The 125,556-nt window shown below is 53.7% G+C and overlaps 4 protein-coding genes and 1 long non-coding RNA gene across 12 annotated transcripts; 2 read left to right on the top strand and 3 right to left on the bottom strand.

Annotated features, from left to right (window-relative positions):
• Positions 1–9,247: 9,247 nt before the first annotated feature.
• On the bottom strand, positions 9,248–26,423 carry LOC108399956 (uncharacterized). The gene is made up of 2 exons (XM_017665026.3): positions 26,006–26,423; positions 9,248–18,121 (listed from the first exon to the last, which is right to left on the bottom strand). The coding sequence occupies exon 2, from the start codon at positions 18,088–18,090 to the stop codon at positions 13,381–13,383; it is 4,710 nt and encodes a 1,569-aa protein (XP_017520515.3). The 5' UTR covers positions 18,091–18,121; positions 26,006–26,423; the 3' UTR covers positions 9,248–13,380.
• LOC108399958 (uncharacterized) lies at positions 25,287–46,996 on the top strand. 2 transcript variants are annotated; one of them, XR_012120959.1, is made up of 4 exons: positions 25,287–25,970; positions 39,413–39,778; positions 40,166–40,470; positions 45,972–46,996. It is a non-coding gene; the product is annotated as an uncharacterized lncRNA (long non-coding RNA). The 2 variants fall into 2 exon arrangements; XR_005063123.2 differs by lacking the exon at positions 45,972–46,996 and having other exon boundaries at positions 40,166–40,680.
• On the bottom strand, positions 26,572–42,491 carry ADPRHL1 (ADP-ribosylhydrolase like 1). Its single transcript, XM_037024961.2, has 7 exons — positions 42,072–42,491; positions 38,023–38,187; positions 33,422–33,547; positions 31,756–31,896; positions 29,093–29,220; positions 27,616–27,748; positions 26,572–26,850 (listed from the first exon to the last, which is right to left on the bottom strand). The coding sequence occupies exons 1-7, from the start codon at positions 42,283–42,285 to the stop codon at positions 26,693–26,695; spliced, it is 1,065 nt and encodes a 354-aa protein (XP_036880856.1). The 5' UTR covers positions 42,286–42,491; the 3' UTR covers positions 26,572–26,692.
• Positions 44,258–71,583, bottom strand: DCUN1D2 (defective in cullin neddylation 1 domain containing 2). Of its 5 annotated transcripts, none has more exons than XM_073212302.1 (7): positions 71,469–71,583; positions 65,402–65,618; positions 62,385–62,553; positions 56,013–56,143; positions 48,140–48,222; positions 47,003–47,099; positions 44,258–45,710 (listed from the first exon to the last, which is right to left on the bottom strand). In XM_073212302.1, the coding sequence occupies exons 1-7, from the start codon at positions 71,469–71,471 to the stop codon at positions 45,538–45,540; spliced, it is 873 nt and encodes a 290-aa protein (XP_073068403.1). In that variant the 5' UTR covers positions 71,472–71,583; the 3' UTR covers positions 44,258–45,537. The 5 variants fall into 5 exon arrangements, with proteins under 5 accessions (XP_073068403.1, XP_073068405.1, XP_073068404.1 ...); XM_073212304.1 differs by lacking the exon at positions 71,469–71,583 and adding an exon at positions 70,920–71,344 and having other exon boundaries at positions 65,402–65,613; XM_073212303.1 differs by lacking the exon at positions 71,469–71,583 and adding an exon at positions 70,920–71,343.
• A 196-nt stretch (positions 71,584–71,779) lies between these two features.
• Positions 71,780–115,136, top strand: TMCO3 (transmembrane and coiled-coil domains 3). 3 transcript variants are annotated; one of them, XM_073212300.1, is made up of 13 exons: positions 71,780–71,937; positions 76,659–77,181; positions 79,194–79,373; positions 80,886–81,077; positions 82,500–82,628; positions 86,167–86,259; positions 89,677–89,863; positions 95,498–95,615; positions 103,132–103,327; positions 106,550–106,700; positions 109,916–109,995; positions 110,686–110,835; positions 114,399–115,136. In XM_073212300.1, the coding sequence occupies exons 2-13, from the start codon at positions 76,738–76,740 to the stop codon at positions 114,510–114,512; spliced, it is 2,034 nt and encodes a 677-aa protein (XP_073068401.1). In that variant the 5' UTR covers positions 71,780–71,937; positions 76,659–76,737; the 3' UTR covers positions 114,513–115,136. The 3 variants fall into 3 exon arrangements, with proteins under 3 accessions (XP_073068401.1, XP_073068399.1, XP_073068402.1); XM_073212298.1 differs by having other exon boundaries at positions 95,495–95,615; XM_073212301.1 differs by lacking the exon at positions 86,167–86,259 and having other exon boundaries at positions 95,495–95,615.
• The last annotated feature ends 10,420 nt before the right edge of the window (positions 115,137–125,556 follow it).

Raw genomic sequence — 125,556 nt, 5'->3', positions numbered from 1 at the left:
CCCACCTTTGAACAGCACCAAGGTCACAGGGCTCCCACCCAGTAGGAGGGGAATCGGGCTTCCCAGGAGAACAGGGGCAGCCCTGGTTTTGAACAGGATCTGCTTTGGCCCCTGGTCACCATTCCACTGTCCAGACGGTTCAGTATTGTTACGAAAAACATGTCTTTTCAAATTGAAAACTTCGGTAAAACTGTATCTTAACTTTTGCTGTAGTATTGCGGTGACACACCAGGGGTTTAGGATTCTTACAAATGTTAGATGTAAAATAGCCTCACATCCTGTAGCATCAACTCTCCACACCCCAAGGGTCCATTTCTAAAAATGGCCCCAAACAAAAAGATGCCTTCTCTGCAGATGTCATGGGGCCAGGTTCCTGGGTAGGTTCCCGGGCCCAGGACCCCACTGGGATCGCAGTGGGGCTCCCAAGGCACCATCTTGTGCAAAGTGCCTCTGAGCCAGTGTGGTGCCAGATGGTGGGAACGTCAGCTTTCCACTGCGGACCCACCATTGCTGCTACTGATGCCGGGGTTCTTGTTCACGGAGTCAAAGAATGAACTTTGCAAACACTCAAAGTAGGGGAGCAAGTGTGAGGCTTTTATTTAGAGATGAAGTGAGAGGACAGAGCTCCCGGCTCACGCCAGGAGGGGACAAGAGAGTCCTTGGTTGTGCACTGTCTAGGGGTTTTAGAGGCGGGTGGGAGACAAAGGGCTGGGGATGCAAACCCACTAAATGGTCCCCAAATGCTTATCTTTGAAGAGACACTACGTTTCCTCCCAGTCTTCTGGGTTATTTTGGTAAAGTTAATGCAAGAACTGTACTGCTTTGATTCTCTCCCAGAATAGCAGCTTCTTGGTCTGGGAGCATATCAGTCAAGACTGCTTGTCCTGTTCCCAAAGTGGGCTGAGTTATTGTCTGTTATGTTAAGAAACTTACTTTTTGACTTCTTGGGTTTTAAAATGCAATCTTATCTTTAAGATAGAATCTTTCCTGTTTTTACTTTGTTGTTGGTGACTGGGCTCCTTGCCATTGTTACTTGCCTAGGTTGCAAATCATTCGAGTAGGGCTGGAGGACGAAGAGCAGCATCTGGGTAAAGCTAAAGGAAATAAGCCGGGCCTCTCGGAGGCTAAAGTGAATCTTACAATAGCCTCATTTAATTGACACAGTGAAGACACGCTGAGGTGTTTTTGTACGGGAATATTCAAACATTTCAGGCCAAGTTACTCCCGGCTTTTTGGTTTTAATTAATCTCACAGAATAATGCTTGTATTACTTTAGAGAATTAATGTGACTCTGATTTTGCTTAATTGTTTAATGCGGAGTTTTGGTAGAGGTCTTTTTCTGGAGGCCCTCGCCCTGCTCTAACTACACCCACGGTCCCCGTGTCACTGCCATTTCCAAGGAGCCTGGACAGCCATCTGCAGGGCACACGCTGCCCCTGGCAGGAGGCAGCTGTCTGCAGTCTTGTGCTCCCCAGACCTCAGAGGACTGAAGGAAATTCAGTGCCTGACCGAACATGAGCCCAATACCAGTCCTGCTGACGTTTCTGGGACATTGGGTTGGGGAAAAAGCTTTCAGCTCCGTTCACACCCTTTTGCTTTGGGAAACCACGGCCGGCTTTCTCTTGCAGTCTCCGGGCCCCTCGGGGCGTCCCCAGCGCGGCTGCTGTGCTGGCCAGGCCAGGCCTGCGGGTCAGGTGTCCTCACGCCAGCACAGACCTCCTCTGGCTCCCACTGCACACACCCACCTCTGCTGGGCCCCCACCCCCACTTCCCCTCCTTTCCGTGGCAGCCCTGTCTGCACCCTAGTGGGCGGCCAGCAAACTGAATGACTCCCTGAACCCTCCTGTCTGACCTTCCTGGGTCCCAAACCCCATTTCCTACCTCCTACTGCCGTTTCTGCGACCATGTCCAGCACTCCCCCGCCCACCTCTCCCGCACTCAGTACTTGGGCCTGGCCACCAGCCTCCAGCCCTGCGAGCTCGGGGCCGTGCCCCTCCCGCCCAGTCCTGGTGGGCACTGGCTCCAGGCCTCCCGCCCTTCCTCCACTTCCCCAGGTTGCCTGGAAGGGCCGCAGGGCCTGGGGCTCTGGTGCCCCAACAGGAGAGGCAGACCACGGGGCTTCTGCGCTGGGACTTGGGTGTGTTGGCAGCCCCCTGACCAAGTGTATTTGGGGCCAGACCGCTGGAGTGCGAGCGTTCTGTGCCGGGAGCAGGACAGAGCCAGGGGCACCACCCGGGAAGGGTGGCAGAAAAGGCAGGAGAGCGGATGCGGCTGGAGGGCAGTGGGGAGCCGGAAAGGCCGAGGCCTGCGAGGGCCCTGCCCCACCCCGGCCCTGTGTCCCCTGAATGTCCAGGGCTCTGAGCTTCCCGGCACCTTCTCTGCCCAAAGCTTGCAGCCGTGACTACGGGAAGCCAACTAGTGGCCTCAAGAGGGAGCACACAGCCGGCCCAACGGGCAGCCGGTGCCCGCCTCTGGGGTGCCTGCGTGAGGAGCGGTGCTGTGGTGCCATGACTGCCTCAGGGCGCGCAGTCGCCATGTGAAGACCCCGCAGGGGACAGGCTCCCCCGGCAGCTGCTGACAGGGCGGGGCCTCAGGGCCACTTTGGGGCAGCAGTGCCCGCCTCACTGCCTGTGTAGAAGCTGCTGCCAATTAAAGGTCAGAGGTGCTCTCAGAGTGCTTTAGTGCTGGGGTACTTGTCCCCCAAAACTAGCAGTGTCTAGGCGACAGCCGTCATCACCTTGTGGCGTGGGTGCTGGTACACAATGGCGGGCACTCATGGGGCAGCTCATGACGGCCACCCCAGTCGCCCAGGGGAGGCCAGGGTGCCCAGCACGGAGGTGGGCTGGGGCGGCTGGTGGGGCATGACCGCCTGACCACTCCCGGGCATGCCCGACGCAGTGGGATCCGTACAGCTGAGCCCATGTCTCTCAGAGGCTGCGGGGGCATCTGCTGTGTATGGGAAGGGCCTCAGAGAGAAGTCAGCCAGGTGCACCGCATGGCTGACTCTGAGAACAGGGCCTGTGGGTGCCGGGGAGGAGGCCCTGGAGCCCAGGCACCCAGTGTGCCGGCTGTGAGGCCCTTACTAGACACACGTGTGTGCAGTTTTCATGGAAACCTGGCGCTGTGAGCTGGGAAACAGCACAGGGTCAGAAACACCCCGTGTTTGGAAAGCAGCTCCTGCAGAGAACCCCCACCCTGAGACTCGGATGAGACTTGGCCCACTTGTCCCCGCCCCTGCTGAGTGCCTGCACGCTTGGTGGGGCTTCTGGGCCCCTTGGCCTCAGCCGGGCCAGCAAGCCCCTCCCGACACCCTGGGGACCGGCAGCTGCTGGCCGGCTGGCCGGTGCCCCAGGCGGATTTCCTGCAGGAGAGCTCAGTCCTGTGGGAGCAGCCTACACACTTCTGTCATCCTTCTGAATAGGGTATAAAGTCCAGGTTTGCCTTTTATTTCACTAAAAAAGAGTATTTGGGGATAAAATGACATAAAGTCTGGAATTGACTTTAAATATACTCCAACGGGGAAAAAAAAGTCCTTGAGAAAAAGGCAGAATTGTTGAAGGTGGGTATTGGGGGCATACAGGGATTTTTGTGTCTATTTGTAAATATCCATAGTAGTTTATTTGAACACAAAAGGAGGAAGGCCCTGCCTAGGACCTGGCCCTGCTGCGGGCACCCAGCCAGCCTGCTGCGTGCCTGGGGCCCTGCCTGGGTGGGGCCCGTACCCGGCCCCACAGCCTGTTGGGGTCAGTGTGCCCCAAACGGGCCTCCACCTGCAAGGTTCTTTACACTGCGGGCTCCTGGCTTCCCGGTAATTACACAGGGCAGTGCAGGTATGATAATAAGGGGCTAGGCCCCAGGCTGGGGACAGAAAAATGACCCATGGGAAGCTACAAAGTTTACAGTCTCCCCTCTGAGGCCCCTTTCTATTACACGGGCTCCACAAAACGCCCACACCTGAGGTCCAAGCGGGCACTTGCCTGGAGCAAGTGGGAGGGCCTAGTTCCGAGGGGTGGCTTCATCAAACAAGTGTCCTTTCTGTCTGTCCCCTTTTCCTTGCTCTGTGGGTTAGGTCCAGGCCAGGCCATGGGTGATGTAATTGTGCTGGGGCCCCAGACAACAGCCAGAGCTAAGCCTCGAACACCAGGCCAGGCGGTCACACTACGTGGGACTCTTCCTTGGGGACTGTCACCCTCCCTAATGGCAGGGGTATGAAGTGGGGGCAGGTCATCTCAGCTCACCATTCCTGGGTGTGTGACCCTGGCCAGACATGTCCCCTCACGCGGGGGGTGCCCTCAGGCAGAAAGCGAGGGGCTTCGCTGATGTCTGGCGTGAGCAGAGTCCTCCGTGTGCGGGGCGCCCTGCTCCTGGCCGGGCCTCCCACACTCAGGGGCCTCCTGAACTGCCCTCTGACAGGAGTGTGCAGCCCAGCATGCCCCCCAGCCCCATGCCCTGTGGGAAGTCACCCTGGTCTTTCTCCCAGGAAGACCTTTGAAGAAGAAAAGCCGGTGTAGGGAGGCAGCGGGTCTGAAGTCCTGCTGGGCCAGGAGAGCGTGCAGCGGCAGGAGGCCATGTGAGCAAAGGCCGACTCCAAGGAGGTGGGCTGCCGCGGCCTTTAGACCCTCGTGTGTCCTGCCCCCTTGCTCTCCAGCACAGATTCCAGTGTCAGCTGTTTGCTTTGCAGGCTCGGGGCATTGCCAGAACTTACAGTTGGGTTCTGGAGGTAGTTTTGTAAGTGTCACCCGTAAGCAACTTTGATTTTTGTCATAAGATCAAGTGCACATTTTTAAGAAAAAATACTGCAGTACAACATGATATTCTGTAAGCCCTAGTCAGGTTTTGTAGGAGACACTGAATGCACGTCTCTCTGAGCAGCGCGGGGAGGACCCGGAGGGAGGTGTCCATCGGGTCTGCGTGGACGGGCCGCTCTGCACCTCCACTGCTCCGCCCGAACAGACACATTCTGCGAATGGCACAGGGGTACCACCCAGGGCAGGCGTCACACTCAGCGGACAGCCTTTCTCCTCGCCATCCTTCTGCAGAACCCCAAGCTGTAGGGCAGGATCATTCGGCAGGGCGGCAACGAAGCACCCCAGCCAGGCGTCTAGACAGCACACGTTTTTTCTACCCGTCTGGAGGCTGGGATCTGAGATGAAGGCATGGGTGGGGCTGGTTCTCCAGAGCCTCGTCTCCCTGCGTCCTCGTGCGGCCGGCCTTCCGTGTGTGTCTGTGTCCTGATGACCCTTTTTGTTAAGGACACCAGTTGGAGGGGCCCAGGGCCCGCGGCAGCGACCTTGTTTTGACTTCATCACTTCTTTAAAGGCCCTGTCTCCAAATGCACTCACGTTCAGAAATGCTTCTACTGTGGGAAATAATGACCCTCCCAACTTTGGGATTTAGGAACAATAGTAGAAGGAAATGCGTCCCAGATTGATGATGTGAAAGCTACCTGTCCAGGGAAACCATGTCCCTCACACCTGGAAACGCACGTCCTGGGTCCGCCGCCCGCCTGCCTTGCAGGGGAGGCCAGCCTGTTAGCGCACAAAACGCTGTGACCAGATTTCTTTAAACAAGAGGTTAGGAGACCCTTTTCCTTTGGAATTTTTCTTAAAGAGGCTATTCGACCGGAAAAACGATAGTGCCCTTTGCCTCTGGGTGTTTTTCCTTGAGGTTTCCTAGGTCAGCACTGACCTGCCCCTGTGCGCCCTCCCGCCAACTGCCCCCGCACCTAAGATGCAAGGCAGGCCCTCCTCTGTGCCTCCAGCCTGGGTTCAGTCTGAGAACTGTGGGGCCTGTGAGCTCAGGGAGCTGTGGGATGTGGGGCGCCGAAGCTGATGGGAAAGTGGCGAATACGCACAGGTTAAGTGTCAAGGATCTGCGCTGGGGACCTAATCTTTGGAATATTAACTTTGAAACAATGCTCAAGGCTGGAATTAGGGTCATGTCAAAGTCACGTCCAAGCACAAGAGCACAAGCTTCTGAGGGATTTCCGTGTCCCACCAGCCAACCAGACAGACAGACCCAAGGTCCCTGCAATCACTAAGGGTAAATGCAAGCCTAAAAAATACGTTTCAATTTAAAAATCTCTAGTGCCCCCTTAGCATCATTTCCTTTACAAAACTCAGCACATACACCTCCGTGCGACTGAGTAAAGTACCTGCAGGCAGGGGCACATCCCAGGGTATCTGTCCTGGCAGCTGTGTCCGGGCAGTGCACCAGTTTGAGGAGGACCTCAGCTGTTCTTACTTTGGGCCCTGCCTTTGGGGAGGAGCTGGGAGAGCTCAGAGGACCGGCCTGTGCCATGGCAGCTGGGCGTCTGGGCGAGTGTCACTCATCCTGCCCAAGGCCCCATAGTGAGTAGCCCCAAGGTAAGGCAGTGAGTCCTAAGGTCGCGTGGTGAGGCTTCCAGTCAGTCCTGTCTCCCCATCCCTGTGTTCCCAGGGAGGTGGTTCCCTCTGGTTCCAGGGTCCCCGACAGGGTTCTGCATGGTGGGTGTTGGGACTAGGCCCTCTGGTAAGCCTGTAATTTGGCTCCTGCCCTCCCACAGACCACCCAGTTCAGCCTGAAACCATGAAATATTTAAACATAAAACCCAAAATATTTTAATCTGTTCAATGGCTACCACTAGATGATAAAGTCCAGACACTTTCCTTTTAAGATTAAGAAAGCTATGAACTATTTCAAATATACGGAAGAGCACACAAGAGACGCCTGCCCACTGTCTGTTCTCAGGTGGGACTGCATGTACCTTTTTAAAGGCCACCTGGAGATGTCCTTGGATGGAAGTTCTTAGAGACAGGAAGGAGGTTGGCTTGGCTCTTTCCGGGGTGGCTGGTTCACCACACCTGCAGCTAAGCAGCCGTTAAAGGCATTTTTGCAGTGATGGGGAGTTGAAGCACAACTGCATCACTCATGAGCTGTTTAAATGTGAACTCCAACCCTTCAAGGTGTAGAGCAGCCTGACACATCTCACAGTAGGAATTCTGGCTGTCGGGGCCTCTGAGGTGTCCTCTGCGTCTGGGTCTGTGGGCTCAGCAGTCCTGGGCACCCTGCAAAGGGCTGAGCAAACCTCAGAGCAAACTGTCAGACCCCACAGGAAAGAGAATCCTCAGGATTGTAGCTCCCAGCCTCACCCCAGTCCTGGGGAATCCACCTGCTGCTTCCATAAATAACAGCTGGTCCTACTTGGTGACATTTTGCTCCTATGAGGGTGTCTTTGAACATCCCCTATAATGCCAGTGTCAAACAAATGGTCAGTATTAAAAACTGGGCTGCTCAGGGCTTTACTGAATCAGTGCCGCTTATGCAACCACTACAGGTCCCACCCTGCACTGTGGTTTTTATATAAAGTCGTCGGTATTTGATGGCAATTTCTCACTAAAGATGCCCCGCCTCTGCCGTCCTGGGGCGACATGCACAGGAGCGCGCATCTCCTGCAAGTGGCTTCCCTGCGACACACAACTCGGGCGTGTTCTTGGCTATGGACTTACGGGATGGTCTCGCTGCTCCCCTGCAGCCCGGTTTAGTCTCCATGCACGCCAGCTTCATTGCCAGTCAGAGGTTTTCTTTCTTCTCCCCTGAGCTTTTCTGAGGAGGTGAAATAGTAACATCTGCATAATCTTTGCAACAAATGTGTCCAACCCAATGAGGCGGGAAACTTGCTGTGTTTTTGGTCTTATCTACAAAAGCATCCTGAAGGTTTTCTGGGTTCCCTGGCGCGTTTGCACAGGCTGGAAGTCCTGGCCAAGGCCTCGGGAGTGAGCCGGCATAAAGTGCATTCCGTGTACTTTCTGGTCCTGGTGCTCCAGCAAGAAGTCAGGTGGATCGTTCGCAGTGACCTGAGGGAACCGCATCAATTAGAAACTAACTGTGCTTGCAGTCCCAGGACTTGTTTGAGGCGCTGCTTGGAGAAAGAATGAGCAAGCAGTCAGAGGGGCAGGGTTGGGAGGTTGCCTACTGCTGGTGGGTGCCGATGGCCAGCTCCCAGGCATGGCTGCTGTGAGCGCCGGGACCCCGCTCCTGCTGTTCCAGCCCTAACTGCCACACTGACAGGCGGTGCTCAGAGCCACGTGCTCCCTAACCTAATGCCTGCACACCCCCTTAAAAGAGGTGCTAGGGTTATCATTTTAGAGTGGAAAAAACAGGTGCACGCATGTGCACGCACACACATGATCTCTACTTGCAGACAACCTCCATGTGCACACACACACACCCAGCCACCAACATACATGCACACACACATGCATACACAAAGAACTTTGCCAAGGCTGCACAGCTGGTCTGTGGCACAGCGGGACTCAGCCAGCTGCTGGCCGCAGAGCTCTGTCCTGGCCTGAGGCCACAGCGGCCCCGTGGACCGTACAGGAAGGTCAGAGCCCTGCAGTCTGCTGCTCTGTGTTCTGCGGAGGCAGCTCCAGGGAGCTAAAAACTACGCAGACGTGTGTGTGCAGGCGCCCACAGGCTGGCTCATCTCGGGCTGGGTCCAGCCAAGCCCCATAGGTCTCAGATCTCAGGCTGGCCTCACGTGGCAGCCCACAGGACTCCCCTAGTCAGCAGCGCCCTTCGGTGGCCCTGGAGCCAGCCACGGCTCCATCACTCCAGAACTGAGGTTTCCTGGCCAATAGGGTGTGGCTGGGAGGCCACATGAGTGCCTCGCCTGCATGAGCCCGCTGAGAGGGTGGGCTGGGCAGACCAGGGCTCCACGTCGAGTTGGACGTCAGGAAAGCATGCTGCAACCACCACCACGCCTCCACCTCGCCAAGCCCTCCCTGCAGGCAGCACATGACCCCAGTCAGGCCGGCGGGACCAGTTCCAACCCAGTTAGAGGCGAGGCTGAGCCCAGAAGTCTGGTAAGTTGGGCAAAGTCTCAGAGCAGAGGTGTGGGGTGGGTGCCACTCCTGCCTGCATCCCAGGTGTTGACACCACAGGTTATCAAAGTGATTCAGACCCATTTTAATTAACTTAGGAGGGAGGGAAGGGTGCCCAGACCCACCCCATAGGGCACCGTGCACCCTCCTGCATTCCATTCTGCTTCCAGCCTGTCCAGGTACTTCACGTTCTGCCTATGTTCCAGGATTAGACTTTGAACATAAATGGCAAGGTATTTTCCTCCTCACAAAACTGCTCTTAAGCACCATTTAAATGACTTGTAGCCTCTCGCTGACTGGATGTGCCATTATTCATTCCACCGATCTCTGGACATGCATGCCATGTGTGTCTCTGTCTTGAATAATATCACACGGTTCAGATTGTTTTATACATTTTTATTAAGAAGGCAATGTTCCGTTAATATGATTCATAGAAAAGAATTGCTGGGCTGAGGACCCGCATTTTCTAAAGGTTCTTGACATTTATCGCCTGATTGCTTTACAATGGCACCATTTGGGGCCCCACGGGAGTGCCTGCTCCAGCCTGTCTCTAACCGGTTCTGGTTGCCAGCGTGGCGGCCAGCGCCCTCTTGCCTCCGTCCGTCTCGTGAGTGCCCTCGCCCCAGCTCAGGCTCTGTGATCAGTGCCACTCCTGGGCTGCGTGGTGGGTGGTGGGTGGTGGGACCCGCCCCACCGTGGGCAGGCCACCTCGCTGCAGGGCGGGCGGCCCGCGGCAGCTGGTGGGGGTCTGGGCATGGCGTTTCGGTGTAGGGGAGTGGGCTCTGGGAGACATTGGTGCCTACTTTGGGGGTGTCCCGAAGGGCCCCTGCGGACGGCGTGGAGTGCGAGGTGAGGGCTCCCTGTGGCCCCTGTGCTTCGCTGAGTTTCAGTCATACTTGTTGGAAGACAAAACTCAACAGAGCCAACTGAAGGATCTTACCGGCTTTACTCTGCGACTCCAGCGGGCAGGCAGTTGCTCCAGGGATGGACACAAGACTCCTGGCAGAAGGGGCAGGCAAGGGAGTCACCCTGGGCCAGATGCGGGTTCCACTCCAAGGTCAGTGGCCTTCAGGGGATGTCGGGGTCTGTGGGCGGGTGGCGCCACCAGGCTAAGCAGCCTCTCCCAGCTGACGGACCGAGGCCCCGCTTCTGGGAGCCACCACGCTTACCAGCGGGACGCTGCTGGCCGCTGGCTGCTCATGTATCCCTTATGATAAACATACACACAAGGAAGTGTTTCTCTGAGTTTTGTGAAATGTTGTAGCAAATTTCAAGCCTGCGGAGAGGTCATGGGAACCCCGAATTGCAGCCAAGTTGGATGGAAGCGTGGGAAGAGGGGTCTTGTGGCTGGTGCCTAAGGAGGGGGCAGTCTGGGGCTTCTGAGTCTTCAGCCTGTGGGCTGCGCTGACCCCGGCAGTCGGCGTCAGAAGGGAGCTGACTTGTAGTGCCCATGTGCCCGTGAGCTGTGGAATTGCCTGGTGTGGGAAACCCACACATCTGGTGTCAGAAGCGCTCTGTGTGCGGAAACCATTTCCTGGCAGACCCTGTGCTCCTCTAGGGGAAGGGGCCTGAGTCTCCCACAGATTCAGGATGTCCAGGTGGCTCCTAGCCTCGGGGCGAATTCCCATGGGAAGTCCTTCCTGGGGAAAGGAGAGGGGCCTCGGGACCTCGCCTCAGGCGCTCTGGGAGGACAGGGGTGCAGGCTCAGCCCCAGCAGCTCTTCCCGTGGACGGGCGCTGTCCCTCTCCCCTGACACTAAGAGCCTGTGGGGAAGTAGGCGCCACGTCCCGTGCCCGTGCCTGGCGTCTTGGGGCTGCTCTCGCTCCAGCCCAGTGGGCGCCCTGCGTGCGTGGCCTGGCCGGGAGGTGGGCCAGGTCATCCTGCCCCGCTTGCTTTTCCTAAGCTCACCAAGGGGCTCTCCTTCTGCGGGGTGGCCTCCCGGAGGACCAAGGAGTGCCCCGTCTCTCTGTCACTTGCTCCTTGCCCACAGCTACCTTCTGACCAGAAAGCCTTACCCTCTTTGCCCAGCCCCTCACAGAGCAAAGAAGAGGTTTGTGATGGGCAATATATTTTATTACCATCTGAGAAATGATTTGCAGCTGAATTAGGTTAGTAAAAATTCAAAGGAGGGAATACAACAAAATACATCCAGCAATTCTTTCTAACACTGATCTTAGAGTCGGTGCACACAGAGGAAGATGATGCAACAACAGTGAGTGGCCAGCTGCAGGTTAGTGCCGTGATTCAGGCCCTGAGTCACATGGCAGAGACGCCCTATCGAGACCACTGGGGGGCGACACTGAGCTGGCAGGTGTGCCTACGAACGAGGGTGCCCCACGAGCTCCAACCCATGGGCCTTTCCTCTGGGAGCCCCGGCCACCGGGGGCCTGAGGGCCTCTTTTCAGCAACTGCGCCCCTGCTCTGTGGTCTGTGTCACGGGAACACGTGCCGCCTGCTGTGAGTCCTCGAGTGGGAGGATTCTCCTATTCTTTTTGGTGGCATTCCTCTGGCACCATGTACAGAGGGCAGTGGGACCTGGAAACCTGCCGCCGTATTTGGTGAATCAGAGGCAGGGTCCCTCCAGCGAGCAGGGGGCCGGTAGGCCGGGGAGCGCCTCACCCCACGTGTGCCCGGGGACTCGGCGTGCCGCCTCCAGGGCTGCAGTCCAGAGGGGGAGCCCTCATTTTCCGCCATGGCGGGTAACACCTCTCCATGCGTTCCCCAGCAGACTCCCGGGTCTGTTTAAAAGCAGCACAAAACTGCTCATCTCACAAAGGGAACACCCAGTGGATGCAGTCTGTTTCCTCCACCACCGTGTTCCGTGCCTCAAATCCTCTGTGGGACGAAGTGTAAGTGGAGGAGGCAGACGAGACGGCGCCTGCCCGTGCAGCACCAGGGAGCCACCTCCCCATCCCTGCGAAGACACCCTGGGTGTGAGCGGGTGTGGTCCACGGGACCAGAAAAGCCTGTGTCTGGGCGCTCTGTGGGGCCCTCCCTGCGTGTCTGTCTCATGAACCTCCTGGGCTGTGCAGCCCCAGGAAGCCAGCGCCACGTCTGGATGCAGCCTTCCTGAAACCCGGGGGGCAGGGGCACCGCAGCCTGTGCTTTGAGAGAGGGGCACCCCTCCCCCAGGAGGTGGAGTGCCCATGGGGCCCACAGACTACGCCCCTCCACGCAGGCCCCACCCCCAGTGGAGACAAGTGCAGCCACAGAGGCACCTCCTGGGTCCCCCTCCCAGAGGCTGGGGTCCTCATCCAGCTGCCCAGACTGCGTGTGCAGGGGACTGTGAGACACACCAACTCACACTGCCAGGCAGCAAGCCAGGCAGAGAGCCTCACAGTCGGGCCTGGAGCACTGCCCCACTGTCCAAGGCCGCCCAGCACCCTCCTGGCCCTCCCATGCACCTGACATAGTTCCAGGAATTTCCAGTCTGCCGGGTTTTAAATCAACAGCCTGACTGAAGAGAGGCAGGCGGCAGGAAGTGACCCTGCCTGCCTCCGGCTTAGCCCCCACCAAGCCCTGTGCCCCTTAAGCCACCGTGCACTTTGTCACATCAGGGCCACCTCCCGGGAGGAGGCACCGTGCAGCTCAGGCCTCGCCTAGTAAGATCAGTGACAAGCCCAGTTCTCACTCAGCACCCGGTCAGAGCTCTTCAGTGACCATTCAAACGGGAGGCAGAGGCCGTTCCTGCGGCACCATTACCACCATGCTCCGCTCAAAGGCAGCGAACACCCAGAGGTCATCACCAAGCAGAAATCCACCTCCTGCTCAGAGAGCCCTGCCGAGGGTGCTGGGCACAGGGAGCTGTAACGTCAGCCATCGGTGCTCCCACACGTGCACCGAACGGTGGCTTCTGGCTTTGTGGCAGGGTCAGGTGGGGGTCAGGGACGCAAGCCACCCCGGGAAGCTGCTTGGGAGAACCGAAGCTCATCCTTCCTGAATGTGCTGGGCCGCTGGAGTTGGGGTCTGTGCTTACATTCTGGGCAAGTGCACACCTGACACCTTCCGGGCGACTCCCCTGCTCATGTCGTGTCCAGGGGGCTGCACAGGCTGTGTGAGCAAGGCAGGGGCACCGTGACACCAGCCATGAAGGCGTCTGCTGGTGACCCAAAAGGGAAAAGTACCTCAAAGGCTGAAGCCGCCTGAGCCCACCACGTGGGGCAGGACGGAGGCGCACCAAGCAGGAGTGTGCTAGCACAACACCGTTCCGCAGAGACAGGAGTGTGAGCCGGGCACTGGCCACATGAAGACGCCCCCGATGGAATAAAGAGCGTCCGAGAGACAGCGCTTGGGGGCCGGGCACGCTGCTCTGCCAGGCCCGTCCGCTCTCGGGAGAAGAGGCGGCGTGCGCACTAGGAGAAGGCAGAGCCCCACAGCCCGTCGGGCAGAATGCCCTTAGCTCGGGGATGGCGAGAAGGGAAGGAAAATGCCAGTCAGGCCTCTGAATGAGGATTGTCTGGGAGGTGGGAGAGCCTCCCACCCGGCAAGGAGCAGAAATGGAGGGTCGGCCGGAGCCTCACTTGGGCGATTCGAACGTGTCCTCGGCCCTGACAAACGCTGGTCTAAAGGACAAATCAAAGGACCTCTGGTCGCTGAAGCTCTGCGCTCTGTACTTGGCGAAGTGTGCTGTCCTCCTACGCTGGTCGCCTCCCCACATGCTTCTCCCCACCCCGGGGTCTTCCGGGGGCACCCACCCTCTCCCCACCCCGGGGTCATTGGGGGGCACCTGCCCTCTCCCTGCCCCAGGGTCCTCTGGGGGCACACGGCCTCTCCCCGCCCCGGTGTCGTCCTGGGACACACCCCGTCTCCCCACCCCGGGGTCCTCCAGGGACACATGCCCTCTCCCCACCCCGGTGTCATCCTGGGGCACACCCTGTCTCCCCACCCCGGGGTCCTCCAGGGACACATGCCCTCTCCCCACCCCAGTGTCATCCTGGGGCACACCCTGTCTCCCCACCCCGGGGTCCTCCAGGGACACATGCCCTCTCCCCACCCCGGTGTCATCCTGGGGCACACCCCGTCTCCCCACCCCGGGGTCCTCTGGGGGCACACGCCCTCTCCCCACCCTGGGGTCCTCTGGTGGCATACCCCGTTTCCCCACCCTGGGGTCCTCTGGGGGCACACCCCGTCTCCCCACCCTGGGGTCCTTCAGGGGGACACCCTGTCTCCCCACCCTGGGGTCGTCCGGGGGCACATGCCCTCTCCTCACCCTGGGGTCCTCTGGAGGCACACCCCATTTTCCCACCCCGGGGTCCTTCAGGGGCACACCCTGTCTCCCCACCCTGGTGTCCTCCAGGGGCACCCGCCCTCTCCCCACTCCAGGGTCCTCTGGGGGCACACACCCTCTCCCCGCTCCAATGTCATCCCAGGGTACACCCCATCTCCCCACCCCAGTGTCCTCTGGGGGCACACCCTGTCTCCCCACCCTGGGGTCATCCGGGGGCACATGCCCTCTCCCCACCCTAGGGTCCTCTGGAGGCACACCCCATTTCCCCACCCTGGGGTCCTCTGGGGGCACACCCCATTTCCCCACCCCGGGGTCCTCTGGGGGCACACCCCATCTCCCCACCCCAGGGTCCTCTGGGGGCACAGCCCGTCTCCCCACCCCGGGATCCTCCGGGGGTACAGTCCATCTCCCCACCCTGGGGTCCTCCAGGGACACATGCCCTCTCCCCACCCCAGTGTTGTCCCGGGGCACACCCCGTCTCCCCACCCCAGGGTCCTTCAGGGGCACACCCTGTCTCCCCACCCTGGGGTCCTCCAGGGGCACCTGCCCTTTCCCCACTCCAGGGTCCTCTGGGGGCACACGCCCTCTCCCTGCCCCAGTGTCATCCCAGGGTACACCCCATCTCCCCACCCCAGTGTCCTCTGGGGGCACACCCTGTTTCCCCACCCTGGGGTCCTCCGGAAGCACAGCCCATCTCCCCACCCCGGGGTCCTCCAGGGGTACAGCCTGTCTCCCCACCCCAGTGTCCTCTGGGGGCACACCCTGTCTCCCCACCCCGGGGTCCTCCAGGGGCACGTGCCCTCTCCCCACCCTGGGGTCCTCTGGGGGCATAACCTGGTATGGGGCATGAGACGCAGGCACTGCAGAGCCTGGCACTGGCTGGGGTCTTGGAGTTGGTTGGCTCTTGAACCCCTGGGGCCAGTTTTCTTCCACCCGGCCCAGCATCTGGGGGCCTCCCTGGCCACTCCCACGAGCCAGTCCCTGGGACTTCCCGCTCATGCCTACAGTGGGTGCCACTTGAGCAGAGCTGCCCATGGGCCCCGCCAGGTCACAGGGCACCATCCTGCCAACCTGGGCTTGTGCTGGGAACCCCGGCCTCTCTGGGGACCTCTGTGCTTGGTTCTCTCCAGCCAGGACAGCATGTCCCCCGAGGGGCTCCTCTGGGTGTTGTTCCCAGCATTCCTGCCAATGCTCTGGGCCTTCCCCGGTGTGTGGGCTGGGAGGCTCCATGCCAGTGGCCACAGTGCCACTCCCCACCAGGGCACCCTGGGGCCAGGACTGACCCTCTTTAGCACCACGCAGTGTAGCTTTCTGGCCCTGTGGGGCCACCCCCTTCTCACCAGGACTGTCAGGCCTCATGGGCCCCAAGGCCCCCACTTCTGGTGCCCCCAGGCCCACCCGAGGCCGGGGACTCCAGTTGATCTCCTCTTCCTCCGGGACGCCAGCCTGTGTGTGCAGTTTGGGCCGCAGTGGGGCCTGGGGGCTGGGATACTGCTGGGGCACCCCAACCACCCACTGCCCCTCTGCTGTGGCGGCTGGCCCTGAGGGAAGCAGGCAGGAAGCCCTGGCGCCAGGGGGAAGCTGCTCCTCGGGCACCACATGGGTCCCATGCTGGGCCTGGCAGTTCTCAGAAGGCGACAGCAGCTTGCCCAAACTGGGGTGCTGAGGCCCCACTGCACTGCTGCCCTGGGGCACGGGGTGAGGGGAGGTTGGCTCTGGGGATGCTCTGGGGTCCCCCTGGGGGCTCTCTGGGAAGGCCAAGGCAGCTTCCCTTCCTGCTGCGGATCCCCCAGAGGCTCGGTGGTAGGCGGCGCCTGCCTGGGGCTGGGCAGTTGGGAATGGAGGCTTCGAGGGCACAGGCGGGTGGCTGTGGTGCTCCAGGAGTCCCCTGGGGACAAGGCAGCTGGGCATGCCCACAGGGGCCTCGGCCACAAGGCTGCGACTCGATGGGGAGTCGCCATGGCCCTCGTGCAAGGTGCTCCCCACTCTGGCTGGCCAGTCTTTGGGGTTCGGGATGGCACCTGGTGCTGGCACTGTGTGACTCTCAGTGGTCCCCCCAGCTGTCACCCGTCCAGGGGCTGTGGCGCTTGGTTTCAGGTGTTCTTTTGGGGAGGCGGCTCTGTTCTGGCTGGAGTCAGGGTCGGCGCTCCCTATGGGGCCCCACAGGGGCCGGGCCGACACGGGCAGCGGCAGTCCCCTGCACTCCCACCCATGCAGGACTGTCGCAACCACCCCGGGCAAGCCCTCCCATATCCTCACCCCTGCCTGAGCCACCAGCGGTGCAGGGACGTCCACCCAGCTTCCCTCCCCAGGAGAGGGCTCTTGCGGATGATTCTCTGAGGCCATGTAGCAAGGTGGCGGGGCTCCCGCCTGGAGGACTGGCCTGTCATCTGGGTCTGGCATGCGGTGGTCTGGCATGCGGTGCTCTGCCCGGCTGAGCCGGTCCCCAGCACGCCCTGGCCTGCTCGACTGCCCCTGGCCGCCTCCTTCCTCCTGTTCCCCGAGGCCGCTTCTCTGTGGCTTGGGTTGGGCTGCTTCTGGGGCATCCCCATCACCCCGAGGAGGCGCGAGGCTCTGGCCGGCCTGTGGGCCCTGACGTGTGCCCACAGGCCCGCTAAGCCCTGGCGTGGCCACCTGGTGGCCTTTGCGCTCCGGCACAGCAGGAAACGGTGCCTGTGCATTTCTGACCCCGCTCTCTCCCCCCAGACGGTGAGGGCGCCCGTCTCCTTGTGCCTCTTGCAGTCGGGCAGGTCCGCCGGGAGGCTGGGGGACGCGCTCTGCGCATTGCGGGCTGGGCCTCCGTGCCCTCTTCTCTGGGATGCCCTTCTGGGTGAAGAGGCCAACCTCGGGCTCCAAGCGCGCACTTAGTCCTTCTGCCTCACCCGCCAAACTGCAGACTGCCAGGGCGTCTTCAGTGCAGGTGCCCTTGCCCAGGAGCCCAGGGTCCAGGCCTGCCCTGACTCCCCTTAGCACCGTGTCACCTGTGGGGACTGCTGTTTCCAGGCTGTCCCTGGGAGCTGTGTCCCAGGCCGCTTGGGGCTGGGAGGGCTCCCCATCGTGACCCCCCTTTCCTGCTGGTTTGTTCCCTGTGCTGGGGGACGCGCCCGGTTCTCCTCTCAGCACATGCCCCCGATCTGCCCGGCATATCTTGGCACAGCGGGACAGCCAGCTCCGGGGGCCGCAGACCACCGTGGCAATGCTGAAGGCCAGCACAGGCTCAGCCACGCAGGCCAGGAAGCGGGCGGGGGGCGTCCCGACGCAGCTGCTGGCCATGGTGGCCGCGCAGAGCAGGCGGGCCTCGGACCGTGGCGGTCTGGGCCTGTGCGTGCGCTTTTTCCTCTGGTCGTCCCTGCGGAGCAGCAGCACCCTGGCCTCTGAGCACAGAGAGCCACTCTGCTCGAACTTCTCCCGCAGCTTGGACAGGATGGAGCCCCTCTTCCCTGCTGTCTTTGGCGGGGGGCCCCTGGCAGCTTTGGGCTTCTCCCGCGCCTCCTTCTCCTTGGCTTCCTTCTCCTCTGCGGCCAAGAACACCTTCAGAATGCTTTTCATGGGGCTCCTCCCGGCAGGGAGGCTGCAACGCGGCTTCTCCCTGAAGAGTGGCTCTCGGCCTGGTGCCCGGCCGCCGGCCCCCTCCCTGGCCTTCTCCAGCAGCTTGTTGATGGTGGTGGTCACCACGCTCCTGCCTGAGCCCTGCCTGTCCTTGAAGATCAGTCGCCCCACCTCCCGGGTCTTCTTGAGGTGCTCCCGGCCGGCACCCATGAACTTGGCCTGCAGGAGCTGGAAGCGCGTGGGCCGCCTGTGGGCATCCTGGGGCTCAGACGTGGGGCTCGCCTCGCTGTCTCCAACCTCTGCTCTCTTGGCGGAAGGAGGCCCCTGGGGGGCTCCTGTGTCCTCGTGGCCGGTGACATAGAGCAGCAGGCTGCTGAGGATGGCTCGGGCTGCCGGGTGGCACGTTGCTCTGCTGACCTTCTTTCTCAGGCTGTGGGTGTCTATGGCCATGGTGTCGATGCAACTCTTGCCACCCTTGGGGCTGTAGGAAAAAATGAGTCATTCCAGATCACCGTCGTTTTCCCAAGGTGACCCCTAGACTGTTCCTTAGGGAGCACCCCTACTTTTAGTACCCGGAGAAGTCCAGGACTGAGTGAGCCAGTTTTGCGGCATCTCTGCCTTGGAACAGGAGGCGCAGGGGGCCCCATCACCTGTCTGGGCCACTGTCCCCTTTTAAGGTAAAAAGCAATCATTGCTGGCCCACTAGCCTTCTTGGGGCTTAGAAAGTTGATACTGAATAGCTTTGTGTGTGTAAGGCATTTACATTTTGATAATGGACATATTGTGCTTGCATAAACAGGGAAAAGCAAGCTAGAGAGTGTGCCCTCTGGGGGGCTCTGCTCCCATCTAACTTGAAGTGACAGTGAGGGTACGTCCAGTCTACTTGATCCCAGGGGTGCACAGTCCCAGACCTCGCTGGCAGGAGCGTCAGTAAGACCACCAGGCCCGGGGTGGGCAGTGGACCCCAGAGCCGGGGGGAGTGTGCCTTGCTGCAGAGGGTATGGGCAGCAGTGGGATCTGCCCTGTGAACCACTTGGAAATGCTCCCAGAGGGGACTGGGGTCTGAGGGGGCCTGTCCCCTTGAGGTGCTCATCAGCCCCAGCCCTGCCACCATTGGCCAGCTACTCATCTCTGGTACTGGGTGGGGCTTCTCATCTCCTGGGCGCTTGGGCACCCAGGGGCATGTCTGCCCACTGCAGTTTAAAGCCAGAGGGTCCTCCCAGTGGGACGCCACCCCCCCCCCCCAGGTGGTAGTTTTGTGAAGATGAGCTCCGAACGCCAGCCCAGCCACACCTTCCAGTTACGCACTCTGAGGAGACCATCAGGTGCAGGGCAAAGACACCCATATTACAAGTCTCATGGGGCTGCTCGCAACACTAACACCTGGAGTGTCCTCACAGCCCACCCTGGGCTGCTCAACGGGCACACCCCTGTCTAAGGAAAAGCAAGCTGTCCACCAGGAAAACACTCGTGATGTGGTTAGAAATGCAAGCTGCGAAGCTTGGTGTGTGGATCAGGCCCCAGTGTTTCTAAGGCCCAGACACCGGGACCCGAACCAGACTGGAAGGAAATACACAGCCTTGCAAGCTTCTGTGCATTGCTCCTGAGAAGGGCTGTCTCAGAGGCCACACATGCTTTCCAGCAGGTCTACAGGCTGCGCGCTGGGCCGATGGGCACCAGGGCCCCCAGGGCCCCACACGCCATGGAAGAACCCCTCGGTGAGCCCCTGCTGTCCGTGCCCGGCCTGCTAACGGGCCCAGTCCGAGGTGGCTCTTTGGGGAGGTAGTGGGAGCTTAGGGTGTGCGTTAGCTCCACCAGTCCCCTATGTACCCTGGATTCATGCAGAAAGTGGTTCCCAGTTCATCCCAGACACCATAAGACACAGAAGCCTTGCAGCACCCCCTGAATTTCTGACACAGTCTGTCTGTGAGGAGCTGGGAACCTGCATTTCCAACCACTTCCCCAAGCACCAGTGCAGCGGGCGGGACCCATGCTGAGCCGCAGAGGCCACGGAGCCCCTTCTGACATCAGACAATTGCGCCACTGAGCTTTCCTAAAGCAAAGCCAGCTGCACCCCCGCCTGCGCGCGGGCAGCTGAGCAGCGTGGGAAGGACCCTCTCTGAGGGTGCGAGTCTTGCCCGGTGCTGAGACCCCTGCAGGGGATGCCCTGGAGAGGCCGGTTCTCAGTGCATGCGCCGTGGCCTGGGCCCTCAGCCCCGAGCGGTGGGATTAGGAGACAGCCGAGCAGGCGGGTTTGGCTGGGGTCGGAGCAGCGTGTGGGGCACCACATCCTCTGATGGTGCCCGTGTGCCCTGCGTGGTAACCAAGCCGCCGCCTTCTGTGACAGCTGTCCACTCCCCTACCGTGGGGCTGCTAACCTGGGGATGCGGGCTGTCAGCCCCCCTGCCAGGCCCCCAGCATTTCCTGCCCCGCTGTCCAAAGGCAGCCAGAGGCAGCGAGGACCCTGGGGAGCAGAGATCCCCACGTGGAGCGTGGGGCGTCCGTCAAGAAAGCCTGTTGTTCGGGGCCGTCAGGGCTCTGAAGTAGGAGAAGGGTGGCAGCCTGTGGCCCCTCGGCCAGGGGCAGCTGCTGAGACGTCTTCGTGAGGTGCTGGGAGCAGCACCCCTGGGTGAATGCGGGCCCCCGCTGGACACCACCAGGCCCGCCGGTGCTTTTCTCCCTGCGGCGCCATGCCTCAGTTTACCTCCCCTTCCTCACCTCTTCGGGCTCGTTGGTCACCCACGTCTGAGAAACGTGGCCCTAGAGATGCTGGGGACCTGGGGGCCGCAGGGCTGGCCGAGTGGGCGCTGGCTGGAGCGTGGTCTGTGCCCGGCTTCGTGGACGTGAGCATCTGGCCGACATCTGGAGTCTCCCCGGCACATTACACGGGGCTGAACTCAACACTCAGCACCTGGAGATCCTCCTCCCATTTTCCTTACCTCGTGCCCCACCCCAAAACACAGGGGCCCTCTGTGCCCCAGACCCCACAGCCGCGCGGTGGCCACGCCCAGCAGCCTGAGGATGCACGGAGGCCTCCCTGCCCGCTGACACTTCCGTCCTACTCCCGCTCTGGCGGTGCAACTGGGAGGGCTGCCTGCAGGTGGTGGCTTCCTCACTTCTGATGGGAGCAAAAACCTGCTGCCTGAGGCCCACGGCGTGTCACTGCCCCCCACCGCATCACGGCCCCCCACCTGTCAAGGCTCCCGCCAGCATCATGCCCACCCAGCGTCATGACCCCCCACGTCACACACCCCCAGCGTCATGCTGCCCCAGCATCACGCCCCCCCCAGTATCACAACCCCCCCACCCAGCGTCATGGCCCCCCACGTCTGACACAGGTACCTGGCTCTGACAGCCTGCCTTGGGCTCTCCCGTGGTGCCCACCCTGCCCCAGGCCTGCTGACCTAGCGCCATCGCCCCCTCTCCTTTCCCCCACCCCAGGTGTCTTCACACAGGAGGGGCCTCGGTTCATTGACCGAATTAACACACCTGGGCCCAGCAGCGTGCTGATGGTACCTCTCTGTCCAGGGCCACGTGTGCTGACCCAGCCGAATGGGGAAAAGGCCCCCATCCTCGCTTGCACATGGGAGCCTTGCCAGGTCTAAGGTGGGGATGAGGGGCCTGGGACCCAGTGGACAGCCACTTGCTCGCCAGTGGTCACTTACCTCCCTGACCATTATGTGACTGCAGCGGCCATGCTGACATGCTCTGGGGACGTTCTGATGCCCGGACGGAGGCCTCGGGGGTCAGCCCTGTGCGACCTCATGGCCCTTTCACACATTCTCACCCACAGGGTTTGGCCCCAAAGCCTAAATCGGAAGCTGATCCGTCAATCTCCCGTTCTAACTGGGAGGCGGGAGTGGCCGAGGCGGTGAGCTGGCAAAGCATGGTGCGCCCCTGCCTCCTTCCCCAGCGTCAGCACCCATGCACCCCTGGCCATGCATCGTCAATCCAGGAAGGCGGTGGTGCACCCTCAAGGTGACAGTGATGCCCCACAGCCTCGCACTGGGCTGAACTTGCAACATGTCCTTCAGACACTGGGGTGAGATGCATCCTGTGTGCCTGCACTGGGACCTGGCAGCCAGTGATACCATCGGCTGTGTTCCAAGACTGGTCAGCGTCCCGCTAAGCCAGCAGGCCTGGAGATCTCAGCATCTTAGATTTGCTCCCAGCTGCCTGGCCAGCCCAGCCGGTACACATCACAGCCGGTTTTTATCCACCAGCCTGTGGGCAGAGCGCCAGAAGGCTCCCAAATGCTTCCACAATTACTTAAGAAATGTCCGCTCCACAGAAAGTCAGGATGCTTTTCCGAGATTTATAGTCCGAGGAACAGGGCATCTCCTTAAGGAGAGCCCTGCCCTGCCAAGGTGGCCTCACCTGAGCCGGCAGCAGCGGGTGAGTTTCAGGACATTATCCGGGGACAGGGACTAGACGAGCGCTGGCACAGCCACCATCACCAAGTCCTGGTGTTTAGCAGCCATTGGGAAGATGCCTCACTCCTGTGGTGCCCCCGCGCCCGGCGTTTGCAGGACAGTCGTGTGGTGTGTGCTCATCACGTCCTTGTCATTATAAGCCCTGAACCGCATCCGTCGTTGCTGAGCTGGGTGCCTGTCCCCCCTGCAGGGACACCACCCTGGTCCCCAGGCCCACCTGGCACTAGGCTCTGGCAGCCCTGGCTAGAGATTGGCCCCCAGCTCATCCCCACCCCAGAGTGTTGCTCTAGGCCCCTCTGCTTAGCATGGCCCCTCAGGCTCCCCGCACCCCATCCTGCCAGGGCCCTGAGCACACAGCCAGAGTTCTCCAGGGGTTGCCTGTGTCATCATCGCTGAGTGGGCATCACTACCCATGATCGCGGAAGCTTCAGCCACACTGATGTTTCTGCCTGTGCCCCGCTGGAGGCAGGATGTCCTTCCTCTTCTTCCCCTGGCCTGCTGCAGGTCAACTGGAGCAGGCCCTCAGCAAATGCCCGGAGAGGGGCCTTGTCCAGTTCACCCTACACGTTGCTGCCAGGGCGAGGGTCTGTGCATGTGGGCTCTGTGCAGCTCAGAGCACAGGTGCCGCCTCTGCGCGTGGGCCAGCCGCTGGGAGGGACCTTCCTCCAGGCTGGCTCTCCCGTGGGCTCTTCCTCAAGCTCCAGCCTCCAGAATGTCCATTTCCCTGCTCGGTCCCAGCTCCTCCCTGGCCCACACTGAGCCTTTGGCCTGGAAAGCCTGCACTCCTGAGCTCCTATTCATCCTTCACGACCTATTCAGATGCCCCTCCAAGTGGAGCTTTTTGCAGTGGCCCCACTGATCCCACGGACGCTCTCAGTGTCCCCCACAGGGACCATTATGGTGTGGACCTCTGCATCCGCTTAATTTAGAGTCAGAATGGCAGTGGACTCCGTGTGTGCCCTGTGGAGGCGTGGCCCCCGGGGCAGGGCCCTGCTTTCGCTGTCCCGCCAGCCTGGAGGGCAGGCCCAGCACCTCTTCCTCTGACTTCCCCACCTGCAGCAGGCCTGGCTTGAAGTAAGATGCTGAAGGGGCCTGGCCCGGTGCCCTGAAGGTTGGGAAGTGAGAGAGCTGTTGGGAGGGTCAGTTCCTCAAGGCCGAGGTCAGCCCTGCCTAGAGGAGAGCCGCATGCAGCTGCTGCCCCGCCCGCTGGAGGGGGCACCGACGGTACGCCCATCCCAGGGCAGGAATGGAACACATTTCTCAGGGGCCAATGAAAACAGGAAGGCTGCAGTAAACTTTCTTAATTTAGTCCTGTCAGTAGCTCTGGCTGGCGAGAGGTCACAAGAGAACGCAAGGGCACAAGGAGTCACTGTGTGGCGACACACCCTGTCCCCTTGCCTGGCTGGGATCTGGGCCTCAAGAGGGAAGCAGCGACCCATCCTGGGCTCTCCACGGGTGCCATCCTGGCCAGCAGCGCCCGGGCGGCACCACCCTGCTCTCCCAGGGGCGCGTGCCCACTCTGCTGCTCTGCGTGTGGCCCCAAGCAACACCTGGGCACCCCCAGGCCCCTTGTTCTCTCCTGCGATGGGGTCTCCCAGGGTGGTTTGGAAGACAGGCCCAGTCCTCCAAGGAGCTGGGACCACCCCAAGGGTGTCCTCGGAAAGAAAGAGGAAAGAACCCGTGGTCAGCCTCACCAGGGCCCCGGAGAGCAGGGTGCCTGGGACCTGGTGCACAGAATGTGTCCTGGGGCTGGCCCTCTCCTCCTCTGCCCAGCACGTGCCCTGTGGGCCCTGAGAGCCCTCCTGCAGCTGTCAGCGGGTGAGCTGCCTGGAGCTGGGAAGGAAGAGGGCAGTGCCCTTCTGTGTGCACACGCTCCGCAGCTGGGGGGCAGCACACAGTAGGTGCTCGCCGAATGCCCGGCCTCCCCAGGGGCTCAGAAGTTGGGAGTGAGGAGCCAGGCACCTCCTGCTCTGCTCCTGTCCTCGGGCAGCCGGCCTGCCACCGTGAGTGTGCTGAGCTCACGGGCTGGTGCCAGTGCGGCCGCTGATCTCACTGCAAGCGTCACCTCACCCCACTGCTTCCAGGGAACGAACAGCACACACTGCCTTGGCTGAAACTGTGAATCGGTCACAGAACCCGAACCCAAGCACAGGAAGAGAGGGCAGTGTATGCCATGGCCTTGTCCCCGCCGGGGCTCCTGGGTGCTGGCCAGCAGGCGCCCCACAGTGCCAGGCATGGCCCCAGGGCTCAGCTGCTATTTCCTTCCCGCGCTGACGCTTCTCCTGACGATCTGCAGGACCTGGGTCTCATTTCTGCTCCTTGCCCGTGAATACATCAGCTCAATGGGCCGTGGTCACCTAAGAGTCACTCCCACCCTCGAGGGCTTTGGGGTGCACTTCAGCGATGGAGGCCTGGGAGGCAAATCAATCTGAGAACTTCCACTTCCACCAGCTGGCACCTGAAGGATTTTCTGGTCCTGCCCAGGTGCTGGGGCTGCTGGTCACCAAGCATCTCCCTGTGGGGTGCAGGGGGCCACCGGCGGCGCTGTGGGGCAGGAGCAGGGCTGTCGGGTGTAAGTCCCACTCTCCCTGACTAGCAGCCGCACCCCCCGAGCTCAAGGCCCCCTCTCCAGAGCAGGGTAGTGACTGCCCCGCGGCTCTCTCCCACCTGGCAGCGCAGACCTGCCAGCGCACACATGGGAGTCCGTTCAGAGAACCCGACGTGGGGGTAGTTCTGCAGTCACACTGTGGGTGGTCAGGCAGCTGGACCTTGCTGGGCCCCCGTAGTGGGCACTCTGATCTCAAGTGATTGTCCCTAGGTGGGTCTCCAAACTCACCTCTTGTCTGACTTATAGATATGAGAGCTTTGGGGAAATAATTTGAAATCTAAATGCAGAATCTCTTAATCAGAATTTGGAAACATGAACTTAACAAAATCAGCCTGAGTCTGAACACTTCTCAGCAGTCAGGGGAACTGCCCCCAATATCAGGGCCACTGAGGGGCAGTGCCTGTCTGAGGACACAGGTGGTGGCCAGCCTGCAAGCCCTTCCTGATGGGGAGCATGTCTCCCCGGGCAGTTGGGGCTCACGTCCCCCCGCCAGCTGCGCCAGCAGAGGGACCATCGGTACAGGGGTGTGGCCTGTGGGCGTAGGAGGGGGCCACCACAGAGGACCCACCCCTGCCTCTGAGTCGTCTGCATCCATAACTGGGAGGGAGGAACACTCCTGCACTGAGAATGAGAGGTGGTTTTGCTATGTGGATAGGCAGCGGGACAGTGCTTAAAAATGTCACGAGATGGAACACGCAAGCTCCCTCTCAGGGTCCAGTCATGTGAATCACGGTTCTGGGGCAGCAAAGGCTGTGGCAGACACCGTGATGACAGAGAAAAATGCAAAGCAAACCATTATTTACACAGCAGTTCCTATCACGGAAAGAAACTGTGAGTGCAGCACATGCCCGATGGGGTGAAGTCTGGGGGGCTGCAGGACGGACGGGGACCCACTGTTTCCTCCGCACCTGGGTGAGGGTTTGCAAGAATCCAGCCTTCCAGTGCCGTGGTTGGCAGCGTTTGACTTTCTCAGCTGTGGTGAACTAGCTTAATGACAGAGTGAGGCCAACAAGGATTAATGTTTAGAAATTCAAGTAGGGGTGACATTCACCCTACTTAGTGTGGCTTGTTTTTCTTCCCCACTTCTGCGTTTCTGTACCACAGGGAAGTGAAATGGGGAGATAGTTTCACTTTTTTATGATTCCTACGAATTCTGTTTCTGTATTTGGTCAAATCCAACCTGCAAACCTACTCACGTCCTGACTTTCGATGGAATCAGTGCTTGAAGCTGTGGAGACGAAGGCCAGCGCCTGGCAGGGGGGCCACAGGGGAGGCGCGCTGTCCCCGAGGTCAGTGTCCCGGTGTGCGGGAGGGGCGCCCTTACCTGAGCGGGGGTTTCCGCCCCTGGGAGATCACCCCGACGGCGTCCTCAGCGCCACTCGCTGCGGCTGCGCGACCGGGAGTCCCCCGGCCCGACTTTACCCTCCTGGGGCCGAAAAGCGCCAGCAGCAAAGGGCAGCTCGAACCAGAAGCCAAAGCTGAAGCTCCCGGAGCGCTGCTCGTGCTGGGAACCCGCGGGTGTCCCCGGCGGGAGGGCGCCCCCGGGAAAAGGGGCCTCGAGCACCAACAGCCGGCTCGGCCGGGCGCTCGGAGCAGCACGTGCGCCCCGGGCTGGAGCGAGGGGTCCGCGCGCGGCGGCGGTCCCTGCACTTCCCGCCGGCCCGGTTAGTCGTCCCCGGGCGGCTGGTTAGAGGCCCAGCGCGAGGGGCCGGTGGCCGAGCCGCCCGGCCAGGCCCTGGTTAGTGTCGTCGGCGCGGCTGAGCGGGCGGCATTAGTTCTGCGACCGAATAAAATACACCAATTGTCCCAGAGACCCCGCGCCCCGGAGGGGGCGGGGGCGGCGGGTCCCGCGTGCGCCGGCAGTGCCGGGGGCTGCGTGGGGCGGGAGGATAGTCTCGCAGGACAAACGATGTATTTTACACAGCGATTAGGGTTCCGAGAGGCGATCAGGGCGGAGGGGGGGCCGGGGGGGGGCCGGGGGGCCCGGGCCCGGGAGGGGCGCGCGGCGGCTTTACTTCTCCTCCGAGGACAGGCGGTGCAGAGCCTCGCCCAGGCGCAGCAGCTCCTGCTCGTGCTCCAGGCCCCGGCGCAGGCCGGCGGGAACCGCGTCCAGGCCGTGCAGCAGCCCGAACAGGCAGGCCGCGATCGCCCCGGTGGCCCCGCTCTCGCCTGCAACGGAACAGGCGCTCAGGGCCCGGGCGGAGCGGCCGGCGGCGGCCCCCTGCCCCGAGCCCGCCCCGGAGCCACTCCCGGCCCCCTGCACCCAACCCCAGGCTGGCTTGGGGCGCCCCGCGGCGCCTCCCCGCCTCGCGCATCCTGCCGACCGCGCGCCCCGGGCCCCTCCCGTGGGGACGGCGCCGAGTACGCGCCGCTCCTGCGCCGCTGCTCGGGTGCCGCCCGCCGCCCGCCTTCGCCCCTGGCGCGCCCCGCGCCCTGCTCTCCCGGAGGCGGCCCCGCTGCCCTGGGAAGCGCGGGTGTCTCATCCTCTCGGAGGGCGGACGGGGTCCAGGGCCCGTCACCAGGATGCTGCGGAGACCCCGCAGGCAGGCTCCCCGCGCTCGTCCCGGAGAAGACAGGCCCGGAGTCGGCGTCTGGACCCAGGGCCGCGGCCTCCAAGGCGCCGCCTCTGGCTGCGGAGCGCGCCCAGAGCAGACGCGCCTGCACCCTGAATCGCCAGCCAGGAAGCGCAGCGCTGCGCCCGGCTATGCATCGCCCGCCACGTTCTCCAGCACAGACTCGCTGGCAGGACTTCCTGCGCCCCGAGTTCTCTGCTGAGCCCGCGGGGGCCAGCTTCCTCCAGGGAGGACCCGAATTCCGGGGATCAAGAGGTTGGCGCCCTCCAGGCCTACAGCACCGGGCACCCTGAGGGGTGCTTCACAATGAGAAGGGGTTGTCAGCTGCCGGGACCCCAAGACATTAAAGACGGAGTCTCACCTCCATGAAACATGGCCCGGTGGCACAGCTCTGTCCAGTTGTCCCCGGCTCCTAAGAGGGCGTCATATGCAATCATGGGGGCATCGTGTCCCCGGCGGCCCCCTCGGCCTTCCGAGCTCCACTTCCTGTAAACCTGAAGAGACACAGGTCAGAGTCACACGCCACAATGGTGCCCATCTGGTTAGCCCGCGTGCCTTCTGGCATCCAGCGGCCGCTATGCCTTGACTCTGCACACTTATGGAGCACCAGTGTGTGCAAGGCATGGCCTGGGCTGATGGCGGACAGCGAGCAGGCTGACTTCCCGCGGCTCTTTTTGGGATGGACATTCTGCAGGTAAACTGCATTGTGTCAGTGGCCGTAAAGTCCATGACAAGAAACAGTTCAGCAAAGGGACAGGGCTTTGTGCCTTTGGGCACTGTGGCAGGGCTGTGTGACAAGGACAGGGGCTACTCTGCCGTGGCCTTCGGTCTGTGTAGGCAAAGGGGCAAGTGAGTGCCACAGCAGGTGATAAGGCGGTGGGGTTGGGAGCCAGGCCCGTGGGGCAGGAGAACCTGTGTGAAGGCAGCTGGGGGCGGCCCAGCACGTGGTGCCCTGAGAGAACCCCTGGAGGTGCTGTGGACTAAAGAGAGCCAGGAGCCCAATGGGCTGGGTGTTTGTGTGTGGGAGGGTAGGCGGGGGGACACTGGCAGGTCAGTGTGTGTGTGTGTGTGTGTGTGTATGGGGGGACACCTGCAGGTCAGTGTGTGTATGGGGGGACATCGGCAGGTCAGTTTGTGGGGGATGGGGGACATCTGCAGGTCAGTGTGTGTGTGTGTGTGTGTGTGTGTGTGTGTGTGTGACACGGGCAGATCACACACTGTGTCTTGGCAGCAGCTTCCTGCTGGCTGAGGCAGCAGTGTCTCCTGCTGAAGAGCTACATTTCTGCATCTCCCTGAGCCCAGGAGCCCAGGAGAGGTACATGGAGGGGGAAGGGTGCTTCCTTGTGCTCTTTGCTGACCCCTGGAATGCGGGCAAGCTGGCTGGAGCTGGAGCAGCTAGCTTGGACAGTGAGGCGAGGCACTCAGAATGACAGAGCAGCCAGACAGGAGGGTCCTCAGCCTGCTCTGCAAGGAGACTCGAGACTCAGCCCGGGTCCCCTGACATAAGGGCGATAAGCTTCAGTCTTGGCTAAGCCGCAGTTACCTAGGGGTTTCTCGGAATGGGCAGCGAGGGTGGTTTGTATGATTTTATTCTTCCTATGCAACTTTATATTATATTCTTAGCTCCTAGAAGAGATAAAGTGAGATGGAATATGTATAAAAATCGCATTTTCAAATTACAGTATGTGCTGGAAAATGATAAAAGATCGTTTTAAACATGCCCTTCCTCAGAGTCCTCCGTGCCCCCCCGGCAGCTCCCTCAGCCCAGTGCTAAAGCCTGGGCCCCCCCAGACTGAGGCTGTCAAGGCAGAAACAGGTCAGGTGTGGGTGAGACTTGCCTTGTCCCTCTCCTCCGCGTCGTAACGTTCAGGGAAGGTGGCTTTACTCTCCGTGTCTTCACTGATTTTTCTCTCCTCCAAGTAAAACTGCCATTTAGCTTCAAAGTAAAACCAGTGCTCTTGGTATTCTAAACATAGAAAGTAGGATGGGCACGATGTGGGGGCCCTCCAGCTGGCCGAGGGGTGGGTGTGGGGACACCGTGGTCAGGGAGGCAGAGAAAAAGCCCCCCACCCAGCGGAGGGGCTGGGGGGAAAGCCCGGCACCTTGCCCTGGCCATTGCTGCGGAAATCTGAAAATGCTTATATTTGCAGCTACTTTGAAACAATAGCGAGGAAGGTGGAGACGGAGGAACCGCGCCAAGGCTGGGATGGCGAGGGCGATATCCGTAAGCCCATTCTCTCAAAAGTCCCGAACCTGTATATCTTTACTGATTCAACCCTTGCCGGCGAAGTAGGGAGAGAGGGTGTTGCATTATTCCTGATTAGCAGCTGGACATCCAAGCCCCAGAGGTGTACAAGTGGCTTTTTGAAGTCTTTTGGTGAAGAGGACATTGATCAGAAACAGGCTGGGCTGGCTCGCAGATGACGGGGACAGCGCTCTGGGTCTCAGAGAATCAGGACCATTGCAGCCTCTTTGCCCCCCAGCCTGGCAGCTGGGCGAGCACCCTCGATCTTGTCCCCCACAGCACGAGGCTGGCAGGCCCGTGCTCCACCGGCCGCCAGGGAGTGGGACAGGGTGGTTATGTGGCCAGCAACACCCAAGGGGACCATTGGCTCCCCTGGGCCCCCCGCAGTACCTGTCTGTGGTCAGGGGGCCGTGCAGGGAGACGGGATAGGGTCACTGGCTGTAGACTGTGCCCTTCTAGCCACAGGGACACCATGAGGTGTCCGGAACAGGCCCTGGGATAACATTCCAGGCTGCTGAGAGAATCGCAGGCTCTGGGAAGTGCTGGCCCGACTCTTTCACAAAACTAAAAGCAGAGCCAACAGACGGCCCATTTCAGGGAAATGAGATTAAAAGTGAAAAGACTCAGAGCCATAGGGCAGGGACAGGAATTCAAAGACCCCTGGCCCTGCAGAGGCCAGTGCCTCCTGTCAGCATGGGTGCAGACGGTGGGGGTCTGGCGGGGTGGGGGGGCCGCCTCGCTCCCAAGCACATGGCCGTCCACTGTGGAGATGGACATCTGAACGTGAAGGCGTGGTGCTAACTGCTGGTGGCCCATCCTGCCGGGGACGCTGTCGTGCGCTGAGCACAAGGCCCCAGAAGAATGTTTCCTGTGGGTGTCATTCAGAACATTATTTTCTCTGGACAATTTTAGGTGTTCTGTTAAAAAGAGTCTGCGCCATAGAAGGTCATAAACTTGGGAGTCAGATTTAAAATCAATCAAAGCGTAAAGTCTAAGACTTCTCTGAATAGCAACCCTACTCCCTGTCCTTGCTCAGGGGACATTTCTGACTCCTGTTCAAGGCTCTTCGGGAAATGTTTGCTGGCACAGCGTGAAGCGGGCTGCGCGGTCTCCCACTGGCTGGCTCACCTGCCTTCCACATGGGGAAGGTGGCCTGACTTGGCTGAGAGGTGGGTGGCCTGGCCCATAGGCCTGGCCCCTGGCTGCAGAGAGCCCGAGGTCCTAACACGGACCTAAATCGGACGCAAGAAACAAAGTGCGGCCCCGCCACTGTGTGCACGGCTGAGCTCACAGACACAGGCCGGCCCAGAGCAGCAAGGTGGCTCACTGCTCATCAGACAGGGCCAGCGCTGTGTCCAGGCGGCTGTGAAGTTGTTCTAGAAGCTTTGCACAAGGCGTTTCAGAGTGGAGTCACACCTGGCAGGGTGACAGTGAATGACTTGACTGCCTCTCTGTCGAGACTTCAGCCTCAGGCTGTTTAGAAGACCCCACCCGCGCCTGCATCCACACCCTCCATCCTCTCCCTCCAGCACGAGTGGGTCCTTCCGGAAATGCTCCTCTGCAGGGTGCCTGAAGCCGCAGGTGTGTCTCCATCCTGCTCGATGTTAAAGGCCTGAGGAGACAGCCCTGCGCCCGGAGTCCGGCCAGCCTGCCTTGGGAGCTCGCGGGAAAGGGGTATGAGCTGAGGGCTCTGCTTGCCCAGCCCCAGCTGCGCCACGGCCCCTGGCCTCTGCAGGACGGGCCGAGGAATCCCTCACTGGCTGCCAGAAGCCTTGAGCCGCGTGGCAGCAGCGCCGGGTAAGCTGGGAGCACGTGTCCCCAGCGGGCACCCGGCTCTGTCTGGCCTCCTGGTCAGGGCTCAGTCGCCCACTAGGTCCAGCAGCAGGGTGGGCGTCAGTGTCCATGTCCTCATCCCTTTCAGGAATGGGTACTTCAGGGCAATTTGAAAAGTGACTCCAGGTATGCCCCGCCCCTGTTCTGGCTGCAGAGACCAGAGGCTGGGGTTGCGGCACCCAGCACCCCGTGCCCCTAGCCGGCCCAGGCGCAACACGCAGAGGTTGCTTTTTGGCCAGGCCCTGCCTCACAACTTCCTTGTGGGGTCGCCCTCAGGCAGACACATGGGGATGCTCCCGGGCTCACCACAGCTGAGAGAACCCGGACCTCTTTGGGAGCCAGGTCTTTCCAAATCCGTCCTGAGTGTGAATTGAGAACAGCCCTTCCTGGCCCACGGACAGGGTTGGAGGAGGCCAGGCTCACCTGCCAGGTGCCGGATGGTCTTCTTACAGTACTCCTCGGCCATCGGCATGGTCCGCATCATGTCTCGGCCCCACTGCACCAGCGGTTTGCTTTGCACAGCGTAAGATGCGAACAGGGCGGTGCACAGGGACCCGAGGAAGCCTGTAGGGCAGTGGAGACAGAGGGCAGAGCTGGCAGGCAGACCAGCCGGGCTCTCGGCTCTGAGCACCCACATGCCACTATCCAGACAGGCCTGGGGTCCTTGCTTCTTGAGTTCTGACATGCTTCTTGCACAGAGGGGAGCGGTAACTCCTGGCCAGGGCTGCTGTGGGCACAGGAGTCTCAGCACTGCCACCTGGAAGGGGTGCCCTCTGTGCCCAAGGCATCAGGTGTGGGAGTAAGCGACTGGTTCCTGCACCCAGAGTGCTAACTGTGGTCCTGACCGCTACCTTGCTGCCCTCTCACAGAGCACTGGGCTTGGAGCAGGGACAGCAGCCACTATGACAAAAACTGACGCTCACTGCCGACAGCGGTTTGAAAAGTGCAAAGGAGTGGAGATGAACGCACTTCCACTGCGAACTGTGTACACTTGGACCCGCACGTCTCACCCACCATTCTAGATATACAAGTCATTTACCTACTAAACACCTGAAATACACTCTTCAATGATAATGGGGAATCTCCTAGCCGATGTTCAGCCCTCTAAATTCTCACTGGACCCTTGTGCTCATCGTTTTGTTTCCAGAGGCTCAACACTCACAGCCGAAGGCTTTTTGTGTCCGCTTCACATTATTGGACCAGTTAGCCACACCTGGCACGCGCTGCTTTCCAACCCTCTGAGATGTTGCCGTTTGGTTGAAATAGCGGACTTTCCACTGAACTTTCAAGATCTAGTGAACATATTTGCCCGTGGCCGCTGGCAGAGGACCATTGGTGCCACGTCCATTCCTCAGATGCCCGGCTGCCGCTGCACCCCACCAGTGCCCTTGGGACGGCACGGGCGCCCCTCAGGACCTTGGTGGTGACGCCTGCTCCACTGGGTGCTGGGAGCGGCCTTAAAGGAGGCCAGGCAGGGGAGCAGCTGGCAGCCCCTAGACCTTTTGGGGCAGTGAGGGGCATGCCCCTGCCTCGCCACCATTTCAGGGGGCACAGTGGCACAGGTATGAGAGATTCAAGCCAGTCTTCCTTTTAGAAATGAGCTGACGCCCTAGGGAAGCCCCCATCTGATGGAGTGTGGGGCACTGTCCCGGGGCACTGTGAGCAGGTGCCGAGGGCCTGTGCTCCACTAACTGCAGCCTCACTTCACCCTTGGGAGAGGACGGCCCGGTTCCTGGAGCTGGGGTCGTCCCGGTCAGGAGAGGAAGGAGGGTCTGGGGCACTTACTGGCTCCCCCAGCCCACACAGCCTGGGCAGCGGGCAACGCCTCACCACATGTGGCACATCCGCTAAGTCCCACTTCAACCCGGATTCCAGCCACTCATATAACGTTCCTTTTTCTTCTATTCTGACATGAAGCCAATGAGAATTCTGTCTCTGCGACACCACCACACTTACTGCCAATCCCTCTTTTTCGGTTGAAAACAGAATTTAAGCAGAAGCAAAGATTAGAAGCCCCCGTGTGCCAACAGACAAGCAGAGTGAGCGCAGTGGGTCGCTTGGGGGTGGTCCGGGCCCAGCACGGCCCTACCTGTGGGGTGGTTGTGCGTCATCCTGCCGCACTCGATGCTGACCTCGACGAGGGTGCCCAGGCGCCCCGGCTGCCAGTACCGCATGCCGATGCACATCGCTTTGCTGGCGGCTCCGAATCCTGAACCTGCGTGGGGCGTCGGGGGCCTCAGGTTAGACCTTCGCTCCAGGGATTCCACCTCTGGCAATCTAACTTTCATGAATAAGCTGAAAATGTATAAAAATTCATGTAGTAACATGGTGATCACAGTGCCATTTAAATGAATGAGTAACAGGCAAACCACCCACATGTCTGACAAAGAGGTCAAGTAAACTGCAAAGCCTCCACGTATGGAATGTTGTTCAGCTGTTAAAAATGACTTTTGATGGCTCGAGGAACTGCTCATCATTTGCCTCTTCTGGGAAAAATGTAGAAGACAGAACTGTGTCCAGTTTGCTTTCAATCACACATTCTCTCTTTAAAAATAGCTCTGCCGAGTTAGTTATGTATGTATAACCGAGACACATATTTAAAGTATCAAGTAAGTGTTGACATGCCCGTTGCTGGCACCCACGTGAGGCAGTGACTGTGTCTGCCACCCCCACCCGCTCTCCCCACCAGGCACGGATCTGACGTACGTCAGTTTGCATTTTCTAGAGCTTAAATGAATGGAATCATACAGAATGTACTTTTTTTTGCCTGGCTTCTTTCACACAGCATGACTATTTGGGACCCATCCATGGTATCTATGCAGGCAAACCTCAGAGGTGCGTGTCGGTTCCAGACAACCCAAGGAAGCAGGTGTCACAGTAAAACGAGCTGAATGAGTTGTCTAGTGTCCCAGCCATGCAAAGGCCGCGCACACCACTGTGGTCTGCTCGTGTGCAGTAGTGTTATGTCTGACAACAGCGCACGTACCTCCATTTAAAGCACTTTGTTCCTGAAACATGCTAACGGTCATCTGAACTCTCAAGTGAGTGGTGCTCGCTGGTTACAGGTCACTGTACAAATATGGTGACAATGAAATGGTTTGGAATATCGCCAAGAATCAGCACATGTGACCCAGAGGCACGGAGTGAGCAAGCGCTGCTGGGAAAACGGCTCCGACACAGGCTCAAAGCAGGGTCGCCACCAACCCACAGTGTGTGAAGAACACAGCACCTGTGAAGCCCAGCGAAGGCAGGTAGACAATTCCTCTTGGCTGACCAGTGCCCCGCTGGATGGACGCGCCACCATGCGTGTATCCATTTTCCTGCTGATGGCATTTGGGCAGTTTCCCTTTGGGAGCTGTTGTAAGTAAAGATACTGTGGACATTCATCTCCAGATCTTCCTGTGGACATGTGCTTTCTTTTCTCTTGGGTAAAGAGTAGAAAGTTTAGTTCGCATGATGGGTGAATGTTTGACTTTTTAAGAAACTGCCAAACAGTTTCCAAAGTGGTTGGATCATTCTACAGCCCCCCGGGCATTCACCCCAACATCTGGACAACATTTTCTGTGGTCGGTCTTTTTAACTTTGATCTGCATTTTTCTAACGACAAATGACGCTGACCGGGTTTTCATGAGCTTCTTTGCCGTCCACGTCTTTGGTGAAATGTTCGTATAGACAGTTCTCTCACTTTTGTGCTGGGTTGCTTTGTTTGAAGAGTTCTCTACACATTCAGGATTCAAATCCTGTACCAGATAGAGGCTTTGCCGACAGCTTCTCCCAGTCTGCGGCATCCCTTTTCATTCCTTATTTCAGAGTTTTCTGGAGAGCAGAGAAATGCATTTTGGAAGCACTAGTCCTCTTTAATTTCCTGGAAGAGTTGTGTACAATTGGTATTATTTCTTCTTTAAATGTCTGGTAGACTTCCCCCTGAAGCTGTCTGGCCCTGGGATTTTTCTCTGTAATTTCTTTAGAGATACAGTGCTATTTAGATGATGTCCTCTCGAGTTGCCTTTACTACTTCGTGTCTTTTGAGGAATTTGTCTATTTCTTCTAAGTTGTTAAATTTATTGGCATAAGATTCTTAGTAACGCCCCATCTCCCTGTCCCTCTCACGGACTCTTGGGGATGTCACCTCGCCCTGCCTTAATACTGCAGCTCTATGTGTCCCCCGTTCGTCCTCATCCGTCTGGGTCGGATGATTATCAACTCTTTTTAATCTTAACGAATCCGCTTTTGGTTTTCTTGTTTTCTGTTCTGTTTGGTTTTCTCTCTGCTCCTTGTTATTTCTGTTTCTTTGGTTTTAATTTGCTTTCCCTCTACCAGTTTCTCAAGGAGAAAGCTGAAGTCACTGGCTTGAGGCCCCAGTAACGGAGTCTCCGCCTGCGTCTGGACTTGTCTGTCTGTCTTGCAGCTCAGTCTGTTTTTGCTGCATGTGCTTTGAAGGTTTATTCAAGCAGAAATGTTTAGGCTTATGTTTTCCTGATGGGTGGATGTATTTGTCATGATAAAATTACCTTTTTCCCCCGGCAATATTCCTTGCTCCAAAATTTACTTTCTGTGTTGTGACTGAAGTCACTGCAGCTTTCTTTTGACTAATGCCAGCACGGGATGCCTTTCTCCATCTGACCAGTCCATGTCTTTGTGCTGAGAGTGTATTTCTTTAAGCAGCGCATGGCTGAGCTTGCTTCTTCATCCCGTGAAAACCCCACCATTCACCTGTCTTCAGACCGTGCGCACACCCGAGGTACTCGCCGGTGGGGCCGAAGCCTGTCCCCTTGCTCTGTGCTCTCGGTCCCGGTACCGGTGCCCTTTCCTCTCCCTTCTGCCTCTCTTGGATTGAATGTTGTTGAGCAGAAAGATGTGGCTTCCAGTCCCAGGCAAAGAGCCCCCACGTGTGGAGGACGCCATTCAGTGTCCACCACCAGGAGGAGCCCGCAGTCCTCGGTCCTCTGCGCCTGCCACGTGCCTGGAGTCACCAAGGAGGACCCCACACATGGCCACGGGCTGCAGCAAGGTTTTCACCAGAGAAAGGACAGTGGTGGGAGCCACACTGGTGCCATGCCCTGGGCACGTGTGCCCAGGCAGTGGGCAGAATACACCCTCTCGTGCTGCAGGTGGAGACCCCGTTCCACCCCACAGTGGGGGTGCTGCGGTGCTCACGCTGAAGCAGTGCAAGCAGGGTCACCGTGTGCCAGGACAGAGGGCCTGGTCTCCCTGAGGGGAGGGTGCTGGCCTGGAGCGCTGGGTGGGCAGGCCTGGGGGCAAGGTCACATGACAGTTGTCCCCCGGCAGGTATTTCGTTTAGGGACTCCATCTTCTCTTGGCTGGTTAGCTTAACCGTCGGGCGTACGAGTGGCTGTCCTGGGGTCACCGTTCAGCCATTTGCTGCCTTCTCTGCTGCTCCGCTGCTTCACGCCCAGGGCAGTGGGTGCCTCCCCTCGCCCCCCAGCCTTTACACTATCGTGACAGACATCCGCTCACACAAATTTTATAAACCCTGAAGAACGTTTTTATTTTTAAGTCAGTTGCCTCTTACGGAGTCAGCTCATGAGCCTGAAGTTCTCACGCACCCACCGAGGGCCCAGCCCCCACGGTCTCCACCTGGGAGGCCTCCCTCCCGCCTGGACGGCCCCCCGGCACGGCCCAGGTTGGCTGGTGCCGGGTTCTCCGGCTGGCGTTCGCCTGGGAGAGGCCAGGCAGCCATCATTCCCTAAAGACAGCTTCCTGGATGTGGGCTGCCAGCCTGGCCTGGTCCCTGCGCCTCGGTGATGCTGCTCCGCTCTCCTCCTGGTGCCCCTTCCGGCAGGCGTGCCGCCGTCCTTCTCTGGGCACGTGTCTTTTTCCGTTGTGCTGGGTTTTGAGCGAGGGGTGCCGGGGGCCTCCGTGTCCCCAGGAGGCTGGGGCGTCCCCAAGCTCACAGCGCTCTGCTCGTACTTCCGGGCCGCTTTTCCCTTGTGTCCCACCTGGATAGTTTCTGCTGTTGTGCCTCTGGACTCACAGTGTTTTCTTTTGAAATGTCTGACCTGCCGTGAGCCCCAGCCCCTGTATTTTAAAGCTCAGACAGTGCAGTGTTTTCCCTGGATGATGGGTCTGGTCTTTTTTACACTGCCATGCTTCTACTTAGCTTTTTGAGAATGTGGAATACGTGCTATTTCATATTCCTGCCTGATGGGCCTGGCATCTATGTGGGGTCTCATTGGTTTGGGCTTCCTGGGTTTTCTCCTCATTGTGACCATTTTCCTGCTTCTTTGCATGCAGAGCAGCATTTCATAGACACCACCCTTTAGCGTAAACCAGTGGGGCAGGCCCATGACCCCAGTAGCAGGGCCCTGGAGGCAGACACGCGCCCCTCAAGCAGCCCACAGACACCCGAAAGCATCGTGGAGACAGGTATTGACGAGGTGGCGGATGATGCTTTAGCCAGAAATACAAACTCAAAGAGAAAGCAGTGGAAAATATTTCTGAAAATAAACTGGGGGATGGTGACAAGACTTCCGGGGCAGCTGGCATCCCCTGACTAGATGCCCACTGGGCGGGTGGGCTCTCCAGGGGGAGGTGCTGCCCCGCAGGGAGCCCTGGGAACCGCTTAGTGTGCGCCAACCCGCTGTGCGGCTGGTTAGTGGGACAGTGGGTGGGTTAGCATCTGCGCTGCTCCCCGGCACGCGCATCACAGGGAAGGAAGCGTTCCCTGACCCTTCTCGTTGAAAGGTGTGTGCCAGGCCAGGAGGTAGTTATCTGGCTTCAGCTGCGAGCAGCTCTCCACAGTAGCTGGGTCTGCCCGGGGTTCTGGGAGCTTCTCGAGGACTTCCACGTAGCGTCTCACCATCTCCCGGTACAGGTCATCCAGGCACCAGTAGTCTGCAGAGGAGAGGGAATGGCAGGGTGAAGCTGAGCGAGGGCACTGCCCTGCAAGCCCCCAAGGCAGAGGGGACACAGGACCTGCACCCGTGCCCCAAGAGGAGGGAAATCATGGGGCTTCATCTCCCGAGACCCTGCTACACAGAGACCTGACATGCACACAGTCCCCTTAGATTCCCCTTGGACCTCAGTCACCACAGTCCGTTACTGCCCTGGCCCCAGTTACACGCCAGCAGCCAGGAAAAGCCCGGGGTCATCACATCCGGCTAATGGTCTGTCCCCATGAGGACAGGCTGGATTGGAACCTGCCTGTTACCTGGGCTCTAAGGCCCCGCGTCTGAGGTGCAGGCAGCTCAGTCTCTCCCACCTCCACCTCTCTGTTCCCCAAGGGAAGCCCAGCACACTGCCTGGCCAGGCCCTGCCCCGCGGGCGGGCCCAGGCGCTGTGCGTCACTCAGTCTGCCTGGGGTGGGTCGGGTTTGCCACACTGGTTTTCCCAGGTAAGGTTACCAAGGCCAGAGGTGGTAGATGGATTTGGACGACATGGTGGAGAGAGGGCTGGGGTGGGGAGGGCACAGCCAGCTGCACCCCACAGCCACCCACAGACTTGCCTGTGCTGACTGTGTGTGGGCTACTGCCCCTCCCCTCCTGGGGGTGCACTTCCTCTTTGGGAGGGTGGGGGGATGCTGCAGGAGGGGGAGACCACCTCTGGGCTCAGAGAAGGCAGGGGAGCGCTGCTGGCATGAACCCCTGACCTCCTCAGGGCCTGACCAGACCTATACTGGGTGCCAGAGAGCCGGGGTCCTGGCGCCTGCGGGAGGGAGATTGGGCCTGGTGAGCTCTTCCCTGCTCAGGACCAAGTCCCATCTGCAGACGCTGAACCCTGGGGGGGAGCCCAGGGCCGGGACGTACTGGAAAGCGGGCCTTGAGTCCTCCTATGCGCCCCACCTCTCGCACAGCGTTGCAGGAGGAATGAGGGCTGCGAGCCCCAGGGCGGGGGTGGGGGACCATCCATCAGTAACCCTGCGGGAATAAGAGGGACCCTCTGGGTGGAGCACTGGGCGGTCTGGGCTTCCGGCAGCTCAGCCTCTCCAGGCGCCTCCACCGTTGATGCACCCCGCCCTCTGGAGTCCCCCAAATAATTCATTTCATTCTGCAGTCACATCCATTTTGAAGGAAAAAACCTTAAAAACAAAATGGCAACCAAAGCCTTGTGTTGGTTTCAGGTTAGAATTTACTAGAAATGTCGTCCAGAGCTGAAGAACCTGATGCAGCGGCTGGGCTGCCCTCCCTGGGACCCTAAAGGACAAAGTGGCCTGTGGCACAGCCCGTCTCCCTGCCAGTGGATGATAAAGAAAAGGCATGGTGCCAGGATCACGCTGCTCTGTAACGTGAGCGTCGGCCTCTCCAGATGCTGCCATCAGGGACCACAGGTGGAGGGAGAGGCCTGCACAGCCCGAGAGCACCGGCCGGGTCAGGCCTGCAGCATCCCAACGGGCACACGGCACTTGCTGCTGCTCCGGGCCCAGGGCTCTCCTGTGGCGGTGGCGACACGGCCCGGCCACCACAGTTGGAGCTGCTGACCATGACATGTAAGGGACTTTGGAAACACAGACCTGAGCCCTGTTGCCATGGGCGGCCCTCCGTTGAGGTTTACCATTCCAGCTTCCCCTCCGCTGTCCCATCCCTGGAACCAGCTTCATCCCAACACAGGGCTCGGAGCAGGGAAGTAACCTCGGCGGCTTCTGGCCAGGAGGTGGTGACTGGGAGGGCCCTGCTCCTGAGCCCGGGGTGACCCCCTCCTCATCCTTGGGTGACGGGCACAGGACCACGCACACAAGGGCACTTAGGGTGAATGAGTGTCAGGCAAGCTCTTGGCACCTGGTGTCCTGGGGTCCCTGCCTGCCTGGTGGGTGCTGGGCACTGCTCCCTGGGTCACTCTGATCTCGGCCAATTCTGCCCCTTTCTGACACCCACAGGGAGGACATCACGAGCCTGCCCGGCCTTCCACGCCATGCTCGCCCCCCAGCAGAACTGCCCAGCTGCACGGCTGCCAGCTTGAGGCACTCGTTGGAGAGACTGACAATGTGCCCAGGCTTGGTTGCACTTGACAGAGGTCTGCCTGTTTTTGGAAAAGAGGGTGAAGAGCCTGTTTCCTCTGGGATCCTGGACATATCTGCACGGCAGAGCCTGCACTGATGGGAACAGCGCTCACGAACACCAGTGCTGGGACCAGGTGCCTGGGTTCCGGTCCCTGTTTGGACTCACTCGGCTGTGACAGCAGGTAAGTCACTTAACCTGTCCATGTGCTGCTGCACGTGATGCTGTGATAACAAAGTCGGCCTCAGCGTGACAAGAAGGTCAGATGACATATGTGAATGGCACAGCGCCTGGCACATAGCTGTAACCATCTCACCCTTACAAGTATGGCTTGGGGCCCCTTCCACAGACTACAGCTTGTTAAAGAAAAATAAATGGGCTGTTTGAGAGCTAAGTTTAAATGACAGTTCCACTTAGATCGCTAGTGACTTGGAAAAAACATGCTTGAGTTTCTGGAGGCATGCAACTCAGGGCCTGGTTGTCCCAAGTGGTCTCCCACGCCCAGAAGTGGGGGTGCAGCCTACACGGCAGTCTTCCTGCTCCCCACAGATGATGGCTGTGATCACGTCAAGGGGCTCATTTTCCTCCTCAAAAACCATGCCCGACAGTCACGTAAGGGTCTCACTGTACACATTTCATGTCGTGTTTGGGTTGCGTCCCATTTCTGCCCAGAGCGCGTGATCTGATCTAATCTCAGAGATCATGCCGTTGTCAGGAGGGCACCACACAGGACCCAGGCCGTGGACTTGGCTGTTCACAAGAACTTGCTGTGGAGATGAGGGTGAACATGGAGAGGACACATGTGCGCACATGCGTCAGACACGAAGGAGGGAAGCCAAGCTTGGGGGTGAGGACAGCCAGAGGATGTGGCATGTTCTGAAGGCCCTGCTCTCGGGCACGGTCCTGGGGTGGCTGGCCAGGCTGAGCGGCTGGGGTGCAGTTTACCCCAGGGACACGAGATGCCGCCCGGCAGTGGGTGTCTGGGTCCCCGGGGTGGTGTGGACGCTGGCGCTGCTCACTGACAGGCTCTTATCTGGCGGCTTGGCTGCCTTCCCAGCGGCCAAGGGGCCAGCCGCCAAGCAGGCGGCATTCCCGCAGGGTGACCGCAGGTCTAAACCCGGCGGCTGTCAGCACACGGGGGTGCCTGACGCTTCACCGGCCATAGCTGCCTCGGACCTCGAGTTTGCAGGGACATAATAAAAACACAGGTTTTTACGAGAAGGTAACTTGTAGGAGAGCTGAGCTACATATTTAAACACCTCCTGTTTCTCTGAAACTCATGTGAAAACTTTTTGATCCTAAGATCAAATCGCTACTTAAACACTTCAAGAAGCTTTGTGCCCCCGACCCATGCTCCTGCCAAATCCAACCAGTTTTATAGAATTTTCTTAGGATGCACTCAGGAGAAGCAACTATCCAAGCTGATGCTAGTTTGGTAGAAGCCATTTTAACCCTAATTCATCAGAATTTAGAAGTAATCTCCAAACAATCTTACTCAATGGGTCCAAAGGTCCAACCAGCTTATTATTTTATATTCTTTCAAAAATCAATTCAGAAGAACGCTTAGCATCCACAAGGGGAACTTGACTCCTCCCCCAAACTGCTCCAAAGCTGGAGGTTTCGCTGGCTTTCGCCCTGGAGACAGCGGCGCGGCCTCGGGGCGCCTGTGAACACCAGCGCCGGCAGGGGCTGGCAGCGCGGTCGCCTGCAGGGCGGCTGGCGGGGGGCACCGGTGGGTATTAAACGGCCACTTTGGGCAGGGGCGGCCGCAAGGGCGCAGCTTACCTGTGGTCAGGGCCCCGGCGGTCGCCATGTGCATGATGGTGTTGTCGCTCACTGGCCATTTCTGCGCGGAGAGCACCAGGTGGTCCAGCCCTCCGAGCGCCTGGAGCTCCGCGCGCATCTTCGCGCCGGCGGCGCTGCCCTCCCGGCCGGCGTTTCTGTAGCCCAGCGCGTCCCCGACGCTCCCCAGCAGCATCGCAGCCTTGAATCGCTCCATCGCGCGCCGCCCCCGCACCGGGCCTGCGTCTCCCCGCGGCGTCCCTGCCCCCGACCTCCGCCGCTGGTGGGCCCTGCGGGCAGCTTCCCAGATGGCTGGCACCGGGTCTCCGCGGGCGGCACCAGCCCCCGCCTTTCTGGGCCAGCGCTCCCAGCGCCTTCTGCAGAGCCACGTGGGCCGGGCACCAGCTGCAGCCCCGGAAGGCCGGGCCCCTCGCGCCTGCAGCTGCCGCCCACAGCCTGGGCACTTCCTGCGTGCAGCGTCCCCCGCCTCCCTCCCCGAACCCCCCGCCCGCAGTCCCATCCCCCGCACGTCGGCTCCCGGCCTTTGGTGTGACTTCTTGACCACTTCACACAATGTTGAGATTCATCCACTACGTGCACAGTTTATTTTGGAGGAAACTTTTTTATTATAAAATGGTATGACAGAAAACTTAGAAAATGTTAATGAGGAGAAGGAGCCCCCCATTGGGGCAGGTGGGGAGAGACGGTGGGCTTTTCCCCCAGCTCAGCCACCAAAGCCAAGAGCCAGGGGACTGCTGGGCTCCACTGTTTATGCGCAGGAAGGGCCTGCAGGTTCAGGCGGCACGCGGGAACCCGGCTCTTGGTTCGAAACAGGAGCTAGGAAAGCAGTCCATCCCGCTGTCCCCCAGCCTGCAAGGGGCTGGGTGCCCAGGACACTGCTTCCTCAGTGCCCTGCACATGGTCACAGATCAGCCCAGAGTGTGCAGTGTGACGCTTCTACCAGTGAAAATAAAACTTATTCCAGTAATAAGACACCAGATGCACCTGCATGAACATGGAGAACTTTAACAGCACTTGTTAAAACCAGGTTCTGGAGGTCACCCCAGCCAGCACGATTCTGAGGTCCTGCCAGTCCTGGGTTGGGAGGCCTGCGGTCCCCTGTCCAGCAGGACAGACCGACAGCCATTGCCGTGACAGGGAGAGCGGCGTCACTGTGTGGGAATCTCCCTGGAGAGCAGGGTGGCTGGATTCCTTCACTGACTCCAAAGCAGTGGGGCCTCTGCCTTGGATGAGGGGTGACCCTCACTACCAGCCTGAGTTGGCAGATGGGAAAGGGTGGGGGACCCCCTGTGTGTCCACCCAACATTACTCGACTGTGTGCTGAGAACTATGAATATGGCAACAGGCAGGCAAGCCCAGCCTTGTTCCTGTGGAGCCCGAGGTCTGAGGGGTGTGCGTCCCGACCTTTGCCAAGTCACACTAACACAGACATCTTACGTCACCAAGACAGAAAGAACATGTCCACTCCAGAAAGTCCTCGCAGGCACCCTATGAAGGCAAAGGTGTATATATGTATAAAACCTATTACTTTTGCCTAATTTGCAAATTTTCAACATATGTACAGTTTGCATTTCAGTGTATTCTGGCATGTAATTCCCACCAACTCAAGGAAATCCTGTTAGGACGTCTGTAATTTTTCACATTGGAACGACCAGACTCGACCACTAGGTGCTACTGAGGATAAGAGAAGGCTGGAGCAGTCCTTTTGGGGACCTGACCTCTGAGCAAGGGCAGCAGGTGGGACGCACGTGGGAACGTCCCCCAAGGAGCTGGCTTGCTGCGTCGCAGAGGTGGCTCTTCTGCCAGCCCCATGACAATACCAATCGTGACATGAGTGGGTGAGTGCCTGACACCCCACAACGGAGGGAAAAGGAGCCCACGCTGCCACAGAAAACAGCCCATTTTAACGTTTCGAAGTTCTTAGCATGCTCAGGGCTTACTGTATTCCTAGAAAAAAAAAACTCCAAGTGTGTGAAGCAAGCACCTCTGTCCAATAGCAGGGCTTTGAGACCTACTGATAAACAGCCCCATGGAACTTCTCCCAAGCAACTTATAAGTGTTAAGAATAGGAGTGTCACAGACCTCCACTAATTTGCACAGGATCATCCAAGCTCTAGAGCCTCCTCGGCGAACGCTTCCGTGCCAGGAACCCACGGAGCCTTGCAGGATGCTTCAAAATGAGGTTTTTATTAGAGCCGGCTTTTATTATATAAAATAAATGTCCTCTCGGAACCAGACTGACACGTAGACATGGCCGCGTTCTGCCTTTTGTTGGCAGACTCGGCAGGGCTGGGAGGAGGGGTGAGGGGCAGACCCAGCCGAGGCCTTGGTCGCCAGCCTGTCTACCCCCTTCCAGGCCTACACTGCCAGCCGCCCCCGGAGCACAAGCAGGTCGCACACAGCGAGTGCACACAAGCCTCAGGGTGCACAGCGCTTCCGAGAACGGCGATGGCGATTTCGGAAGGCAACTGAACTGCACTTTAGGCACACTTTCTGTTTACAGGAAATCGGAGGTGAGTCCCTCCCTGAGGTGACCCAAATTTATGTGTGTCATAAGCTGGGTGAGCAGGGCAGCAGGCACACTAGTGACCTGAAGGTCTCCCAAGTATGAGGTAGGGTCCACAGAGGGCTGCTCGACTGCCCGCAGGAGCTTCTCGGCTCAGCCCCAGGGGCCTTCCCCCTGGTCAGCAAGTGCTCGCTCCTGCCCCAGGCCGAGGATCCCCTCTGACGAGGCAAACGGTACAATATCAGATGGCATCGTGATGCTAGACCCACAGCCTGCGCGCGAGGAAGGCCTCGGGCTTGGCTTCGTTTTGCCTGTGTGCGGCCGTGCAGAGGGTGGGTGGATGCCATGGCTATCACAGTGCTGAAAGGAACTAACTCACCTGGTTTGCAGATCTGTAATTCATCATCATAAAATAAATATTTTTTTCATTGAAAAATGTCTTTTTAGATGTAATAAAATATACTTTTAGAAAGCATACTTTATCAAACTTCTTAGGAATCTCATGCAGATGATTATTAGGAGTAAAATAGATCTGCTGGCTTGTAAGCAGTTTAAATAAAGCTTTCCTGGAACCACAAGCTGCTCAACACTACCTGTGCAAACGATATAATGGTGTGTGAGAACTGTAAGTGATCTTCAGATGAACATCCAGAGAAAATTAAAACAAAATCAGATCTGGCAAGTCTAGATTATCTCATAATTTCAAAAATATACATCTTGAATTCCTGGCACCAAGCTTAAGAATGTTGTAATCCACAGGCTCATCTTTAGGGCTCATGTTTAACGGCTCTGCCTGGTATAAGACGCACCTCCTGAGGACACAAACATGCTCTGCGGTGGTTACAGGACTCGGCAGAGGCTGTGGGGGCTGCTGGCTCTTCCAGCCAACCGTGAACTGCACAGCGGGCTCTGCAGTCCCACAGGCAGGCTCTAGGTCCCGTCTCACAGAACAGGGTAAGCAGCACACAGAATCGCCCAAAGTGGCAGCTGGGCCCCGACTCTGGACACTGAACTGCTGTCTTCTGAGTGGCTCCTCATGGGTCCATGCTCGGCCACCATGTTCTGTGAGCGTGGCGAGATGGCCATTCCAGGCTCACGTCGGCCAAGGATGACATCTGCAGAGACAAAGTGCGCAGTGACTGACCGAGGTGCCCCTGCAGGACGCGTCAGGTTGTGGCCCTGGCCCCTCACCTCCCGCCTAGAGAGGCCTGTGTTTACGGCCTGTGACCACCGGCCGTGCGTACTCCACGAAAGCGTCTATAAGGACAGGCCACGCTCCTAAACGAAAGCAAACAGAGACTGTTAAAAATCCATGTTGTGAAGCAATATTTTAACATTCAAAGCATTTTCTTCACACCCCAATGTCTATATTTCAGGAACTCAAGTAAAAGTTTCTGCAGCCCGTGTTTCAGGAAACGAACTGGCTGAAGCCTTCACTTCTTCTGCCCATCCAGACCAGCGGCAGCTACTCCTGCGCCCTCGCCAGCGGCCTGCGCGACAGCCTGGGGCCCTGCTGCAGTCGAGCCTTGCCGAGCGACACATCTGCTCTCCCCCAAAGCCCACGTCCCGCTGGCTGGGGGGTGGCCCCTGCCCCCTGAGCTGCGCCCCTCCTCCAGCCAGCCCACCCTCACCCAGCCCAGCGCCCTGTAGATGCCCAGGACCCTCAGACACAGGCCAGTGGCTTGCTCGCTGCTCCGCTTCACACGGCGGGTCCTACCTGGACGTGCCACGGCTCACCCAGCAGAGCTAGAGCTCCAGTACGTGGGGCCTGTGTCTGCAGGCAGCCCTCTGCCCACCCAGCTAGCATGCCCCCCGTGTTCCACTGTTGGGCAGCAGGCCAAGGACAGAGGACACTCAGGTAAGGGTGCCAACCACGGCGCCCTGGGGTAGGGTGCTATCAAAGGCAAGCCTCACATCCCAGAACCCACAGGAGCGGAGGGGAGGTGGCCCCCAGCGTCTGCTCCCAGCTGGGCACTGAGGCGTGGCAAGTGGGCGGGCCTGCTCCACGGCCAGGCGTCCTGCACTGCTGGGGGTGGGGGCCACTAAACGTGGGCTACGGAGGCGCAAGCTGGCATCTTCAAATAAGCTTAACTAGTGTGATGGGACGAGTGACCTGGGGAGCCAGGCGGGGTCACACTCGCAGCAGCTGCTCCTGAACATGGGTCTGCTTCTGTGGCTCTGCCACAGGGCCCTCCGCAGCCGCTTCCTAACGCTTCAGTTCAGAGGATTGTCTCCTCGGTCTGAGCTGAATCGGGAGCCCTGCTTCTCTTTGTACGATTTCTCCAACACAGTGCGGGGGGTGCCACCCCATCTTCACCCTGTCCCGGGGACCTGCCTGACCCCGTGCCCGTGTCCATCGCTGGACGGGTCACTCTGGCCACCACCTGAAGCGCTATGACTTGCCTACCTTCTTCGTCGTAGTTGGACATGTCATCTGCAATCATGTTTCCAAAATCTAGCAGGAGGTTCCACGTGTCCCTTGGGATTGACCTTTTGTGATGTTCCTGTATAAGAGAAGAACCAGCGGGTGTGGGAGACAGACGTCCCGGTCAGGTGTCCGCAGCCCCGGAGCCCCGCACGCAGGCAGGTGAGGGGAAGGCGCCGTGCCAGAGCCTGTCCCGTAGTCACAGGCTCTTCAGCAACTCTTCCCCTCAGATGCTGGGGTGCCCGCAGCCTGCACATGCTGGTCTGGGTCCCCCTGAGCTCTGTGGTGCCTTGGGCAGCACAGACTGAGCCTCGTCTGCCTCCTGCCCACGGAAGTCCCGTGGTCGGCCGTGCGCTGCCGCCCTGGGATGCACCCTGGCCCAGCCGGCCCTGCTTGCAGCCTCTGTGGCGGGTCTGCAGTCCAGGGCAGCAGAGGAAATGCGACTGGCTGCAAAGTCAGACCTGGGCGTCTGCACAGCACTCCACGTGGAGCCTTCCCAGCGGAGAGCAGGCCCTCAGCCAGCAGGGGGGTCTGTGCTGCCAGGGGTCCTGGCACACCCACCCCCTTACCTCACACCAGCAGGCGCAGCTCACTAAGGAGGCCCAGCGTTGTGGATGCCTGCCTCCAGTGCAGGTGGGGCCAGCCAAGCCCTCCTTCCCTCCTGCGCGTCCTAAGCTTTGTTGTAAAATGGTATCAGACTCTGACTGCATTTAGTGGGGTCCCGCTGGACAGGGGGAGAGGTCCTGCCCCACAGTCAGGAGCATCTCAGCACACAGGCTGCGTGGTACCTGCACTTTTTGGTTCCAAGCTCCTCAGAGGAAGCCCAGAGCTAGCTTGGGACCCTCAGAGAACGTGATAAATGGCCGGCTGCCGTGGCTGCAGCCCTCATCTGAAACCCCAGCTGGAAGTCAGCCTCGGGCAGCCCTGCCCAAACTCAGTGGGTGTGGCGCTCTGCACGGTGGCAAAGCTGGGTGGTAACTGCTGGCTACCTGGTGATCTCTGTACAGGACTTTAGTTAACAACACCCGCATAAAATACTGTGGTTAGATAGTACCACAGCCACATGGCCTGCTGAACCCCTTCACATAGGGTGCACACGGTAAGGAGCTGGCCACTTACCAGCAAAAAGGTGTTCCAAAGATCTAAAAATTTAAACCTTCCCGACAGTACTAGATTCCAATATGCCACAGCCATTTCTACGTCTGGGAAAAAAAGAGAAAGAGCAGTTAGTAGATCCCAATTTCTTTTCTACTGCAACAAAAAAAATAACTGCTTTTAGCACATGGATAGTCACTCAATGAAATTCAGGAGTCTTACATGGGAGTAATGAGGCCTAACCCTTCCAGAAGTGTTCCTGCAGTTGTGTGTGACCTCATTTTATAAGTCTGGGGAAATTTAAAAAGGGATTTGTATATTATATTATGCAGACATGTAAATAATTATCCCCTAATTAATCAGTTTCACAGACTCATTTTTATATGTCAGGCTTTCTTTAAACCTGAACCAACCTGGGTACTATTAATACACATCATTTATTTCTAACAAACAGGCAGATGTGCTTTCTAAGTGATAAGCTATAAGTTAGACAGCTTGCTTAGAAAGGAAGGGATGTGGTGCTTTCCAAACAGACCTGCCTTGCTGCTCTATAAGGCCTAAAACAGAATCTGATGTGAAAGTAAATGAAATAAGCACCCTGAGCCCGACCTTCTGAAGGTACAGTCTAGACCAACAGGCACATTTAGCGAGAAGTACCGTCACTGATGGGAGGATATTTGCAATCTGTTCAGGTCATTAATCAAAGCAATGTCCTCACTGTCCCCTGAGTAGAAGGTCATGATCATTCTTACCATCTATACAGACTTACACTGTGGGGCTCAATGGTAAGACAATGTCTCAGGGAACCGTGATGCTGGGTTTGGGGATGTGCTAGATTATTTTCAATCTGTAATTTTTGTAACACTGATTCGTTCTCTGGTCCCTGAAGTTTAACACCTGCTGCTTTTATATGTGTAATGTAGCAAGCACACCATGGGGCTGAGGAGTTTCCTCCCTAAAACAGACCACCTTTAATCATGACAACTACCCACACATTAAGTCTACATCTTTCTCATGTAGGAATTGAACTCTACACCCAACTTACCCTGAAGGTGAGAGCTCTCACGTCGAGAAATGAAGGTAGACCAGCGAGGAAACAAGCACTACGGCAGACATTCAATCCAGTTCCTTTGGGTTAGTCTAGCCCTAGAAACCTCACGACATTCCTTGTTTGTATGTTCATAAACCACACAACAAGTAATGCCCGCCCTTTCAGTGTTTAGTATTATCCATATAGAAATGTTTAATGCTGTCCTGATGGACTTAGCCATTTGCAAACCACCCCCAACAAAAGCCAGGATGACCCTGAGTGCTGGACCAACACCAGAAGCCGCCTGGCGGCTGCAAGAATCTTCAGAGCAGCCGTTCTGTTCCCAATAACCTTTGAAAAGTCCTATCTTCTGAGTGAGAAATGCTTGGAAGAGGGTATTACCATTTAAAATGCAAATCTGTGATGCTCTGCTTAGAATTAATGAAGTCATCCCTTCTGTCAATAAAGGATCTTCAGGCAGATATAATAATTAGCTAATTATCATGAAACTTTACTTCCTCAAAAGTCAAGATTCCTCAAAGCCAACTGATTCCAGATTTTAGACAGGATGAAACTATGCTAAGCTCCTTGCATCAAATCAAAGAGTCAAACAGCTTTAGTTATCTTATTAGGATGCCCACCAGTTAGTACACGCTAAGGAAAAATCACCCACAGAACAGCACTGCCCATAATCTCAACATGCGCGTGTGCGTGCAGCGTGTGTGCGTGCACGCGTGTGTGCACACACACACCCCAGATGGAAATAAAGGCCAAATCTCGCCTTTTGTTCTTTTCACAGGTGCATGCTTTTTCTAGGAACTATGAAACACCTGTATCAGTTGACCTCTGTAATTTATACTTAGTTCTTCAGAGGACAGACTATGTAGTATACTTGGGAAATCATAAAATCAGTTGTTCTGTTTGGGGTTTGTAGTCATAAAATTACCTTGTTTTATTATTCTTTTGAAAGCTTTCAAGAATCCTCCAAAAACACAGAGTGCAATATATTTGAAATGTTCAAATAATCTACCTTTTTCTGAAGAGGCTGTTATTTTTAACTGCAATTTTACCTTCTCTCAGTTACTCTTATAGAGAGAGAAGAAGTCACTGCTCTGGCAAATGATTTCCGTAAACCTTTTATTTGTTTATAGATGTAAAATAAAAAGATGATGATTATCTTCTCCCAGTAAGGGAGCTGCAGGATAAACTATGAACCTCACCTTTTCTGCCTGATGCCAAAGCAAATCTATTTAAAACAGGTGCTGAACACACTAGGCTCCGTATTGCAGGAAGGCCTCAAAACACTCCTTACCTGCAAACTGAATTCTGAAATATTCATGGAGACAGAAAATAAATTCTTAAACTTTGAATCAGGTAATTAATTTAGACTCTAGTTTATGACCTGGAAATTATTGTGCAATTAGAGACGCACATTGGAAGTGATGACTTCAAATGCAGCTGATGCCATGGGACCCCAGGGCTGGGCCTGCTGGGATTCCCTGTCCCCTGCGTGGAGCACTGCAGCCTCCACTTGCAGGACTTCCAGCCACAGCCCCCACTCTGTAAGGAAGCCCCAGGGAGCCACCAGAGGAGCACGAGGCACCAGACCCTCGTCTGAGTCTCTCCGGGACATTTCTGCCTCGTCTGGCCGCCAGCTCAAACGGGGCTGAGTGTCTGAGCTGACACTGGGTGGAACAGAAGAGCCGCCCAGTGGAGCCCTGCCTGAATCCCTGACCCTGGGGACCCTGAGCCGGGAGACACTGTTGTCTAAAGTCACTAAGTTCCGAGGTGGCTGTGCAGTGATTACTAATCAACACAGTGGGCTTAGGGCGCAGCCTGAGATCCTGCCATTCTGGCAAGCTCTCAGCTCATGCCAACGTGCTGGTCTGCAGGCCCCGCTTTGGGAGGACCTAAGGTAAACAGTGACTTCCTTGACACGTGTCCATGTCTGGCAAACTAACTTGGAATTGTGAGATAAAAATTCTTAACGATAATACCTACATACAAAAGTTAAGTGAAATGGTAACCCTTTGTAAACATTTTCATTTCAACATTAAAAGGAAGGAATCCTACCGACTGCAAAATAGCAAGGAATGTAAATAATTACTTCTAACAGAGGCTCAGTTATCCTGAAGACATTAACAGGCAGAAGGCAGGCAGCCGTGTCAGTCATTGGCATTTCAAAGTGCCCTCTCCTGGTTTCCATTTAACAATGGAATTATTCATGACCATTATTTTAAAAGTGGGGTCAGAGCAATTATCACTGAAAAATGAAGCTAAATAAGACTCTATGAATTAAACTGCTCAGAAGTCAGCATTGCGTACATTCTCCTTCTTAAATATAATAATTACACTCAGGCCCAAATCAGCCAAATTCCAGGAAAGCAGGACATCTCGTACAGGTGATTATTATGCAGGGAAAATCAGGAAATGCAGAAATTAAAGAAAAGACAGCCACATCTGTGGCGGGAACCTGCTCGGAGTGCTGCACGGCCCATCCAGTGAGAGGCCTCCCTGCAGACGCCCACCCACATTGAGGCGCCGTCTGGGTCACCACGCTGCCCGCTATCTACTTCAGCTTCCAGAAAAGCCCCGGCATGTTTTCTTGAGAATGCCCCAACTACAGTGGACTTTGCTTTCCAGGGGCTACTGTGCTCCAGCCTAGAAGAAAGGACCACGGTGCAGTAGAGCAGAAGAAAACAAGACTTTCAGTCCAGAAGTCGAGAACCAACTCGTGAAGTCAGGTGCTTACTAGGGTGGCTATCACTTCAGATGGCTTGATGACCAGCAACACCAGACACAACAACAGAGGGGCAGAGTGCACGTCACACCTGGGAAACTGCTCTCAAGCGCAGGGGGTCAGGGAGCGCTGCCCTGGAGCAGTGTGGGCATCCAGAGGGGGCCTTACAACCCCAGGGACCAGAGAGCCAGCTTCAGGCCCAGTGGGGAGTGTGGACAGCCCATGGAACCGCACAGCTAGGCCACAGCCCAGTCCACAGCAGAGAGCTGACCACATGCTCAGTGTGGATGCAGGCTTTCCGGGACGGGCAGAGAACACATGCCCGTCAGGGACTCTCAGTGTCCATGCAGGCAGAGCCAAGGAAGGACTCTGTCACAGTGCAGAGCCCAGGCCCTGGGCCGCACTCGTGGAAGGGCCCCAGGAACAGCCACAGGCTGGCGGCCACGAGCATCGCTGCTGCCTGGGGGTGGTCTGGGAGCAGCACCCTCCCCGAAAGGACCAAGGCTTCTTGGAGAGAAGGCTTATCCCACGCCTGGGTGGGACTTGGCCAGGACAGGCCTCGCCAGCCTGCCACACGGGACACAGCCCACAGCCCCGGGTCACCCAGCCCCAGCAGTCCACGGCCAGACTCCCTGGCCCCAGCGTCCGTCCTAGCTGCCCACGCCGAGGCCCCCCTGGGTGTGGGCTCTGCTGCACCGGCTTCGCACCGATGTCAGGCCCGCTGGGAAGCCCGTCAGCCCAGCTCTCCCCCTGGGGTGCAGGCTGTGCACCCTCTTCCTCCGGCACAGGGCCAGGCACAAGAATCCCTCGCTGCTGCCTCCACACCTCGGGCACCCGTTTGCTTCCCGCTCCTTCAGGAAGAAGGGCACGCGCGTCTTCCCGGAGCTCCCCCACTTCTGCCTTCCCCAGGTCTAAGCAGACCTGCTCAAGCACGGCCCTGAGCGGGGCCCCATGGCAAGACCCCGTTGGCTCCTGGGTGGTGGGTGACGGTCCCACGGAGCCCAGCTGGGAGAGGGGATCCAACGAGAGCCGGCCGCGGGGACGGGGCCAGGGCACTGGCGGGGCCAGGGAGAGACGGAACGGTGCCCACGCGCGCGGGTGATATCAGGCCCTGACGCCAAACGTTTGCGCTGTGTTTTTTTACCTATGGATTTTCAAGCCCCCTTGGTTTCCAAACTAATTTTGTCATCTGATAATGTTGCTTTTATTTACAAGAACTCTTCACAAGATACTTGCTAATATACTCATTTAATCCCTATTTAAAATCCAGACCTGTAGATTTTACTAAATGAGTCATAGATGTTACATTAGGAAACAAAATACAGGTCAGTACACATGACTTTTAGGAAGAGACAGAAATAAACTATGTAGACACACCTCATGTTAGCGCTTTGCAGATCCTGCATTTTTTACAAATTGAGGGTTTGTGGCTGTCCTCAGGCCAGCGGTCTACTGCCACCATTTTTCTAGTAGCATCTGCTCACTTCGTGTCTCTGTGTCACATTTCGGTGATTCTCACAATATTTCAAACTTTCCCATTATTATCACATTTGTTACCGTGTCCGTGGTCAGTGATCTTTGGTGTCGCTATTGAACTGTTCTGGGGTCGCGTGCACTGCACCCATGGACACAGCAAACTTGATCCACAGATGTGTGTGGGCCGACGGCTCCCCCACCCTGTCTCTCTCCCCCTCCACAGGCCTCCCTATTCCTGAGACACAACAATATTGAAATTAGGCCAGTTAATAACCCTACAGCGGCCTCTAAATTTTCAGTGAAAGGACTCACGTGTCTCTCACTTTAAAGCAAAAGCTAGAAATGATGAAGCTGAGTGAGGAAGGCAGACCAGAAGCTGAGACAGGCCGAAAGCTGGGCCTCTCGGCCCATCGGCCAGGCTGTGAATGTAAAGGAAAAGTCCCTGATGGAAATGTAAAACGCCTCTCCAGTGACACGAGAATGGTAAGAAGGCAAAATGGCCTTACTGCGGATATGCAGAAAGCTTTAGTGGTCTGGATAGATGATCAGACAGTCCCCTAAGCCAAAGCCTCATCCAGAGCAAGGCCCTGACTCTTAATTCCATGAACCCGAGAGAGGGGAGGGGCCACAGGAGAAAAGTCGGAAACCAGCAGAGGCTGGTTCCTGAGGTCGGAGGAAAGAAGCGACTCCATGACAGAAAAGTGCAGGTGAAGCAGCAGGTGCTGACGGTCTAGCTCAGACCATTCGTGAAGGTGGCTACACGGAGTAACGGGTTCTCGATGCAGACGGAGCAGATTCTGTTAGAAGATGCCATCTAGGACTTTCACAGCTTGAAAGAAGTCAGTGGCTGCTTCACAGCTTCAAGGACAGGCCGCCTCTCATCAGGGGCAGATGCAGCTGGGGACTTCCAGCTGAAGCCAGTGCTCACTGACCGTTCTGAAAATCCTCGGGCCCTTCAGGATGACGCTCAGTCTACTCTGCCTGTGTGTCAACGCAACAGCACAGCCTGGGTGACAGCACCTTCACCCACAACACGGTCACTGAGTGCTTTAGGCCTGCTCTGGAGACCTGCCGCTCAGAAAGTCCTTTCACTGCCAGCGCACCTGGTCCCCAGGAGCTCCGACGGAGGGACGAGGAGAAGATGGCTGTTCTCATGCTGCCGGCACAACGCCCATTCTGCAGCCCTTGGGCCAAGGAGCCATTCTGACTTCCAAGTCTTATTATTTAAGACCGACATTTCATAAGGCTAAAGCTGCCATAGACAGTGACTCCCTTGATGGATCTGGGCCAAGTTAATTGAAAACCTCCTGGGAAGGATTCACCATTCCAGATGCCATTAAGAACATTCACAGTTTGTGGGAGGAAGTCAAAACATCAACATTAACAGGTTTGGAATAAGTTGTGGAATAAGTCTTTCCAGACCCCTAAAGCCTGAAGATGGGACTGAACTGCTGCATCTCATGATCAGACTTGAACCAATGAGCAGCTGCTTCTTACAGGTGAACAAAGGAAGCGGTTTCCTGAGAGGGACGCTGCTCCTGCAGAAGATGCTGGAAGACTGCTGACACAACACGGCATTTAGGATGCAACACAAGCTCAGCTGATGAAGCAGCAACAGGGTGTGAGCAGAGGGGCTCCAGTTTTGAAAGAAGTTCTCTGGGTAAAAGGCTGTCACGCAGCATCACGTTACAGAGAAATCATTCGTGAAAGGAAGTCAAAGGATGCGGCAAACTTCACTGTTGTCTTATTTTAAGAAATAACCACAGCCACCCCAACCTTCAGCAGCCGGCCCCCCGAATCAATGAGCAGCTGTCCACGTCGAGACAGGACTGCTCCCAGCAAAGAGAACACGACTCGCTTACAGCCCAGAAGATGGGTGGCATGTTTTAGCACTGAAGTGTTCTGTGCTTAAGGTGTGTGCTACCTTCAAAACAATGTGCGCACCACTGCGCACGCGACAGGCTCCAGTGCAGTGTGCGCAGGGCTCTGTGTGTCCTGGGAAGCCGAACCGTCGGCTCCTCGCTTTGTTGCGATATTCGCTGTGCCGCAGAGCTCTGTGCTGAAACCGCGTTCTCTCTTAGATTTGACTGTACAGTACTCAAGGGGAAACGTGGAACAAGCAGGATAAAGCAGGAAAAAAACCCTCAGATAAACCAGACTGAAACTGAAAATCAAGTTAAGAAATTTCCAAACATACCATGTATAATCATAGGTACAATACAGCAAAATCATACTACCCTGAAAGAGGCACTGACGTGATCCGATGCACGTCAGAACTGGTTTCAAGTCCGTAACTAAGTCTCCAGACCAGGACAGGGTTGCCGTCTCTGGCGGAGCTGAGCCATGCTGTGGCTGGATCCCGTGCCCTGTGAGAATCACTCCAACTGCTGGTACTGACTGCTGACCCCCCTAAACCCTTCATCAGCGAGACATCAATGCGAGAGAACACGAACACCTGCAACTAGTTTATGTTTTGCAATTTAAATATTTAAACCCAGAAGCTGGATGCAACTCCTGGCTGAGGTGTCCAGGTATGCGGTATCCCACACTGGTCCACCTGCAGGCAGGGCACCTCAGGGGACAAGCAGACCCCAGGAGCGCAGGGCATCACTGCAGGCAGGACTAGCATCTGGCGTTGGGATTGTACTCACCTAAACCTTTCTGCCCAGGGTTCCTAGCAAAGGTGAAAGTGAACTGATAAAAATCCTTGAACTTCACGGTGTCCTTCAGCTCCTGCTCCAGTCTCGGCAGAAGGGCCTTCAGCCTCGCTGTGCTGTCGCACCTGTGACGAGGACAGCGCTGTCACGGGGGTGGAGGCGCCCCCCCAGGCTAGGCAGCTCCCCAAGGCTGGGACCAGTGGGACAGGTGGCTCTCTCATGCGCCCCATTCTCTGGCTGGAAGGAACCTGACAAGCTCTAGAACTGTGCTGATGGCCCACAGCTCTGTGCACACAGCCAAGCTACCGCCTGTACACGAGGGTGAGTTGTACTGAGTCTGAACTGTCTTAATAGGGTGGTCATTAAAAAGAAAAAACCGACCAAAATTGCTGGAATATGGACACGGGTTAACCCTGCAGCTTTGACGTGCAGAGGTCAGCGCCCTGAAATGACAGTGACAGACAGAACAGCCCCCATTTCCTCATGAGCCCAGAACAGCCTCTGCCACCCTGCGCTGCCCCGTAGGAGGGACACAGCCCTGTAGCACTCAGCTGCTGTATCTGTGGTTCTCTTCGTCACATCATTAGATTTAAACCTGCAAGTGTAATAAAACACAACTGTCTTGCTTTAAAATTAGGTTTTCCTGCAAAATATCAATAACCATGAAGAATACTATAAAGCCTTTAAGGCAGAAATCTGGAATAGCAAAACATAAAATCTGTCTTTTTTGACTGCACAGCAAGGAATAGAACAAATGCAGACTTCTCGCACCCAGGTAGAGTGTCTGGGGGTGGCCACGCATAAAACTCCATAAAAACTCCCTCCCAGGTCACCTCCTTTTCTTCATGCCCCACGAGCAAACCATGGCAGGGTAAGCTACTGTGTGGTTTGAACTTTACATACAGGAACTCAGGGCATGTGTTGTGTCTGGTTTTCTAGGACAGGACTGTCTGTGAGGGTCACTCTGCTGGCTTGTAGCTGTAGTCGGGCCATTTTCACTGCTGGACAGCACTCCGTCACACTCCCACTTCATACTGTGTGGTCCTACCAGTGGCAAATATTCTGGCTATTTGCCATTCTCCAGCTGCACACCCAGGAGAGGAAGGGCTGGGCATGGGGTCTGTGCACCTTCAATTTCCTGAGTAATGCCAGTTTTGCAAAGTGTCCCACCTCCTGCCCCACCAGTAGTACGAGGGCCTGCTGCCTGCCCTGCCCGCCATCACTGCCGCTGCGTCCTATTTCAGCCCTTCTGGAATGGGGAGCTGCAGGGTTCTGTGTCACTGTAGTTTTAAGGAGCACTTTGCATTTGGAAATGAGTGGACCGAAGCAGGCCACTTGGGAATCCCCTTCCGTGCGGTGCTTCCAGTCTCCTGCCCGTTTTCAGTTAGGCCACCTTTCTTTCCCAGTTTTCTAGGAGTCCCTTACCTCTCAGGGATACAAGCCTATGCATTTTCGAGCACTCTGCCCAGCACATGGGTGGCCTTTTCACCTCCCTCCGGGCGCTGCCAGGTGGCCGAGTCTGTGTTCTCGGTGGAGGGCTCTGCCAGTCTTCTTCGCGATGTTTTTGATGATGCTTAAAACTTTGCCCACTGCACGGTCACAGAGAGGTTCTCTTACATCATTTCCTAGAGGCTCTGTGTTCCGCCTCTGGCCTCACACTGAGATCTATAAGCCACTTGGGACTGACTCCCATGAATGGTATGAGGTAGGGATCAAGATTAATTTTTTTCCATATGACCAGCCGATTCTCCCAGGACTGTTTATTGAAAGGAGTTTTTTTTCCTCATTTCTCTAAAGTGCCACCTTTGCCATACATCAAGTGTACCCACATACACAGGATTGTTTCTGGGGTCCACTGGCCCATTTACTCTGGCACTTGGTACCATGGTCTTAATTACTGTAGCTTGGAAAGCCCTGATTATATGGTACAATTATTTCCACTGTGTTCTTTTTCTTTAAGAATCATTGGCTACTCTTGACTGCATTTTCATAGAAATTTTAAATCTGCTTGTGAAATTACACATACATAAATATACCACTTATTGGGATTTTGACTGAGATCACATTAAATGTATAGATAAATAAAGTCAGAGATAGAATACTGAGTGTTCTGACCTATGAATCGAGTGTATTTTCCCATTTATCCATTCCTGTCTCGGTGAGTTACTTTCTCTATGGAGGTAGCACACGTCTTTAATTAGACTTATCCTAGGTGCTTGGTATTTTTGATGCTACTGAAAATGAAACATATTTTAAAAATTCACTTTGTTGCATTATGCATTCAGCTTTCTGAAGTAAGATATGTTTTTGTTTGCTGACCTCGGGTCCTTAAGTCTAGCTAAACTCACTCACTGACTCTAATATTTAACCTGTAGACTAGGCTAGCTAAGAATCCCCTGTTCAATGTTGAGTAAAAGCAGGCATTCAGGTTCCAATAAGTAAAGCGTTTGCTGCAGGATTGGGAGGGGAAGGAGAGTCAGATTAAGGACTGTCCCTTTTATTCTGTTTGTTGTTGAGGTCTTTTCTTAAAAAATCATGAATAGGATTGACTTTTATTAAACCCTTTTTATACACTGAGAAAATCTTTCCCACCTTCTCCTTTCTGTTGTCAATTGAGATCAGTTACACTGATTGCCTTTGTAATGTCAAACAAATCTTGGATTCCTGGACTACAACAAACTTTGTCCTGATAAACTATCCTGGCTTTTTGGTTGATTTATTTTTGGGGCTGCATCACTTTGCTACTAATTTATTTAGGATTTTTTATCTTATGTTCATCTTACAAACCTTTGATTCTGATGGCTGACAATGGCAAGTAATTTTCCATTTTCAAATGTCCTTTCTAGGTCTGGTTATCCTGTTGTGCTGGCCTCAAAACAAACTGAGTGTTTCTTACTGTACTATTCTCTGGAAGAGGTTTTGTAAAACAGGTGCTGCTTTCTTCGTTAAAAGTTCATTATGATGTGCTAGTGAATCAATATTGGCCAAGAGTTTTCTCTTTGAAAAGATCTTGAATTACAGGTTCAAATTCTTTAAGAGTTATGGAACTATTTCTTCATGTGCCCATTTCAGCAAGTTGTATTTCTAAAAGTTGTTCGAAATATATTGTTATCTTTTAATGTCTGCAGGCTCTATAGTGATGTCCCCTTTCTCATTCTACATTATTTATTTATTATTTATTACTTTTATAAGTATTTTCAAATTAGCTTCTGGTTTTATGGATCCTTTCTACTGACAATTTCTTCTCTATTTCATTAAATTACAGTCTTTTAAAAAAATTCAACTCCTTCCACTATTCTTTGAGTTTAATTTCCTGCTCTTTTTCTACTTCTTGAAAGGGATGCTTGCTCACTGATTCTCAACTTTGCCTTCCTTCTAACATGTCCATTTAAGAAACTGAATCCCACAAGTTTTCATATGTAGCGTTTTCTTCTTCTCTCAAAATATCTTCTAATTTCCATTGTAACTTCCTTCTCAACCCAACGGCTATTCAGAGGTGTACAATATCCACACGTATTTCAATCTACCTAGTTATCTTTTTGTTATATTCCTAGCTTAACTGTATGTGGTCAGAAGGCATCTCTCTATCATTTCAATCCTTTGAAATTTGTCACAACTTACTTTATGGCCCAGTTTATGGCCAATATTTTCAAATGTTCTACATATCTTTTTGAAAAGAGTAAGTATTCAACATCAAAGAGGGTTCTAAATATGATATTAGGCCATTTATTGCATTGTCCAAATCTTTTAATTCCTTACTGATTTTTCATCTCCTCATTCTATCAGTTAGTAAGATATATATGAGAATTCCCCACTTTAATTATAGATTTGTATCTTTATCTTTGTAATGTTTACTTGTTTTAAATAAACTATTGCTTTCCTGGTGAAATAAACATCTTACCATTAGGAAATATCCTTCATTATCTCTAGAACTGCTTTGTGTCCTAAGGCCATTTTAATATGCACAGAGCCACACCAGCTTTTCTGGGGCAATGTGTGCATAACACACCAACTTCTGTTCTTCAGACTGTCGTGTGCCTGACGTTCAGTTATATCTACTGCACACAGTGCACACAGTGGCTGAGCTTCCTGAAATCCATCCAATATTTAGTTCATTTACCTGTAATGTAACTAGGTAAATGCTGACATATTGGTTTAAATCTTCATTTTATTGAGTTTACTATTTGTCCATTTGTCCTGCCTTAAGTTCATTTCCCCTGTATACTTACTTTTCTTGCATTCTTCTGAATTGAATTTGTTACTTTATCATTGAGAAATGAAATACAAATTATATTTACACCTACTATTTTCATAATGATTATAACATATACAGAGAGAGCAAATACTTTCTCCCACTGTTTTGTCTTAATTTTTTTAACAGTATTTTTAATAAGCAGTTTTTAACTTTGATGAAGTTCAATTTATCAATTTTTCTTTTATGACTAATGCTTCTTATATCTTCTCTAAGAAAGTCTTCTTTGGCAAGTCAGAGATATTCTCCTATGTTCTGTCTAAAACTTTACAGTTTTCAACTTCTTGTAAGGTCTGTGATCTAGCCTGAATTAATTTTCATGTGTGTACGAAGTAGGAAACGGGCTGAGTTTTTTTATGTTCACTCAGTTGTTTTATCATCTGTTGAAAAGACTCTTCCTTCCCCTGCAATCATAAAACTGACTAACAACCTTCAAACTGATGAACAACATAGGAAGGCCACAGTACATCATTTCAGACTGACTCTAAGGCTACAATAATCAAGACTATATGGTATTAGGTTACAGACAAGCAGACCCATGGAATAGAGACAGAATCCAGAAAGAGATTCATATACACAGTCAACTTTTTGTCTTACAAAGATGTCAAGATATTTCACAAAGTTTACTCAAGACTCCTCAAGCCCGCAATGAAAGGATGTAGGATTAAATGTTAAAGGCAGGTATAAAAGCACATCCAAGAGTTAATAGCCAGAAAAAAAGTATAAAAAAATAGTAATAAATAGTAATAGAGCAGACACAAAGGCCAAAGTATTTTTTAAAGCTTAGTACTAAAAGCAAATGACCTCTATACCCATAAAAGCAGTGCAACCATCTCCAAACATGGTTAACATACCCTCACTTAGTAAATGCACCTTAGTATCTGCAAAATGCTTTCACCTGTGAGATGTGGCAAGCAGCACCATTAACCATCACTAACCTGTACCCTTAAATTACATTCTGTGCACTCCATATAAGAGGACATAAAATTACCCAACACATTTTGGGAAGCGCTGCACTCAAAATCCTTAAGACTTTTTTTTGGATTACGACATTTAGTAGGATAATTATATCTTAAAAATTTACTTGTACAACATATTTCTAGACAATACCTAAGAAATGCCTCTGAGTGTTTCTCTAAGAAACACTAATTTCCAAAATCTCCCATTTGGGGGAGATGTTAACACACAGGGTAATGCACAGCACAGTGCCCATGGGATGCTTCTTTCACAGTATCTTCCATCCTAAAACTACTGGAAATTCATCCAACCTTCCCGAGGAACAAAGATGAAGAAGAATATGCTGTTGCACCACAGTCTGATCTTTGGTTGGTGTTACACAACCACCAGGGATATGGTAAGACACCATTAGAAATACAGAAAGTCCCGCAGAGTTTATCATCCAAGCAGACTTAAATACACCAGATTTGTTGTTTTGGTGGCAACAGTAGGCACCTGCCTCGAGAACATGTTCACATTAGGCTTGAAAGCTCCTTCAGCAGCTAAACATAAGCTAGTGTAAGTCATCAACACTGAAACAGTAGTTATCACGAAATCAGGCAAGTTGGGTTTTATGTCACCCATGAAATAGTTTAATAGGCTTAATGATTAAAAGACATTTATGTCATGAGCTTTCATTTACCGTTCTGACTTATCTGACAAGTGAGAAACATCTTAAATTATTAACGAAGCTTTTATCCCAATCTTATAGGTAGAACAGAGAACTGTTACAAACAAAAAGCAAACTGATATTTTATTAATATTTAATACAGCAACATAACAAATTGCATTTAGTACATAGTGCCATGAAACAAATGCATCTCAAAACAAAACAAAAAAACACTCTTGATGCTTACTGTCAATTCAAAACTAGAAAGAAAAACATTAAAAAGAAGAAAATATGTTACAAAAGGGATTAATTTGGAAAAAATATTAAGTAAAACTTTAACTGGAATTTAAAAGTAAAGCAAAGGCTTAATAGTGCAGATGTATAGGAAACTTGTAAGATACACAAAGAACATAAATTGACGTGAAATCAGTATTTACAGGTTGCTGAAAAATAATGTTGAAAGTATCTTCTTTTCTGAAAAAATTGAAACTGAGACCAATTTACTTACCCGAGCTCTGTCATGCCATCTACGAACTCCTTTTTGCTAAATTCACACTGAGTTGCTGCCCTGAATTTCCACGCTATAAGCAAAACGCTGATACTGGCAGGATCTAGGCTTAAATCATCACAAAACTGTTGAATCCCATCAATTCCAATTTTATTTTCATCTTGTGGGTCTATAGTTAAAATTAAGGGAAAAAAGAAGTTATGCTATTTTGAAGAGTATTATTAAAATGGGTGGTTAGAATCACACCTCTACTTTCGCTCTATCAAGTATGTTTCAAATACATCAATCAATGAACTGCAGTTTTTCTACTATATGTGAAAGAAATTGCAACAAATAATAATTTATTCAGATAATATTCCTATTTTAAAAACCTAGATTTCTGGGTGAAATAATCATTGAAACGTCTTTGAGAAGACTTTATCATTAAAAAATAATTGATTTCCTTGAAGTAAAATAAAAATTTGAGTTTACAGAATTTTAGTTGGCCCAAAGGCAAACAAACTGTTACAGACAACACCACATTAGTAAAGCATTTACAGTATTTAGGTTTTTATCACAACCCTGCAATAGCAAAAGAAAGATCAACCTTTTTTGACTTTCAGAGTAATTTCATTTGCTATAATTGTACTGCTACTGTACAATACTCATTTTTCAAAATCATTTAGTTTATGCATCCACGTTTAATAGCTTAGAAATTCAGGCTTCCCCCCTCCCCCATTTCTGGTCTAGAAGTGAAATGAAGGAACTCGGTTATTTCTCTATCCGTCAATTACAAGGTAAAATCTATTAAAGGAATCCCAGCAAGACCTCACCAAACTAGGCCTAGTAATTTCAGACCCAGTAATTTCAGACATAATGTATGCATTAATTCTGTTGGCTTAGAAGGTACAAGTAGAAAACTTGTAGCTCTTTGGCTCAAATGATAAGTAGGATAATCTTCTGTCACACAAAATCTAACTTTGGCCATTTAAGCCATATATACTACACTTTCATATACAGTGTTGCTAAAGAAAAAAAATGACATAAGTTCAGTGAATGACACCACAAATATCCTTCAAACTCTTATCTCTTACCTTAGTGAGGCAGCACTTGTAGCTATGTGCTCTCGGAGGAAAGGTTCTGTACAAATCCTTACCTTATTATTCACTTCTGGGCTCCCAATATTAAAATAGATATCTGGGATATCTGAAAAACTGGTCTACACTACTCTCACCTAGCCACCCTGGTAAATTTCATACACAATAATATTGAACACTCTAAGGTAGTTTTGGAAGTACTCATTCATCTGCATGCATTAACACAGTGACCAATATTTTATTTCAATAGTTTTTGAACTATGTATTTAATTTTACAGCCCAAAATGAATTACCATTTTTCTACTTTAAATGGCTAGAATTGCATGACTAAGACTAAATGATGAAGGGATCAAATTTAAACTAAAGAATAAAGGCAATTTTTACTTACATAACAATATTTTTTCAAAAGCAGCAGCACCTATTTGAATAACTTGAAAAGTCTGCATGGCCATGACTTCCAAAATCAGCTTGATTAACCTCACCAAAACCTTTAAAGCGCACTAAAGCTTAAGTAAAAACAATGCTTATTTTTTGAGAACTACAACAGGAGCAAATTTTTTTTTTTTTAAAGCACAGAAGATGTTTCTGAACCAAGATTTTTAAAAAGAATGTAACTTTCAATCTATTTTTCAGAACTTAATAGATTAAAATATATACACAGGGCATTATGCTCAGTGAAATAAACCAGGCAGAGAAAGACAAATATTTTATTATTTCACTTATTTGTGGAACCTAAAAAAAAAAAAACAAGTGAAATTGAAATAGAGTACCAGGCACAGAACAGACTGGTGGCCGCCACAGAGAGGGTGCTGGGGGTTAAATAGGTGAAGGGAGAAAAAAATTAGTGAGGACATTTGAGGTCTGGGTCTGGGTGGTGGTTATGTGGGCCTGTACACACATCAAAACACTTCGAGCTATACATGAAGATCTGTGTATTTTTTTGTATGTACCTCAATATAAAAATTTTTAATTTAAAAAATAAAAGGGAGAGACTAGAAGAAATGATAAAATAGAAACATGATCCAATTTTGTGCTGTTCACAAAAAACACACTTTGGATTGAAAGAAACAAGGAGAAATATATATACGCAGTGTTTCCAGAAGTAAAAAATGACAATTATAAAAAAGACTTTAAAACAAAAGGAGTTATTCTGCTTGGGTTAATACTTGTTTAAGAGTTTTCTTTTTTAAGTTTTGGAAATACAAGATTAGCCTTAGAAACCAGAAAGAAAAAGCCATCAGCTCTAGAGTCGCTGCTGCTTGCCCCACGACGGCGCAGACCTGGCGCTGGGCAGGAACCTTTCAGGCCTGCTGGGTGATCCGGAAGCACACAGGCTCCACACGCAGGCTTGCTTTTGCAGCATGACTGTATTTGGTAGAGAACACGCTAAGTGCTGATTTAATGCAAGTAACAGCTGTTCCCAATTTACAACACCAAGGGGTCTTAGCTAAGAGCATCTCCCAAAGCCTACAGAAACCAGAAGCTGTCCGGAGCCATAGGCTCTGCTCTCTGGGTTGGGAGGATGACTTACCCTCACGACAGAATTATTTTTATGATCTGGTGCTGTTCTTAAACAACCTTCTCCCCACAAACATTCCAGCTTAAATGGAGTGCCTGGGAAAAAAACACTGCATTAAAGGGGTAGCCGCCTGGCCAACACTGGCCTCAGAGCAGCAAGTAGCCTCACCTGGTCGTCAACACCTCAGCCTGCCCAGCACAAGGGGCGAGGGCTCACTGCCCAGCCCTCCCGCACGCCTCTCATCTCACCCCTCCCTAGTCTACAGCGGTCACTTGAACTGACTGAGGTGGGCAGCCGAGCACCACGGAGAGAAGGGGCAGCACCTTGGAGGTCTTCCCAGCGCGCACCAGAAATCCAAGGAACACGCGTCCACTCTGTCCCCTAGACATGGCCGTGTCTGTGCACTGCCCCGTCGCCCTTACCTTTGTACCTGCTGTACAGCTGCTCCAGCTTCTTCCTGTCCACCGAGTTTCTCATGGGCTCCTCGTGGAACAAGCCTGGGTTTTGGAAGAAGCTGTCCGTGGCCACGTCCAGTTTCCACTCGTTCTGCGTCAGGCAGCAGATGGCAGTTCTTTCGCCAGCCTGAGTAAACGCCATGAACTGGCGGACCTTGTCCCTCTGTGATGACTTAAGCCTATGCTTTGGGACGCAGAAGAAGAGAGCCTCTGAGGCCGACCCAGGTCTCCCCGCCCTCTCACTACACCCACACTTCAGCTGGGCTTGGGCCCCTCCTGTGCGACTTGACTCTTCCTCGGAATTACAGGACAGAGCCTCGCACTTCATCAGCTGACATGACTACACAGCTTCTGAAAATCAAAACGACGGCATCTATATACTGACAAATATACAAAGTCTAATCTTCAAAAAATTATGAGAATCAGTATTCCATACAAAATACATGTTGATCTCTACCCGGTTTGCTGCGCACAGTGCACACCAGGACACACAGGCAGCCTCTGATGCAGCGGGGCTGGGTGCGCCCCAGGCCCGACCACGGCAGCCCGGCCGGCCCGCAGGGCCCCCTCTCACTTTGACCGAAGACCCTAGTGAACGGGAGGAGAGCTGCACAGCTTGGATACTCCACTGTTCTAAACAATCAGTAGAACCACACTGATAAAAACGTACACACATGACTAAGAATAATGTTAAAAATAATTCACGAAAAGTTCCAAAATCAGGTGCAAAAAAACTGTCAGGACTAAATGAGAATGATGATACCAGCAGCAAGACTGCCTGCGTACCTGAGACAGAAATAAAATGGGAAAATAGGGCAGAGGCTGTGGGTAGGCGGTAAATAACCAAACTGCCAAGTAACTGTACTATATATAGTATATAATGAAACAAAATAACATCTTCACACTTTCAGATATAGGACGGTTAAGTTTCTATTTACCTAAGGTAACTTGGTGAAAGAAACACCAGAAATGAAAGTGATTCACTGACACCTGTAAATCAAGCAGGCTCTATGATCTACTAGATGCCAAGGCTTTACACAGTAATAAGGAAAAAGTTTTCCTTAAAAGGATTTGTACTGAATCTTGTTCAAAAAAAGATGAGACCGTTTTGAGAAACACAGAATAAATTATAATGTAACTTATGGATATGTGTAAATGTAAAGCAAGATGTAGATGAGAAAGTTGAGGAGGGAAAGTAAGAAAGACAGAAATAAGATAGAGACAAGACCCCAAATAGTAGAGTCAAAAGGGAGCTGAAAGTTGGGTTTTGAGTGTCCCAGTTGCCAAAACAAATCAGAAAAAGGGATCAGTTAGGAAACTTTGTTTTCACTGGATTCAGAATCCAGCAGTGGCTGGGAAGAGGCCCAGCTCTGCTTCAGGCACGGGCGCTGGAGGCAGGGGTGCCGGGGCGGCCCCTCAGGGGCCAGGGCCACACCCCCCCGAACCCCAGGGCAAACACGGCGAGTGCTCCCGAAACTTGTTCTGTGGGCACCCCTCAGTGCGGGCAGGTGCCCGAAGAGCGGGGGACAGCAGAGCAGGAGACTAAGACAATGCAGTCGGAACACGCAGCTCCCCGAGTGTGGTCTGCGGACCCTAACACTACCCTCCCTGTAGTTCTTGGCCAGCACCTTTCTCACCAGCGACTTGGGTGAAGTCGAGGCTTCCAGGGGTTACACGACTTGTGTACAACAGAACAAATGCAGAAGATCTGAGAACCTATCTTTTATTAAACCAGACATGGAAGATATTTGCAAAAATGTAATGTATAGTAAATATGAAATGGATTTACATTATTATGGTTATCTTCAAATATATAAATATTTTTAAACTTTCCGTTTTAATTTCTAATATAATAAGTACCAGTGGCTATGGCTGACAGAAACAAGAGCTCTCTGGGATTCCAATAATATTTTAAAGCGTAGAGGGGTCTTGGGACTGACAGGTGAGAACTATCAACCGAGGGTAGCACAGGGAATCAACATATGTCTACTTCGAACAACGCCTATTGATCATTTTGAGCCTGGGGTCTCTTTTGGAATCTGGTGAAAGTCACAGATCCCCTCTCCAGGAAAACCTATTGGTACACATAAAATTTCAGAGTTTTCACTGACTGTTTTCAGCCCATCTATCGGTTCCTTAGAGGGAAGGGCAAGGTGGAGAACCAATGAGCCACATCAGGAGCCTCTGGTCTCTGCACCAACTCACCTTTGCTGCCCCAGTGGAAGCAGACACAGACATGCACATGAGGGGCACGTTGTGCACCAATAAAAGTTTATTTACAAGCACAGGCAGCTAGTCTGTGGGCTGCAGTGTGCAATGCTAATGTAGATTCTAGGGGAATACATGGTAAACATATTCTATACGTTATTTCGTAAAGTTGAACTTCAAGAAGAACTAAACAAAGAGTTCAGGGTTATATTCTCTCCTAAAATCAATCTAACTGATTGATTAGGGAGGATCCCATATGCGTTGGCAGTAAGCTGACCAAAGACAGAGGGAGGGTGGGCTGAGCGAGGAGCTACCTCAGAAACCTCAACAAAGAGGTACATCAGGAATAACCATGGCACCTTTACTGGCAGTTGCTATCAATGCAAATTTTTACATTCTGTCATAGCTATGCATAACAAAATCTGGTATATATATGATGAAATTGAGCCACAGAAAGGGTGAAGCACTGATATGTGCTGCGATGGGGACGAACCTCAGAAACATTATGCCGGGTGAGACACATCAGACACGACAGGTCGTGTACTGCGTGATCCCATTTACACGCAAACGGCCAGAGCAGACAAATCCAGAGACAGAGAGACTGGGGGTCGTCAGGAGCCGGGGAAGGAGGAATGGGAGCACCTGCTTTATGAGTGGGGGGCCTTCTTTGGGGGCACTGAGAACGTTCTGGAATGAGACAGAGCAAGTGGTACCCCAGCATGTACAAGTACTGAATGCCACTGAACGGCACCCTTTTAAAATGGTAAACTTTAAAACGTCAGGTGGATTTCCCCTCAAAACAAAACAAAAAACAACACTGCACTCTTAGAACCTTCAAGATTAATCACTAACTACAGTCAGGTAGCCGAACAGCTTGGCCAGCCTGCACAGGTGATGGTTCCACGCCAGTAATTGTCGCAGACACCCCAGAGGTACGCCGCCCGATCTCGGGGTGCTCTTCCTGATAACGACCTCCTGAGGCCTCTCCTTAGGGGCGACAGCACAGTTCTGGCAACAGGGTGGAGGGGTGTGTTCCTGAACACTTGGGAAGAGGTGAGGGGTATATGGGTCCAGGCCGGCCAGGGGGCTCAGCTTGTCACTGTCAGTGACAAAGCAGGTGATGACAGAGACATTCTGGGCCCTCTTCACTCTCCTTCAAGTGCCTGACACAACAGCACAGACCCTAGACCCTGAACCTCAAAGTGGTGCCAAGCGGCTGGCTCTGACCGAGCAAAGTGGCCATGGGGCTGAGCTCAACCCGTAATCAATGCGTGGGCAGAATGAAAAGGAAGGGGACTGTCCATAAGGCCGAAACAATTTGCTGTTACTCTTCATAGATCTCTCCATTAAAAAACAGCGATTAAGACAATAATCAATAGCTACGTGTAAAAACTGTCTGTCTTTCACATCCCAAAGTGACTAAGAGACTTGCAATTAAAAAAAAGGGAACTGACAAAGCTGTTTAGAAAAAAAGCGTTAAGAACTAAAAAAATGACAGGGGACAGAAGAAAGCTGAGTCCACTCAGATGGGACTAAATCCATGTAAAACTACCAAAGGCCCGCTGACTGGCAGGACGTGGGCCACCCCCAGACCTGGTGCCCACACTGAGGCTTACCGCATCAAGGGAACTAAGTTACTAATGAAAGATTGGGGGGGCATTGTCTGGGTCTCACTCTTTTACTGTTAAAAGTACACAATTCTTGAAATAAAAATCTGGACACAATCCAATAGAAACATCAAATAAAATCTCTAACCTACGGAAAAAGTCACAAACATTTCATCTGTGAGGTGGAAAGTCACTCACACAATCTGGGCACCTAGACTGACCGTGCATGACACGGAGGAACTCCCACAGTGCCCGCCCTACCAAGGACACTTAATACAGCGAGGTCTTCTCTCCGTGTTGACTCAAAGGGAGCTGCCAGGGCACCACACTGCTCAGCCAGCCCCACACGCTCGCCCGCTCTCTCTGCACGCAGCAGGCTGGCGGGACCTAGTCCCAGCATCCCCTTTCAGGCTCTGCGGTCTCCAGCCTCTGTGGTGGCTGCACTTTGGTGAGTCAGGCTCCTGCCCATGCAGCCCCTGCTCCCTCAGAGCTGGAGAGAGGGGGCCTCTCGGCTCAGCAGTGTGGCTGTCCCACGAGGGTCACCAGGAGCCCAGCCGCACCACTGGCTGGTCCCCTCTGGCTGTCTACAACCTCCCCCGGCCTTGTTTCTCTCTGACCAGGACTTCCCGGCCCTCCCCTTGGCTCCTCTTCCAAACTTAAGTTCTGCTCTCATGCATCTATCATCCCCTCCCTGTTCCTCCTGGACCACGCGTCCCCCGTCTGGAACCTCCTCACAGGCCCCCCAACAACATTCTGACGAGACCAGCATTTCCTCCCTGTGCCCACTGGGCCCAGAAGCCTCTGCACAGCCCGGTCCCAGCACCCTTGCTAGTCTCTCCCCAAAGCACTTTCCCCGCCTCTGTGCTTCGGCGGGTAGACCTTCCCATTCTGGAGCGCACTGTCTCCTTCCGGCTCTTCTGCCCTCTCCACCGAGCACGCACAATCTGCCCACCCTTCCCGGCACACTCATTCTGTGTGTTCGTCTCATGCCCTGTTACTCTGGAGAAGCCTTCCCTGCTGGGTGTGGACACCACTCCTGCACCACACCACAAGGGCTGCCCTCTGGCACTTACCCCACTGCAGTTGTGCATTTACTGTCCACCTGCCCTGCTAGACCATCAGCTCTGTGCATACCAAACCCACGCCCGGCTTGCTCACCGTCAAAGCCTGCACCCTGCCACCACCTTCCCTGCAGAGAAACCTCTGAATTTACTGAATGAACAATGAGGCCGTGACTACCCTGCTTTCCACTAAGTTTCATAATAACTGCATGTTTCCAGACGCCTCTCTTCTGAGCTGCAGATCTGAACCTCCAACCAACTACAGGATCCTTCCATCCTGTTTTTCACTGGTTACTATACTCAGGCAAAATCTTCTCTTTGGCACAAAGCTGCTCTTGCTTCCACATTGCCTATTTTGGTCAATAACGTCAGCATCGGATGCCCAAGCCAGGAACTGCTGAGCCCTTTCCTTCCCTTACCCTGCGCGTCTCACCCCTCCCTCCTCCCAGCCCCCTATTCCTACAGGCAAGCTGGGGTGCAAGTCCTCACCTCTTCTTGCCCAGGTTACTGAACGGCTTCCTAGATGGGCCCCCTTGGCTGCATCCTGACGCCTCCAATTTCTATCCTCCTGACACAAGCCTTTTCCGTAAAACACAAACGTGATCTTACCGTGCACACGCCTTAAAAACCTTCCACGGTGCGTTACCTCCTGGGCACCCAGTTCTAGGCCCTGCCTGCAGGCCCGCCTTCTCCGCCCGGATGCGGCGTCCCAGCCGCAGGGCTACCGGTCTCGGCCCCTCAGCTCTGCGCCGGTGCGCCCGCCCGCCGGCCCTCGCCCTGGTTCACCGGGTTGCTCCGGCTGCGCCGCAGCTCAATTCCGTCCCCACCAGCGGTGCTCCCGCCTCGTCAGACGCCTCACAGGGTCCCTGCTCGGGTCCCGCCTCCGCGGCTCCGCGCCTCGATGGCCCCACCTGGCCACGGCCCCCGACGGGGCGCGCGGGCGGGACTCCGCTGCTCGCGTGACCTTCGTGCCCCGCGTCCCTCGGCCCCAGCCCTGACCTCAGCCCCGGCTTCCCAGCTCGTTTCCCAGCCCTGATCCCGCCCCCGGAGTACCCCGGCCCCGGGCGCGACCGCGGCCACCGCACGCTGGCCCCGGCGCTCATCCCACCCCGGTGCGAAGCAGGGCCCGCGCGGAAGGCGACACCACGGGCCACATACCATTCTCCCCCGCGCTCCCCAGCTTCACGCCGGCCCCGGCCACTTGCACCGTCCCGGTCCTTGTCCCCGCCCTCGGCTCCCGGACACCCGCCAGCGAGGGCGCGGGGGCGGTGACAGGACTGCGGGCGGAACTCCAACTCCCGGCGCGCACCGCGCCGCCCGGGGGCCGAGGGGACCCGCGGTGCCCCGCCCCTCCTGTGCCAGCGGGGCGACAAAGCTCAGGCTCGCGCTCTCCTACCAATCCCGACGCGCACCGCGCCGCCCGGGGGCTGACGGGACCTCGGCCCCGCCCCCTTAAAGGGGCAGCGTCTCCCTCCCGGTCGGGTCGGCGCAGACAGCCGTTCCTGAGAGGCCGCGGGGTGGCTCCGGCCCTCCCCGTGCGCGACCCCGCCCCGGGGGTGGCCCTGCCGCCTACGAAGGGATGTGGGGAAGCCGCGGACAGACGGGGTTGCTGTCCCGGAACGTGCCGGTGAGCGCAGCGCGTGCTTCGGGCAAGAGGCTGGGCCTCCCGCGCTGCCTGAAGTGCGGGTCCTCGGTGCTTCCTAGGGGGCTCCTTTCCCCGGGGCCTCGCCTCCCCCGGGGCTCCTCTCCCCGGGGCCCCCCTTCCCGGAGGGCCTCCCCGCCCCCTTCCCCGCGGCTGCCCTTTCCCGGGGGTCTCTCCCCCGGGACCCCCTTTCCCCGGGTCTCCCCTCTGGGGACTCCCTTCCCTCTCCTCTGTGCGGACCTGGCCCCCCAGCGCCCTGCGGGTCTCGTCCTGTGCCGGGCTGAGGACCCTCCAGCCTCCCGCACGGCCTCTTTCCAAGGACAGGTGTACCTGGCAGTGACCGCCCAGGACTGTCCTTCAGGAGGGGGGGGGCGGGGCTGGGTGGGAAATGCGGCCTCTGGGACTCGGGTTTGGTGGCAAGCTGAGGACGGCGCCGGAGTAAACGGCTCGCCCATTCGGCCCGTCGCAGATTCCTGACCCAGGTGTGACGATCGCACTGGTGTAGCGAATGGAGCAGATGGGAGTCCCGCGGGAGCCCCGCCCGGCCGGCCAGCTCGCACTGCGGCCCCTGGCTGCTACCTGCAGGCGTAACTGATGCCGGACTCATTACCCCGTTCCTGCCGCACCCGCGGGGCTTGCTCTGCACTTTCCTGCCTGGAGCCCCCGCCTGGGCTGCCTTGGGCACCAGCTCAAGTAGCCCCCACACTGTGGGCGTGGGGTGGGCCGCCCTGAGAGCTCAGCCCACAGTCAGTGGCTGCTGTGCTGGTGGGGGGAGTGAACTAGATTGTTTTTCAGCAATTTGGTCTGGAAAATCTGAGGCATTGGGTCTGGAAGGTCCTGAGGAAGACGGTAGAGGGACACGTGAACAGAGGCTGGGAGGCACTTAGAGGTTCTCGGATTTTAGCCCACTATATAAAATTGCAAAAATAGAGGAACTGCTTGTACCTTTGCCTCCCTGACCCATTCCCTGAAGGGACGCAGCCTTGGGGTCCTGTGGTCCCAGTAGCAGATGTCTGAGCAGATAGTGTCTTCCCATGCCCCGGGTCAGGGGATCTCAGAATCAGAGACAATGTGGGAGAAACCCTCACCTTTGGTGACTTTGTTCTGAGAATGTCTGGTCTTAGACTACACGTATATGCTTTACTTTTGAGCTTTTTATCTGATAAATGATGTGTCCTTTCTGAATTACTACAATTTCTCAGTAGAATATAAGAGTAATAAGATGTTTATGTAAAATGACAGTGATTTAAAAGCATTGGAAGTTTCTAAAGGGTTTTTTTTTCTAAGTAGGCTTAATGGTGAAGCTGTTTGCCCTTCTATTCTAAGTCATATAAGACATTCATTACAAAATTTTTTTCGTAGATTACCTCATCAATTTAAAAGTAAGTTTTGGGATTTCTGTTCTGCATTTATAAAAACAAGCAAGACCCATTAGAAATTTGGCAAAGTTGGAGAGATCTGTTTTAACTGATGCTGAAATATGTATGAATAGAAACTTTTGGGGGAGGGCTGTGCTCAGAGTACTGATTTTGCTGCTGCTCTGAATGAAGTCACCTTGGGTGTTCCTGCAGGTCAGGCATCCTGAGACCTTTGGCTCTGTTTTGGAGTGTTTCCTAGTTGATATAAAAATGTCCTGGACATGGTTTCCTTGCTCTGCAATGTAAATGGCAGTCATTACACATGATAAGGGTTGAGTGAGGAACAGTAAACTTTACGTAGAATTTTTAAACTTTGAGATGATTAGAGACTAAGAGCTGTGAGAAGGAATATGGAGAAATCCCGTAGACTAGTTTTCCCCAATGGTAGCTCCTTGCAAAACTGGGGTGTAAGCAGGAGGCTGAGTTGTTGTTATCCACCCCCTCCCCCTCGGGCTGCTCCAGCTCCACCCGCACTCGCGTGTGTCCAGGTCGATGTGACCCTGACCCGAGTGCTTGGTGTGGCCCCCAGCGTGGGTGAGGCAGACTTCTCTGCCCCTCAGGGTCTCTCCTGCTGCCTTGCTCAGCCACAGCCACCTGCCCCTCCCTGACCCTCACACCCCATCCGTCTGTCTCCATCCCTACAATTTGTCCTTGGAGAGTGGGGTGGGTGGAAGGGAATTGCAGCATGTGGGAGGCCTCCCCTGAGATCCAGGTCATTGTGAGTGAAGAAATTTTACAGATTCATTGTAAAAACACAACATACGCTAAAATATTTTTTTGTAATGAAAAATAACAATAGCAAAATAACACTGAAGCTTAAAAACTTACTATTTACTCAAGAAAAAGCATGCCACAGTTTATAGTAGTCTGTAAGATTTGGTAACCAATGACTGAAGGTGAAATGAAGTGAATTCATGAAGAAGTGATTCATGTTTGAAGGGTCTGTAAATAATTCCAATTTCATGTTCATGATTTAAGCTTACTTTAGTGGAAATACTAGTATGACTACAACTAAACTTGTCAGGAATTTCTCATAAAAATTAACAGCTTTCTCGTGGGGTATGGTGACGCAGAGGGATAACTTTATTTCAGGCATTCATTTGAGCCAGGAATGAGCTGAAGGGTGTTATTCACACACAGACTGTGCAGCAGGTTATTTTTCTGAAGTTTGAAATCCGTAAGAATCACTTTTTGAGATCTGTAGGGGAAAGTGGGAAGACTTAACGAAGCATCTGAAATTTCTCTCTTAGTTGTGAAAAATACTAAAAGCATGTACCTCTGAAGTAGGGACCCAACTGTTTGTCTCCTTGGAACAGTAGAAACTTAGCAATTAAATGAGTCATTAAAATAATTGAACAGTATATTGCTGAGTATTACTTTGACCGGTTAATCATTTGTTTATTTTAAGGTGGTAATAGTTAAAATTGTGTTAAAACTATAACATAAAATTGATTCAAACGGCACATTCTCCTTTATCTTATTAGGAAGTGAACTGTTCTGGGTGAGTGAATTCTCAATGTGAACATTAGAAATGAACTGTCTGAAAATGTACTGAAATTGAATAGTTTTCTAATTTTATAAGTGGAATATTGAGCCAGAATAGTCTTTTCTTGGTGATGTTTGACTGTCCGTCAGAGACCAGAGCTCTCTGTCTGCCAGGAGTGGTGTTTTCAGGATCTGTGGGGTGCAGAGGGCAGCTCAGCCCTCACTGGATCACCCCCAGGCTGCTGGTTTTTGCTGAGCTCTCATGTCTGTTTTTCACAGGCTCCTTTTTTGTTTGTTTGTTTGTTTTTATTTTGGTATCATTAATCATTAATCGACAATTCCATGAGCAACATTATGGTTACTAGAGTCCCCCTATCACCATCCCCACCACATACCCCATTACAGTCACTGTCCATCAGTGTAGTAAGACGCTGTAGAATCACTACTTGTTTTCTCTGTGTTGCACAGCCCTCCCCGTGGCCCACCCCCCACCCCCCACATGATGTCTGCTAAGCGTAAGGCTTCACGGGCTCCTTTTTATCTCCACTTTCTGTTGGCTCTCATTTCTTGGTTTGGCCAAAATTCTATCTCCAGAAATGCCACCAACTCTGATTGTTGCTGTACCTGATCTGTTTTGCCTGGGGAGCTAGATTAAACTCGTTAGAATTGGGACTTTTGGGGAAATGAAAGAATAGGTACATATTTCAGTAAAGGCATCCCCAGGTAGGGGAAATACTCACGTATTTGACGGTGGGGTAGGAACTGTTGGCATGATGGTGCCGGTTAGGGTCTTGTTCCCTGTAGGCTCTGGGCGCTATGTAAGTGGCGGGTTTGGTTGTGTTCTGTATTGGCGTAACTGCTCCTGCCTAGATGCCCGGTTTCCATGTGCCGTGGGTAGTCTTTCGGGACTGGTTTGGCCTCTCCAGAGTATGTCACTTCTTCCTTCTGCAGTGTCTGTTTCCTACCTCAAGGGCCTCCTAGTGACCGGCTAACACAGCTCCCGAGGCCCTTGCTCACGCTGTCTGGGGGACACAGCCCTGCCCTCTGCACGGTGTCATGTGGACACACGGTGCTGCCCCCACGGCCACCTGTACTCAGCCTTCTGCTCTGCTTCCAGGACCTGCCTGCGCTTCACTTGCCAGAACAAATTCACCTGTATTGCTTGGAGCTCCTCTAAGGAGAGAGAGAAGGAGCCCGAATTTAGGGGACAGAAAACATTTGAATGTTTAATAAAGCACTAGGTCCAGCTGTGGTCAGTATTTTCTTTTCTCCTATCCTTGACATCTTGTTAGCATTTAACTGCAGACTGACTTTGGAAATTTGGAACAATTCCAGGTGATTTTGAAAGGCAAATGATACGTCAGAGCAAGTTAATTGTAGCTCAAAAGGTTTCATTTCCAGAATGATGCGTGCATCTTCCTCTGCTGGCTCATTCATCTGTGGAAGGGAAGGTTGATGGTATTTTCTGGTCTTTGATACATGGACCCTCTTAGAGTTGGTTTTTGCCTTTTGCACATGGTAGATTTAGTAGCTGTGAGGCTGTTTCCCTTGAAAATAAAATGCCTTTAAATTCAGATGTAACATTTCCTCTCAGCTGTTTTCCAGGCACTATACTGTAGCATTCAGCACTTCATTTTAATCTTGATGCAGTAAGTAGTTTGGATATTAATATTATTTGGGGAAAAATAGCATTTGCTTCAGAAAAGCGATGGTTTTCTCGAGGTAATTATTTATACTTTAACTCTGGTCTCAATAGTAACGAATCATGGTTCAACTATATGTGACAATAAATCTCTTTTTCAGGTGAAAATGCGCATGTAAAATGCAGGGTCAGCTCAGCAGGAGTCTTTGGGCTGCCAGACCCATCATCTAAAACTAGGTCATGAAGGTGCCGGGAAGAAACTGCTTCTGGGTGGTGCTCCCCTTGCTCCTCCCGGTGGCCAGCGCCGCAGAGCATGAGGAGGTAGCGAAGCACGCCATCAAGTTACACCGGGGCAGAGGGGCGGCCATCGCGCAGAGGGGGCAGTGGGTCCTGGATGGCTGCAGAAAGCTCTCTGGGCTTCTTCGCCAGAAGGCTGTGGTTCTTAACAAACTGAAAAATGCCATCAGAGCAGCGGAAAAAGACGTGGGCCTGTCGGATGAAGAGAAACTGTTTCAGGTGCACACATTTGAAATTTTCCAAAAAGAGCTGAATGAAAGTGAAAATTCAGTCTTCCAGGCTATCTATGGACTCCAGCGAGCCCTGCAGGGGGATCACAAAGACGTGGTGAACATGAAGGAGAGCAGCAGGCAGCGCCTGGAGGCCTTGAGAGAGGCCGCGATCAAGGTCAGTCCTGTTCCGCCCTGAGCTCCCGGGTGCCCGGGTGCTCAGTCACACACACGGGACCTCTTGGTGCGGGAGAATCTGCCTTTTGCGTGGTGTCTTAGCGTAGTCACATTCGTCACTCCAAAGGAGCCATTCTCCAATGTGGGAATCCCCAGGTGACTAAGGAGGTCCTCACTCGGGTAACCCTGTGAACCTACGCGGAAGTAGGTATATCTAACTGCAGTCAATATTTGGAGTGTCTGACAGGAATTCCTTTCCGTGTGGAGGTTGGCTTTGTTTAATGTCCATATATTGAGGACAAAAATATTCAAGTTAGTTTTAAACAAATGTACACATTTGAGTTAAGGATTTTGATGAAGTATATTTTTGAAATGATGAGAATAAACTAACCGTATCAGGTATGATATTATTTATATCATGTTTTAAAGCCATCTGTTATATGCCAGGCACCTTAAATACAGATCTTCCTGGACTTATGGTGGGGCTGTGTGCTGATAAACCAATCATGTGCTGAAGATATCTTAGGTTACATATGCACTTAATACACTTAGCTCTGAACCTTGGAGCTTGGCCTGGCTGACCTTAAGCGTGCTCAGAGCACATCGGCCTACGGTTGGGCAGAACCGTCGAACACCGAGGCCTGTCTTGCCATGAAGCATCACTGTCTCATGTGACGTATTAGATGCTGAACTGAACGTGAAGAGCAGAGAGGCCATCAGCCTGTCGGTTGACTGGTGATCTCACGGCTGCCCGGGAGCTGCAGCTTGCAGGCATCATGGAGGGGGCCATCCCGCGAGTTGCTAGTCTGGGAAAAGGTCCAAATTCAAAATTCCAAGTTCTGCTTTCACTGAATGAGTATCACTTTTGCACCATGTTATAAAGTCGAAAAATCTTAAGTTGAACCTTTTTAAGTTGGGGGCCATGTGTATGTAAAATATCATTTCATCTTCATAGAAATGCTACACAGCTTAGAAAGTAAAGAAGATACAGATTTATTAAACGTTCTTTACCAAAGTATGGTATTTTTGGTAGAAATCTGGTAAAAGGGTAAATGGCTAAGTCAGGGTTTTCAGCCATCTTCAGTCAGCCATCTAGTCTGTTTTGTGTGATTTTGCGTTAAACACAGACCATGAGACTTTCCTCTGAACAGATGATACTGCCTTACCACAGCCTGTGGATGCCTGAGACATGAAAATGCTGTGGTTTTAAAGAGGGACACTGGTATCGATTTGAGGTGGTTTTACTATGATACAGAGAACACAAAGCTGAGTCTGAGTGACGTGGACCCAAATATGCATGCCTTCCGCACCTGGGCGGACAGTGTCGTGGCTCGCCCTGCTCTGGCCTCCTCCCTGGGCCCGGTACTGGCAGCCCAACTGCGTGCGAAGCATTGCAGGCCATGCTGGCCGCTGGAGGGGTCCTGCCACTTCCCTGTCCCAGCTGTGCCCACCCTAATGCTTTACCAAGAAGACTACTGATTTGATTAAGGTAGTTTAAGTTTAAATACAAGTGCATAAAATACATGTACTGAATTCTGTCACCTGGACCAGCCATCAATTTTCCAAGTAATTAGTGCTGTCAGATTCTTCTGAAGCACCTTCCCCTGAATAGCTTGGAATTTGTGTGTATCCTGCTTAGAAATATATGACTAAATAATTAAGTATCACAGGATTTTTAAAGTAAATCTGCACCCCATATATAGTAGACCTGGTGCCTGGAACATAAGTGATTTTTATATGGATGGATAGATGAGCTTCCGAGCTTAATGGCAGTAGAACGACATGTTTGCTGTTGTCTGTGTATGAGCTTACCTAAGCGCTTTGCTAAGCTCGGTTATGTTGGGATACCTGGGACCCTTGGCTTTCCCTGAGTGGCCAGGCCAGCGCTGTACATTCGTGAACGGGACGGTTTGACGGCGGGAGGTGCGGGTCAGTTCCGGCCAGGCCACGGCCAGAATGGAAGTGCCTTCTGGCTTAGAAGTGACCCCACTCTTCATCCTGACAAACGAGCAGGAAGAAGCAGAGTATGTGGAACTCCTGGCAGCAGAAAAACATCAGGCTGAGGCCCATGAACGCGTGCGGCGTCAGAACAGAAGCTTGTCCGTGCTCGATGGAGTTCTCGAGGACGTAAGAAAGGCGGCAGATCGTTTAGAGGAGGAGATAGAAGAGCATGCTTTTGACGACAATAAGTCAGTAAGTAGCAGCCCAGAGCCACCCCCCTCACTCCTGAGCTGCTTGCGGAGAGCGTGTGTTGTTGAAGTCACCTGCATGCACGTCCTTAGCACGGGTTGAAGGTGAAGACGACAGCAGGGTGGGCCGTGTGCTAGGAGCCCCTGGCCTGGGGGACGTGCTTGGCTTCGCACCCTGTCTCGTCGGCGCCTCCTCTCTGTGTCCCAGCTTTGCGTTGGCGGATTGGGGCATGCTGGGGGCCGCAGGTTTTCAGCGCTCCTCTGCCAGGGTTAGCCGCATTCCCAGGGGAGCAGGAATTGCCATGTAGGAGCTGTGCTGAGCAGGACCTCGGACCGCACCTGCTGTAACGTGTTCAGGACACTGGGAAAAGTGAGGCTGATGCCAGACGCTGACTGAATCTCAGAAGGGACTCAGGAAGGGGTCAGGTATTAGGAGCGAATGCAGCTGCGAGCAGAGAAGAAAGGCAGGAGCCGGAGCAGGAGCAGAGAGAGGAATGGGGCTGACCGTGGGCAGGAGCAGGCGTGAATGTTCTAAGGACAGAGAGTCTTTTAGAGGACACGCCCTTCATTTTACTCACCGAACACGTCTGTGCCCCAGCGCATCAGTTTCCCCTACCAAGCAAGTCTCCAATTCTGTGATGCCAGAGAATGCAGGTACACTTGGCACTGTCTGCATGGGCCCAGCGCAGAACCCCAGATAAGGCCCAGGCCAACTGCCCCTCCATTTCCTGTACCAGTTAGAAGCCCCCGGTTGTCACCTCCTCAGGTTTGCTAGAGGGCCTTCCAGACTCAGGAAAATGGCTTACTTACTAGGATACCAGTTTATCATAAAGGGCAAACTCGGGTCAGCCAGGTGAGGAGGTGCATGCAGCCAGGGGTAGCTCTCACACCCTCCCGGCTGACCACCTCTGGGTGTAGCAGTCCAGAAGCTCTCCGAACCCCATCCTAGAAGGATTTTTATGGAGGCCTTGTGAGGACCCCGGCCTCCAGCCTCTCCCTCCCAGAGAGCGGGTGGGCCGAGAGGTCAGCCGTCCCCTGGCGGCCGGCGTGTTCCTGTGGCTGGGGCCTCCCAGAGTCACCCCCCTGGACGTAGACCCAGGCCAGGAGCCAGGGCACTCGTTTCACCCTGGAGCTGCTCCAGGACCTGAGGGCCAGAGACAGACACAGCAGGAGCTGCCCCGTCCCTGTTCCCTAGGGGGTGTCGCACAGGCTCCGGAACTGGGAGCCAGGAAAGGGAGTGGAGCCCAAACACATTCCCGTCACGAGTGACAGCCTCACGCGGAGTCAGGCGCCGTAGGTGCCTGAAATAATAAAATCCCGAACACTTCCATCCTTAAGTCACTTTCTAACAGAAAGATTTTCCTGATTCATGTGAGTAAATTGAGTAAACACTTGTCTTCACACTTGGCAGAATATTAAAAACATTCCTGTCATTCTGTGTAGAATTTGCTCTGTAAAAACTGAACCTGAAAACATGTAATTGGTATTAATTGTGTAATATTGTTTGTTCTTATAGGTCAAAGGAGTCAATTTTGAGGCCGTTCTGAGGGTGGAGGAAGAAGAGGCCAATTCTAAGCAAAATCTCACAAAACGGGAAGCAGAGGACAGCTTGGGTCTCAGCATGCTCATCGACTCTCAGAACAACCAGTACATCTTGACCAAGCCCAGGGACGCCACGATCCCGCGGGCAGACCGCCACTTCATCAAGGTAGACTGTCTCCCAGCTGCCATCACAACCGGCGCTGGCCAGAATTCTGCGTCCCGGCTTCCCCATTTCCTGCTGTGCGCGTCACATAGGCTTGAGCTTTATTTTCTGAACGTCAGAGTGCGTGTGCAACCTTCTTCCTAACGGAAGTAACAGAACAAAATCCTGTCTGAACTCCTATGTTTTCTGTGAGGTCAAACATTTCCTCTTAACTTTTAATTTTTTTCCCCCAAAAAATAAGACACTTTAGTATTTAACATGAAAATTAATTTTGCTTCTGAGAATTTGGAAGACTTTGAAGTTAGGATTTCCTGTGATGGGTTCAAGCTTCAGCTCTCTAAAAACTATTGTCACTATAACAGAATGTTCTGCTGGGGCGACCCAGGCGGCTTTGTTTAGATCGGGGTGCAGGGTGAGTGCCATCTGTCTCCTCCAGCGGTGACTGGGCTTCAGACTGAGTTAGATGCAGACCTGGGCCTCAAAGGTAGCCAGTCTGAGAGAGGGTGGTTCCTGGGCACTGTTTGGATCTGGACTGAATGAGGGGTAAGTATGACAGTGCTGCCGTTGGGCCAGGCTAGCCACGTCTAGATAAATCACCATCTCCAGCAGAGCTCCCTGACTCTGGGGTCTGCTCAGGAGAAGTGACCAAGACAGAGAACTGACTGTGGGAGGTGGTGCCCTCAGACAGGCCGAGAGGAAGATGGCCGGTCCCCGGGGGCACTGTGAGGGCTGATCCCTGTATCCACAGGCTGGCACAGATAGGTAAAGGGAGGCACTGCATTGCCTCTCATGGTTGTGACTGGGAGGGAAGCGGGGCACACTGAGCATGCAGGATGCCCCACCCATGGCCTCCGAGAAAGGGTGGGGCCCCACTGTAAGGCTACTCTTTTTTTCCCTTGGGAATTAGTATGTAACTTCTGGTCGAGATGTTTTGAGACTCTGAATGTCCTCATCGCATTTTGACCAGTCACTGTCGTCCCTGATGGTCATTCTTCCTGAAGCAGTGCTCACAGTTTCCCCTGACCAAGCTATGGTGGCTGTGTCAGTGGGGAAGCCAGGCTGGTGGTGTTGAGTTGTGTAGGACCCAGCTCTGCAGGCTTCCAGGACCAGAGGGCCAGCTCTGCAGGCTTCCTGAACAGAGGGCCAGTACTCAGGAGTCTCAGAACACCATTACAGGCTGAAGCAAAACAGACACCTGGTGCTGTGACTGTCGAGCCATCAGGAGACAGCCTCATCCGCTGCCCGGAGAGCATGCTGGGCCTTCAGGCTCTCCGTGTTGCTCCACAGTGAAACTCCCTCTCTGCTTTATCCTCTGCCCTTCATGCCATTCAGAGAGATCAGGACGCTGTCCTGTCCAGCTTTCTCTGTCAACCGACACTTTTCTTGCTGACTCTTCTCTGAACTTGTTTCTCATTTGTCCCTCAGGACATTGTCACCATAGGAATTTTGTCTTTGCCTTGTGGCTGGCTGTGCACGGCAGTAGGACTGCCCACGATGTTTGGTTACATCATTTGCGGTGTCCTCCTGGGGCCTTCAGGACTAAAGAGCATTAAGGTAAGAGCGGAGTTTAACTGTTTCAGTATCTAGCAATACAGAAGAGACACTCAGGAAGACCGAAAGCCACGAACTTGATCAGTGGAGACAGCAATCCCCTATAACCCATATTAAAAGATGCCCCTTAAAGTTTCATAGGAAATCTCTATACCTAAGAAAGTCATTTTTGTTCATTAATGGGTGGCTGTCCTGGCCAGAGGAGATAACCCTGTCCGTGCCTTATATTAGTGTTAAAGATTGTCTTTCCGGTAATGGGATGGACAAGATGATCCAGACATTGGCTGTGGGGTGAGGAGTGACCAGGCCTCGGTGCAGGGCATCGGGAGACCCCAGGGTGGTGGAGCCGGCCTCTGCCTGTGCTAGAGGCCACTCACTGAGCAGAGTGGAGTGAGCTTCGTCCTGCTGCCTGTTGATGGCGCTGTTTGGCACTGTTTCCCAAACTTCTGTGGGCTGAGGCCGTCTGAACACACACAGTCTGGGTGAAATGGAAAGAGAATGCCAAGGGAGGATGTCACGAGGCCCATGCAGAGTGTCCGGGACAGTGGAGAGTAAGCGACAGGCCCTCAGAACCTCGCTGATGCTTCCCAGTGGGTAGCGCTTGGGCAGGCAGACGGGTCGGTGTGGGACCCTCACTGCTGAACAGCTCTGTGCTCTAGATCAGAAGGGCCTCTCTGATTCCCCAGTCTGGGCTACAGCAGAAGAGGGTGTAAGAGATCACAGCAAACCAGTCCCATCCGCATGAGGTCAAGGGAGCAGAACTGCTGTGCTGAGCTGCCCCGGGCTAAAAGCCTGGCTCCCTAGTGAGTAGTGGGCGCCCGTGTCGGTGCCCGTGTGGGCTGGCCCAGCTCCCCAGGCCTCTGGGCAGAATGGCCGTAATGTAGTGTTCTGCGTAGGTGAGCTTCACGTGGTTGAGAACAGCATGAACAGTTGCGGGTGAGACCCTCCTGGCGCCCTGTCCCGCTCTCCCTTCCCGCGTGTTTGCAAACTAGCAAATACAAACCTATTTTCCGTTTTCTTTTTTTCTTAACAGCAAAAGGAGCTCCTAAGCAAAATTAAGGCTAAATAACTAGTTAATAGATACAACTGGATACTATAAATATTGTAATTCTTAATAAATCAGTTGTAATGTGGAAAAGTAACATAGTTACAGTGCACCAAGGTAAAAATCCAAGAGCATACCAGCCAAAAGTGGGAGGTGGCTGTTGGAGGAAGTGTAATTGCACAAAATTTTTATCGTTTCCTGTAGGAGGTCGTAGGCTTCCATTTATTGAGTTGAAAAGCATAGACTTGAGTATGTTGGAGTCATAGATTACAGCCTGATTTTAAAAACAAAAAGAAAAGCAGTGCAGTAGGGCAGGAACGCGGGAGAAGCGTCATGATTAGTTTTTCCTGCCGATGATGACAGGTGCCGAGATACAAACAGTAAGGACAGGAGGGACCCCATCCTACGGCTCAGATTCCATTTTAAAACCAGGGAGTTGGGAGGTAAGATTCCTGACATGTTTTAGGGTGTTTAGCCAACATCTGACCCTGTCTCCAGGCAGGTCAGGCCGCCCTAAGTGGCGTGTTTCCACTGCTTGAGGGTGACCACTATCTTGGAGAACAGGACCAATACATTCCGTGGGTTAAGTTTATCTTACAGAATACCCAGAGGACAGACTAGAGGTAATGACATAACATCTCTCACTAGGGACAGACATCACGAGACCACGCCAGCCTACCTCACTGGCCCTTTACCCCATTCTTGAAATCCTTGAAACCCGAATCCGAAGCCTCCAGTGCCTCCTCTCTGAGGTCGCCTGCATCTCACCTGAGCGTGCACCTTATCAAATAAACCTCTTGCTGACTAAGCCGTGGCACTTCGTCTCTGCACATCTTCATGATAAAGGCAAGAACTCATGGACCTCCACCTCTGGTGGTAAATGTCCTTGTCACTTGGCTGCTTCACTCAGTTTCTTAGATTTGAGCACAAGTCTTCTCTCTCTGTCCTACTTGAAGCAAGTAGGGAGGGGCTCCTGAGAGCTCTGATTTGGGCTTGTAAGTTCCTGTTGCCTGGGTGACCCGGGCTGGATTGCAGCTACAGTTGTTCTCTTTAGCAGCCTTTAGTAGCCTTTAATAGCCCTTTAGTAGCCCGAAAGTCTTTCTCTGCCTTTGGGAAGTTCTCAGAACATAATTTGACTCCATCCTGTGCTCTGCTTCCCCCAAATCTTGAGGTGGTGGGGGCTTAGTTCCCACATGGTGCAGATTCAAACGGACACTGGATGCCAGGTGACCCTGGCTTTAGGAGCTGGCAAGGGATCTGCCCTGTGCTGAGCAGGAGTTCAGTGCACTTCCCTCCCATCCCTCCACTCTTCCATGCTCTCTGCTGCCTGCACGGCTGCTGCCGTTCGCTGCTGCTCTCACTCTGATGAATTCCTTCCTTACCTACACTTGGCCGACCTGTTCCTGAATTCGTCCTCGATCACAGCCAAGAACCCTCTCCCGGCTGAGGTCTCACCTAGCGCCCAGGGAGGTTTCCCCGGTTGGATAGCCCGACAACAGTAGCAATAAGGCAATGTAAAACCAGAAGACATGAAAGAAATATGAGCAAACATCTATTAGAACAATAAATATATGTGAAATAAACTTCCTTATTAGAAGATAGAGGTTTGCAGATGATATCAGAAAAACGGTACAATAAACAAGATTCAATTAAAAAACTACTTCGAAAGGTTGGAAGTGAAAGGAGGGCTCAAAGCCCCAGGAGTGACAAGCGTGGGACACACAGTAGGGTCGGCAGTGCATGGGTCACGGGTACACGGAAGCCCAGGCTTGATTCCAGAGTTTCAGCGAACATTTAGCAAATGAAACGTGGCCATAATGAGAACCTCAAATGTAAATAATATGAATAATACCAAATATAAACAACATTCTCTACTATAGTGTGACTACATAAAAAATAAACAGTAAATGAAGAGCCTCAGCACACTCAGCCAAGATACTGTCAAGCCTGTGGGACGTGGCCAGGTGTGCACATGAGGAGGCTCACGCGGGAGGCGAGTGTCAAGCTTGGGTGAAACCCCTCCCCGCCCTCTGGAGAGCAGCTACGGAAGACGGCAGGCAGTTCAGGGACTTGGAAACCAGTTAGCTCCTGAGCTAGTTCTTAGAAAATAAAAACAGTTCTCTAACTAATCAAGAAAAGGAAAAAAACCTAGCAATCAGGAAGTACAAGTCATCTCAGATACAGAAGACATTCAGAGAATCAGTTTTAAAAAACACTGTGCTTTGGAGTGTACAGTTAATGATTGTAACATCTTACTACGTTGATGGACAGTGACCGCACTGGAGGGGGTGAGGGTTTGATAATATGGGCAGAGGCACTGTGTCGTGTATTTGAAACCAACATAAGATTGTATATCAGTGATACTTAAACAAAAACACACACACTGTGCTTTTTTGGGCGTAGTCCCACTGGGTTGTTAATGCAAGATTGTTCTGCTAAGTAGACTTACTTTGTTTATATAAAATTATGGAGTTTAAAAATATTCTTGTTTTTCAGTCTGTTGTCCAAGTGGAAACATTAGGAGAATTTGGTGTGTTCTTCACTCTTTTTCTTGTTGGCTTAGAGTTTTCCCCAGAAAAGCTGAGGAAGGTAAGGACTTTGTATCAATATGTGTTATTGCCCCCAGTTTAACAGAGCATCGTTTTGGCTTATTTACTCTTAATATTTGTACATGACTTGGCTATCAAATATCTTTTAGAATAGAATATGTTGTTTCAGTGTGATTATTTTTGGAAATAAATTCTAAAAGATAAAAAAATGCGAGAAAAGGTGAAAATTTAATGAATAAATGAAATTAGCTTTCCTGTCATTAATTCCAAAAAGGGTCTGAGAGGTAAAATGTTTGAACTTTAATATATAGGCCCCTCCAAAGAGGTCCCAACTGTTAGAGGCTGAAATAGCATAGGGACTGAATATTCGGTGTGTTACCCTAGGAAAAAATACCTGGTTCCAATTACTAAACAAGTGGCAAAATTGAATTTTATTGTGAAATGAAAATATCTGAAAGATTAGTTGTAGCTGGGACCATACATGTGAATAAACATTAAAGTGATGTTAAAGTGATGGAAGCAACAGTTGGACCGTATGTGTGAATAAATGTTAAAATAATGGAAGTAACAGATGCCTTCTAAATTGTTTACCTTTAAAAATATACTTTGAATACTGAAATATTTCAGAATAGAAATAACATTAAGTTGGAAGTGAGTGAATTAAAAGCTACTTTGCTTGTGGACAGACTTGTCAGAGAAGCAGGCAGGAGGTGGGGAATGAAAGGAACACTGGTCACCAGCAGGTGCCCATCAGGTGTGTATGCCCCTCTGCCTGCCAGCATCTTCAACTCGCGGAGGGTCCATGTTGTGCTGGGGGCTCTGTGGTGTGTCCTCCAGAGGGCAGCCGGCCGTCTGACCTGAGAGCCCTAACGTGCCCGCAGCCCGTGACCTAGGAGTTCTGCTCCCAGGTCTCTGAAGGTGAAGACCGAGTAAAGGTTCTTAAAAAATTAACCCCCCAGAGGTATTCAGCTCCCCATTGTGGCATTTCTGAGATTAGAAGCAGTGCGAGTGTCTGACACTTGACAATACCTTGTAGCCATTGGAAGTGTGACGACACTGTCAGTGACAGAAGTGCGTTGAGATGCTAGACATGAAAGGCCAAAGGTGAGCGCTCAGCGTGCCCGCGGCGGTCATAGGCGCAGAGGGATCTATGCAGAGCCCAGATGCACAGGGGAAGGCCATGTAACTGGGGACGGCATCTTCTTGATCCTTCTCCATGTTTTCCAGAATGACGTGTACTTTTTATAAAAAGGAAAACTAAGCTTGTCCCTAGAGCCATGGGTGCTGTCAGGGTGCAAGCGCTCCACTGGGATGCAGCGCCCTCTACTCTCGTCTCTCCTCAGCTCATCCTGTCACTCGTTGCCCTTTCCTGTGGCCTTTTTTCTATTAGTGAGCTGCTAGGAAGACGTCAGCTTCATGAAACCCTGCTTTGTCCGCGTACTGATCGCTCCCCCGTCCTTTGAGGGCTCCGTGGCCGTCACGGCACCTGTTCACCAGGGGCTCCCGTGCTGCTCACATGCTGTTGTGCATCCTGACAGCCAGCCCCTCTGCCCATCTTGGCATATGTCTGTGCGCTGTCCCCGGCCACCCCCTCGCTCCCATGTCACTCGGCCTGTGCTGCACAGTCCGGCTGAGTGGCCAAGGGCCCGGCAGCTCCCCGTTGTCCTTGGGCCCAGCCACAGGCCAGGCGGTGTGCGGTCAGCATGTCTCCTGCCCTCACGGGGCTTGTGTTTCAAGATTTGAGGACGTGTGGACAGTCCTGGAGAAGGAGGAGGGAAAGAGCTGGGGAGGGCGGGCGAGGCTGGCCCAGACATGTGGTGTGGGGCTCCGGTGGGCCGGGGCCCTGTGAGCAGGAGGCCCCAGGGCGTGCTCCCAGGGTCCTCTCCAGAGCCCTTTGACGTCTCTCCACACCCTCTGCTCGGGAGGACTGAGCACTGGTCTCCTGGCCAGGGTGTGGCCAGACCCCAGTGGTCACGACAGAGGCTCAGCCATCCGTCTGACCTTCCTCTGCAGACAGGAGACTAAGGAGAGGTCCTCCCTACCCACAGTGCGTGGCCAGGTAGGAACAGATCCGAGCCTGAGCTCCAGGTGTGCCTGCTGGGCAGGAACACGCTGACTGAGGGCTCGCACTGCGCACAGGAGGAACTGCCTAAAGCCTGTGGACCCTAAAGCCCAACATTGTGGCTCAGCATGGCAGCTGGCTCTGAGGGTCTGCCCCACACTGTCCTGGGTTACATGTTATAGCTCCTTGGCCATAATACACCCGAGAAGAAGAGCTATTGGGAAGACATTAGCTTTTTAAGAACCATCATCACTGCCAAGTGCAGGAAGTAGAGAATGTGAAGCTGGAACTTCTGAGAAGCTGCATTTGGGGATAACTTCCTCTCCCCTCCTGGGTTAGCCAGTCTCATGGCAGAGGACAGATTCGGCTCTTCACTGAGGAGTGAGGCTCAGATCAGCTAAGTCTCTCGGTCCCCCGTTTGACCTGGGCCTTCGTGGGGCTGGGAGGCCCCTGTAATTCATTTCCTGAGGTTAGACACCTCTGTTGGACAGCAGGCACGCAGCTGATGGTGGCTGTGGGGAGAGGAGGGGGCTGCGTGCACTCATCTGGCTGCAGGAGGGAATCGGTACCTGGCCTTGGGAGAGGGCCCCAGCTGCCCTGATTCCAGAGAAAATGTCATGGCTTTACAGGTAGTGTGGCTCTGTGTCGGGAGCCCGGGTGGATGTGCACGGCAGGAGGTGGCTGGCCGCCGGGGTCCTCTGTGCATTCCTTGACTTCACCACCCAGAGCTGTGCCGAGCCAGGCCTCTCCTGTTCTTCCGCTGGGCCCAGCACGCTCTGCAGAAGATGGCCTGGGTGAGGGAATCAGTTTGATTGGGAGGAGAGGAAAATGCATGTTTCAAGCAGGACAGGATGAGTTTGGGGTTTATTTATTTTGTTAACATACAATATTTATTTGTGTAAGTGTCAGGTAGCATTTACTGTCTTGTATCTTCAATGAGATCAGAAACCCTGGAGGTTAGGATCCAACCTGATTTTTCCCGGTTTCCATCAGGTCTGGCCCAGTGCCAAGAGCACACCAAGGCACCTGACCAGTATTTGTTTGACTTCTGAGCTCGCTGCCTGGGTTATGTCCTGACACTGACCTCCACGGGACCCAGGGCAAGTTGGAGGGCCTTGGTGATTTAATCTAGAAACAGGGACACAGTGATGTCTCCCTCTGAGGTGTGTTCTGACGGTGAGGTTATTCAGAGTCACCTAACCATGCCTAGCACTCACAAACCCTATGCAAATGTTAATTGTGTTAAGAGAATGACTCTGGGTGCCACGGGGATGTGTTTACTACAGAGCACTTCCTACCCTGTGCCGGGTGGTGTGCCTTTGAGCTCTCCATGGTGCTCGTCGAGAGAGGCACGTCGTCACTAAATTGTGTGTGAATCAATGTGTTCCCTTTCAGGTGTGGAAGATAGCCTTACAAGGACCGTGTTACATGACTCTGTTAATGGTCGCATTCGGCCTGTTGTGGGGACACCTTTTACACATCAGACCTGCTCAGAGCGTCTTCATTTCTACCTGCTTGTCCTTGTCAAGCACACCCTTGGTGTCCAGATTCCTTGGGGGCAGTGCTCGGGGTGAAAAAGAAGGTAGGTGAAATGCTCTAAGCATGTGTTCAAGTGTCGCATATTTAACTGACTTGAATTCATCCCAGGGCCGGATAGAGAGAACTGCAGCTCTGGCCCCTTCCCTCTCCCTCCCTGGGGCTCTCCCAACGACGATGGGTATCCAAGCCTGTGATCCCTTAGGAGCTGACAGTTCAGCTTCTCCAAACCTCATACCTTTATGTGCTGATCAATTTAGGATGGTTTGAGAACCACATTTCAAAGCAATGACGCTACACTGGAAAATGCGCTGTGGGTGGTGAGGTAGAGGTGAACGGCTGCCACAGACCCAGATGTGGCTGCAGACTCGGGCCACCAGTGCCACCTGCACCACCGTGCCTGGCGTCTGGGGCCTGTGGCCTGAAAGTGGCCTCTATGCGCTGCTTCCCAGCTTTAATTTTGGCCAGTATTGGAGATGGATGTACTTTCAATACTTTTTTCCTTTAAAAGCATGGGGTACTTTGGCAACCAAAGGTATTTTCACCTCTTTTACTTTCGCATTAGTTTCATGTGTGTTTGTGGTGCCCCTGAGTCCCTGTCATGTGTGGTGAAATCACGCTGGATCAGCTCAGGATTGAATGTTTGGAGTTGTCCCACCGGGGCTCCGCCCCCTGTACAGCGGAGCTTGGACAGTGTTGCTGTTTGTTTCCATTGTGCTTGTTGGTGACAGTGATCTCCCAGGTTTGCTCGCACTGACACGCATCCTGCAGTAGCCCACAGAGACAGCACACAGTGACAGAGGGACAGCGTGAGAAGACAGACCACAGCGCAGAGACCCGCACCTCTAATCACACCGGCCTGTGGTGGGTCACGCTGGCAGCGGGTCTGCAGGGCCCTGGAGTCACGGGGCCACAAGAGCGTGGAACAGTTTCCCCTGGAAACACTTTGTAAACACCTGTTGCGCCTGCCCCTTTGGTCGCTCTGGCCAGAGCGCAGCCTCCCTGTGGGTACTTGGGCCAGTGCCACCGCCCTGCGGTCTTGCCTGTGCTGGTCCCAGTGTCTTGTAGCCTGATGCTCAGGACCACCCCTCACAAGGCCAAGTGACAAAGGGGCCCCACCAGTAATGAGGTAGGAAAATAAAACAGCTCCTACCAGAACAACCCAGGGCTCTGTGAACATAAAGCACAGAGCCCAGTGCCAGGGCACCTGATGCCAGCGTGGCCAGAGAAGGAAAGTGACAAACTCAGTGGTCAGACTGCAGAACACCCAGATCCGAGAGAGGGACACGTCCTCTGGAGCAGGCACGGCAGACCGAGCACAGCGCAGACAGCAGAGAGGGGAGGACACGGACACGCTGCAGGTTGAGAGGCGCGGTGGATATGCAGGGGAAGTCCTGGGACAGCGGGCTGGAGGAAACAGCTGGGAACTTCTCAGAACTAAAGGGAGGCGTGAGCCCTCAGGCTGAATGTATGTCTCCCAAACTGAGGGGACATCCATGTGCCACAGCAGAGATTCTGGGCCACAGAAATCATGGCAGGTGACCCAGAAGGGCAGAGAACACGTCCCAGCAGCTCTGGCTCAAGACAGCGAGTGGCATCTGTGCACTGGGGCAAATGAGGTGCGTGTGCCCGCGGCCCTGCTGCTGAAGGGGGGCGAGGTGTGTGTTCTCCGTGCTGCAGACTGGCGGGCCTGACGGCTGCGCAGCTGCACAGCAGAATGCCGGGCAAGGTGAGCCGGGCACGAGGAGCAAAGGGGCATGAAGACTTCACAGCGTAAAGTCAGTGAGCCTCACGTGTCAGTGCAGACTGTTGGCAGAGGTGGCCCTTGCTTTCCTGCTTTTGTTTGTTTAAGGGCTACATTGAAACTGTGGACTGTGAGAAGTTGGAGGTGTCTGGAGGTAGGCAGACATGCCGAGGGGCTGGACTGTGATAGAGAACGTGGAGTCAGATGTGTCAGAGATGCAGAGCACCTGTGGCGCAGTGAGAAAATGTGATCTGGGGGCGAAAAAAGCTTCAGTTTATAATAGGAAAATTAAAAGGTACTTAAGAATAGTCTCTGACAAGGTAACTTGCAACCTTTGAGGATAAAATCAAAAAACGTTACTGAGGAGAGAGGCCATGTTCATGGACACTAAACCCAATACAAAAAGATGTTTTTCCCCAAATTGATAACCTCACGGCTATCCTGATAATAAATCTGGCAGGGTTTTTTCATGAAACTTGGCAGGCTGACCTTACAGTGTATTTAAGAACGGAGGCCGAGGACACCAATACTGGTTTGAGGTGAGGCGCTTCTCACCAGACAGCAAGGCCTGACATGGTGCTTCCAGCACGCGGGAGATGCTGGGCTTCTTGGGGCAAGAGTCTCTCCTCACAGGAAAGAGTGCGGCGGGACCCCCTCCTTGAGCTGTGCACAGGCAGCTCTGTGGGCTGGATCCCTGATGAGGAAGGGCACTTTGGAGCCGGGGGTGGGGGTTGCGGGGGGCGTCCTTATGGCCCGAGGGCAGAGAGGCTCTTAAGACATAAAGCACAGAGCCCAGAGGAGAAAATGTGGATGGATTTGGACACATAAACTTTGTAATGTTTGTTAAACAAGTATTTTTATGAGACATGGACTGGGAGAAGATATATATATATATATAAAATGTGCAAGGGAATAATATTAAGAATGCATCCAGAATGTCTTTGAATCAAGAGGAAACCCAGTTGGAAGACAGGTAAATGTTCTAACAGATGACATACGGAAGAGGAAACCTAAGTGATCGAAACGTGAAAGACGCTGACCTCACTCTTGGTCAGGGAGTTGAAGGTGCGAACAGCCGTTTTGCACCAGTGAGCTGGCAGAGATTTTAAAGGATGGTCCACTTATTGGTAAGAATTTCCAGTCCCCAGAACTCGTAAGCACTGTCAGTGGGAATAGGAATTGGTTCAGCCACTTTGGAGAACAGTTTCACAAACAGAAATTTCCACACCTGGAGACATAGCCTAGAAAACTCTTCAAATGTGAAAGAATAGTCAACACACTTATTTTTAATAGCAAACGGTTGTAAGTAACCCGAGTATTCAGTAATACTGTGAATACCTAGGCGATGCTGTATCCATGTCCTGGGATCCTGTACAAGTTCAGATGAATCTGTCCTGCAGAGCTGAGGGGGAACAGTGCAAGACAAAGAAGACATCAGGTCTGGCGTCACTCACGTGAAGCTGGAAGCCCTGTAGAGCCGTGCGCTCCCAAGCCTGAGGACACCCTGAGACTGTCGCCTCCAGGGCTGCGTGTGGGTTTTGTTGGTGGTTGATGTTGCCCAAATTCTGCTCCTTTTCCGTTTTCCAAGGTTTCCAGCCAGTGTCTGAAAGACCGGGGCCCAAAATAAATAACCAAGTCTTCCATGCCCATGGCCGGAACCCATAAACCAAGCAGAGGGGTCGGGTGGCAGAGGTGACCGCAGCAGCTGGGTCATGATGAGAGGTTGCTTAGAAGGTGGGGTGACGGTGAGCTTCTAGCCAAGCTCACGGCGAGACACGGCAGTGCCACCGTGGTGTGGGCCCTCGGAGCCCCCCATGAAAGGGCCTCGCTGCCTTCCGCAGGGGAAGCGCTGCTCCCTGCACCGGGTGGTAGTGGTGTGGCAGGGCGGGTGCGGGGCCAGCCCTGGTCAGGCAGAGTCAGCCCAGGAGCAAGCCAGGGAAGGGGCATCCCCGTCTCACCCTGGAGCGCTCATCATGGCACGTGTGGGGAAGATGAGTGCCTGGGTGCTGCCTCCTGAGAAGAGGGTGAATTGTGTGTCCTGTGGCAGCTTTCACAGGAGCCCCGGCTTTGTGCATCAGCAGTCCACGCAGGTAGTTCTCAGACACAACGGTGAGCAAAAGGGCAAATGGCAGAAATGCTCATTATGCATCTGTAATTACACAGTGAACTCCGTGTTGTGCCTGGACACATGGGCATTATTCTACTGAAGGAGCGAGTAAGTGTTAAGAATCTGGCCATGACCGGGGTGTGGCGGGGGAGGGCGTGGCTGAGGGCTCAGGGTGCCAGGGAGTCTCCTTTTCAGTCCCCTGCATCCGGTGTGTCACGAGTTTAAGGTTTAGCAAGATTCAGTGGTGTGTATGTGGGGGCTTGTTACAGTCCTTGTTTTCTGTACATTTACAGTGTGTAATAAAAGGAATGGGAAACAGAAAGAACTGAAAATGCTTCCAGTAGTGACAAGCACAAAAATTAAACTAGTACACAATGCAAAGATGAAAAATATTAAAATTGTCATCTTTAGTTTTTAAAAGTTTAGCGTAATTAAGTTCAGTATAATTATTCTCACTGTTGTTTGGACCACACCATTTTCATTGTGCGTCGCATGCTTTTCCTGCGTAAGTGCTTGCCTTTCCCTCCAGCCTCAGGGCCTTGGACTCGCTCCCCTGCGGCTGCCGCCCCATACGTAGCTGCCCCGCACTGAGGCCTGCCCTGGTGCCTGTGGTCCGCTGGTGGGTGACTAGCCACTGAATTAAGGCAGTTGACTATGCTTCTGTGCAAAGGCAGAGAACATGATTTTAAAAGCATTTGCAAAATGCTGGCCATATGTCACCAAATTTCTTTTCTAAAAGTGGGATGTAGTTGTAGAGATTTTTGTATTTCTTCTGAAGCAAGAAGAGGCATGGTCATGGGCACAAGCCTGAAATGCGTCATTCTCATGTAAGGAGGGGGAGGAGGGTCACTGTGTCACTGAGCTCAGGAAGTGCCCATCACTCTGTGTCTGCTAGAGGCAGTCACTGTCCGCTCTCTGTTGCACCAGGCAGCCCTCAAAGGCACAGAGCTTTGACTCAACACAGCCTAAGGTGTCTAGATTGTTCAAAGATTCTAAGCTGTGATAATTTTATTCAGCAGATGTAACTGTGCAGGAAGTGAAGTGTGCCTTCCAGAGGGGCCCTGGCTTTCTGATCACGTGATTCTTGCTGGTGGTGAGGAATGTTGGTTTGCTTGGTTTGGTGAGTCTGTTCAATGCGAGATGATTCTGTCAGATTGTTCTTCAAGTACCTGTTATTTTAAAGCAAAAAAATAGTCTGTTTTAGGGGAAGCATAGCAATTTCGTGTTTAGAAGCCCATTTAAAAGGTCCAAAGCCAGAACTGTTGGTTGAAAATGGAGACATGGAGGCCTGTGTGAAGACTGAGTTCTCAGAAAATGTCTCAATTGCCACTCTTTCTAGAGGAATCCATCCTTGGCTCTGGCTTTTCTGCTCTGCCTGTTTCTCTGCCAAATGTGCCCTGCCCTCCAAGGGAGGATATTCAGTGCAGTGGTGCCAGGGTCCTGAGGGGAAGCAGCGCTGCAGCCATGCCTGCCTGGCAGGTGCCCCAAGAAGGTCTGGGCCGGTGTGTCCTGGTGGACCGAAAGGCCACCTCCCAGTGGGACGTGAGGCGGTGTGGTCACCCTGCCCTGTCATCTTTTCGTAAGAATGCTTCTTTCCTGTAATTGTATGAAAAGTAAGTAGCGGAAATAAAATACTCTGGAGATCTTCTTTACAAAATGCTTTTAGTGTTTAAAACATTTCAGTGTTTGCTCAGATTTTAAAAGTGCATTCTTATTTCGAGTATCAAAATTATGTGGACCATTTTGGAAACAAGCTTGGTGGCTGTGTTTTCACTTGGGGCACTTAGAAGTTACTGTAAACCTGTGTGATGAATAACTTTCTCAAGTAGGTGACATCGACTACAGTGCCGTGCTGCTTGGAATGCTCGTGGTGCAGGACGTCCAGCTGGGCTTGTTCATAGCTGCCATGCCAACTCTGATCCAGGCAGGTGCCAGCACACATGCCAGGTAGGCTCTTCAGTCACCTGTTGTTTGCTAGTTTCAAATCATTTGTTTATAAAAATACTATGTAATACATTTTTCAAAGAGACATTGAGAGCTTGTGTAGCACAAGCTTAAAACCATAGACGCTGGAGTAACCAGCCTGGGCTCAAACTCCAGCTCTGCTGGCCTGGGGCAGGTTACTCAACCTCACTCCTCCATGGTCTTGTCATCCATGAAGTGGGGATAATATTATTACCTACCTAATAGTAGGGTAGTGAGGAAGCGTAGATGAGTCAGGCTGTGACAGTCCTCAGTGGTGCCTGGAGGGTCACGTGCACACACCACCACGGGGTGGTTGTCGCTGTCAGAGGCATCATCATTTCCCCTGCTCCTCTTCCCCTTCTTGTAGAATAATCCCCAGAGCTCAACTGCACTTACTTAGGTTCATATGGAGAGAAGCCAAATGACAAAAATGGTTTTACCCAGAAAGTTGTAGCATATGCAATATATTACAAGAATGCCAACCAGAATATAAATGTACCTGGAAAATATAGGGAGCCCTATGAACTTTAAAGGTAAATTGCCTGTGGGTTAGGACTGTAAGCTTGAGTTTATTTTAAGCAAATATACTAAATGCATAAAATATTGTGCTTTAAGTATCTCCTGATGCTACATTTATTTCATCTTTTACAATAATGATAGCATAGGTAAAAAATTTACAGAGTTTTTTGAAATTTCTTTTGGAACCACTTTGAAATGCTAAGATCTGCTTCATTTACCTTATTTCTTCCTCTCTAGCCTATATGCCTTTTATTTCTTTTTCTTACCTTATTTCACTGGCTAGACTTTCTAGTACATTGTTAAATAAGGTTATGTGAGTGGATATCCTTGCCTTCTTCCTGAACCTTAAGGGAAAGCATTCATTCTCTCACCATTTAGTCTGATGTTAACTGTGGAATTTTTACAGATATTCCTGTCAATTTGAGGAAGTTCTCTTCTTTTCCAGTTTGTTGAGAATTTTTATTGTGAATGGATGTTGGACTTTGGTAAATGCTTTTTCTGCACGTATTGATATGATTGTATGGTTCTTCTTTAGCATGGTGGATTAAATTGATTGATTTATAGAAGTCAAACCAGCCTCACATACCTAGAATGAATCCCACTTAGTTGTGGTGTATCATTCTTGTATACATTGTTGCGTCTGATTAGCTGAATCTTTGTTGAGGATTTCTGTGTATGGATTTGTGAGAGATTTTGGTGTGTAGCTTTCTCTTCCTGTAGCCTCGTTTCTGGTTTCCGCATTAGGGTGATACTAGGTTCATAAGATGATTTGAGATGTTTTCCTCCACTTCCTCCTGTTCCTATTTTCTAAAAAACTTTGCATAAAATTGCTATGAACCCTGGGAGAATATATTTGTAAATGACTCATCTGATAAGGGGTTAACATCCAAAATAATTCATCCAAAAGAGCTCACACGCCTCAACACCCAAAAAACAAATAACCCAATTAAAAAATGGGCGGAGGACCTGAACAGACACTTCTCCAGAGAAGAAATACAAATGGCCAACAGGCACATGAAAAGATGCTCCACATCGCTAATCATCAGGGAAATGCAAATTAAAACCACAACGAGATGTCACCTCACACCAGTTAGAATGGTCACTATACAAAAGACAAGAGACAACAAATGCTGGCGAGGTTCTGGAGAAAGGGGAGCCCTCCTGCACTGCGGGTGGGAATGTAAATTAGTTCAACCATTGTGGAAAGCAGTATGGAGGTTCCTCAAAAAACTCAAAATAGACATACCATTTGGCCCAGTAATTCCACTCCCAGGAATTTACCTGAAGAAAACAAGATCCCTGATTCAAAAAGACATATGCACCCCTATGCTTATCACTGCACTATTTACAATAGCCAAGATATGGAAGCAACATAAGTGTCTATAAGTAGATGAATGGATAAAGAAGATGTGGGACATACACACAGTGGAATATTATTCAGCCATAAAAAGAAAAGAAATCTTGCCATTTGCAGCAACATGGATGGATCTAGAGGGTATTATGCTCGGTGAAATAAGACAGGTGGAGGGAGAAAAATACCATACAATTTCACTTATTTGTGGAATATAAAAACAAAGCAAAACAGAAGGAACAAAAAGCATTAGACTCATCAACACTAAGAAGTGACTAGTGGCTACCAAGGGGGAGGGGAGAGGGTGGGGCCCAGGGAGGGGGAAGGGACTGTTGAACTACTGTGACGTACATTTGATAATTTAAAAAAATAATAAAATAAAATAAATTGCTATGAACCCTTCCTTAAGGATTTAGTAGAATTCTCCTGTGAAGCCATCTGAGTCCTAAGAATTTTTCTGGTAGTTTCCTTAAATTTTGCATTCAGTTTGCCTGGTACCTACCTATAGGGCTGTTCGCTTTTTCTACTGCATAATGTTGAGTCGTGGTAGTTTGGTTTTTCGAGGATTTGGTCTCTTCCATTTCACCTGTCAAATTCGCAAGTACGAGCTGTTCGTGGTGGTCCTTTATCCTCCCTCGGTGCCTGTAGGACCTGCCCGGCGCCCCCTTCGTTCCTGATACTGGTGACTTTCATCTTCTCTCTTTTTCCCTTTGCCAATCTTTCTAGAGGTCTGGCAATTTCATTAATTGTTTCAAAGGACCAGCTCTTTGTTTCATTGATCTCCTCATTGCTTTTCTGTAGCCGGTCTCACTGCTGTCCACCCTTGTCTTTCATCTCTTTCCTCCTGTCTGACTTGGCTTTGTTTTGTACTTTTCTAGGGTTTTATGTGTGAAATTAGCTTAGAAAAGCTTTCTTTTCTACTGTAAGTATTTAGTACTATAAATTTCTTGTGCTGCACTGTCTTAGCTGTATTTCATTTATTTTCAGATGTTGTCTTTTTATTTTCAATCAGTTCAGTGAATTAAAAAATTTTCCTTTGGCACTTCCTCTCTGACCTGTGGGTTCTTTATGTTGCTTAACTTCCAAGCATTGGAGATTTTGTTGTTGTCTTTTTGTCATTGATTTCTAGCTGGATCCCACTGTATTCAGAGAACAAACACACTTCATATGATTTCAGTGCTTCTAAATGTGTTGAGGTTTGTCTTATGGCCCCGGATATGGTCTGTGGTAAATGCAACAAACTCACTTGACTCCAAAATGTGTGTTTTGGGTGCGGCGAGTGTTTTGTGCATGTCAGTTAGACCCTGTTCTTCCATTGCACGGCTCAGTCTTTCTGTGTTCTCGCTGTGGGCGTACCAGTTGTTGGGGAGTATGGGAGTGAAGCCCCCTTGTGTCTGACCATTTCCCGTTTAGCTCTGTCCACTTTTGCCTTGTGGACTTTGGTGCATACACATTTTAGGGTCATCTCGCCTTCCTGTGCTAGTAGACTGATGAGGCTATCATTATGCAATATCCCTTTTGTTTCTAGTTACTTTCTTTGCTCTGAAGTTCACTTCTTCAGATATTCACATATGTCACTCCTGCTTTTTTTAGTTGATGTCTGCTATTGTGTATCTTTTTCACCTTTACCATACTCTCCTGTTAGTCACAGACAGGTAAAACTGTCAGTTACTATCTGACATTATCTCAATCAGAAAACTTAAAAAGTCTTTTTTCTTTTCTCAGTTTAAAAAATTAAGCCCAGTATAGGTACTGATCACAATGATATTGTTCCAATTTAGTCAAGAAATATCAAGTTTACCAAGAGTTTTAATGACTTGAAAAAAATGTTTTATATTATGTTAAGCTATAAACAAGAGTCAGTCATTATACAGTGTTCTTCACATCAGAGCCCCCATATGACTCAGCCCGCCCATCCAGAGTGCTTACCTTCATGAGACATGAAGATGTTCGTCCACACGAGAACCTGGACATGGGGGGTAATGATGGCACAACAGTGAGCATGTCCTTAATGACATGAATTATATACTTAAAATGGTTAAAGTGGTATGTTGCATGTTATGCCTGTTTTACCACAGTTAAAAAAAAAAACTTGAGCATCAACATTCATAGCAGCATCATTCATAAGAGCCAAAAATGGAAACAGCCCGAATGTCCATTAGCTGATGCATAAACACAGCGTGCTGTGACCACACAAAGAGTGTTATCAGCCATAAAGAGGGGGAAGCTCTGACATGCAGCAACATGAACAAGCCTGGAAGACACAGGGCTCAGGAGAGAAGCCAGGCACGCAAGGCCACCCAGTGTGCGATCCCTTTAAGACAGGCCCAGGGCAGGTGGACCCACAGACAGAGGGCAGATCGGGGCAACGCCCAGAGCAGGCGAACCCACAGAGGGCAGATTCGGGGCTGCCAGGAACTTGGGTCTGGATGTTGGCAAGCGAGGGCTCACAGGTACAGGACTGATAAATATGTTCTAAAATCTGTGGTAGTGACAGTTGTACAACTTTGTGACTCTACTAGATACCATTGAATCATATACTTTAAATGAGTGAATTGTGTGGAATGAAAATTACAGTTCAATGCAGCTATTAAAAATCATACACTATTATTTCAAGCACAAGAAGAAGAGAATGGAAGTATTTCTGTAACATGAAGTGTTGGTTTTCTAGTAGATGAAGAGACTTTGGTAATTTATTGTCTACCAAAAATTCTTTTCTATATAATTTGGGAAAACACCTATTCTAATTTTGGTGACCAGAGAAAATTCATAGTAAGAACAAATTAAATAAAATCAGTCATAATGTTAACATGAGCTTTGCCTCTTTGTTAAGCTTTATTCAGAATTAACCTTTATTTTTCCTAAAGCAAAGAGTTAACTTCTACCTTCCCAAATATTTCATAGGTTAAAAACAGAACACAGACTCTACTAAAGAACACTTACATAAAAAAAAATAAAGTGCTTCGAATTATTAGAATAAAATCTTGTGAAACCATCGGAGTTCTAGAATAAAGTAGGGATGAGTTTATCTATAATGTTGAAAATGAGAAAGGTGATGTGTTTACATGAAAGTCTCATGCTCTGAGTTTAAATAGACTTGTGCACACACACAGACATGCACACATACATGTATGTGTGCTGAACTCATACACATCCACATGCATACATACATGTGCAAACACATGCCCTGCATACATACCCCTGCACACACACACTCACATGTACATACCCTGCACACATACACGTGCAAACATCTGCACATGCACATACATACATGTCCTTGTAGGTGCACATGTGCACATGCATACACACCCTCAGACATACTCGTAAATACATATACATGTGCACACATACGCACACATGCACACATATGTGTACCTGCAAATGTGTATATAGATGCACATATATGCACACACATACATGTATAAATTAGGTAAGCAGGCCAAAGACAAAGGGGGAAGAGATGTTTGTATGCATATTAAAGAGAAGCTTATGTTTCTCATTGCGTAAAGCTCTCCTTTGGATGCCCAGTTATGAGGTAAGCGAACATTATGAGTTGCTGACCCAGAGGTGAGCTGGGGGACGGTGCTCACTCTCACACATAGAAGGCACACGGCACCTCGGACCCATCAGTCTGCAAACCTTTGGAGTGGGAATCCCTAGTGGGTCGGCTCTGGGGTCTGGCTGGCAAGGGAGCAGGGCAGCCCCCAGGCTCTCGTGTGGGGACCACAGTGCAGCATGTGCTGAGAAGCCCTCGTCCAGCACAGCCCAGCGCCTGGCAGGCCAGTAGGGGCCCAGACACGAGCCGGCCATGCCCTCGACTGCTCGCCAGGGGCCTCGTGCTGACACAGAAGCTTCACTGAGACAGGAAGCAAGAAGCAGGTGCAGGATCCTGCATCCGTCTCGTGCAGGACAGACGACACCAGGGCAGAAACCCTCCCACTGGCACAACAGAGACCCGAAGGACTCTCCTGAAGGAGACCCGAGCTGTGCACAGCTCTGCCTCTTGTGGGCCGGTCTGAGCTGTGGAGCCGGCCCTGCTCACGGCGTGTCTAGTAGATGATGGGACGGACCTGTGCGTGAGCCCTGGGGACGGTGACATCTCTGCCTCGCAGGGCTGCTGGGGACAGCCGGGGAGAGGCAAGTCTCCGGCTCTTGCTCACCATCAGGCACCAAGCCAGGCTGAAGATGTGACGTTCTCACGAGGTGGGGGCTGTGTGCTGCAGTGCTGAATGCAGTGCTGAATGCTGGCTGCCCACGCAGGGCACCGTGCTGATGGGGAGGCCATGTGAATGGTGGCCCAGCCAGTGGCCAGAAAGGAGGCATCTGGTATTGACAAGTGCTGCACAGTCATCCCAGCAGACGGGGGCAGTTTCAGACAGCCACCATGGGTTGGTAAGGCTTCTGGGAAGTCAGCATGGAGTCCAAGGCCTGTTGGGGAGAACCTGGGTTGGGCTGAGCACCAGGGCCTGGTGCAGGGGCCCTGCAGCTGGAGGCACATCATGGCGTGGCAGCCCCATTGGCGAGGCGGGCACCAGGTGGCATCGGGCTCCTCTGGGTGGCCGGCCAGAGCGTGGGCCCTATGACCCTGCCATCGTGCCGTGGGGCATGGGCCAGCTGGTAGGAGTTGACTGCAGCTTGCAGGGCCAACTGGTGGCAGGGTGTACTCGTAAGGCACCAACGTGCAGGCAGGGGTTAGGCCCCTGGGATGGGGCAGGCTAGCCAGGAATTCGTGCGGACCCAGCTGCCAGCATGTTTCCAGTCGTGCCAGGACTGCCCACCCTGGCTTCTCACCTGTCCTCCTGGTCCCTCACCCACCTGGGGCCACGTATGATGGCTTTACTTTCTGCCGCCAGCCCGGCTCAGTCTGATTCCTCTGCAGAATCAGGCTGAACGGAGATTCGTATCCTGCTCTGCTGTTTTAAGCCTGACTGCAGTGATGAGTTTTATTTTAGTAATCAGATTTATATTCTTCCATCAAAAAACCAGAATTTTGGACTGGTTTTCCAAACATGGTAAAGAACTAAGTTTAAAACTATGTTATTGTAAATATTACATATATACAGTCATGCCTTTCTTAATGAAAGCTGTCAGGCTGAGATCACAAAATATATTCTAAGATCTGAAGAGCATATTCTGAAAGAGCTTAGGAGAGATTCCTTTTCTCCATTACTAATAGATGTGACATTCAGAGGCCTTGCTTGGGGTGAGGGGTATTTCCCTGGGAGTCGCTGGAATTCTTTGTCATGCTTGCAGAGGTGAGCCTGCAGTGTTACTATTACAGGGTAACTGTTGCCTTACGCAGAATTTCAAATGGGGGTTGGTTCCTGGTGAGGAATTTCATCATCAGTTATTGGCATATAAGCTGTTGGTCAGGCATCGTTACACCTATAATATGTGTTTGTTTCAAATTATTGATTGCAAAACAATTCAGCATCTGTATTTGATTCAAATAACTTTATTTCTGAGATTAATATGAGTGATAGGTTTTACTTTAATATTTGGAGATCAAAATGTGTGTGATCTGGATCTGGGTGACGTATGCATTCTGTAACATGTCAAAGAGGAAAGGGAAAGACCACTTCATTGGGTCTCAGGTGAGGTAACACGTCTTCTTTCCTTTCCCAGCATTGCCATGGAGACGCTGCGAGTGCTGGCATTGGCCGGCCAGATTCTCTTCTCGCTGGCCGCTGTCTTTCTCTTATGTCTCGTCATAAGGACTTACCTCGTGGGGCCGTGTTACCGAAGGCTGCGTGCGGAGAGCGGCGGGAGCAAAGAGGTCCTTGTCTTGGGAACCTCTGCTTTCATCTTCCTGCTGTTGACGGTAATTCTTGAAACACCTGTTTGTAGAATCTGATTTTAGTCTGTTCACTGGAGACTTGTGATCAGTTCTCCATCCTTTCATTTTAATAGTAGTTAAAATATTTGGAGCACTAATACTCTTCGTCCACGCACAGGCCTGATGCCCCCTTCCGTGCTGCTGCGAGGAGCTGAGCCTCTTCACCTGTGTGACTCACACTCTTGAGCATTTTGCCAACGTGGCACTTGTGAGTTGCTGTCAGGGGAGCCAGGCGCTGTGGGGCGGGAAGCCCATAAATGCCGTGTCCACCCTGTTACTCTGTCTAAAACTTTCAAATGACTCTGCTTGTAAGACTGGCAGCCTGAAAAGGGTTTTAATTTAACTGTTTGATGATGACAGATCTACTCAGCATAACTTCCTTTGAAGGTTAAAAATAAAAGGTTCATGTTGGAAGCTGCCTTTTCCTCATTTAAAGGACATGCTTCTCATGAGCGAGGGAGGGCCTCTGTTAGACCCTGTAGGCAAGACCATGGTCGCCATGTGGCCCGGCAGTTGCTCCTGGACTGAATCCCAGAGACATGAAGACTTACGTTCCCAAGGAACTTGTGCACAGAGACCATTGCGGCTTTCCTCCGGCACCCCGCAGGCCCTTCGTGGGGGCACAACTCAGTGGTGTGGTCCGTCCACACCAAGGAGGACTGCCCAGCTTTAAACTCTGGGTACAGGACTCTCCAGAGAATTATGCTGAGTGGGGAAAGCCAATCCCCAAAGTAATTCCATTTATGTGACACTTGTGAAGGTAACACTTCGGAAATGGGAGGGTTGCAGCGTTCCCGGTGATGAGGACGGGCAGGGAAAGGACAGGACCCTTGTGACAGCTGTGGCCTGCTTGCCCTTGATGGCATGTCTGTGCCCAGGCTGGGGTCTCACGCTGATCCAACAAGATGCTGTCTTGCCGTACAGGGGACACGTGCTCTCTCGAGATTATTCCCTACAACTGCAGTTTAATCTGTAATTCCTTCAAAAAGATTAGCTTTTGAAAAAGAAATTTAAAAAATTACTTCTTTAAATATGGTTTAGTTGCTGCTAGCATTTCATGATCTTGGAAGATGACTAAGATTTACTTCTGCTCGGAGCTGCTCAAATGTGTGACTTACTGAGTTTTTATATTGCTTTACACATTCCAGTGTTTTTCTCTTAGAAAACAGCAACCAGCCCCATTGTCTTGTCTGCGTGACTCCGCGCTGCCTTCCGGTGGAGACGGCTTGAGCCAGTCCCACTGCTGCCCTGCTTGTTTCTGTTCCCTTCATCTGACACCTTGCCAAGTGCCTGGGGGTCTCCAGGCCCTCAGGGTGCCAGGCGCCTCCTGCATCTCCTGTGGCCCACTCACTCTCTGGTGCAGGGGAGACTCCACGTTCATCCCATCTCCTTAGGTACTAGGGACTGCCTTCTCCTGGGGCCACTGCTAACGTCCCCACACATGTGTCTCCTGGACGTGTGATTTCATTTCTGTTGAGAGCATCCCTTGGGGGGGTAGCCCGGGCGTGGCTGTGCACCTGGCCCCTCAGCGGACCGGCTTCTGCCTGCACCTGCTGGTGCTGTGCCCCTGTCAGCTCTTGGTGGTGGTGCTATACTGGGCACCCTTCTGGCAGCAGTGCCGTCTGTTGAGGGCATGGTTTGTGTTTCCACAGTGACTGATGATGTGAACACCTCACCCTGTGCTCCCCAGCCACGCGGACTTCTTGGGGATGCGTTGGTCCTCAGGTGCTTTCCTCTTGAGTTGGCTGTTTTCTTACTCGTTTGTAGTCTTTAAATGTATTCTGGCAAATTTTTTAATGAAAAATTCGCATGACAATTGGCCATTTTTATCGTCTTCTGTCCGCTGTGCCTCTTCTGGCATCTCACGCGGATGGGTTGTGCGACAGGGCCGCGTTTGAGGGGCCTTCGCTGCTGCGCTTCAGCTTTGTGCTCCCCTGTGGCTGGTAGCGGCCCATCAGATCCATTTCTGCCGCTGTCTCCCAGTTTGCACCTTCGCTCTCCTAACGGCATTTTTGATGAACAGAAGTTACTGTTTAATGTGGCCTAGTGTCAGGTCTGTGAGCACCTCTCAGCCTGCGTGAATGCCCTGTGCCCGCCCCTCGCGAAGAGTCCTGGCTCCGCCTTCTCCTTTCAGCCGCGTCCCTGGGGGTGGGGGGGTGAGGCAGCGCACAGCGGCACCGGGTGTGAGCGAGGCCTGTTGTGGGTGTGTCTCCCTCACTGGAGCAGGGTCACCGGTCAAGAACCGGGAGGTGGCGCGTGCAGGGTGCGTGTGTGGGTGTCTGGCTCTGCCCGGCCAGTTGCACATCTGGCGGCCCTTGTCTGGCGCGTTGTCTTGCGTTAGTCGTGGTTTCCCACTGTGCAAGTGAGTTTTCACGTGCAGCTCATCATTTCCACACGCAAGGAAGCTTTGTGGGGGCTCCAGGGCAGCCGACGGAGGGCTTCTCGAGGCACAGGCTCCTTCCCGCCTGGTCCCTGCAATCCTCGCCCATGAGCCCCCTGTGCTTTGTGGTATGGGGCGCAGCCCCTGTGGGTCGCCCCCGGTGCCCACGGGTTTCAGAGACCCTGTGAATGGGCGTCTCTTCCAAGTTCATTCCTGTTTATTGCCGCCGTCTGTGGTTGGAGCTGTCTCGCGTCAGCAGCGTCTCATGAGGAAGGCCCAGGAACTTTGCATTTAGCAGACACTGAGGTCACAGGCCTGTGTGCGGCCTGGTGTGCGCCCACTGCGGGCAGACCCTTCCCTCTTTGCTGGTGCCTCCCCGGTCCTGGTGCTCCAGGCGATCATTCCCTAGTGCGTGGCTTCCACAGAGTGGCCTGCGTGGGTGGTGGGACCGTTCTGACATTAATATGTTTTAGTGCCACAGTCGGGCTGTTGACTGATTCCAGGTAAAGCAAATGTATCACAAATATTTGAAATAAATTTCAGCCAATATTATAAATGCTGTAGCAGTCTATGCAAGCGACTGCTCTGGGATGTCAAGTGAATTTTTCCTCTGTGTCCGATCCACCTGATGCTGCGGCCCGTGTGCTGCCTCCGGGCCTCCCCCAGGGCCCCCCGAGGGAGCCCCCAATGCAGGGCAACCTCTGGTGCCTCTGGCCCTCCTGCAATGGTCCCTGCAGGGCCAAGGCTGCCTCTGGGTCGTGCCCGCCTCCACGTCGGGGAGCAGCGGCCCCTGTGCCCGAGTGACCCTGCTCCTCCCACCCTTGCAGGTCACAGAGCGGCTGGACGTCTCCATGGAGCTGGGCTGCTTCCTTGCCGGGGCCCTCGTGTCCTCCCAGGGCCACAAGGTCACTGAGGAGGTCGTGTCTTACATCGAGCCCATTCGAGACTTCCTGGCCATCGTGTTCTTCGCATCTATAGGTAACTTTCCTCTTTACGTCATGACGTCTGCAGTGTTCCGGAGCCGTGCGATCACTTCCGTGATCTGTTCCCATTGTTTTTCTAGTTGCGGTCTGTGTGGTGAGGACAGCTCGTATGGCGGTCAGTCTGGGGAGTGACTGTCCTGATGCAGGGGATACTTGAACTGAGGGATGTTAGCTTGTCAACGGGCTGTCTGCCCTGTGGGTGCTCAGCCGTGCACACGTAGGGACAGAGCCAGCTCTCCGCCCAAAGGGGGCAGCACAGCTGGCCTGGGGCGGCGGCAGCCCCCTGCGCCCTGTGTTCTCGCCTCCCCTCCTGCCCTGTGCCACGGCTCCCTGCTCACTGCGCCCCAGGCCCATGCTCTGCCCTGGGCCCGGACCTGGTGAGGGTGTGTGCTGCCTGCTAGGGCTTGTTGGATGCACACTTGTTAAAGAGCTAAAATTCCATGAATACATCATTTAAAGCAGACATACTTCCTTAAATGGCCCTCAAATTAGGATTCCTGTTGAGAACCATGATTTCTAATAGAATAACAACTATACATGTTTGCTTCGGTTGCACACACTTGGCAGTTGGAGGCGAAATGGCTGGTTTCCCTGCCAGCTGATAGACATGCCCACGCTGGGGGTCTTACTCCCCATTGGGAGCAGGATCTTTCTAAGCAACCAGTAAGACACCCAGTGAGGAAGACGCCTTCACTGTCCCACACGTTAGAGCTCCGTAACTGCATGAATGGGCGGGACCCTCATCGTTAACCAGCATCCAGGGACCCCCTTCCCGGTGCCAGGCCCCCAGAGCCAGAGCCACCCGGACTCGGGGCTGTGTCCAGGGCTCACTGGCCAGGCGGCCTGGGTGGGAAGAGTATATCCTGTGGTTACCACCAACAGGCAGGCATGCCAGGGGGCTCAGGGTGTATCCCCCAGGGGAGACGCCCTTGAACCGTAAAGGGTAGTTTTTAGTCCCCGAGGGAAAGAGGCTCTATGCTGGGGCAGAGCTGGCACCATGGAGGCACAGGTGCCTGGAGAACATGGGGCAGCAGGTGAGGCTGGGAGGCCACCCCTCCACACCCACCCTGCGAAGTGGAAATTGGGACCTTCCCCCGTCTTGGCTTGTGGCCCTGACCCCGACCCCGATGGCCAGCACAGCCTGGGTTCACGCAGACACAGTGGCAGCGTGGGTCGACTTTCTGCTAGACCAGGGGTGGCAGACCACAGTCCCTCCTGACGCCTGACTCTGTAAGTGACACTATCAGGACAGCCATGCCGGCCATCCTGCACTTGAGCACCGTGATGACAGACTCCCGGGCACCGTGCTTTGTCAACAATGCTGGTGATGCATGCTTTCTTTCAAGAAGATTTTCAGTGAGGACTCCTTCCCCTCCCTCACAGCCCCTTCCTAGGATGTGAAGGACCTCAGAGACAGGCACCTGGCTCCCCATTCCTGCAGGTGCCCCGATGGCTCCGCCATGTGTTAGGGGTCAACTGGTGCTTGCAGCCCTGGGCCCTGCCCATTCCCTGTGGGCCTCGTCCATTGGCTGCCAGCGAGCTCCTGAGAGCTCCACATGCCACCCAAGCTTGTCTCCCAGCAGGGGGCCGAGGCCGGGCAGAAAGTGAGCAGGTGTGCCAGGGTCTGCACTTGGTTATGGGCAGACCCAGGACTGTAGCCCAGAGCCCGTGAGTTTTGGTATTTGTCTCAAGAGTGATCGGCCACGAGCAGGAAACCTGTAACACAGCTGTGTGCTCACCACGGTGGCAGAAATGCTGTCCACTTGTCAAGGGCCCTGCACTCCGGCTCTGGCTGTCCCGCATCATGGCCTGTGTGCAGGGCCCCCACCTGCCCACTCTGAGCAGAGCCTCTATCACCCAGCCATGCGCTGGGGGCCCACCAGTGGCCCAGGCCCAGGTGTTCACGATGGGGCAGCATGACCACTAGCCCGCTGCATGTCCGCCACACACGCAGAGCCCGCTGGGGATGGCAGCTCCACCTGGGGTCAGCAGGCAGATGGGATCTTGGGAGCAGGGATGACTCGCTCGCTCCGTGCTTGTCTTTGGGAGCTGGAAGCACCGTGAGTTTGGAAACGAGCCAGTCGGCAGAACCTGACCTGCCAGGCAGGGCACCTGGAGCAGGTCACCAGGTGGGGAGGGAGCTGCCTTGCCAGAGACCACCACTTCCCGAAATGCGAGACGCAGGCTGCAGCCCACCTGACCCTGCCCACAGGGGCTCTGGGTGAGATGGGACGGGTAGGACAGGTCCCTCTCTGTGTAAACTTGTTTGGGTGGGAGAGGTGTGGGCAGGAGTCACAGTATCAGGGGTGTCACTCTGCAGTGGCCAGAGGCAGTGTGGGCCTGTATCGTGGGGCAGAGGGAACCTAGGCTTGGTGAGTGGCTGGCGAGGACATCTGGGGCTGCAGTGCTGGCCCTGGTATGGGAGGCCTGGGTGCTGCCCCGGGCCAGGGCCCTGAGGGAGCGGCCCCGTGGGGTGGGGCTGCACCTGCCTCGGTCAGCAGGAGGCCAGTGGCTCCCAGCGGTACGTCCCAGCCAGGTCAGGTCCTAGGAAGGCCCCGGGTCTGGGAAGGTGGCTGGGGTGCAGGTTGGGAGAACAGCCATCCACAGGAAGGCTCCCAGGTGTAGGAGGGAAGCCCGAGGCTGGGGGCGGCTGTGTTACCAGGGGCGAGGGAAGGGGGGCTGCCGTGAGCCTCAGGGTAGCAGGTGGGGCCCTGGGGTGGGGAAGTGTGTTCTCATGTTCACGTGTCCGAGTAAATGGGGACGGATCGTGGCTGGCGGACAGAGGCAGGGAAGGCCTGCCCCTAGCACTGGCCTTTGTTTGCAGCCTCAGCTGCGCAGCGGGGGCAGCAAGGACCCCTGGTTCTCCGCTGTTTGTCGGACGTGCGAGGCAGTGGAGGAGTGAGCACAGGCGGCAGGTGGCCTGTGTGCCAGTTGCCGGCAGCCTCCTAGCCTGGCCACATTTCACTTTCGGACCCAGAAGTCATTTGCGTCCCGGCCAAAATGTCTTCGTGAAGGAGAGCCTGATGGAGCGGCTCTGGGACTCCCTTTGCTGGGCCCGGGGCGAAGCCAGGCGCCTCCCCGGAGCAGAGGCTGGGGCCAGCCCTCTGCAAACGGCCAGGCAGGGCTCACTCCTGAGACGGCCCCTCCCGAGGGGCCGAGGTGGCCTGGGCCGCTCAGCCCACGGGAGTCACACGTCTGTCCTCTCTGCAGGCCTCCACGTGTTCCCCACGTTCGTGCTGTACGAGCTCACCATCCTGATGGCGCTCACTTTGTTGGTAGTGATCATGAAGGTATGGCTTTGCGACTGGCACCATCCCACGCCATTGGGTTGGCACACCCCCTCCCTGGGGCCTGACCGCCCCCACCACGAGCCGCTGGCTGACCCGGCGCGGGCAGGCCGCCCTTTGTCCGGGACTCCACTGTGAGGACTGGGGGATGGAAGCTGGGGCAGGAGCAGCTGCACGGTGGTTGCCGAGGTCCTTGTGGCCCGCTCTCAGTGCACACCTCGGGGTGCATGCCAACACACTTCAGCGGCCACTTCCTGCTCTGGTCTCTGTGAGTTAGAGCTGCCCGTTAGCGGTTCATTCAGGCTGTGCTCACCCGTCAGTAGCCGTCTGGCTTCATGGATCCCATCTCCATCCGGAGGAGCCGGCCTCTCCTGGGCTGTTGACAGTCACATCCACCCCAGGCTGCTCACTTCTGGGTTTTGTTTACATCACAGAGAGAAATATTTCTCTCACATTATGAATGAAATGTCCACCTTGATGCTAAGTAGTATTTAGTGCTGTTACCTTGGTCTGGGGAAAAGCCTTGTTCTCTGGTGGGGAGCCTGCACCTCGATGTTGCCTTAGGCGCTCTGGGGTTTTGCCGCAGACGCTGTTGTGATTGGCACCTGTGCACTGCAGGGCCCCCCGTGGCCGTCCCTGCCCTCTGCGCTCGGCAACTGGGCCTGGGTGGGCACTGACACAGGCCTCTTGCAGTTTGTCCTGGCGGCGCTGGTCTTGTCTCTCCTCCTGCCGAAGACCAGCCAGTACATCAAGTGGATCGTGGCCGCAGGCCTGGCCCAGGTCAGCGAGTTCTCCTTCGTCCTGGGGAGCAGAGCCCGCAGAGCAGGCATCATTTCTCGGGAGGTGAGTCCCCACCTGCTTGCTGCTCAGGACGGGCAGGCACCCTGCCGTGCCCTGTGTCAGTCCCGGCACTGACGTCAGCAGCCGCTTGGTGCTCAGGGACAGTGGGCCGGGAGGGGGTGTGGGTCCAGGCCCGCCCACCCAGGCTGGTGCCGGACTGTGTCTTGAGAGCTTCATCTAGTGGTGAGCGCAGAGGTCGGGCTTTCCTCTCACAAAGGACATAGAGGTTTTAGATCAAAGTCAGTTAACTAAAGTCAGTCAGTTCTGCTCAATTATGCAGGCCTGGCTCTAGACCACCGTAACACAGCAAAGAACATGGCAATAAAGCCAGTAAACTGAGTTGTCTGGTCCCCCAGCCACGTAAAGGCTGCGCACACCACTGTGGTCTGCTCGTGTGCAGTAGCGTTATGTCTAAAAAGAGTGCACTTACCTTCATTAAAAGTACTTGGTTGTTAAAACATGCTAACCGTCATCTGAGTTTTCAGTGAGTGGTGCGCACTGGCCACAGGTCACCATACAAATAGGTGATAATGCAAATGGTTTGGAATATCGTGAGAATCAGCACACGTGACCCGGAGGCACAGAGTGAGCAAGCGCTGCTGGGAAAACGGCTCCGACACAGGCTCAATGCAGGGTCGCCGCCAACCCGTAGTGTGTGAACAACACGGCCCCTGTGGAGCGCAAGAAAGTGAGGCACGCCTGTAATTAAGTCCCTCTGATACTTCTTGAAAAGAAGAAAACTGATTTTTAAAGCTCAACTGATAGTTTGCATATTAATATTAGCTAAAAAGCACAAAATGTGCCTTTATGCCTTATGTGAACTCTTATAGCTGTAGACCAGGCTTGAGAAGGCGTCTTTCCTGGGATGTCTGTGAGGTTCCACGGGACGTCATTCTGAACATAGAAATCATTCAAAAGGGCACAAGATAGAACATTATTCTTTCAAAGCACCTGTTTTATTTTTTTCCCAAAGTACATTGCAAGCATTTGCTCACTTGTTAAAGGTGAGTTGGAATTGCTGTCAGAAGTGCTTGTGGAAACACTGTGTTTCCAAATTTTACGTAGTTAGAATTAAAACCTTAATGCAAATTATAACAGGTTTTCCTATGGATAATATGTGTGAATGTGTTCCCTTCAGAAAGACACATAGGAAAATTTGGGGCTTTTCTGACCAGCTCCCTCCTCCCCCCATCAGTGTTACCCACGGCCAGGTTCTCCCGCCTCCAAGCACGCTGGTTGTGCGCACACAGCCCCAGGCCCAGAGTGCACACTGACCCTGCCCTTGGCCTGGGGCCTGGGAGGGCAGCTCCCCTCTTGGTCCTTCTTCTGTCGTGAACCTGGTCTGTTCCTCCTGGGTCTGGCTTTCTCTGTGTGCCTCTGTGCTGAGGGGTGCTGCAGTTAGACAAGTGCATGTGTATCAGTGTGCACCCATGCCAGTGTGCGTGCAAGCAGGTGTGCCACTGTGTAGGGGGTGCAGGTGGGCATGCAGGCGTTAAGCTGTGGGGGTGAAGGCATGCAGCTGTGTGTGTGTGGGGTGCAGTCAGGAGTGTAGGCATGTAGCTGTGGGGGGGGGAGCACAGGCGGGCATGCAGGTGTGCAGCTGTGTAGGGGAGGTGCAGGCGGGCGTGCAACTGGAGGGGTAGAGGCGTTCAGCTGTGGGGGTTACAGGCAGACATGCAGGCATGCAGCTGTGGGGGGAGTGCAGGTGGGAGTGCTGGTGTGCAGCTGTTTGGGGACACAGGCAGGCATGCAGGTGTGCAGCTGTGGGGAGGTGCAGCTGTGTAGCTGTGTGTTGGGGTGCAGGTGGGCATGCAGGCATGCAGCTGTGAGGGGGGCACAGGTGAATGCAGGCATGCAGCCGTGGGGAGTGCAGGTGGGTGTGCAGGCTTGCAGCTTGGGGAGTGGAGGTGTGCAGCTGTCGAGGGAGTGCAGATGGGCATGAAGGCATGCAGCTCTGTAGAGTGCAGGCAGGTGTGCAGCTGTGTGGGGTTGCAGGCGGGCATGCAGGCTTGCAGCTTAGGGAGTTCAGGCGCAACTGTGTGGGCGTGCAGCTCTGTGTGGGGTGCAGGCAGGTGTGCAGCTGTGTGTGTGTGTGTGTGTGTGTGGAGTTGTGTGTATGCGGGCATGGTGTGTGTGCAGGTGTGCATCTGAGCAGCTGTGTGCAGGTGTGTGCATGGAGTTGTGTATGCACATACAGGTGTGCTTGCAGGCATGAAGCTGTACTCGTTTGTGTGCATGTGTGTGTGGAGCTGTGGGCATGTGGGTGTGTGTGGAGTTGTGTGTGCACATACAGGTGTGCTTGCAGACATGAAGTTGTGTGTACTTGTGCTGTGTGCAGAAGTGTAGGTGTGGGTATGTGCACATGTGTGGGTGGGTGTGCCTGTGGGCGTGCAAGTGCATACAGGTGGGTCTGCACCTCTACACCTGCTGTTGTTCGCCTATATTTCTTTCCTGTCCAGTTATGTTCATTTCCACCGTCTTTAAACTTTATTTGCCTTTTTTTAAGTGGCTGGGAATTAGAGCTTGATGACTGTCATTTGCTGACCCATGGATGTCACTTTAAATTTGATAAGGAAGAGGTTTCTGCTTGGCTGCAGGGTGAGGGTTGTGGCTCTGGCGTTTCTCGTCAGGAAAGAACCTCGGTTTTCTTTCAGGGCCAGATAACAGTGTGTCAGCCCTGAGATTGGGACCGGTGGTGCTGCACTGGGACAAGAATTTGTGACTCAGAGTAGGCACTGCTGTGTGTGTGAACACAAGAGGGGGACCAAGGGGCTTTGTGCCAAGTGGGCACAGTAGGGGGCAGTGTGGAGGCCTCAGCACCCTGCCTGCAAACCCTCAGTTCCATGAGGAGTCACACGTGCATTGGGGCCAGCGAACTGCACGCGCCCGTGCGGACTAGGAGGTGTGGAAGTCCACTGCGTTTCTGTTCCCCAGCTTAGAACCAGTCAGCTGCGGGCTGCTCTCACACTGCGGCTTTGTAGACACACATGTTCGTGGAGAGTAGTTTCTGTCTAGAGGGAGCCCTGACCTGTTAGTCTCTCCCGCCACCCGAGTTCTGCTCTTCGCCCTCTTTGATGTCTGTAGGCGCAGTGAACCATTGGGTCAGGGCGGAGGCTCGTCTCCTGCCCTCGGCCAACGCCCCCGCCAGCCCCCTTGCAGGCCCCTCCAGCAGGAGCCATGTGGCTGGTAAAGCCCACCCTGTCAAGTGACTCTTAAGAATATTTGGTTCCACACACCTGCTGCCTAACGAAGGGCCAAGTGAATAGAAAAGTCTGTTTGGCACATGAGAACCAGTGGCAAGCATTCAGATTACCCGGTTGTCTCCTCATGTCCGTGAGTGTGGAGGAGGTTTGAGTGATGTTAACACGAGAAGCCATTGCTGGGAATGGGGTCTGCACATGCTGCTTTGGAGGCCTGCCCTGAGGGTCTGTCTGGCTGCTGGCACAGCCGAGGGACGACCCCAAGCACAGGGCTGTGCGCCTCCCATCCACAGCTGTGCAGGGCATGTCAGGGGCAGCAGGTGCACCCCCTCACCCTGACGTGATGCGTGGCCTCACCCATTGCAGGTGTACCTCCTGACCCTCAGCGTGACCACGCTCAGCCTGCTGCTGGCCCCAGTGCTGTGGAGGGCTGCCATCACAAAGTGTGTGCCGCGGCCGGAGAGGCGGTTGAGCCTCTGAGCACCAGGACAAGGGGAGGCTTCGCAGGGCAGAGCTGTGTGTGGCATGGGGTGATGCGACGGCTTGGCGGGGCCGCTCCCACTCCTGCGTCGTGAGCGCGGCGCTCTGCAGGGGCGGCGGCGTGTCTGCCTGGCTCCACAGACTGTCCCTGCCGTATTTCAGAGCCTTCCGGAGTGATTCATTGCATTCAACTGGTCCTGCGCAGTATAAACGTGACACTGCATTTTACGGATCGCCTTGACTGTTTCGCCTGGATGTGCCTTTTTTTCTGAAATTAATGTCAACTTTATATTGTTACTTCTTCAGTTAGTGATTTTTTTGGTGAAGAAAAATAGTTTTTTAATTTATTGTACAATTGTAGTGTTGTAGTCTGTGGTATTTGTTATTAAACAGTTCTGTCGTGTGAGATCTTAACTCTGGCAGTGAGTTTGGGAAGTTACTTTGAATCTCAAAGCTTATGTTTTCTAAAATGAGAAATACCTTCTGAATGTCTTTTTTATTATAACAATTTTAAATAAGACACTCATGTTGGTTTTTATTAAGTATATCATTCTTTTCAATATTTGGTTTTGAATCACAAGAATATACATTCACTAATAAAAATCATTTATGATCAGAATGTAATTGAAGTTTATTGAAAATCTTCCTTGATTAGGTTTTTGTTGAACTAATCTTTGCCATTTTTAAAAGACCAAGGTGATTCATAGGTTGCCACATTATTCTCTAAGAGGCCAAATTAAACCAAAGCTGTGTGTGAAGCCTAAATTCTAATTCAAATTTTAAAAGTGTATTTAGGTTATTACTTGCCCCATTTTAGAAACTAACACAGGTGAAGGTCTGATCCTTACAAAGTTTGCCTAAAAGGTCCTTAAGGCAGAGTTGTCCTGTAAATATTGGCTTTAAGAGCCTAACAATTTGACCAGAGCTCTCGGAGTGGAGGGACTGACATGTCAGGTGTAGTTATGTGTTGCAGGTATAAATCACGGACTGCGGTAATGAATTAGAACACTGTAAGGTGAAGTGAGTTATATCTAGTCTGAAGTAAAGCAATAGAGAAATTATGTAAAATGTACTCATTTAAAAAAAATAGCCTTGGTTTCATTCATGTCAAAATCCTACAGATGGGTGCCATTCCCTTGGAATCGCTGGGTGTGCAGACCCTGCAGGGTGGGGGCGCTGGGCCCACCTGCCCTCTGTGACACCCCCTTGTCTCCATGCCTGTCACCTGGCGACCTGGGAGAGCTCAGAGGCTTCTGGGGTGTGTGTGGTGTGGCACTGTCTCCAGCACCCACGACAGAACCAGGAGCTTATTAAATTGTGGTGAACTGAATAAAAATGACATTAAGTTATCCCCAAAACATGGAGTTCGTATCAGCTTGGTAATGAGTTCATTAGTAATTAACAAAATCACAGTCCTGGACAACAGGAAACCCTTCTGAAGACCTGCCTGCCCAGAAGTCTCCTTAGAGAGTCTTCGGCCCCACAAGCCAGCCCCAGTGGTGTCCTGAAGAGCTGCGGCCAGCTCTTCAGGAAATAGGAGTGTGTCCGTGTGCCCCGAAACACAGCAAGGAAGTGCCCCCCCACGGGTGTGCCGGGGGAGAGGTGTCCTGATCCTCGGTGTCACCTGGGCCCATTCCTGCTCTGTCGGCCTCTGAGACGGGCCGGAGAGTCGCCTGTGTCAGAGCCCCACTCTGCCTGGGGACAGTGGTGCCCTGGGGCTCCCAAGCTCCTGCCGGGTGGCCACCCTGGTCCAGAGCTGTGCTCCGGGTGCGGAGAGCAGATGGCGGCGACCAGCTGCCTCAGCCCACATGACCGGAAGCCTGGATGGAAGGCTCAGCACTGCTGTGTCAGGGAGCCTGTTTCGGCCCTTCAGCCTTGGGAGATGGGGTCAGACACCAGATGGCCGAGTGATCACGTGTGGCACAGCCAGGTGCCAGCGGCCACGGCAGCAGATCTCCTGTGGGAGGTCAGCTGCTGAAGCAACAGATACAAAAATTAAGCCTCTGCACCAGCCACAATATCAGAGCAGTGGGCAGGGGTTGTAGATGTGACCCCGTTACAGCCTCTGGGACAGTGTTCTAGTGTGGCAGGTGTGCAGTTACGGCAGGTATGGACAGGTGTCTGCAGGTGTGCACAGGTGTGGTAGGTGCATGCAGGTCGGGCAGGTGTGGAAAGTGCACATGTGTGTGCAGGTGGGGCAGATGTGTGCAAGTGTGCAGGTGGTAGGTGCGTGCAGGTGGGGCAGATGTGCACAGGTGTGGAAGGTGTGCACGGGTAGGGCAGGTGCGCGCAGGTGGAGCATGTGTGTGCTCAAGCAATGCCACCAGTGTTTTCTTGGAGGCAGTCCCCTGCCTGCATCGCATTCTCCACAGGACCTCAGGGGCATGAACTGCCACCACTCTCTGATGCCTTCTGAGGTGCAAGTCCCAAGGCAGCAGCAAGCCTGGCATAGGGACCCCCCAGAAAACACACAGCAGATGCCACTGAGGGCAAACCAGGAGCGGACCCTGGGTGCAGGTCGTTCCTGCAGCTTCCACCTGCTTAGGACGGCGTGGGCTGCCCTTGGAGGATGCCTGCCGTGCAGCCCAGTGGCTCCCAAGTTCTAGAGCACCAGGATCCAGTTGGCCCGTCCAAACCCAGAGTTTCAGACCCCACCGGTCCGGGAGGGCCTGAGGATGAGCATCCCAACACACTTCTGGGCTCTGCTGGTGCCCTTGGCCCAGGGCCATGCACAAGAAGCAGGGTCTCGCCATGGTCCTTGCTGAGCGCTTGCTGCACGAGCAAACCCAGGCCGTCTCCAAGCCAGGAGCAGAGCTGCACCGCCTTGCTGAGCCCCCGGGGCTGCCCAGAGCAGAGCCCCTCCAAAGGTAGCCTCCCTGGAGGGCGAGACCAGTTTCCGCGCCCAGCCAGCCAGGGAAGCGCTGTTCCAAGAACCTTGGGCTCAGCGTGACCAACACGCGTGGGCGATGCATGTGTGTGACAGAGCACCTGAAGCCACTGGTTTAGAAAAGCATGACCCAGAAGGCTGGAAGCAGGCATGTCGGGGGCTGGGGGGAGACAGGCCCTGGGCCTGTGAACCAGTGGGGTGAGGGCTGCAGGCTCAGGACCACCAGGAGACCCCGGGAGAGAGGTGGTCACACCGCCACCCCAGCAGACACAGAGAGGGGATGGTGGCCACACGCTGGGCATCCTCCCTGGCTCCAGCCCCTTCTGCTCACCGCCTGGTGCCTAGCAGGGCAGTCTGCTCCACGCCTCAGCCAACAGGCAGCTCTGAGGCTTCTGCTTGGGGCCACTCAGTGAAGTTCAGGTTCAGGAGGCGGGGGAGGCCGCGTGCCCGTGGGGAGAGGGCAGCTGTCAGTGCAGAGCTGTGCCGGGACTCTGTCTGAGCGGCACCTGGTTCTTTCATGACTCACAAATAAAGTAAAGGACCAGTGGAGAAACACCACGGTGCAGGCTGTGCCGTTGGGGGTGTCGGTCAGAGGAGTCACTCCAGCTGCAGTCCAGGGCACAGTCATACACCAAAGGGGCCTCTCCCTTCAGCAGGAGGCCTTGAGGGAGGCAGTCCTGTCGGATGATGGTTCCTGGGACCTCTCCGCCTGGACACGGAGTGAGGCCCTGCAGGCTGTGCGTGTCCTGGGTGGTTGTTCCCGGGTCAATCTGCCTGAGAAGAAGGTGCAGCGTCCTGCAGGAGAAGGTGCTCCATGCGTCCCTCTGTGGCTCCCTGGACCCTCTTGCGGATTAAAGGAGCCCGCACTGCGGGGACCGGGCACTACTTGGAGATAAGTCTTTCCTCCTCACATAAATTCCCTTTACTTCCTCAAAATGGGCTCTTCACGTTTCATGGTGGATCAGGGTCATTTGCAGGACAGAATTAGCTGGTGTGTGTTTTACAAAAGCCAAAAGCTCTTAGGAGAATTGGAGGACCTGCAGGAGGCAGGGGGAGTCAGGCGCAGGCAAGATGGGAGGCTGGGGGAGCAGAGGGCCCCTCTGCAGACTCCCCCAGAGCTGTCGGGGCGGGCTGAGGATGGGACCCCACAGCTGCTTCCCTGGGGAGGAAGGTCTCGGGACACCAGCCGTAGCTTGGCACATTTCAAACCCCAGGCAGAGGACGTCCCGCTAGCCCGGTGGCTGGAAACGGAGCCAGAACACAGCTCACAGCCTCGGAGACGAGGGGCCCCTCTCACCAACCACCCTCGGGGCACAAGGTGGTGGGCATTTCTCTGCCAGCGCCGCTGCGGTCCTGCAGAGCTGGCCGGACACTGGAGCTAGGAGATCCTGGTTGCATGGCCCTGGCTGGGCAGCCACGTCCCAGGGTGCAGGCAGCTGCCCGCTGCACGGGCAGCAAGCCTGGGCCTCCAGATTCCCATACAGTTTTGAAAGTGTTACTAATTGCCATTTCCCTTCAAAACTTTTACTTGAAATAGGAGGATTAGACAGACATAGAGAAAGAGAAGAGGTCCGAGATAGCAAAGAAGAAAGACTATTCCAAACCTCGTAGGCAATTTAAAAGAGGAGAATAATTAGAAATGATAAAGTCTGGTGATGCAAGAGTCCAAACTCGCTCATCACTCAAGATCGTAAAGCACCCAAGCCCCCCAGCCCTCGCCTTGAACGCTGCAGCCTCCAGCCGGCCGCTCCTCCCCTCAGGAGCTGCAGGCAACGGGGGGCAGGAGGAGCTGCGGGCGCTGGGACCTCGCCTCCGCGTGTCCCCTGGGGAGCCCAGCTCTGTACTCACAGGGCCAACCCGGCCGACTCCAGGCTCACCCCTGCAGCACTGTGAGAACAGGTCCCAAGGTCGTGCCAAGGGCAGCTGACTCCAAATCCACACCTCTCCGCACTTCTTCCAGGATGACAAGCAACAAACGGGCAGTTCACTTGCAGGCCAGCCCTTCCCGGCAGCCCTTAGCGCCCTCACACCTCACGGAGCGAACACCAAGTCCGTGTTTCTGCCCGGCATTCCGTCTGCCGGCCTGCCAACCGCTCCTGGGCGTTGCTCTCTTATCGGTGCGAGGGTTGCAGACCGCCGGCTCCACTTCCGACTCCGCGGTGAGTTCGACCCAGTCACTGGGTCCAAATATGCTTGGTCGGCTGAGTGTGGGGGGGCTGCCTTTGAGTGACGTTTGCATTGCTCCCCATAATGCTGGTGGTTCTTGATGGTCCCCTATATTTATTCTGGTCCAGCCTCCACAGTTGACCAGATCCCAGAGAATGTAGACCCCTAAAAGACCGGGGGAAGCGATGAGCGCTCTCTGCCCCGGGGCTGCCGTGGCGCTCAGCATGGGCCAAGCACCCATCTCTGTCCTGGTTCGCGGAGTCACACCTGCGTTTCCTCTGCTCTGGACCCTTGCCTCTTCCCACCTGATGGGCTCGAGCTTGGCCCACCATCCTCTGAACCTGGGGCACTCGGCCTGCCTTCAGGTGGCCGGGTGGGGGCCTGAGGTCAGGCAACGTGCCTGTCTCCATGCCTCCCCTCCCTCTGCCCTGTCCCAACACATCCTCCCACTGCAGCCGCCAGTTTTAAAATGTGAATCTGTTGAAGTTGCTGACAGCGTCCGCAGGCAGGACTGTGGGCCCCCATGGGGCACGAGGCAGCTGTGAATCTGTGCAGACGTGTACGGGGAGAACGGGCTCCTCTCAGGAGAATGTCCAAAGCGCAGCGGCATGGCCACCGCATGTTGGCGGGAGCGAGGGCCTGGCACTGGCCGGCAGAGGGCAGGGGTAGTTGGCTTCAGCAGCGGGGCCAGGGCAGCCACTCGCCTCCATCTCCAGTGCCAGCCGCCGGGCGCACACAGGGGCCGTGTGGCTGAGGTCGACGGAGCGCTGACGGCATTCTGCCCGGTGACCTCACCGACGAGCGGTGCTGATCGGTACCCCCTCTGGAGGTCCAGGGGGGCGGCCAGGAAACTCCGACATTTAAATGGGTTCCCCCAGAGGAATTTGGGTTCTGGTCACAGAATGTGGAGAAAATTAAGTGTTGTAGTTGGGGGTTTGGGTGTAGAAAAGGAGGCGAGGCAGGTTTGCCTGCTAGGGTGCATCGGGCCCCCTTAGGGAAAGGGCACAGGTTACAGGGGCCACACGGATGCCCCTCACTCCCCGCTGCCCCGGCTGCAGCCCTGGTCGGGATGCCCCACCGCACCTGTCCCTGCGCCCCACCACCCTGCTTCGGTGCTTTCTGCCACCTCTGCTCTAAGTGATGTCCTCTAGGCGCACAGCTAGGTATGCACTGCGGGTCCCCATCTCCTGACCTTCACCTGCACAGCCCTTCTGCCCACCCCTCCTGCCCCCTCCTCTGCCCCGCCCCTGCCCTCATCCCTGCCCTTCCCCAGTGCTGTTGAAGCTGCTCTGCTGAGCATGGCTTACCTGACTGCCAGACTGAATGGCCCCCTTCCCCTCTCACCCCACTGCATCCTGGCACACGTGTGACACTGTTGGCCGTGCCCCGCTACTCAGAATAGCCTTGCTTGGTTCTGTGAGCAGTTGAGTCACATCACGAGGCCACTTTCTACGCTCAGAGCTTGGGTCAGCTGTGGTCCCGGCAGGAACAGGTGGGGGCTGTCTGTGGGGGCTGGTGGGCCAGCAGGGCAGCTGTGTGGGTGGGCAGTTGGCTGCAGGGCACCTGGGGCATGGGTCATGGAAGAGGCCCCTCCAGGAGCTCTGGACCGAGAGGGACACAGGCACCATTGACCACAGTCAGATGGCAGGAGGGCAGCTGGCCCATGACCTAGGGCCATGGACAGGGAAGGGAGGGCAGGGCCCTGCAGGGGCGGTGGAGAAGGTGGGCTTCTTTCCCCGAAGCACATCCCAGCATCCAGATGCCACCTGCCCGCAGCACAGCTTCCACACTGAGCCCGTCTTGAGTGCCCTCCCGCGCCCTGAATGTCTCCTGAGGCCTGTTTCCCTTTCCTCCCCAGCCTAGAGCTCGGCTGTCAGAAACCCTCTCCCCAGACCGCCCCCCCATCCTCACAGCCCAGCCGCCCCTGTCCCCCAACTCCCTGGTCCTGATGGCACATCACCCCACCTCCTGTGGCCTGGGACCCTTGGGGCTGACCTGCCCTTTCCCACTGCCGCACCCCTTTCATCCATGTGGAGGCTGTTGGATCTGAAGCAGCTCCTGATATGTAGGAAATGTGTTCTTACCAATGTCGGTGACAGGTAGGTGCCACCTGCCAGCCTGGAAGCCAGAAGGGCACAGCGCCCTGAAGGCAGAGAGCTGGAAGGAGCCGCCACCCCAGGCTCCCACGCACAGCAGGGAGCTGGGGCGGTGCCTCCAGATGCCATGTGGACCACCCAGCCCTCTGCAGCCCCAGGGTTAGTCCCTGCACCTGACTCCTCTGTTAGCAAGGGAACAGCGGGCCCCACATGGCATCCCTCACGCTATGCCCGCCTCACCAAACCAAGACTTTGCTGAAATCTGACTGCAGTTTCAGCCTCTTCCAGGAGAGCGACCTTGGACCAGTCCGCCTGGAATTTCCCTGTTGGCACTGGTGAGACAACCCACGTGAGGGACCTCCACCTGCCCCAAAGGAAGGCCGCCCCGCCTGGGGCAGTCCACGTAGCTGGGGACTCCCCTTTTCCGCCTCCTCCTGCCGACAAGAGCCTCCGTTTTGTCCCGCGCCACAGAGATGCCTGCTGTCTGCTGGATGGCAGTTCCCTGATTCACGAACTGTTGAATAAAACCAGTACAATCTTCACATGCTGTGGTCTCCGAACACCGCTCAAGGATGTGCTGTGCAGGCCCATCTCCCCTCCCTACCACGGTGGGCTTCTCTCTGGAACACACGTCTCCCTCCGTCGTTCAGGGCAGACGGCCGCCTCCCAGAAGCTGTCTCTGCCCTTGTCCTCCATGCGCCTGTGAACGCTCTGGCGTGGCCCAGGCCAAGGACGGCTGCACCTCCAGCTGCCCTTACAGCGAGGCGCGGCCCTGGCCACCCCAAGGGCACTGTTTTGGCGTGAACATTCGCAGTCCCTCCACACTCTTAGGTTGAAATCTAATCCCCAATGTGGTGTGGAGGGGGGCAGAATAAGCCACCCCAAGATGGCCTCTGCTGCACAGGATTATTTTGAGAAACTGGAGAAGCTCCGAAAACAGTACAAATTGCCCTCCAGTGTGGGGAGATTTACATTCTAAAGGAAATCTCCACTTGAAAGGGTGTCTCCCTCTGTACTAGGAGGGGATGGATGGCAAGTCACAGACTCACCAGTGAGGAAGGCAGGGGCTCACGTCCGCGCCACAGACCTTACCTGTGTTCACTGCATCTTCCCACCACTGCTCCAGACCTGACCCCCTAGCAGTTTTCTTTGTCTTTATCTGAAGATGGTACTCCACCTGAATTCTCAGCCACTTCTGAGTTACTCACCTTTCCCTGGATACCCATGTATACATGAGGAAGTTTATACAAGTTAAACTTTTTTTCTCTTGTTTCTCTGTCTTTTGTTACAGGAACCCCAGCCAAGAGCTTAGAATAGAGGGGGAATAATTTCTCCTCTCCTACAGGTGGTATCTGGAGGTGGGCCCTTTGGGAGGTCATTAGGTCCCAAGGTAGATCCCTGTGAGTGGGCTTCTTGCCCACCGGGAGAGGCCTGAGTGCTGGCTTGTGTCCTCTGCTACTTGAGGATAAGATGAGAAGGCGGCTGTCGGCAAGTCGGGAAGTGGGCTCTCACCAGAACCTGGTCCTGCTGGTCTGGCTCCCTGATCTTGGACTCTGCTGTTTACCAGCCACCCAATCTGTGCTGTTTTCTTATACAGCCCAAGCTAAGACAGGGCTGTAAACAGCGATGAGCATACTCCAAGATGCGTCCTTTTCTGTATGTGCAAACACACACCCACCCATATATATCCTCAGCCGGTCACAGTCCATCTCAAACCTCACCTCTGTGAAGCCCTCCTGGACTCCTGCAGAGATGTAATCGGGGCTTGCTCTGTGCTTCTGTAATACCCCCTCCCGTTCATGAGCAAAGCCTTGTCTCCTTACGTCATGGTTGTATGTGAATCTGTCTCTCTGGTTTGACTGTGAGCGACCCTCTATCTTACAATTCTGTGCAGTATCAGAGTGCTTTCTGGCATGTATTCAGAGCTCAAGAATGTTTGGTAAGTGGGGAGTGGCAAAAAGGGAAAGCTTGAAATTGTTGTCTTCTTATCAAAAAACTGTTTTTTAATCTATTTGTTTCGCTGCTAAAGGCACTGGAGCATCCAGGGGGCTGAGAGTGCTTACCAAGGTCACACGACTTCCCTCCATCTCGGCATACTAGTGGGCGGGCCTGGGGCCCTTCTCAGAGGGCGTAAGGCTTGTGCATAGGTAGGTAGCAGAAGTGACTGAAAGCATGCAGTTGCACCGAAGGCCACGTCCCTTAGACTGTCTATAGGCTCTTGTGGTGCCTTCACTCCTGGCTGATGGAAGATGGGTTCTGTCAAGGACGCAATGAGACATGGGATCCCATCAAAAACTATCTTAGTATCTCTCATCTTAGCCAGAGCAATGTGAAGGTTTACAGAAGGAACACTAGAAGAATTGTGATGGAATGACAGGGATTTCTATCATTGCAACAGCCAGAGAACATTTCAGATGAAAGACAGATGAATGGTGTCTAAGCGGTCAACAGGGCTGGTAAGACAAATCTGAGTGAGCTCGATGCTGTGATCTTCTAGAATCTGTAAGGTCCAAAGGCTACTTTTTAAAGGACCATGACTTTGGCTTATGAAGGATCGTGCACGCTTTTAAGGCTGAGTGATATTAACAGCATGTTAATACAAGAGAGTTAAAGGACTGGCCTTCCTTCCAGGAGGGTGACTTTGGATCTGACTGGGAATTTTCAACAGGAATCATGATGTGAGGAAGAGTAAAAGAGAAATAAGGATGCCTTCATGTGTCAAGGCATGGGGTGGGATGCAGAACTGCGCTATAGGCAGGCCTTAGAAGTGTGGTCTCTTTGGGGTGAAAGCCAGGGGATTTATCTTGAGGTTGAACAAGCGTACTGATTTACTTACATTTTATGATATACAGTTTTCTAAACATGCCTTTATGTTTTACCAAAGAGTGAGAAAATGTCACAGGTCCGTACCCAGGAACAGTCCCCCACAAGCCCCATGACCTGGCCCACCTCCCCATCTGCTCACCTCTCGAGCTGCCATCACTGCAGGGACCCCAGATGTGGAAAACGGAATGGCTGGAGAACAGGCCAGTGTCACGGAGGGAACCAGAGACAAATTGGGTTTTTAACAAACAGATGTAGAATTAGTTTTGAAGAGATTAGCAAATCTCTCCTTTTTAAAGGGCACTTTAGTGGGGGTGTTGAATGGGTCTGTATGGTGCCCTGAGGCCCCACAGAGCAGACACAAAGAAAGGGGAGTTTCTGGGAAATGGGGGCTTTTCCTGGGAAGGCCCTGAGTACTCTTCTAATGGACGTAGAAGCCTCATCATGTGGCATCCTGGACAGTGACACGGGGCAGAACCCGCCACTAGGATGCCGGTCAAGTCAGCACCCGAAAGCACGCACCCTGGGCAGCACGCCTCCTGGACAGCCCACGCCCCAGATGTGCAGACGGGCTGTGGCGGGCAGATGGCTATGGGGGCTGGGGGCTCACCACTCAGCAGCAAGGCTGCGTTCTGAAATCCATTCTGGAGATTTCAGGGCAAGGCAAAAATCCATCCAAAATTTTTAAATTGTTACCTTTTAACACAGAAATGGGAGTTCTGTGGGAATTTGACTATAGAGAGTAAAAAGAACAACTTTTTGTCCTTTTCCCAAGAAAAGTGGTGCCTTGGTGAGCTTTCGCTGCTCTTGTGAGTTCTGAGTTTCACTACCAGTGATTTTTGTGTCAAAATTATTTTGAGTATTAGCAGTGGTTATTTGTGCACATACTGTCTAGTTACTGGACCCTTAAATTTGGGGAGGCTGAAGGTCTGTCCTCTGATCCTGTCACTTCTGAGCCCCCAGCTCTTGCCAAGAGGCTTGCTGCCCTGTGTACCTGGGTCCAAAGCCTGGGAGTGGAGTTCCTGGCTGTCTGGGGGTAAATATTCAAATACAGTAAAAAATAAAGGATTCC

This window comes from Manis javanica, chromosome 9 (genome assembly GCF_040802235.1).
Source record: "Manis javanica isolate MJ-LG chromosome 9, MJ_LKY, whole genome shotgun sequence".
Lineage (NCBI taxonomy): Eukaryota > Metazoa > Chordata > Mammalia > Pholidota > Manidae > Manis > Manis javanica.
Note: the sequence above shows the minus strand (reverse complement) of the source record. Positions and strands in the feature narration are given on the sequence as shown.

Bases quoted from the DNA above. Each gene is read 5' to 3' on its own strand.
- ADPRHL1 (XM_037024961.2), bottom strand. From the start codon at position 42,285: ATGGAGCGATTCAAGGCTGCGATGCTGCTGGGGAGCGTCGGGGACGCG. The intron at 33,548-38,022 runs GTCAGGGAACGC...CGCCCCACGCAG, and splicing joins CACACCTTTCAACGAGAAGG to GTTCAGGATTCGGAGCCGCC. The intron at 29,221-31,755 runs GTGAGCCTGGCC...TTCTATGTTTAG, and splicing joins GACCATCCGGCACCTGGCAG to AATACCAAGAGCACTGGTTT.
- DCUN1D2 (XM_073212302.1), bottom strand. The intron at 56,144-62,384 runs GTAAGTAAATTG...TCCTCGTCACAG, and splicing joins GATGGCATGACAGAGCTCGG to GTGCGACAGCACAGCGAGGC. The intron at 45,711-47,002 runs GTAGGCAAGTCA...TTGTCTCTGCAG, and splicing joins GTCCAACTACGACGAAGAAG to ATGTCATCCTTGGCCGACGT.
- LOC108399956 (XM_017665026.3), bottom strand. From the start codon at position 18,090: ATGGCCATAGACACCCACAGCCTGAGAAAGAAGGTCAGCAGAGCAACG.
- TMCO3 (XM_073212298.1), top strand. From the start codon at position 76,738: ATGAAGGTGCCGGGAAGAAACTGCTTCTGGGTGGTGCTCCCCTTGCTC. The intron at 81,078-82,499 runs GTAGACTGTCTC...TTTGTCCCTCAG, and splicing joins CAGACCGCCACTTCATCAAG to GACATTGTCACCATAGGAAT. The intron at 95,616-103,131 runs GTAGGCTCTTCA...TTCCTTTCCCAG, and splicing joins GGTGCCAGCACACATGCCAG to CATTGCCATGGAGACGCTGC.